Below are 144,179 nucleotides of genomic sequence, written 5' to 3'. Positions count from 1 at the left end.
ACTGGAACCAATAGCCCATCCCTCACAGAAGGCTTTTTGGAAGATTTGAGTTTTATTCTGAGTTGTTCACAAGGTGATATAACAATTGGACTCTGGGCCCCTTCATCCTGGAAGCTTGGACAAGTGGCCTAAACTGGGGATCCCCATTCAGTCTCTCCAGCCCTCAACCTCCCTTTTTTTTGGTCATCGAATCACTTTAAAAGTTGAACATGTGACGTGGTCATGGACAACATGTAACACCTTCTAAGTCTGGAATGGGCAAGAGGGAGGAAGGCAAGTGGTACCGAATTCCTGAGAGGCAGGATTCAGGATCCAAGGGCTCCCTTGGTCTAACCCGCCCTGTCTGCTCTCTTGCTTGTAGGTTACGTGCAGGCCTGCCGAGCCCTGATGATCGCAGCCTCAGTCCTGGGCCTGCCGGCCATTCTCCTGCTGCTGACCGTTCTCCCCTGCATCCGCATGGGCCATGAGCCTGGCGTGGCCAAGTACAGGCGGGCCCAGCTGGCTGGGGTTCTGCTCATTCTGCTGGGTAAGAGCTTTCTCTATGGCACCCAACTCCGAGGAGACGTGATGAATGCCAGATCTTCCTGTTGCTTCATCCAGTTTGAGGTGCAGGAAAGAAAGCCAAAGACTCCTCTGTGGAATAGAACCCCCTCAATGTGTATCCCTTTATGTTTCATGGGGATAAGTCCTATCTACGGTGGGGGTGGGAGGGGGGAGAGGCAGAGGTCACTGAACATGAACATAAGTTAACAAACAAAAGGCAAAAAAGGATTTTAAGGGCAGGAAATACCTAAGGAAAAGACCAGAAGGACAGAAAAGAGTTACACAGTGGCTCTTTAGTCAGACTTCACAAGGGAATTCCTTTTTGAAAATACCTGTGCCCAGGTCCCACGGCAGGTTCGTTGAGTTAGAATTTCTGGGTATAAAGCCAGACAAAGATATTTTATGAAATCCTAACTGCCTGTAAGGTGATTCTTACCTGGAGTTAAGAATGAGAACTTCAGTTAATGTACAAAGAAAGAATAGAGAAAGAGGAGGGCGATAGAAAAGTAAGATGTTGCCCTAGCTCTGTGGTTGGCAAACCGCGGCTCGCAAGCCACATGCGGCTCTTTGGCCCCTTGAGTGTGGCTCTTCCACAAAATACCACGTGTGGGCGCACACATACAGTGCGACTGAAACTTCGTGGCCCATGCGCAGAAGTCGGTATTTTGTGGAAGAGCTGGTATTTTGTGGAAGAGCCACACTCAAGGGGCCAAAGAGCCGCATGTGGCTTGTGAGGGGCGGTTTGCTGAGCCACAGTTTACCAACCACTGCCCTAGCTGGTTTGGCTTAGTGAATAGAGTGTCGACCTGTGGACTGAAGGGTCCCGGGTTCGATTCCGGTCAAGGGCACATGCCCAGGTTGTAGGCTCGATACCCAGTGGGGGTGTGCAGGTGGCAGCCAATCAATGATTCTCTCTCATCATGGATGTTTCTATCTTTCTCTCCCTTTTCCTTCCTCTCTGAAATCAATAAAAATATATTTAAAAGAAAAAGAAAAGATGTCGAGAGTGGTAGATCACTAGGTGATAATTCAATCTTTTATTCATCGAGCACCCGCCGAGTGCCAGGCACCACTGTAGACACTGGGGCTTATTGGAAACAATGTCAGTCTCTGCTTTGAGAGTACCCAGACATCTTGATAGAGTGTGGCATGTGCTCATCTTAAAGGGCTGCACACACTGAGCACACACATTGGAAGACACCTAAGCCAGACCAGAGGCTATCCTGGAGTAGAGGAAGCCAGCAATGGGTTTTGAGAGTTGGAGAGAAGGTGGATTGGAGGGAGGGACAATCCTCGCCCAGGAAATGGCCTGTGCTTGTTCAGCTTTGCTGATTACTCCCACACACAGAGGGCTTGACTTAAGCACCAAGGGAGGGTCTTTCTAGCTCCATTCTCTCTAGTGATTTCATTTCTCTCTATTTTTTCCTGGAATGCTAATTTCATTAACACATTCTAAATCCTAATAGAAGACATGAATTTTAAGAACTCTTGTAAAGTGGACTGATACATCATTGAGGAGAAACTGGTGTGCTTATGGGTTAGATATACAGTCAAGGTCTCCTTGGACAAGGACTTCCTGTCCCCAAACTGGTATCAGACTATGTGCTTGAGGGGTAAGGGTGAGAGAACAAGGTTCTGTCTGGGTCATTGCCACTTAGTGATGGTCACCCACAGTGACACCGGTGAGATGAGGGGACATGAGAGGTAGGGGCACCTCTTCACAAGATGGCAAAGGGATGGAGGTTTTCAGGGGCTTGTGAAGCACAGAGAATTTCGAGGAGGGGTGTGTGTGTGTGTGTGTGTGTGTGTGTGTGTGTGTGTTAACAGGAGTGAAAAGACCAGAATACCACTGTGATTTTCAGAGGAGAATCTGGGCATGGACATTCTGGTTGTAGCCACAAAGAATGTGTGTGGGAGTGACACATCAAACATACAATCAGCACCAAGTGCTTCATCTAACTCACAGGGGTACTTTTTAAAAATATGTTTTTATTGATTTAGAGAGAGAGGAAGGTAGAGGGAGGGACGGAGGAAGAGAGAGAGAGAGAGAGAGAGACATTGATCAGCTGCCTCCTGCAGCCCCCCTTCTTCCCCTCCTAGGGGATGCAGCCTGAAAGCCTGGGCATCTGGGCATGTGCTCTGACCAGGAATCCAAGCGGTGCAGTGCATAGGACCGCGCTCAGCTGACTGTCACACTGGTCAGGGCCACAGGGATCCTTTTTGACAGTCAGATCTTTGTATCTGAATTCCCTTTCCGACAGGTAGACCACAGAAAGCTGTACAAGTAAACTGGTTTGTAGAACCCAGAGGAAATCCTTCTCATCCTAGACATTTGCCTGTGTCTGTGACTTTCCTCAGTCTCACAGAGGTCCGGGAGGCTGTCTCTTGGGCCCTGAGGATGCAGAGGCAAAGCTGGGTCCGTTGTGTTAGGGGTTCATTTTAGCAATCCTGGCCTTCCATGTAAGTGTCGCACAATATCCACCAGTAAGGGAACACATTCAAAACCCCACAAAACCAAACTCAAACCCTGTGGAAAATAAAGACAGAAAAGCAAAGCACACATAGACGCGTTGGTATTTTATAAAATCGCTAAAAAAAACTGAATCGTCCAGTTGAATAAGAAGGGTTATTTGAAAAAATAACAACCAGTTGTTTGAAACTTTCTTTTTCAAATGGGGTGGGGGATGTATCCAGAATCGTAGAAAGGAAAGCGAGGTGAGGCTGAGTAGTGATGTGAGTTCCTCAGTCTGTTCGCTGCGGATGGAGGAGGTGTTGAGACACCGGAACCCCAGGGAGCCCTGGCTGCTAGGACTGGAGGGAGGGTGCCACCGCTCCTTGCCCTCTTGCAGCCTCGAATTTCCAGGGTTACCTGCTTCCTCTTTGATTGCCTCGCCTGGATTTATTTCTCAGGGGGTGTCCACCAGCCTTTGGGTTGGCTGTTGTTTGGACTGGAACGAGCTAGCTCTGGAAATGTAAAGCTCATTGTCTCAAGTGTGGCACCTGCTGGTCTCCTCTAGGTTTTCTCTCCACGGAGCCCGAGTGCCTTGTTTTCCCTGTTGGCAGAGGGTGGGAGGAGCGCGAGAGAGTGAAGGCTCCCTTTGTGCTGCTCTGGATTGGCTTCTGTCGCTCTCCCCGCTCTCCCTGTCGGGGAGAAGCCAGCGCTGGGCTCATGCTGGGCTCTGAGGGTCACCCATGGCACTCCCGCTGAGACGTGGTCGCTGACCAAAGGGGGCCAGGTGGAACTGGAAACTGTTAAAGTTCATCTTGGTATGGAAATTGTCAACACTGTTAATTAGAATCCGTTTTTTTGTGACCCTGAGGATCTTTAATTATTTTCCCAAAAGCTTAAAACATCTTGTCTGTTGTCTAGCAGCTTTATCTTCTGAGCAGAGAAAGTTTAATGATGTGAGGATTTGGTTCCTGCTGTGGGGGAAGGAACGGGAGCCTGGTGCTGCTGGTTTCCTGAACCCGAAGAGCAGCTCAAGCAGCGGCAGGCTCCTCAGATCAGAATGCATCGGAGGCTGATGGAATGTGTGGTTTTCCAGAAGCCCCTGCTGAAGCAGGAGATACCTATCTGTGCTTTATCTTATCATTTGGAGTCAGACCAACTCTGCTGAATCTCGGATTTACCACTCTCCAGCTATGCGAGCTGGGGTAGTTACTTAGTGTTTATATACCTTTATATAAAACTAGAGGCCCAGTGCACAACATTCCTGCACTCGGTGGGGGGGTGGGGGTGGGGTGTCCATCAGCCCGGTCTGCACCCTTTAGCAGTGCGGGCCTAAGCCGCAGTCGGACATCCTTAGCACTGCCATGGAGGTAGGAGAGGTTCCCGCCACCACTACTGTGCATGTCAGTCATCAGCCCGGCTTGTGACTGAGCGGGACGCCCCCCCCCCCCCCCCCCCCCGCCCCTGTGGGAGAGCACTGACCACCAGGGGGCAGCTCCTGCATTGAGCGTCTGCCCCCTGGTGGTCAGTGCACGTCATAGCAACTGATCTGCCATTTGGTCAATTTGCATATTACCCTTTTATTATACAGGACTATATATAAATTTATTATATAGGACTATATATAAATTTGTGCACTGGGGGGGGAGGGGGGGTCCCTCAGCCCGGCCTGTGATCTCTTGCAGTCTGGGACCCCTCGGGAGATAATGACCTGCTGGCTTAGGCCTGCTCCCGGGTGGCAGAGGGAAGGCCCAATCCCTAGGTGCAGCCCCTGGTTGGGCTCAGAGCAGGGCTGATTGGGGAGTTGGGGTGCCTCCCCCTGTCATGCACAGAGCAGGGTGGATCGGGAGGTTGTGATGCCACCCTTAGTCACGCTCAGGGTAGGGCCGATTGGGGGGTTGGGGCACCGCCCCCTGTCACACTCAAGGCAGGGTCGATGGGAGGTTGTGGCGCCACCCCCTGTCACTCACAGAGTAGGGCCATTAGGGGAGTTGGGGCACCACCCCCTGTCACACACAGAGCAGGGCCGATCAGGGGGTTGGGGCACCACACCCTGTCACACACAGAGCCACAGGGAGATCAGGGGGTTTGGGCGCTGCCCCCTGTCACGCTGATCCTGGTGCCGGGAGGCCTCGCGGCTCCGCTGATCCCGGTGCTGGGAGGCATATTACCCTTTTACTATATAGGATAGAGGCCTGGTGCACGGGTGGGGGCTGGCTGGTTTGCCCTGAAGGGTGTCCTGGATCAGGGTGGGGGTCCTGCTTGTGTGCCTGGCCAGCCTGGGTGAGGGGATGATGGCTGTTTGCAGCTGGTCACACCCCCTTCAGGGTGGGGGTCCCCACTGGGGTGCCTGGCCAGTCTGGGTGAGGGGCTGAGGGCTGTTTTCAGGCTGGCGGGTGACTGAAGCTCCCAACCGCTCCTTTTTTTCTTTTTTCTTTTATTCTGGGCCAGCTTTATCTCTGAGGCTTGGCCCCAGCTCTGAGGCTTCGGCTGCTGAAAGCAGGTATCTAGTTTGTTTGGGTTCTATAATCAAAACACTGTTTCAACTCCAGCTCTGAGATCCCGGCTGACTGAAAGCAGGTTTCTGGGGTTTTGTTTAGCTTCTATATTTGTAACATTGTTTCAAACTGCAAGGTCAGAGGCTGGCAGCGGCAGGCGGGGAATGTTGGAGTCCTCCATCACTGAAGCAAGCAAGCCTCATGTTCACTTCAAGCTGCCTTGCTTCCGGCTGCCATCTTGGCTGGCAGTTAATTTGCATATCGCCCTGATTAGCCAATGGGAAGGGTAGCGGAGGTACGGCTAATTACCATGTTTTCTTTTATTAGATAGGATGGGCACAGCAATGCCTTCTTCTGAAGTTGGTAAGAATAGTGAATTGACATATGTAAGTTTTTAAAAAAAATGAATTTATTGGGGTGACATAGGGCCACAAAACCATATGGGTTTCAAGTAAACAACTCAACAAAACATCATCTGCACACTGCATCATGCACCCGTGGCCCAAAGCAAAGTCTCTTTTTGTCCCCATTTATCTCACCTTTGCCCACCTCCACCTATCCCCCACCCCCTTGCACTCTGGCTATCACCACACTGTTGTCTGTGCCTATGGTTTATAAGGTTGTTTTTTGCTTAATCTCTTCACTTTTTTTCATCCAGCCCCCCAAGTACCTTCCCCTCTGATAGCTGTCAGTCTGTTCCATGTATCTAGGCCTCTGTTTCTATGTTGTTCGCCACTTTATTTTGTTCATTACATTCCACATATAAGTGAGATCATATGGAATTTGTCTTTCTATGACTGGCTTATTTCACTTAGCATAATAATTTCCAGGTCCAGAGTATAGAGATTAATAGCTGGAGTTTTTTGCTTATCTATAATAATAAAAGTGTAATATGCTAATTAGACCAGATGTCCTTCCGGATGACCTTCTGGACGTAGCCGGTGCCGGCAGCCGGGGGAAGGAAAGCCTATTCCTGCACGAATTTCATGCATCGGGCCTCTAGTCTATAATAATAAAAGCATAATATGCTAATTAGACTGGATGTCCTTCTGGATGACCTTCCAGATGAAGCCAGGGCTGCGAGGGAAGCCTGGGTCCCGGGTGCCTGCCAGTGGTTGGAGGGAAGCCCAGGTCCGGGTGCTAGAGGGAAGCCGGTGCCAGCAGCCAGAGGAAGGAAAGCCTACTCTTGCATGAATTTCGTGCATCGGGCCTCTAGTCCCATTATAAAAAGCCACATTAAGCTACCCAGCTGAAAACACTCAGCCTCAGTTCTGATTCAGTCTAATGCTCCTCTCACTATAAGTTAGAAAGTACTTGATTTGGGTCTTTCTTGGGGAGATGGGGTAGGAATGGAGAGAAAGGAAATGTATTTTCCTTCTTAATGGAATCCTTTCATCTTCTCTCCTTCTTTTTAAAAATATGGTCCCAGGAATCCTATTTGTATAGGAAAAAAGTTGTTTTAACTTGGAGCTTACAGGTTAATAATGAAATTGTAGTAAAATAAATGGCGTGTGCAAATGTAGGACAGACTGAGCTTGTTATGCATGCAGAATCAGAAGTCTTATGGGAATGGGAATTCTTGGGTGTTGCCCTTAATTGTGAGGTCTTAAGAGAATTGTTAGAAAAAGTCTTCCTCCAAACTCATTGGTTTTATACAGACAAATCCCTAATTTAAATCAAATTTCATATGGATAATGGACAGGATGTGGCATCTTAGTATGGTTGTGGCTTAAAATGATCTCATCAGTAAAATTGGAGGAATTAACTGCTTTATGAGGTCTCTGGTGTCTCTAAATTCTGTGATTAAAATGAACAAGTAACCATGAGGCGGACTTTTAAAAAAGGTTATAGGAAAAAAAAGATAATGATGTGTGGAATGGAAATAAAGGGGGAAAGTGCTGAAAGCAGGCCAGGAAAATAATGTACTCATATATTCCATTGACTTGATGATTGTTGTAAAAATTAGATAGTCATAAAAGTCTACATAAGAGGAATATGCCTTTTGGCAGCTATGTTTTCTTACTAGTAAGTCAAAATTTAGAGAATGATAAATGGAAAATAGAGAAAACTTTTTTCTAGATTCAAATGATAAGGAAACAACTAATAAATATGAATCTAACCAAAGCTCATTAGATCTCTTGTTGCCTTGAGTTAACTGGCCTCTTTGTGAAAAGCTGATTGCTATTTAGATTGTATGTAATAATACCATCGATTGTAGAAGACGATGTTCAATACATTGTAAAATGTTAAATGGAGGGGGATTCAAATAAATTTTTATTATGGAAAATTCCAAACATACACAGAGTAGAGAGAATAATCTAATAAACCTCCATGCACCCAAACTTATTCTAAAAATTGATCAAGTCACAGCTGACCAGCTTCAGTTGTGTATTTCTCCTTTTTTATCCAGTCCTCAGATTTTTTTTGGAAGCAAATCTCAGCTATAATATCAAGGAAGATTTTTGTCAGTATTACTAATATAAGTCAGATTAATTTAAGTGATTTTAATGAAAATATTGCTTTCTGTTAGAAATGATGCTTTCAGTCCTTCCAGTGCTTCATATTGAAAGTGACAAAGCCTGAGAACAGAGGTGCACAGTGCTGGAGGAAGAAATATCTGCCTGGTGTTCTTCTGTTTTTCTGCACCTGTTTGTCTGTCTGTCTGTCTGTGGTGTGGCTTTCTCTTTGTTGTTACCTCCAAACATACCTGTACCAATTTTATTTAATTTCATCACACTTATTTATCATCTAATTCCTAAAGGGACTAAAAACTACACTTAACATTTCATTGCTCTAAAATTATTTTATTATTCCAAATATTTTTCTGTATTTGGCTACATCAAGATCATTGCTAATTTTTAATAAGGGTGTATTCTATTAATTAAAGAACACCTTTGTATCACATTATTTGAAACTTATCAAGAGAGGCAAACAATTTTATTCAATGAAGAGCAAGGAATTTTACCTGTAGAGGACCCAGTCCAGGTGAATCTATATCTACACAGTGAAGCTTTTTTCCCTCTTCTCTCCTTTTGTTTTTGAAGCTAAGAATATCCCCAATTTTCACCTTGTACTCTCCCCACAAAAGGCAGATTTACCCCGCCGTACAGTTAACTATTGCATTCGCTGAAAGTAGAAAAGAAAACAAATTGAAAAATCAGTATTAAAACTCCCTTCTCCTGTTTTTAGAGACTTAATTTAAAAACACATTCTGTTGACATAAGAGAAAAGCAATGAAAATTCCTTTTATGTTTCTTCAATTTTCTTTACCTTATAAGTAACTGCGACTTTTAAAGAAAAATATTTACAGTTTTTCTTAAGTAACAAGAGGACCATTATAATTTCTCTCTCTCTCTCTCTCTCTCTCTCTCTCTCTCACAGGTCTTATATGTCTTTAAGAAAGTTAAAAATTATTGCCAGTTCTATTGGTTCACATCTTTTAGTTGAGTAATGACTTGGATTTTTAACTTTATTGATTAAAATAGATCTCCTTTTCCCTTCCAATCACTGCTGAAATCAACTAAATTCTCCTTTTTTAGTTTGTAAACATTCTTCACTGTGAGTTCAATTGAAGGTCACTGTTCCCAGTGAACCTCTCATTTTCTTTCATGTTGTGTGGCAGTCTGTCATCTTTTAGTGGTTTTGATGTGGTTCATCTTTGAGAGCCACAGGAATTCCACCCAGAGTTCATTTATCTGCTAGGAAATAAAGAACCTGCTGGTGCACATTTGCCTTGTTTTGCCTGGGTTATAAAAGAAGGCAATCTTTAATGAGGTAAGTCATGAGTAACATATAATGATTTTGGAAGTCAGTTTTGGTGTGAACAAAGTGGAAAGTAGACTTGAAATGAGACCACCTCTCATTCATCTGTCTGTCTGTCCATTTATTCACCTATCCAGTCCTATAGGTTCATTATTTAAATGTTTAGACATTTTCCTGATTTTTCCTTTTTTTTAATGAATTATATTGGAATAAAATGTAACAAAACACTCAAAACACTCAAAATCAAGATTGATGATTACTTTTGGGATATTTATTGAGCCTGATTCTTTCCCTCTATGAAGGTAACCTTGTTCACTTAGTTTGCTTAGGAAAAGGGGAAGAATTAAATAAAATGAGAGGTAATTTCTAATCTTATTCTATAAAATCTAAACCAAATCTGAAAGTTAGGTTAGGTTTACATGAAATGTGGGGGATGCTTGTGTGTGTGTTATGTTTAAATATAAAGAATAAAAAAAACAACTTAATTTAACCATAAGCATATACCGCTATTTGGAAGCCAGTTAACTGTTATAGGCAATATTGGTTTGGTTGAACCAAATCAGTTGTTTGGGAATCACATCATTTTGTCCTATGGAATTCAGCTTCACTCTCTCCTCCTTTCCCCTCTAATCACACCTGGGTGTTTGGAAGCCCCTGTTTTGCTGTCTTTGCCCATAGCAGATGAGTTCTCACTTGGGGGTCTAGGGGTGTGTAGCTGGATTGTGTATTGATACAAAGACTAGAGCAGTTCTCTCTGGCCAAAACACCCTAGAAGAGGATTCTGTCCTTTGCTCTGATAAAGAAAAAAGGCTTTTATCTGTGCCTCGCTGAGAGTACGACCATGACAATAGCCAAGCAGTTCTCAAGAGTGCCGGATTTGGAATCTGTGGCCAGAAAAAGAGAAAGAAATAGACTTTCCCCTGTATCTCAGGTGTTGCAAGCCCTGGGCTGGAAAGGGAAGATTTGATTAGCACTGGTCTTCTTGAGAACATTCTAGTCACAGAAGGAAAATACATCTCATGATATCTTATACAAAAATATTACAAAAGCTGGCATGATTGGGCTCACTCTTTAGGAAAAATGCATCCTTTAGAATATGGAGAGATTTTAGCTTTTTAGGTAGTCTGTATAAACTTAAATATGTGAATAGTTCACAACGAATGGAGTGAATTTAGGCTGTTATCCAATTTGAGCCATTCACACCCAAATTTACTTTTCCCTCTGACTTCTTCTTGGGATCTATACTTTTTAAGGACAGGAATCACATCTATTTAGGTGTATCTAAACCCAGCTTATTTGGCTGTAGACTTACTCTGTTTTCAACAAAAACGAATGTTATAAGCTACACGAAAGGAAATGTGATAGTTTAAAAGGTCTTTGAGAATGGGTAAAGCTTTTCTTTAGTTTAGAACTAATATATGGTGCTGTTAGATTTGAGTGCTGTGTTAAAGAAAAATTATATTTCTTCTCTGTGGGTATAGAGGGAAGTTAGAAAATCACTCAGTATGAGTAGAAATCAGAAGCAGCTTGCTGAGTTGAAAGTGATAAGGTAGCAAACATTGAAATGCCTTTCTAGAATTTATTGAAGGCTTTATGGCTAACTATTGGAAACCTCATTATTGTTATTATTATTTATTATTATTATTATTTTGATCTGTCAACTTTAATATGCCATTCTAACTTAAAGCTTTAACTAAAATTTCTGTCCTGCTTATAGTTGTGAAAAATTAGATGCTAACAAAGAAAGTTATGGAGTTACTTTGTCTAGAGCTGTGTTGTTCAGTATAGTAGCCACTAGCCACATGTGGTCATTTAAATTTAAATGAATTAAAATTCAGAATTAGCTTTTTCAGTCTCACAAGCTTTATGAGAAATGGTCAAAAGCCCAGGTAGCTCATGGCTAACCTATTTGACAGTGCTGGCCTAGAGGTTTAAAAGAGTTTCAAGTCTTTTTTTTTTTTTTTTAGATTTGCTAATATATATATTTTTAATATATTTTATTGATTTTTTACAGAGAGGAAGGGAGAGAGATAGAGAGTTAGAAACATCAATGAGAGAGAAACATCGATCAGCCGCCTCCTGCACATCTCCTACTGGGGATGTGCCCGCAACCCAGGTACATGCCCTTGACCGGAATCGAACCTGGGACCTTTCAGTCTGCAGGCCGACGCTCTATCCACTGAGCCAAACCGGCTTCGGCGAGTTTCAAGTCTTTATAGGCTCCTGCCTGCCCTTGTTTTGCTACTTTGTTTAGGAGGAAGGGAAAAACTAAATGAGGTAGAGGTGATTTCTTAACTTATTCTTTAAAATCTAAACCAAATTTGAAAGTTAGATTGGTTGGTGCAAGACCATACATTTCTACCATTGTGATCTATCACAGCAAATATTATTACCATAAAATCCTTGGATGGGTAAACTCTTTTGCTCTAAGAACTGTTGATTGGTGTGTTGAGATTTTTGTGATTGTGAACAGCATAACACAAATGCAAACCCTTAGCTGAGACTCCACGGATGTCTAGCAATAATTCACCACAGTAAGAGAATTTTCATAGCTTTTTTAGGTCTTTGTAGTGTGGGCTGACTAAATTGAAAAAAAAAATAGAGTAGGAAATTGAAGTGGGCACTGTCTTGATTCTCATTTCTGGATAGCTCAGGGCGTCCAGTCATTCCACTGGTATACACTGAGCACATACTGGGTGCTTCATACGGACTGAGCTAAACATTGACTTTACAAAGATATAAGACATGTTCCCTGCTGTGAAGGAACTCAGTACTTGGAATGGAAAATAGACATGTAAAGAGATAATTATAACCCAATTAGTTAAGTGCAATAATAGAATTATAACTATAGATACATAAAGTCAAGATACGTAAAAAAATATAAATACGTATTTTTGGACTTAAGTGATTTATTACTAGGTTTTTACAATGGAGTTCTTTGTCCCTCACCTGTTGAAAAAGTAAGGACCTCGCAGTTTGACACTTGCTTTTGGTCAACTTACTCTGCAGATGCAAACCTTTAGGTTCAGATTGCGGCACAGGCGGGGGTGGGGGGGTGGGAGGGTGGCAGAGCTGTGTGTATGGAGTTTTCTGGAGCTGGTTGGAAGCCAGAGGCGCGCGCGCGCGCGCGCGCGTGTGTGTGTGTGTGTGTGTGTGTGTGTGTGTAAGTATATTCTGCCCATTGTGCTTGGTGTGTGATGGGTATGTATGCCCGCTCACAGCCTTCTCCCTGTCTCCCCAGCTCTCTGCGCCATTGTTGCCACCATCTGGTTCCCTGTGTGCGCCCACCGCGAGACCACCATCGTGAGCTTTGGCTACTCCCTGTACGCCGGCTGGATTGGTGCCATTCTCTGCCTCGTGGGTGGCTCTGTCATCCTCTGCTGCTCTGGAGATGCGCAGGCCTTTGGTGAAAACCGTTTCTACTACTCTTCGGGCTCCAGCTCCCCAACTCACGCCAAGAGTGCCCACGTATAAGAGAGTGGCCGGCCTGCCCACGGAGGTGCTGTAGATGCTGGGCCCAGGGCCCTAGGTTTGCTCACCACAGATGGGAGAAGCCCATTCCTCTGGCAGGCTCCGAAGCCAAAGGTCTAGCAAAGCATCCTGTCTGGCATTTTGTAGTCTTAACACCCCCTCCCATTTTGTTGCCTTAAAAAATAAATCTTTAGCTCAGATAATGCCCACACGGTTTTCTCATGGTTTTGCCCACTGTTAGCTCTTGGGCATTCTTTTGTTGCCCATAAAAATCACACCTCTATGTATTTTCGCTCTCTCTCTTTAAATTTCAAATATCTTGCAAACATTGCTGAGTTGGGTATGGGGGAGAGAAAGAAAAGACACTTTTCAAACTGTTGTTACAGATGACACTGGGAGCCTCATAGAGATGCCTCTCTGTTCCCTGCCTCCTCTTCAGCTCCGAGGTCACTTAGTCATAAGCTAGAAAAAGATAGAATGGGGACTTGGGGTGGGGGAGGGAGGGGAGTCGTGGAACTTGCCCTCCAGGGGAAAGTTTCCCTTTTGTAAGTTGAGGGCAAAGGGTGGGGATTTTTTTTTTTTAGTTTGTGATTTTACATTTATCTGTACATATTTTTTTCAAGATTGATCATTTTTATAACCACGGTTTTCCTGAAATTCTCAGCTCAGTATGAAGGAAATGAACCAAATAGACTTTCATTATATGATACATAACAGCACACGTAAGTATAACTCTAACTGGCATTCCACAAAATGGTTTTGATTTCTAGTTTGTCTGATGTACTTTTTAATTCTACACATGCATATACTTCAACTTAACACATTTTAAAAGCTATTTCGCCCTGTCTCTGTTTTCATTGTTAGCCATCTGGAAGTGATTGTTGTTTAACACAAATTGTACTGTCGAATTTGGCTTTACGGGTGTAAACACTGACAGCGAATCAGTATCTGAGACCCCAGACTCTCCACACACTCATGGTGCATTTTGTTCTTCAAGTGAAATCTGTGCAATAAAATAACAGACTGTCTGCAAAACTGGCCTTTAGTATTCTGTTGTATCCAGAGGTATCGCATAGTGATTGTAAACAACTAGTGGGGGAAGCCCATTCCTCTGTCAGGCTCCAAAGCCAAAGGTCTAGGAAAGCATCCTGTCTGGCATTTTGTGGTCTTGACAGCCGCCCCCCCCCCCCCCCCCCCCATTTTGTTGTCTTAAAAAATTGACTTCATTAGTTTCTGGTACTTTATAGGGAACCGGATCAGTGATGCAAGAACAAGTCATTCTGCACCGCCTTAAATAATAAGTTATATTTTCCTCACTGTATCATGGTGGTAATGTGTGGTCATAGAAGTGTAACCTAGATGTGCTCGTTTCTCAAGTGGAGTGAAATTAGTGGCATCCTTAAGTCATATATGAATGGGCAGCAATCAGAAACCAGGCGTCAAGCATTACACAGTTAAACTTTTTACATCTACTTTGAGCCCTTAGTAAAGGAATTGGGTAGGTATGAGCAAGTATAAAAACCATTTTATTGGACCTTTAGGTAATAATATTTAAGTGCATTTTGTTCATAGATGTTTGGAAATTTTGGACAAAGACAGACACATTGAGTTGATTTTTGTTTGTTTTCTATTCCAGAAACTCTGTCAAGCTGTGATTCAGCTCCAAAAACACAGATTATAACCTATTTTAGCAGTATTTTTCCAACAATACCAATTTCATTAGCTGATAGTCTGATAATTGGCAAACATTTCCTCTTTGGAAATATCCGCTTGGGCTCATCATTATTGTAGATATTTGTGTACATTAGGAGATTATAACCTGGTGGAAACTATTTCCCAATTACTTATGCAGAAAAGATAATCATCATGTTGATCAAAGTATTTGCTTGTTATGATATCGTTTTTGTAAGGACACAAGTCATGTGATTATATGGGGGACCCTCCCTAACTCAAAAACTCATCAGGTGACAATGATTGTGACCATGAATGGAGCAAAGGTGTTGGGGAACGGGGTGGGCATGTACCAGTAAAGCTTTGGCCCCATACCCCCTCTCCTTATAACCACCGGCTTGAATCAGAGTGTCGAGTCTCTTCTCTCTCCTCTTACAGATGGATGTGCCCACTCAACCTCCTCCTTCCCTGAGGCTGCTGCTTGCTTTCTCATGGGAGGAGGTGTGTTACATGAACCCCACTTTTCCCTGTAGCAGAAGAGACACCCCAGATCTCTCCTAGATGACCAAATTAGGGAATTCCATTTTGTAGGTCATAACTCCAGTGTGGGAAAGAGAAATATCTATCTGTTCAGGAGAAATATACTAGGAGCCATATATGTAATTTAAAATTTTCTAGGACCAGTCTTAAGAAAACTAAAAATAAACAAGTGACATTCATTTTCATGTATTGCATGCAATCTAATACAGCCAAAATATCATATTAATATGTAAACAATTATTAGTGGGATATTTTACACCTTCTTTTTGTTTGAAGTCTTTAGATTCTTGTGTATATCTGACCCTTACAGCACATCTCAATTGGCTGGCCACTCCTTAAGTGCTCAGTGGCCACATGGGGCTTGTGGCTATTGGATCGGACAGCACAGCAGGTCTGCCTCAGTAACCACAAAGAGGGGTTCAGCCTTGATGATTTTGTCTACTCTTATTAGAGCTCCATTAGAATCTGGCAATAACAGTGTCAATAATAGTCACCCGGTGAAAGACAATGACTCTGATCGCAGTAAAATGGCAGACCCAAAGTGCTCTACCTGAATAACAGGGAAAAGGGAACGCATCTTCTTGAGACCTGTTAGTGCCAGGAACTTCACACCTTTAAGGATTCCACAGTCCCCGTTGTATAGGTGAGGAAAATGAAATTTAGAGAGTTTAGATTGTCAAGGTCAGATAGCCACTCTATAGACTTAAAATTCGATGTAATTCTAACTCTAAAGCCCTCCAACTCAAGAATCACTAGTATAAAGACAGGTAAAATGCAGATTCACCCTCTTCACCTCCAGAGATGGACTCTGGGTGGGTACCCCCAAATCTGCATTTTTATTGCATGCCCTCTGGTTCTGATGAGGTGGTCCCCATGCCACACCTTGAGAAGCAGTGAGGGACAGGCTTCTCATGCCTGTCTGTAGTGCAGCCATTCCCCTCTTTGTCCTGGCTGGTCCTCAGCACGGAGATGACTTTGAGAGTCACATCCAGCTTCCCGCCGCTCCGGCTTATTCTGAAGAGACCACATGCAGGGGATCTTTGGCTTGAAATGGACCAGATCAGCTCATGCTTTCCAAGAATTTAATGTAAACCAAATTAGCGAAAGAATGCTTCAAGGGAATCTCTGAATCTAGGGTGCTAGTTACAAGACGGCAACAAAAGAAAGGAGAAGTTTGTGTACTGAAGAATACAAGTTACAGATTTGTGCTGGATTGGTGGTGTGGGATAACAATAGAACAAGGTTTGGTTGTATCTTGCCCTGTGTGTGTGTTTTTTTTTAAATTTCAAACGTGCGTGTCAGTGTTTCTCTATACACTGTACACACTGTGAACTGCAACATCTTAAATGTTTGGCAGGACATTCGTGCTCATGACATCACATGCTGGGAGGACAGGGAGGCCACTGTGGGGCTGGCCCCGGGGAAAAGCAGCCTCAGTGCTGCCATTGAGATGTCCCCACAAAAGAGTGTGTGACGGCCAGATGTGCAGCCGAAGGGAGACTGAATCGGGATTGTGGGGGGAACATTGGCACATGCTGCTTGGGGCTTGAATAGCAGCTCTTGAGGAATCTATATTTCTCTACCTCGACGCAGACTCTGAGAGCTCAGGCTTTGTGGCCTGTGGCTGGGGGAGGGAATGGAGACGGAGGGACCTGTCACTGCTCCGTGCCCCATTGTTGGAATGAGAAATGTGGAAATGTTAAGCCACTTCTAGAGGGTTGTGGGAGGTAAGCACTGCTCATGCTTCACGTCCAAATTACCTCCCAAAGAGCAAGGAACATCAGTGATCACAGCCTGGGGCTTTCTTTAAGTAAAACGGTTATTTCTCTTCTGTTGAGTGATATACAGCTTTGCTTTTCAAACGGTAAAGTGCATACAGATCATCTGGGGACCTTGCTAACATGCAGATTTTGACCCAGCAGGTCTGGGATTCTGCATTTCTGACAGCTCTCAGGGGATGCTGATGTTGATCTAGCCTCACAACTGGAGTAATAGAGGATGTTTGAACACTGTAAAAAAATACAAATATGAAAATAAAACATACCCATCATTTCATCATTAGAGTGATTTCTTTTTTATATATTCTTGGTCATCATTTTATTTTAAAACAAAACCATTAACACATTCTACATAGAGTTTTGTAACCTGCTTTAAAAAAATCTTTTTATATGTAGAGAGCACTTTCTATCTCTTGAAGTATTTTTCTAAAACAACATTTTTAACAACTGCATAATCTTCCATTGTTCGGACGTACCAGGGTTTAGTCAAGGAGTTCCCAAGAATATCGTGGTTATCCTGATAGCCTTTTAAATGTTTTCTAAGTAATTTTGCCATGAACATCCTTATAGGTAAATCTTTGCACATACACATGGTGATCTCTTTAACATAAGTTCCTAGAAAGGAATTGCTGGACTGCATATTCCAGAAGTGTTTTAAGAACAGTTTATTGTCTTGCTGGGAGGGGGTGCCTGGCTTCCCCCAGCTCCTATAATAGAATACAATATATCAATTCAATATGTTGTTTTTTTAAAGTTATTTGAAATATTTAAAATTTCAGTAATGTTGGTATGGGATTATATAAGAAAATACTTATAATAGCCCTGGCTGAGTGGGTCAGTTGGTTGGAGCATTGTTCAGTACACCAAAAAGGTTGCAGGTTTGATTCCTGGTCGGGGCACATACCTAGGTTTCAGGTTCAATCCTGGGTTGGGGTGCATACGGGAAGCAACTAATTGAAGTTTCTCTCTCATGTCCATGTTTCCCTCTGTCTCTTTCTCCCTTCCTCTATCTCTAAAATCAATAAAAACATATCCTCAGGTGAGGATTAAAAAAGAAAAATAGCTATAATAAATGGTTTACGAAAAAAATGTCAAAAGTATTTATGATAGGAGAAAAGGTATGAAGTGGGAAGGCTGGGGTTTGAAGTTCAGCCTGCTCCTCATTACAATTCTGCTTCCATCCAAACAGGAGCATTTATCTCCAGGAGACCTTGTTGGGGGTCGCTCTGATGCCAACAGCCCTTGGTTAAGAGCGTGAAACTCTGGGAGTATTGATAGCTAAATCCTTGTTCTTTATTTTATTTGTCCCCTTCCCCCCTCCCTAATCTACTAAACATAATATATAGAGACAAAGACAAAGCTGGGTAGAAATAAATCCCTTGCTCATTTCCCCAAGCCTTCTAGACAATAATCCTGTGCTTACTGGTAAGCTAGAAGGAAAAGTCACCTGTGCTCTCTTTCTGCCTGGTTTTGCTTATGCATGTTTCAAGTAAGGGTCAGAAAAAATGCACATAAAGGAGACCCTTCAGAGGCATGAGGAGGCCCAGGACTGCTGGAGACGGGAGAGCATTTGGACAGGGTAGCCAGGTCCTGTTGGGTGTCAGCTTTGGCTTCCAGAGAGCAGAACCTTCCCAGCACACAATCAGAAGACCTGCGAGTGCTTCTGTTCCACCAAAGCCTTCCTCTCTTGCCTTGGCCTTTTCCAAACTAGAGCACAACTCAGATTTGCCTCCATTGCAGAGCAATGGTTCCAGCCCCACGGAAAAAGGTGAGTCTGGGAAAGTGAGGCCATATGCATAAGGAAGTAGAGGCAAAAACAGAAAAAAAGAAAAGAAAAAGAGAAAGGGGGCCTGGTTCCATTGTTTCTGAGGCCAGCTTCACAAATGCGCTTTGGTTATACACACATTCCTTTACTTTTCCTAATCCAGTTCTGTCAATTACAACCAAAACAGGTCTGACTAGGCCAGTGATGGCGAACCTTTTGAGCTTGGTGTATCAGCATTTTGAAAAACCCTAACTTAACTCTGGTGCCGTGTCACATATAGAATTTTTTTGATATTTGCAACCATAGTAAAACAAAGACATATTTTTGATATTTATTTTATATATTTAAATGCCATTTAACAAAGAAAAGTCAACCAAAAAAATGAGTTCGCGTGTCACCTCTGACACGCGTGTCATAGGTTCGCCATCACTGGACTAGGCAGTGGCCTGCACATAGGTCCCACGGTGCCCATGTCCGTTTTCTCCTCTTCCTTTGGGGTCATGACCTTCCTCCTTTGCCACAATGAAAGGTCCAGAAAATGGGTGTGTGATCCAAGTCAGTTCCAATAAAGTGATTCAATAAAGTTCTCTCCTGGCATTTTTCAAACTGAAATGAAGGAAGGAGACCTCTCTCTCCAGGTAGGAGAGCTTCTAGTATCTGTGGTGTCGTTCACCCTATCTGGTGAAGAAGCCTATCTGTAGGAAGGGAGAGAAAGGGAAGAAAAGAGAGAAGGATGACAGGGGCCCAACAACATTCAGGTCTCTAGTTCTATGCGGTCCTGCAGCCAGCACCATCATTTTTGGTCAAAGCTGTTTTGAGCTGGGGTACTGTCACTTTTAATAAAAAAAATCCTCCTAAGAGAAGGTCTCTTGAACCATTTGGTTTAGACCTCAAGCCTGAGGCAGTCTTATATTTGTGGTAAATTTATGCAGGGTAGAAGACTAAGGTTTTTTTTCACTAATGTTTATCCTGACTGAAACCCATAGACACCCTCCTCCCCACCCCCAACAAACTCCTAAAACTTTGGGCATCTTAAAATGGGCTTTATAAGCATCTGCTAAAATTGTATCATTTATATGTTCATCCATTGATTCATTTGTTAATTAGTGAAGCGAACATTTAATGAGCATTTGCTCTGTGCCAGCCATGCACCAGCCACCAGGTATAAAAAAGAAGCACAATGCTCTCAAATAATTCACACAGTCTAGCGGTATAGTCGGGTATATCATGAACAATGGTGCTGTCAGCTTCTTATCATTGCCATCTTTAATCTACTTCGGAAAGTTACACCCTGACCGAGAGAGGAAAATGAAATACCAATAGAAGCCCATTACTGCACAGATTAAAGATAAGAGTTTACAGAATATTTAATGTATAAAGGGCAAATTGACTAGGTTTTCTCGCAAGCTTGCACCTTTTTAATAGGTGTTGAAAGACAGCCAATCCTTATGCTCCCTAAAGTCTTTCGATTTAATCATGAACAAGACAGTGAGGAATCGACAGAGAAGTGCCATCTCCAGGCTGCTGTACAAAGTCCTACTAAGACTTTCTGCAGAGGAATATGTTGTTTTTTCTTAGGGCTGAAATTTACTTGGAGGCATCAATCTTTTGCTTGTCTAAATGATTTAAAAACTCCCTCTCCAGTTGACAGAGATAATCTTTTATTGTGATAGGTGCAATAGAAACAGCTGAATCAGCTAGCACTGACATGCACATAAAAAGCATGGCCGGGTACAGTGAGCAGAGTAAAGTGGAGATTTGAAGCAGTAACCCCCATGCTGGGGACTTTAGATGGTCTGAGTGTGTTGGACTATTCCAAAGAAAAATATGAAGAATATTTTTTTCATAATCAATTAAAAAATAAACAATAAAAACCACAATCTAGGCTTTATGGAGTTACTAATATAGGTATCACAGGAGCTATTTTATGAACTCCATTTCACAGCCTGTAAAAGTTTGGCCTTCCACAGTCTTCACCTAGTATGGTGGTTCTGCTTCAAAAAGCCCTCAGGAACCCTGGCTCCTTCCAACTCACTGTTTCACCAACCCTACAAGGTGGCTCTTGAACTCAAGGTCTAAAATGGTAGAGTCTACATCACAGGTGGAAAAAAAAATCAAAGGCCCAAGTCCACTATCTCCTGGGATGGCTCTCTGAAGCTGCCACGGGAATCTGCTTGCAGTAAGTCACATGGCACACCTAGCTGCAAGAGATGCTGGGAAATTGTCTTTATCAGGGCTTGCCACATAATTGGTGGTGCCAATGTAATATGAAAATGTGGAGCTCTCTTTTGATTTGTCATGGTGTGTGTTTTTTTTTTTTCTATTAAATGTTCTAAGTGAAGAAAATTGAAGTTTTAAATTACTAGCATAATTTTACTATTTTTCTTTATACTATGCAATGTCTGCTTTAAATGTAAATATAAGAGTGCTTCACTTTTATGTGGAAACAACCAAAATTCCACAATTTGAACTTGGTAGCTCCTACATATATTAGCATTTATTTCTTATTAGAACAATGGAAACACTGAATAAGACTAACTCAATTGCTTTTTATTTTACTTCTCGATGTGTACACATTCTGCCAACATTATCTTCAGCTACTGATGAGTAAGGAAATGAAAAGGAACTATAAATGGCATTATCTTTCCCTTTCCTTCTAAGTCATCACTTTCAGTGTAAAGTGGTTTATTAAACAGGAAATTTACACAAGGATATGATAGGGTCCTTGGTCATTTATGTTTCTTAGAATTCCATTGCCTTCTTTTTGTATTTGAAGCAAATTGTGGTTTGAACGGTTCAGTGTGGTCTCGGGACTGTCGGTGCACCTGCTTACTCAGTGTCTTAGTCTGTTTGGGCTGCTCTAACAAAATGCCACAGATTAGGCAGCTTATAAACAGCAAACACTTGTTTTTTGCAGTTCTGAAGGCTGGAAGTCTAAGATCAAGGCAACAGCATGGATTGCCTGGTGAGGGCCTCTTCCTGGTCCACAGCTGGCAGGCTCTCCCAGTGTCCTCACATGGTGGAATGGGCAGGGGAGCTCTGTGGGGCCTCCTTTATAAAAGCATTAATCCCACTTTTGAGGACTTGACTTCCAAAGGCCCATGTCCTAATACCATCATGTGTGGGGTTTAGGGTTTTAACATATAAATTTTTTGGGGGGAGGGGTAAAAAGCATTCAGTCCATAGCACTCAATCATAGACATAGCACATACTTACCTTTGAACTTGCTTAGAGTCTTGCTGAACTCCCACACATCATGGGTGCACCAGAATTCTATGCTCACGAGGCACTCTGAATACTCTATGACAGTGGTCGGCAAACCGTGGCTTGAGAGCCACATGCGGCTCTTTGGCCCCTTGAGTGTGGCTCTTCCATAAAATACCACGGGCGGGCGCGCACGTACAAAGTTGACTTAAAACTTTAAGTAAAGGTTATTAAGTTAATTTTAGGGAACGTTGTGGAGTGAAAGAAGATGTAGTGTCGAGGATTGCGAAAGGTATGTTGGGATGGTTTGGACATATAGAGAGGATGAACGAAAGGAGATAGACGAAACAAGTATACAAGACGAGTGTGGATGGGTCGAGTTGGAAAGGGTCGACCTCAGCGAACGTACCTCAATCAGATTGAGGACGTTTTTAGCAAAGGCCAGTTTAGGAGTACCCTAATTAAGTTAGTAACAATATACCTACCTATATAGTTTAAGTTTAAAAAATTTGGCTCTCAAAAGAAATTTCAATCGTTGTACTGTTGATATTTGGCTCTGTTGACTAATGAGTTTGTCGACCACTGCTCTATGCAAATAGAGTGGCAAGAAATGGTGAGCACGTGTATTGCATGAGAATTTTCTCTGCTCACACACATGCTCCATTGTTCCATTATACTTCACTTGCAACACACAAGTTCGATGATAAAATTCTTAAAAATTTCAAGGTGACAGTAGATAATGAAACCAAATGTGGGGTCCTTCTGCTTGTAGGGCCTGTAAAATTACACAGGTTGCATGCTCATGAAGCCAGCCCTGGCCTTTCCTCCAACTGGCTCTGTGCCAGGTAAATTTTTTATTAAGTCTGCAAGAGAAAGAGAAGGGGGTTTCCAGAGAAACTTGTAGCCTATGTCATAACTTCTAACAATTCTATGAGGAGTGTTGCTGTCTCAGTCATTTGGGACTGCTATAACAAAATACCATGCACTGGGTGGCTTAAACAATAAACATTTATCTCTCACGGCTCTGCAGGCTGGAAAGTCCAAGATCAAGATGCCGGCAGATCTGGTGTCTGGTGAGAACTCTCTTCCTGGTTTGCAGATGGCTGCCTTCTTGCTGTGTCCTCACAATGGGGGAGGGAGGAGACAGAGAGAGAAAGAGAGAGAGAGATCTAGTTCTTCTTATAGGACACAGATGTTATCATGGGGGCTTCACCTTCATGACCTTATCTAAACCTTATTACCTCCTAAAGGCCTCACCTCCAAATACCACCACCTTGGGGATTAGAGTTTCAACATATGAATTTTGAGAAGCCCACAAACATTCAGTCTGTTCAGCTATCAGTATCATCCTTTTTTTTTCCACATGAAGAAACTGGGGCCCAGGGAGATGAAGTAATGAGGCAAGGCCACACAACCAGTGAGAGTCAAGGTCAAGATTTGAACCCATGTCTTCCAATGACAAGACCAGTTCTCATACTGCTACAGCACATTTGGAGTTTATGAAATGACACTAAGTTATGTTTAACAAAATACAGTAGAATGACAATGTCAAAAACATGCATCTTTCTCAGAGGATATTAAAGAGAAGCATACATTTTACTTAAAATAGAAATATAGAGAGTAGCATACAAGAATTTGTTTAATTAAATTAAAAAAATAGATTTTGATTGATTTCAGAGAGGAAGGGAGAGGGAGAGAGAGATAGAAACATCAACAATGAAAGGGAATCATTGATTGGCTGCCTCCTGCATGCCCCCCGTCTGGGGATTGAGCCTGTAACCTGGGCATGTGCCCTGACCAGGATTCAAACCGTGACCTCCTGGTTCATAGGTTGATGCTCAACTGCTGAGCCACGCCAGCCAAGCTGTTTATTTAATTTTTAAAACAATTCCATGAGTTAGGAGCAATCATATATCCATTTTACAGATGAAAAAACAGAGGCAGAGAGGTTGAGGAAATTGCCTAAGGTTCCATAGCCAGAATTATAACCCTTGCAGTCTGACTGTAAAGCCTGAAGTATTCACCACTACTCTAGCCTTTGAGTGAAATTTATTCCCTAAGCAAGTGGAATGATTTAATATGGAACGCCATTTAATGAAAGGACAGATCCAAAATTAGCATAATATTTTTTAACATAAATACTCCCCCAATTAAAAATGTTAGTTCAGTGGTAGGGTTAAATTCTTATCTATAGTCAATTGAAAGTAAAGGGACCTCAAAGTCTCTATAGAGTGAGGGCTATTGAACATTTCTGTCTCCTTAAAGAGGAAATGTCAACTCATTTTCTCCATCACTACACAAACGGCTTTTCAGGAAATAAGGGGTATTAGCTACCAGAGGGAGTAAACACTGTGGTAGGCTTTGAAGTTCTAATGAGTGACAGAGATCATAATCTGTATATAAAAAGTAAGTCCTGGGGAACACCTTTTTCTAGGTCTGGGCCACGGCAGTCACCGGCTTAACAACAATTTCCAATGTTGTTAAGCCGGGATATGGACAGCGTTCAGATCATGGGTTTGGTTTTCAAACAAATGCCAAAATTAGTTAGTAACTCTGTTTCAGAAAAAAAAAAATCATTGGGCTCGAAAACCCTCAAAATATCAATCATTCAATTAGGCCTCCTTAGGAAAACAATGTTAGGATTTTTGTATAGAGCCCTTTTGAAGTTAGGCAGCTTTGGCTTAAAATTTGAAAATAAGAGAGCATTCTAGGTCAGGAGGCCTTTCTGAGCTACTTTAATCCCATAAAACCCCTAGAAGAGAAGTAGGTAGGGCCTTGACTTTATTTAAAAAATGTTTTTGGCTTCAGTATGGAAAAGAGAGAGCCAGGGTTCTGATTTCCTAGTCATGTACTTTCCCTCTGGGCCCAAGGAGGGTGGGCGAAGCCAAGACCTGGGAGGTTAGCAAAGACTCCTCTGCTGAGGATTGTGAATTTATTTCATAAAAAACAAAACAAAAGAACCTCGCTCTGTGTCCGGCCTGGTAGCTGCAGTGACCCTGATGGAGGAAGGAGTGGAATTCGTGTCCTTGAGGTCCTTCTCCAAAGCCTGAAGTTTTCCCTGGACAAACCTAATTTTATTTAATAACCCTTTACAGAGTTATTCTCCACAAATGCATTTGAACCCTCCCTGAACCCATGTCTGCTTCAGCTAGCACTGTCACTTGGAGTTAACAAGTTCCATATGTTTACCACCCATGGTGAGAGTAGTTGTTCCATTTATTCGTCCTCCAATTGTCTCTTATAAGCCGGTTACTTTGTCCCATCAAAGTTCATTTGGTTGCCACCGCATTTTCTCACCTCATCTCCAGGGTCAATTAATGGATCTCAGAATTTGAAAAGGAGCAGCTTTTGAGATGCAATTTCGTGAAGAAGATTGAGTAAACATTCTGCAGTGATTGAAGATCTTGGCACAAGTAAATTAGCTTCAAATGCATCCATTTTCTAATCTGTTAAAGGGAAACAAAAGTTCAGACTTTGAGAGAAGAAAATAAAAAGTTTCAATTGCAATATAACAATAAGTGATAAATATGCCTCTAATTTCCCTCTATGCCTCCCCCCCCCCCTCCCCCCCCCCCCCCCCCCCACTAACTGGCTGGGCATTTTCTGGCAACATAATATGTCATCGTATTCATGGATTCAAATTAGGAAAGATACTGGAATGTGCCTTTGCCAGAAAATGCCACTAAACTTCCATATAGTTCCTCTAATACATTTTCTTAGCTGTACATATAGTTCCACATTATTATCTTTCACTCAGTGGTATAGTTTAAATTCTAGGACACCAAAATTTTTTACAGATTTTTTTCCTTTAAGTATTACAAAATAAACAGATCTTGTTCTAGGTCAGAGTCTCCCCCCCGCCCCCCACTTTTGTGTTTTCCTTCACAATTCTATGCACGAGATTTATGGGCACTTTTCATGTCTCTGCTATTAAATCTCATTAGAAAATTTCATTCTGTGAACTTTTATAACTATCCCCTCTATCTCTGATGTACATATGTATGTTTATTTATTACACACACACACACACACACACACACACACACACACACACACACGTAAATATATATATAGATTTCAGAGAGGAAGAGAGAGGGAGATAGAAACATCAATGATGAGAGAAAATCATTGATCCGCTGCCTCCTGCATGCCCCCTACTGAGGATCAAGCTCTTGACTGTAATAAAACCCAGGACCCTTCAGTCTGCAGGCCGACACTCTATCCACTGAGCCAAACCAGCTAGGGCTAGATGTACATATGTATGTTTAGTTATCTCTATAGATGAACAACTGTATTCATGTATTATGTACAATATAAAATGTACCCTAAATATCCCTAAGTATTAAGAGAATGGAAAAAGGAAATAACATTTAAATTTATGTCATACTAGAGGCCCAGTGCATGAAATTCATGCGGGGGGGGGGGGGGGGGATGTCCCCTCAGCCCAGCCTGCACCCTCTCCAATCAAGGACCCTTTGAGGGATGTCTGACTACCAGCAGTCAGACATCCCTCTCACAATCCAGGACCATAGGCTCCTAACTGCTCACCTGCCTGCCTGCCTGATCTCCCCTAACTGCCCCCCCACCAGCCTGATCACCCCTAACTGCCTCTGCCTGCCAGGCTGATTGTGCCTAACTGCCCTCCCTCCCCACTGGCTTGATCACTCCTAACCGCCTCTGCCTGCCAGCCTGATTGCCTCTTACTGCCCTCCCCTGCTGGCCTGGTCACCCCCAACTGGCCCCCCGCCAGCCTGGTCACCCCTAATTGCCCCCCCTGTTGGCCCGGTCATCCTCAACTGCCCCCCTTTGCCTTCTGGCTGCCCCCAACTGTCCCCCCCTGCCGGCCTGGTCGCCCCACGCAGCCTGCTGTTCAGTCGTTTGGTCAGCCCTCACTAACCCCCCTGCTGGCCTTGTCGCCCCACACAGCCTGCTGTTCAGTCATTTGGTCGTCCCTCACTACCAGCCCTGCCAGCCTTGTTTGTCTCCCCAAGCAGCCTGCTGTTTGGTCGTTACTGTTACTGTGATGGTATCCCGGACAAGTTGTATATTTCTCTACTATTAGTATAGATTATTTAATACTAGGGTAAACATTCAAAAGTCTGATTATTAGTTTAATTAATTTTACTACTTTTTTAAATAGCTGCTTTGGCTAAAAAAGGCTATGCCATCTGAATACACAGAACCATATAGGAGAAGTCCATCACTGACTATCTTTCTCAGTCATTATGCTCTTCTGTCACTCTCCTCCTTGAATTTTGCAAAAATTTGTATTAAAACTTGGCAGTTCTCCATTTTCCTTGATGCCATTCAGTTTTTTTTCAACCAGATAGTTTGCATTTTTATACTTCTAAAAACTGTTTGCAGACTCTTCATTTGTAAGATTTCTTAATCAGATTTTTTTTTGTTAATATATTTTATTGATTTTCTACAGAGAGGAAAGGAGAGAGATAGAGAGTTAGAAACATCGATGAGAGAGAAACATCGATCAGCTGCCTCCTGCACACTCCCCACTGGGGATGTGCCCGCAACCCAGGTACATGCCCTTGACGGGAATCGAACCTGGGACCTTTCAGTCCGCAGGCCGACGCTCTATCCACTGAGCCAAACCGGTTTTGGCCTTAATCAGATTTTAAAAATTTAAATTTTCTATATATACAGTAGGACTGCTTTTATAGTTAATATGTATTATTTTCAGCTTCTGTTATTTGTGTCATTGTTTGAGGAGAGGCGACAGGGTGTCTTCTTGGTTTGCCACTTAGGACATGGCTAATTTTTGAAAAGGCTCTTATGTTATAGGACATAAAGATTAACAACTTTTTATTTTTGAAAATAAAAGTAAAATATGTTTTGAATAACACTTGGAAAAAACAAAAAAGTATAAAGAAATGAAAAACATTCCAAATAAGACTTCTCAGAGGTAAATAATGGTTAACATTTTATATAATCTTCTAAATCTTTTTCTGCACATTTATAAAATATACTAGAGGCCTGGTGCATGAAATTTTTGCATGGGGGTATGTGTGTGTGTCCCTCAGCCCAGCCTGCACCCTCTCCAATCTGGGACCCCTCGAGGGATGTCTGACTACATGTTTAGGCCCGATCTCTGTGGTGGGATCGGGCCTCAACGGGCAGCCGGACATCCCTCTCACAATCCAGGACTGCTGGCTCCCAACCGCTCGCCTGTCTGCCTGCCTGATTGCCCCTAACAGCTTCTGCCTGACAGCCTGATAACCCCTAACCACTCCCCTGCCAGCTTGATCGATGCCTAACTGCTCCCCTGCCAGCCCAATAGCCCCTAACTGCCCTCCCCTGCTGGCCCGATTGCCCCTAACTGCCTTCCCCCGCTGGCCTGGTTGCCCCTAACTGTTCTCCCCTTCAGGCCTGGTCACCCCTAACTGCCCTCCCCTGCTGGCCTGATTGCCCCTAACTGCCTTCCCCTGCCAGCCTGGTTGCCCCTAACTGCCTTCCCTTGCCAGCCTGGTTGCCCCTAACTGTCCTCCCCTGCAGGCCTGGTCACCCCCAACTGCCCTCCCCTGCAGGCCTGGTACCCCCCAACTGTCCTCCCCTGCAGGCCTGGTCACCCCTAACTGTCTTCCCCTGCTGCCCTGGTCACCCACAACTGTCCTCCCCTGCAGGCCTGGTCCCCCTCCTACTGTCCTCCCCTGCAGGCCTGGGTCCTCCCCCAACTGTCCTCCCCTGCTGGCCTGATCACCCACAACTACTTTCCCCTGCTGGCCATCTTGTGGCAGCCATCTTTGACCACATGGGGGTGGCCATCTTGTGTGTTGGAGTGATGGTCAATTTGCATATTACCTCTTTATTATATAGGATATTTTCAAAACTAAAGACATACTATATAAAATATTTGCATCCTACTTTAAAAGTTTAACATAATGATGACCTCATGTCACAAAACATTTTTTAAAGACAGTTTTGAATGGATGTTACCCTATACTTTATTTAAACCTCTAGTTTGGAATATTAGGTTGATTTCAATTTTTAGGGTATTTTCTTTCTGCAATTACAGATATAGTCTTTGGTATAAACCTTTTACCATAATCTTTTCTCAGGACTTGTGAAAAATGTGTGTTCTGAGAAGAAACTTCTATCAGCCATTCAGATCTCAATGTGGATGAGTAATGACACTGTGTTCCTTCTTCAGGGGGAGTTAACTCTGAGAGCATTTAAAGATCTCTCCTATTGAGGAATGCCAGACTGTGTTTCCAATGGAGGCATTTTGGGCATCAAGGAGAAGATAGGGTAGAGGTGACTCCCTCCACTGGCCTCCCAGGCCCACAGCACATCTTCACGTGTCCTTCCCACCACGGTTGGTTAGGCCACTATCCACATTCTTGTACAAGATTGACAAGGCTGGTGAGAAAATTGAGGATATTGTATCCACACCTAGAACTTATTTCCAGTACATCAAAGGGGCTACTTTGGACATAGAGCTTCATAGGACAGGGAAATCCCATTGCTAGGAACCCCCCTCCGCCTCTACACTGTACCTTGTGAGGAGTGTCTCTGCTAGGAAGGAAATCCAATCAGTCTTCCAGCCACCAGAATTGAATTTGGATGGACTATTTCCTCTTTGGATTCTGTTCCAAATTGTATTCCTGTTCCTATGTTTGAAGTTAATTAGCGTCATAAGTCATTTGTGTTTCCCTTTTCTGAAGGGAAGCCTGCCACAATACTTATCTCATCCAGTTAATTGACTTACGGAGGGCTCATCCCTTCCTGAAAACACTCTAAATGGCTCTGATGGGTAAGTATTAGGCTTACACATATAAGTAATAAAAGTTTGGAGAATTCAGATTTCTAGTTCATGGAAATGGAGAGTGTGATTTTCTCTCTGAGCCCCAGTACCTTGGAATTTTTCTTGATTTGATCGAGGCCAGTGTGATAATGGAAGAAACCTCTCCTCAGATAGGGGTACAGGAGAGGAAGGAACTTGACACAGAAAGACTCCCATTGCCAGTCAGTGAACTGCTGATAGCTAACATAAAATGTGACAGAGCTGTCAATGTAATGTTTGCGATAGGAAGATCCTTTACATTTCTAAGGAGGTATTTAATTTTTAAAATGGTTTTGAGTTACAACCTAAGGAGAAGAGGGTTCCAAAGCAGCTGTGATACTCTGAACCACCTCTTAATTGATTTTTCAATTTAAAAAACTTTGGTAAGATATACATAACATAAAACCTGCTATCTTAACTATTTTTAGGTGTTCAGTTCAGTGATATTAAGTGCATTCATCTTGTTGTGCAATGATCACCACCATCCTCTTCTAAACTCTTTTCATCTTGCACATCTGAAACTCTACTCATTAAACAGTGACTCCTCACTCTCTCCTCTTCCAATCCCTGGAAGCCACCATTCTTCTAACTGTCTCTATGATTTTGACTACTCTAGGTATTCCAAAATTGGAGTTACATAGTTTTGTTTTTCTGTGACTGGCTTATTTCACTTAGCGTAGTGCCCTCAAAATTCATCCATGATGTAACATGTGTCAGAATTTCCTTCCTTTTTAAGGCTGAATAATATTCCACTGTATGTATATACCACATTTTCTTATCTATTCACTCATTGATGGAGACCTGGGTTGCATCCATATTTTAGCCATTGTGCATAATGCTGTTATGAACATATAGCTTCAAGACCCTGCTTTCAATTCTTTTGGATATATACCCAAAGGAGGAATTGCTGGATCATATGGTAATTCTATTTTTTTTTGAAGAATTGCTATACTGTTTTCCACAGCAGCTGTATCATTTTATATTCCCACTAATAGTGCACAAGGATTAGACTCTGCACCCTTGTCAACCCTTGTTATTAAACAACCTTTTAATTTTAAGGCCCATGTAATGAGGTTGTATTTTGAAATATTAATTCAATTTTTTAAAAATATTGGTAATCCCTACTTCCAGGTTGTCCTGTGATTCTTTTTGGATATTATATGTAATAGGCCAATGGGCAACCCTTCCACCGGTAAGACTGAGTTATGAGGCTTATTGTTCCTGGGAAGGAGAATAATATGTAGGAGAATCCTTGTCAGAGTGACAGAGGAGTGGAAAGCCAGCCCCTGCTGGCCCTCTGGATAGGGAGGGAGGAAGAGAAATATAGGTAAGATGGAGAGGGGAAAATACTTGTCCTGGTTCTCTCTGTCTATGGGTGGGGGTCAGAAAGCTTGAAAACACTGGATGGATTAGTGGTCTACTTAGCTGGAAAGGATATAAGCAGTGTGCTGCTAAATGTGTAACACAGCTCTCTGGAAAAACACACAAAAAACAACCCTGATTTTGTAGCATTTGCCAATTTGCATGGTGTAAATTCTCCCAACATGGTTGATTTCAAGCTACCAAAGCAAACTCATTGAACATGGAGTTGGGAAAACATGTGCAATCGTGTGTCATTGTATAGAATTTTACCCATACAGATATAATAGTTGTAAATAACGTTGAGAGCAGTCAAATGTAGTAAAATAGTTAATTACTACCTTTGCTTTCAATATAATTAATTGAAAGTTTATTTAATGATGGTTGTGTTTAGCAATGGACTCACGAAACTTCTAAGTTAACAGTTGTTCCTGTGAGCAAGCTGCAGCATCCCACAGGTTATAAGCTTCAATAACCACAGCCCAGAAACAATAGTGTATCATTAGGGAAGGAAGTGACTGGGTACCTGAGGCTGAGGTAGTGTTCGTGGTTCCCCAGGTCTCAGGAGGATGCAGTGGGTTCTAAAGTGGAAGAGCTGTGGGCTCAGTGGACCAGCAGAGGCCTGGAGCCCATACAAACAGGAAGAAACTTCACGTTTGGCATGAGAAAGCCTAAAAATATTGGATGGGTTAGTGGGCCACTTAGCTGGAAAGGATAGAAGCACTTGTGTGCTGGACCACTGTGGACTGAATGCCAGACCTGTGGATTTTGGAAATGAATGTCATTATGAAACCCATTTGGCTAGAAGGGCTAGTCTTTCTTCAGTGGTCACCTGTCCAGGGAGCAGTCCATGGAGCCATGCTGTAGCAGCATCCATTAAGTGTTCAAAGCACCCTCAACTCATCTGCACCCCCAACTTAGGAGATCATACAGGCTCTGTTCCCAGATGTCATTTTGGAGGAAAAGCAAGGGAAGGGGGAGGAAATCCAAAGACTTAGCCTTTATCCCAAAGAGACTCAATCAACTAAAAAAACTAAACAGGAAGACACCCACGATTCCATAAATGAATACATTTGACGTTTGTTTCCACTGCCACCTAGGCAGGTGAACTTCTGCAAGGGAGATCCTGAGTTTGCAGAAAATAAAGACATGGGAGACATCTCATGCAGTGTAGAAAATATGTGACCCTGCTAACCACTCTCCTTTTCTCCAGGTGTCACTGCCTGTACTATCAAAAATAAAATAGATTAACCCGCCACTAAGCTATTACAATTGGGTTTGGGATTGGAGGCAGGTACTGTTTTTCCAATTTGTCCTTAAATTGGATGGGGGCAATGGAACTGAATGCTCTGTGGGGCTGAGGCTGGAGGGTGTGTGTGTGTGTGTGTGTGGCTGTGATAGGAGTGAGCACTGAGAATGGGGTAACTCAGGAGGCAGCGCAGTGAGCCGGGTCCAGATAGAGCCCTGCACCATGTTTGAAGAAACTGGTAAGATGGAGACTGAATCATTTCATGTTCTCCTCGTGGAAGTAAAGGGAATTTAAAAATGTAGGTTGGCACTGACTTTCTTTAAATTTAAATTTTAATAGTCGGTTAGCTTTTAAAATATTTTTAATAGTCGGTAGTTTTTAAAATATTTTTATTCTGAAAACAAATTTTCCACAATAATGCAATTAGTTTCAAACCAATAAAATAAAATAGAGCTCATTTATCTGGCTTTTCTACAATGGACAATTGATTGAAACATTTAAGGCAAGATTCACTTATTCATCTCCATTTTAGAATGGAAAGAATATACCAGACTTCTGGAACTGGTTAAGGTTAACAAAATATGGGAAAGCTTCTTTTTCTTTTCTTTTTTTCTTTTGGTGGTTTCCTGGGTAAAAGCTTTACATTACTGTGGATATTTTATAGTAAGACACTTTTGTTTCTCACTTTTTTTTATAAACCCATTTTTAAACTTAAAGGCACACAATAAAGCTTTATGCATTTATTAAAATATACACATTTTGGTAAATTTAGAATTTTCCCTTAGTATCTTGACATATCAATATATTGTCAACACCACAGTCAATTTCAAAATAAAATATACTCCATAACATATCTGCATATTATTCTTTCTTCATGATACACTACAACACCCCATTGTACAGTGCACCAATGGGAATTAAAAACCACAAAACAAACAAACTTTAACAAATACAGCAATGATATATATACATATATATGTGTATATATATGTATATATATGTATATATATACATGTATATATATATCAAAGATATATCAAAGAACAACACCAGAAATTACCAGCTGCAAAAAGCAAGTTGTACTTCTCAAGGACCAAACAAAAAATGAAACAAGTTAGTAAAATTTACAGGCTGTACTTATAACTTTGGGTATGAATTAAACAGTAACCTTTCTTTTCCACAGTGAGAAAAAGCTAGAAGGTCGAGTCCTGTTGTCAGACGGTGTAACTTTGTGGGATGAGAACAACACAGGCTCTCTTCAAAACCTGCAGCCCCTTCTGTTAGCCCAGGCAGTTGAGGTATTTATGTGCCACCATAGCATTAACAGTGTGTTTGTTTTGGAAAGTGGGGGTTTATGATTTCCTGTATAGACTTTTGCCTTTGGGAGTGTGAGTGAGACAAGTGCATCACAACTGCCAGACCAGTCAGGAGGAGATGGGTAAGGAGCCGTCCCTCATTCCAATATTGGACGGAACACAATCCTTCTTACTCTGCACTTCCTGAGAAATTTACATCACCCACAATTCCTCTGAGCCAATGTCACCAAGTCAATGTCAGGAACACATAATAGAAAAAAAAAAAAGCACAGAGGAAGTCCCTCATGAAAAAATCCTCACTGCCTCCATTTCCTAGTTTGAATACAAAGCCATTGTCTTTTCTTTTTGTACCTAAATGCACTTGAATGTTCTTAAAGAGTAAGAAATTAGAGCTACCTGCTTTCAGAAGACTTCTAGCCCAAAGCTGTCTTTGTGAAAGCTCAATATGAATGTTGCAATCCCATGCATGTAGAATACTGTGTAATGATTTCTAACACTATTTTAGTTGATAGTGCAGGACATAGGTTCATTTTTGAAAGACTTCAAAACATCCACTAATCCCTTTTGGGTTTTAAATCCTAAAAAAAGAATGTCTTTTTCTTGGAGAAGTAATTTTGGCAAAAGGCAACAGCTTAGGTGTTTCAGAGTGATGCATGTACGACTTAAGCTCAACAAGAAGAGGAAAGCATTTTAGACAGGAAGTTGCTCTTAAGGAGGAAAAGCGATCACAACAGCCTCTCTTGTAAAGTCTTAGAGAAAATACAAGTAGACACAGGAATAACAGTTATGTACATGAAAGAGGCTTTGTGCTACCCATCACCATTCCAACGGAAAAACATGAAGTAAACTCCAGGTGAAACAGCATCCTGGCTCCTGCTTGTGGTGGGGCCGGTGTCTGGGATGCTGTTTCTGCGCTTGCGCACTGTTTAATTACAAATATTGGCTGTCTCAGGGCCGGACATCACTGCTGACCAGGAGGCACCTTTCTCTCTTGGGACCTTCAGCAGTGCCCCCCCCTCCCCCCCCCTTGCCACCCCATAGACAAACAGGTCTTCAGCATCAGGGAGGTACTTGCACACAAGAGTAACCTAGTCTTAGTAAAAGTTTTGGATAGAAACACCTTCCTTGACTAGTCTTGTTCCAAATGGCATGACAATGGAGTGCTGTCATGCAGCCCCAGTTGACCAGCTTCGGATTATGTGTTTCGTTTGCACCTCCCTCTGCCCCAGCGTGAGAAATGAAGGCCATCTGTGGATTGCTCACTAACCTGAAGGCTTAAATCCAAGAGTGGACCATTAACTGCTGCCTGGACTTGGTAAGCTGACCCCATCTCTAGCTTCAAACACATTTCCTGATTTCTGACATCCCCACCCACCAAGACATTCTAATCTGAGGAACGTGTGGTTGACCCTCAGTGGGCTTCCACTGACATCTCTGGACCTGGTAAAACCTCCTGGGAAAGGCAACAGCAATTTCATCTACTATTTTAGGCTGATTCTCAAACTCCTTGTGCTCAAGCTAAGTAAAGTCTTGAGCTGAGGTTTTACTGTGTAGCTCAGATAGAAATAAAAACTTACCAGGTTTGGTTGTTTAAATTCTATTGTTGAGAATTTTAAAGTGGCTGCATATTACTTTGTCTTATCTGTCCATACGTTAAATGTTAGGTTAATGATCAAAGGAAGAACCATATATTGCCTTCAGTATGGATATTTGTTCTGTTTAATATGGTAAATCAACTTGGAGTGTCTATGTGACTTGCTAGCTCCTTGCATAGGCAGAGGAAGTCACTGCCCCAGCTTCTTAAAGTCCAACGTTCCCTGATTCATACTTTCATCATTTCCCCAGTGCCTCCCCACCCAAGGAGAGCCAGCCAGCTCAGTTCCACTCGCACGTCTATCTGTGGGTGAGCCCTAACCTGCCTTCTCAAATTTCTTACTGTTACATACATAAACCATGCATAATTCATAAGCTCCTGCCAAACTAGCTTCTTGCTTTTCCTTGAAGGAGGCACAATACAAATTATTAGTCAGGAGACAGCTATCAGCCACATTCTACATCTTACTCATGCTGATCTTCCACTCAGCAAGCCTCTCCCCCATTCCTACCTGTAAAATTCTGTCCATTCCACAAGGCTCAACCCAAGGGCTGCATTCTCTATGATCTTTTCAATGGAAGGAGGTCTTTTCCATATTTGAACCCTCACTGAACATCATAACTTCCTCATCTTACCTGTCATTTTCATGATTGTTCTTTATTTATATATCTTATTTCCCCTATTTCATATGCCATAGCACATAATAAGCACTCCATAAAAACCTGTTGAATAAATTATATTTTATTTTCCTTTCATTCTTCACACATCCATCCATCCATCCATCCATCCAGATATTTATGGAACATCCACTATGTGCCAGGCACAGGTACCTAGTAAAATCCAGGCCTGAAACTTATCTGTGGGTTTTACTAATCTATGCTTAGATTATTACAATCTGCCCTTATAGAGGAAGATTTGTTCTTATTTGTACTCCTGTCATTACCAACAATCGCATTATTTTTCAAGTTGCCCCTCATTGGCAATTAGCATTGCATATCAAGTTTCTGCATTTGAGTACTTACCACACTTCTAGCTTTATTTTATCCTTTTTGTTTGCCCACAGCTCTCTACTTAATTATTTGGGGTATTATATGTAACTTAATAGCCACCTCGAATCCTTTTGAAATGAAGCAGAGTACCAATAAATCAACAACAACTTAAAAAACCAAATAATTGGCTCCAAACCACCAATCCACATGATGTAACCTCACTGGAAGAGCTCTTGCTGCAGAGAAGAATTTAATAAAATGTAGGTCCTCCTTGGACTCCTTTCAAAGGGGCTACATTTCTATGGTAATTATTTATAAGGCGATCTTACTTTTAATGTGGTTTCACAAATGTGGTCTTAAGAAAATTGTCAGGAAACACTAGTAAAATCATCCTAGTGATTGATGATATTCGAAAACTGCATTGTGAAATCTGGGACTGTTTCAGGAGAGGTGGGGAACATGAGGAAAAATAGGTCTATTTACCTTATAAAAACCTTTTTCTATCATATTGACTAATTTTAAAAAACCAAGTTTGCTAGGAAGATGACTAATCAGTTTTAGAGAAATAAAGAGATCAAAGCTTAAAAAAATTATAGAGATATTACTTGGGAGAAGTGACTTCTGAAATGAAGTAGTTCATAGGATCTTCATGAAATCAATGCCAATGGTATTTCCAAAGCTTGCTCTCCTCATGCCCCAGAAATTGCTTACAGCGGCCACCAGACTATTATGACTTTAATACCTAAAACCTCTCTAGTAAAAGGAAGCTCTTTCACCCACATTAAGATTTTGTTATTTTGCATTCATATTTCTCTTTGAACATTTATAATGAATACAGCCCCACCCTACCTACCTGGATATATCCCAAGCTTAACCAGATTTTATTTAAACTAGGTAGATTTGTTGAATTCTAAAACTAGTTCAAAACTGCATTTTCACAAAAATTGCTGATGATTAGATTACAATTAATGCCCAAGGATCTACTTCACAGACCAGGTACTGTATCTTTATGGTTGAGGTTAGGGGAGAAAAACAAACAAACAACAACAGCATTGCTAAGCATTACAGTTAAATGACAAATGGCCTCAGAAAACTTGAGCTATAAACAATTAATATAAAAGAATGAAAAAGAAGGTCTAGAAAATAGTAGTTATTTGAATTTAAATGACATGTTGGCTATGGGTATGATATGCAATCTATTTAAAAGCAGATTAAAACTATAGTTTCAAACAAGAATAGATCTATCTAGAGACAAATGGTAGGGGAAGGGGGGTTAGAGAGCAACCAAAGGACTTGTATGCATGCGTATTATAATAACCAATGGACACAGAATGGGGCGGTGGGGGCTTCCCTGGGGTGGGAATGGCTAAGGTTGGGGGGTCAGTTGGGGGAAAAGGAGACATATGTAAAACTTTAGACAATAAAAAAAAGAAACAAAAAAAATCCACACAAAAAACTATAGTTTCAATTGACCTTTTAAAAATGCTATGTTAAAGCCCAGTGCGTCAGCCATGGGGACTTTGATGTTCAGCTATTTTATTTACAACTATCAGGCTGCAGTGCTGCTCTTTCCCTGGGCTGAGAGCCTCCAAGGGCACGTGTCACTCTTTTCTGCATTCCTATCACTTATCACGTGGTACAGTCTCAATCACGACTTGTTGAGTGAAAAAATGGACTTCTGCTTCCTGTCCATAGTCCTACAGTGTGCCAAGATGGCACCACCCTCAACCTGTAAGAAAGAATAGATTTAAACATTTGTTGATGTGTTCTGGAAAACTTTTGGCTTAACACTAGATCCAGGAGAGAGAGAATAAGGAATTTGCTATTTTGCCCCATTTTCAGAAATTCTCACAGAGATTTTAGCTTAACCCAAGCCCCGTGCCTTCACATACATGTGCACATATCTCCATGCAGTGTTGGAATCCCTGCAACCCAAGAGCAGTAAATAGACCATGAGCCTTTCCCTGTTGCAGGTTGTCTCCTCCAGCTTGTTTCAGAGGAATTCCTTCAAGAGCACCTCCTAAGGCCCAGATTTAGACCTTACCAGGTAGCTATTTCTCTGGGCTTCAGTGAAATCGCTCTGGGAAATAACAGGGAGAAAAACCACATGTCTAAAAGTGAGCTACCCCAGAAGAATAAGGTTCAGAAGTGAAATGTGATCTCATGGAATGCAATTACCTAAGAAGCCGTGCTTCAACATTTTTGTTTTCAGAGCAGCACCCACCAATCAAATGGTGGCATATCTTTTAAAAAAAAAAAAACAACAACCAACACACGACAGAATTTATAATTTTAGAAATCTGAAATAGAATTTGCAATGTGATCTCAGTGGCTGGGTCACTTCTCCTTGTAAAGGTTTTTATCTGATTATAAAACAAACAGCCTCCTTCTTCAAGGCATATTAGTGCCATGAAATCATGCCCCACCTTTGCCCCCTTCCATTCTATCAGCAGGAGCTTAGAATCGGCTACAAGAGAAGGCTTGACAGGGAGTTCATTTCTGCCCACACCCCCTGGCCTTCGCAGCAAGAGACGTTATTTAATGTTTTGTGGGCATTTACGTGGAGCTTCGATGGTGCTCCTCACCCCATTACTGGGCCTGCACGACTGCTTTGTGGCGAATCTGAAACCTTTGGGGAAATGGTTTCAGAGTCCCTGACCTTTCGGGGGATCCTAAAGTTATATTTTGGAGACCGTGAGAACGTTGGTGAATAACAAGAAGCATGTGTCTTTTCCATGAATGTGTTTTTGTGAGATTTCAGGACAAAATGCTGCTTGCTGAGGAAGTGCCAATGCCACCTGCCCACCCAGGCCTGGGGGAGCCGCCCTCAGCCCGTATGCTGAGCACAGAGCTTTGCCCTTGTGGTCTCAGGTGGTAGAAATGCTGCCTTGTGCCCACTCCCACCGGCTTTGGCACATCTCCACAAGGAGCTGCAGCCTCAGTGTGGTCCAAGAAATTTTCTCCTTGCTTCTTGGGGTCTCCATAAGAAGCAAAACGATTCAACCAGCAGAGCAAAGGCCTGGGAAACATTTGCTGCCATCAGCTCTGATGGTTGTATCTAAGTTAGAATTTCTTGTAGCTTTTGTTTAGTTTTTTAAAAAATATTTTTTTCTATAAGGGGACCAGTCTCTTCAACAGAACTATCCTGAAGAGCAAAAGTAGTAAATGACAGGCTATGACTGGGGACTGACTTTGGGGAAGGCTGGACTTGTGAAATGAGAGGCAAAAACGTTTTCACCTTCTAGCCCACAGGTTAAGTTACTGAAAATACATCACCACCATTTCTATGTATTCCTTGTGTTGTTTACTACTACTCTGGAGAGTAATCTAACTCATCGTTCGCAATCAGGGCCTCCGAGTTCTGTTTGTGTTTGCTTTTGCTCTTCGCTTTGCTACTTGTCCGGGGGCTGGCCGTGGCATCTGACATCTGTTGGTAATAGAAGCCTTTGTCTTCCGACGGCCCGCCCCAGTTCTCCTGGCTCTCGCCCTCGGTGGCATAGGAGAAGCCCTCCTCCACGGAGAAAGGGTCGTCCACGTCGTAGCTCTGGTACGTGCTTTGGTGCAGGGCCTCCTCGCGGGCGCTGATTTCCAGGGTGCTGTTCCAGATGCCGTACCCAAAATAAATGAGCATTCCTGCAGGAGGGAAAGGCACAGGTGAAAGAAAGGCCCAGGCAGCTGCTTTGGGATCCATGGGAGGAGTGGGAGATGACTCTCCAAGGTGCAAGCAGGGCTGGTGGTCGGTGTGTTTTCTTTGGTCTACACTGAGTTTGGAAGAGACTAGAATGAAAGGCCATTACCAATTGGGAGACTGGGCATTAGGCAACCCATATTTACAGCTTCCCCTAAAAAAGTCTGACAACACTGCACCCATATTCCTGTATGGCAACTTAGGGCTGGAGGTGAGAACTAGCTAACTCCTTACACAAGATGTGGGTTCTCTAGGTCACCCCAGCCCCCACCTCCCCTGTTGACAATCAGCTCACAACATTCGTGTAGGTGCCAGCCAGGAATCTGCATTTTTTTAACCTTGGGTTAAATATTTATGGATTAGAAACAGTGCATTCCCAACATTCTGACATTTTATTATCCCAGGCCTCCATCTTTTATTTCGCCACTTAGCAACATGCGTATGTCGTCCCTTGGCATATTTCACTCACTGACAGCACAATACGTTACTGCCACACAGAGCTGCCCACTCCCTTCTGTGGCCTCCCAGAGCGCCTAGTGCATGCCACTGTTATGGCCCTTAGAACAGCTATTGTGCGATTGATTATCTGCACAGAGAGGTTCTATTTTATAGACTCTGCAGAAAACTGGCACTTAATGTCTGTGGAATGAATGAAGGAGGATTCCTAATAAACATGACATACCCAGTGCAATTCCTTGTTTTGATGTCACTCCAAGCAAAGGAAAGACACTTATCTCTCTAATCAATTTGTAGCATTAATATGGGCCCATGTTTCATTTCTATTAGAATTATTTGATACAATATCTAAAAATAATTTGAGAGTCCCATTTTCTATCTCGAAAACGGAGAACTATAGCCATGGGAGACCATAGGGCAGTGATGGTGAACCTATGATACGCGAACTCATTTTTTTGGTTGATTTTTCTTTGTTAAATGGCATTTAAATATATAAAATAAATATAAAAAATATAAGTCTTTGTTTTACTATGATTGCAAATATCAAAAAATTTCTATATGTGACACGGCACCAGAGTTAAGTTAGGGTTTTTCAAAATCCTGACACGCCGAGCTCAAAAGGTTCACCATCACTGCCATAGGGCATGATGATTAAGAGAGTGAGCTGTGGGTTCAAATCCTGCCTCCACCACTATTCACTGTGTAATTACGTAGCCTCTTGGTGTCTCAGTTTTATCTTCTGTAAACCATGAGAGCATTGTACCTATAAAATGGGGTTGCTGTGGGTATGACTCCAGTTCAGCAGTAGTTTTCAACCGAGGCTGCACCCGAGGGTCACCTGGGAAGTTTTTGAACCACTTTGATATCTAAGCCCCACTGATACCTGATTTAATTGAGCTGCAGTGTGACCCAAGCATAGGTATGGTTTTTAAAGCTCCACAGGTGATTCCAATGGTCAGCCAAGTCTGAGAACCCCTGAGATGAGGAACACAGAACTCCTGATGCACATATTCCACCGCTGACTCTGGCCATATTATGGCCTGCCCATTGGGGGGCCTCTCGGTTATGCAACCCCCTTCCAGGCCCCCCCACACCCTCTTCTAAGTGGCACTAGTCCCTTTGGCTTTGCTAACCCTGCAGGCATCTGCTGGGCTCTTTGCTTAGAATAGCGAGGTCAAGCCTGCTTTCCGCTCTGGTGCTTGAGAAAACCCTGCTCCCTTTTGAATTTGAAGTGTGTCTATTTAAGCTTGGATTTCTTCTTCCTTGTCTCAAATCACCGCACCCTCAGCCCCCCATGAAATCAACTTTTCAGCAGCCAAAGTAAGCAGAGATTTATAGTCCTAATTGGTAATAAATCCTTGAGTTAATCATTTGCAGATGTAGCTATTACTTCTCAAATAGTGACTTTATTTTTCTGAGAAGGGATTTTTCCTTTCTTGTCTGGGGGTGGGAGTGACCATGGGGGGTAGTCATTATCCTATGTAGCATGAGGCGCTAAATTAAGACCTCTTCTAAAAGGGCCAGTATGCCGCTTCTTGGAGAACGCCTCTGGTGGAAGCATGCCTAAGACCTGAGAATAAAATTCAGGAGACTAAGTGGAATTAGCAGATAATCTCTTCCTCTCACTTAATTTTGCTTTTTTGCTATCTTTTTCCCTAGATATCCAGGCAGGTGCCAAATCTTGCCTCCTACTCCCATTTGGTATCTATTATATCATACTCTCTGATCCCCTTCTCTGACCTTATTCACGTCCCTCCTGAACTCAGTGCCATTTTTCCTTTTCCCATTGCCCCTAACTTCTCTGCCACCCATCACCTCATTCAAGCACTGGTTTGACATCTACTTTGACAGGTCATCCCCTACCTTCAGCAGGTATTGGGGTGCCAGGTAGATTGATATTTATGGATGTGAAGTGCTCATAGAATCATAGATATTCAGAGCCTATAGGTCATTCATTTATCTGGATACCTTCATTTTACAGAAGACACAGAGGCTGGGAAAGGCTACATCACTTCCTTAGGTTTCAGAGGAGCAGAACCCGCATTCCATATGGATCTAGAAAAGGCTCTTTCATGTCCAGTCCTTCACACCTCCTCTCCCCTGGCTGGTTTACAGACTATGCTTATTACAGTGACTATTCAGTAAGAGGTTAGGTCTACATTTGTTCTTTGGGAGTGGCTGGACCCGGAAGGAACGTGTGTGTGTGTGTGTGTGTGTGTGTGTGTGAGAGAGAGAGAATATGTTGACTATGATTACTTTGGGAATGCAAACCAAGGAGACCTGCCACATAAATATTTATGGGCTCTGAGCCCCCTACAGTTTCAAAGGTGTATCACTCTGCCTTCAAAAACACATTTCAAATATGAGTGCTGTAAACCAAGAAGCAACTGTGCGTGCAGCCCGACGGAATAAATAGTAGGTATTCTCCAAGTCCTGGCTCTCTGTTTGCCTTTATCCCTCTTGCCGACCCTTGAGCCAATTCAGGAAGAGTGGTAGGAAGCAAAGAAGGATCAGAGAAAAGAAAAAGTGGAGGGGGACAAAGAAACAGAAGGGAACCAATGAAGTGAGGGAGGGAGGAGAGAGAGAGAGAAGAGGAGAGGAGAGGAACATGGAGCACCATCTGTCACACAGAAACAAAGGCTTTGTGTCGGAGGAGTAAACAGAGCTGCTAAAAGCCTCCTGTGTGGAAGCAGGGGGTTTTGTTTCTGCTCCTTCTTTCACTTGGCTTAGAGAACTCAGCATGAGGTAGTTTCTGAAAAATCTCCGGGGATTCTGGGAAACCTGAATCATCTTAACTAAACTTCGCACAACAGCTCTGGGTGCTGAGATCTTAAAGGATGTGGCACCTTTATCTCAAGGAGCTCAAAAGATTATACAAATGTTACCTTGTTTAGACTCCTCCTAGCTTGTTTGAGAATGTGTGTGTGTGTGTGTGTGTGTGTGTGTGTGTGTGTGTAAGGTTATGGTTATGTGCATTTCACTGACAAGAAATTGGGCACAGGACAGAGAAAGGATTGTCCACAGCCACACAGTTAATGGTCAGACTGCGAATCCTCTGCGTCTCTCCATGCCCTAGTCCAGGGTGCGTCCATCCACCAGGGGTGGCTTTGAAGTATACACTGGTTGAAAAAGTTTCTGCTTAATTTTTTATTTTGAAGATTTTTTTGAACATATGTAAAAGTGGAGAGAAAAGCATAAAGAACCCCAGGGACACATCACTAGCTCCCCCCGACACCCACTCTCCTGATTCCTTCTCTTTAGATTATTTTGAGACAAATCCCTTTCATCCTATGTATATATTTCTAAAACAGACTCCTTTAAAAATTTAACTTAGTATCATTACACATTTAAAAACTAAAAAAAGAGAGAGAACACATGGACATGGACAATAGTGAGTGGGGACAGGGGTGGGTGGAGGTGGAGGAGGGCATAGAGCAGATAAATGGTGATGGAAAAAATAAAATAACTAAAAACTAATAATTTTTAATATCATCTGATATCTACTAGTAATAATTTCCCCGAATTATTACATACGTGGGGGAAACTCTTCACCTCATGAGACCATATAGTTTTTTCAGTGATGCTGTCATTGGTGAAATAGTTTTGGGCACTGCTATTTAGGTTGTCACCGGGACTGGTATTATATTGTTTTGTAAACACTTAAAGATGGCAAGGTTTTATTTTTGAGAGTGGATTTGATTTGGGCATAAGCCTGAAGTCATTTGGAATCAAGCCTCGAGAATACGATGGCTAATTGATAAATACTATTATTTATTCTATTTGCATCTTTAATTCTGCCATTCCTTAAAAACTTTGATCCACTGCTTCATAGTTACATATCTTATATCTATAATAAGTGACAGGCAGGTGTGATACTGAAAATCAGAAGGGAATCAATATTTATGCTGCAGTACAACACAACACAACAAACAAAACAAACAAACAAAAACAAAAACAAAGAAAAAAATGGGCCCTGGAGGCTCCCCTGCGGGACAGGAGCTAATGTTTAGTTGGTGGGTCCTGGTGGGAGGGGCACTCAAGGCAGAGACTAGTTAGCAGCAGAAGTGGGTCAGTATTTTAACAACAGGCATGGCTGTGCTGGGACACGCGGGCTGCAGGCCAGCTCTGGTCAAAGGTAATGGCTGTCAGTCTGTGAAAGGCTGTTTGCAGTGAAGGGAACTATTCAAAGGGAGGCTCTGGCTTCTTTTCTAGACAGAGGTCCCTGGTGGAAAGTGTGCCCAGGAGAAGTTGGGGCTAGATGGAGGAAGGACCTTGCCTTCAGCAATTGAAAGGGCTTTATGTAGTAGGACACTCTGTGATCGTCAAGCCCTTTATAAAAAAGCATTTTCTTGTTCATCATCCCTGAGAAGCTAGGAACTGCATAGTCCATCAGTGATCAAAACGGCACCAGAACTCACATCTCTTGAATCCAGAGAGGGTGCTGTTCCCATCCCACCTAAATGGAAGGTTTAGAAATGCCAAGTCTGCCCTCAGTTGCCGGGGCACCTCAGTATGAGCAGGCAATATGCCTCCGTGTCTACTTGTGTAGATTTGCTCTGTGATCATTAAGCAAATGACCCCAAATCTACAAGGGAGAGGGGTGGGAGGAAGGGTCCTCTGGATCATCTGGGAGAAAACCTAGAACAAAAACTTAACTCTGAGAAGAGACTGGGGCACCTGCAGATGGATAACAGCAGGTTTCCAATTCTGCAGGCACAAACTCAGGCCGGGGAGCAGTCCCCGACCTCTGGAGTCCCCCGGGAGCTGCCTGTCTTCTGCTCAGAGCTCCATGTCAGGGCGGGACGAGGTGGGCCACCTGACCTCGGCTGGGTGGAGTGGCCTCTTCCTGGGGAGCACTTTCCATCAGGAAGCCCTGCCCGCTGCAGATAACTGGGGCACTTTGTTTTGCCCGGAGGCCTTTTTATTTTTATGACTCTGGGATCAACTTTCCAAACACATTTGCCAATGCAGAAATGAAGACTGGATGGTACGGAGGTGTCCTCCCATCCAGCGCAGTCTCCAACTCCCACGTTGCTGGTTATTTTTTACACAAGTCCTGTTGACTGTAATAGCAATAAGGTTTACTATGGAGTGGCCAGGAAGAGCAGGCTTAGGCTGCAAAGATTCTCTCCCTGGCCCTGAAACTAATCTAAACTGACACCAAGCCACACTACTTTAGGTCTCAGGTTCCCATCTGCAAAATGGAGCTGGGAACGCTTATTTTATTTGAAGGGTAGAATGGCCATGAGACAGAATGCCTTTTATTAAAGAATATTAAAAAAATATTTTAAATGATCTAGAACAGTAGTTCTTAAAGTGTGTCTCCCCCACCACCCCCACCCGACCAGCAGCGTCAGCATCACCTGGGAACTAGTTAGGAATGCAGTTTTGGACCCTATCACCACCAAAACAGAATCTTGGATCATTAAAAAAATTTAATGATCCAAGCCAGCAGTTCTTCTTCTAACTCAACAGAAACCCAAGGGAAATGTGTCCATGTGACCACCACATGCATGTCCAGGAATGTTCATAGAGGTTCTATTCCTAATAGCCCCAAACTGGAAACACGCTAAATGTCCATGGGCACAATGGATAAATCCCTTGGGTTGTATTACCACAGAGCAAGGCTAGATGGCAAGGAGAATGAACAAAGTAAAACAGCGGTTCTCAACCTGTGGGTCGCGACCCCTTTGGGGGTCGAATGACCCTTTCACAGGAGTCGCCTAAGACCATCGGAAAACACATATATAATTAAATATTGTTTTTGTGATTAATCACTATGCTTTAATTATGTTCAATTTGTAACAATGAAAATACATCCTGCATATCAGATATTTACATTATGATTCATAACAGTAGCAAAATTACAGTTATGAAGTAGCAACGAAAATAATTTTATGGTTGGGGTCACCACAACATGAGGAACTGTATTAAAGGGGCGCGGCATTAGGAAGGTTGAGAACCACTGAACTAAAACTATAGGCAACGACGTGAATGAATCTCACACATACACATAATGCGGAGGGAAGGAAGCCCAGCCTCCGCTTTCATGGCTCTAAGTCTGTTCCAGGTGCACTGCACATGCCCACGACAGGGCCTTCCATCTCTGCGACGGCCCTCTCTCCCTTCATTCTCAGGTGCCCCTGGGTTCATCACCCCGCCCCTTCCTCCCTGTGTGTCTCCCTGTCCTGCACAGCCCCTCTGCAGCAGGCATACTTGACTACAGCAGGATCCACTGCCACATTCCCTCCTTCTTGGAATCCCACTGGCCCTGTTGCCATCCTCAGCCTGGCCTTCATGATTTTTCTTACTCTTCTAATGTTGAAGATGCCAGTGGTTTTCTCCTCTGCCTACAAGGAGAATTTCAAACTTATGTATGGAACAGCTCATCAGGAATTTGTTTATTTCCATGTCCTCTCAATTCCCAATTCATGGCCCCCTTCTTTTCCTCCTGTTCTCCTCATCACAATGGCTGCTTTGGTCAATTTCCAATAAGATTTCAGATGATAGCTCAAAGACCATAGGTGGTGTCTTCTCTTTGGAATATTTATGTTTTAGTACAGGATATATGGGCTCCATTGTCCAAATCACAAGTTCTATCTGTTCTCTACATCTATAGGCAAGAGTTTGTTTTCCTCAGAGGGACTGAAAACATTTCAGATGAAAACTTGGCAGTCTTCAAGGGAAGGGAGCCCACAAACTGGTCTAACAGATAATTGGTTCATAATAATGGCCCATAGGGAAGAGTTGACCTGAAAGACGCCCTTGAAAACCCATTGCACAGTGTTCTCTCTGGTCCCTCCTACTTTCATATCCCCGAGACTCTGCCCAACTCTTTGAGGTGGTCTTCACAAAACTGCATCAGCCAAGAGAAAAGGAGAATGAAGGCTGCTTTGTGCTCATTTTGTTGAGATTATTAACCATTTGCTGTTGGATTACTTCTCTTTCCTGAAGAAAAGAAACAAGTGCTGGGTAATCTTGTTGGGACTTGTGCCTCATTTAACTCTGTGAGTCGTGTCTTCTGAAGGTCTAAGCTTAGGAAAACATTGTGACAAGATGCTGTATTAAGATTCATTTATAGAGGGTTGGGTAAAAAATGTATCAGGAAGATTATCAAGTTATGACTCAGCCTAAATCTTTAAAAAATTACCTGATGTTTCATAAGAAGCTCCATTTAAAAATATCTCTACTGTTCTCTCCAGAAAAGCTATACTATGAATAGAGATTAAGAGGAAAAATCTGACATTTTTTGAGACTCAGAGGTTTAGAGGTGGGATATTTATTCTATAATATCGTTAAAGACTTTATAAGCCAATTTGGTGTTGTGGGATGGATGTATTTCATATAAGCAAACATTTATTTTGAAAAACAGGGAGTTTTGTAATTAAGTAATCTGCCTTGCTTGTTATTATCTTCTTATTCTTCTCTCCAGATGAGTGGCTCTCAGATTTAAGCATACATCAAAATCACATGGGGGTGGGGTGGGGCTTGTTAAAACCTAAATTGCCCTTGGAGATTCTGTTTTGGTGGTGATAGGGTCCAAACTGCATTCCTAACTAGTTCCCAGGTGATGCTGACACTGCTGGTTGGGGGGGCGGGCACACTTTAAGAACTACTGTTGTAGATCATTTTAAACATGGCTGCACGTTAAAATGACCTGCACACAAAAAATACCCCCAGTATTGGCCATATCAGACCAACTGAATCAGAAAATCTCTGTGGCGGACACCCTGGGCGTAGAATGTTTTAGAAACAACTCAGGTGATTCTGATGTGTGCATCTTTGTTCTAGGCGGAGCTGACTAGTACACCAGCCTTCAAAGATCACCATGCCAAAGCAGTTAGTAGCTCACAGCTGGGTGCTTGCTGACCTGTGGGCTCCTGTGCCCGTCTGGCCGGCCCCAGGCTGTAGGGTGGCATCCTCCCCTGTCAGCGAGTATCGGTTTCTGGAGCGAGCTTGAAGTTTGTGCTATCAGCAAAACTTTATTACAAAAGGCTCTCTGGGAGTTTTCTCTGGTAACTGGGAGGGCAGCCTGAGTCAGAACAGGTTCACGCTGTACTTTGGCATGTGATAGCTAGTCTGGGGGACAATGAATCACTTCAGGTTTTGAAAAGAAAGGCAGGAAAGAAATAGTTCTTGTTGCTTTCCCCAATATTTTCTTATTTAAGCCCCAAACAGCCACCACATCAAAGCTAGTAAATAATCTGCATTTTTGCAGGGGAGTAACCTATAAACTGAGGCCCAAAGGAGTTAAGTAAACTTCCCAAGGTCACAAGACAAAGGTGGAAGAGTTGTGATTTGAACCAAGCGATGTTTGACTCTAAAGGCAAGGGTCCCTGCCACCTCACCACCTTTGCAAAATGCCTTTGGGGTTCCAGAGACCATAGATATCATGTAGAACCAGCTACTTAGTTTGTGGGCCCCAGTGCAAAATGAAACCATGGCGCCCCTTGTTAAAAAATTGTTAAGAATTCAAGAAGGCAGCAACAGAGCATTCAGCCAAGTGTGGGGTCCTGTGTGACTGCACAGTTCATATGCCCAGGAAGCCAGCCCTGCCTGATGTTATGTGTTGATCCACACAAACTACATATCAAACTTTCTGATCCAATAAAAAGGTTTACTCAGAGGAACGTGGTAGGGAGGTAGGAGCCCCAGATCTGAGCACGGAGATGTTGGATTGTAGTAATAGCTCCACGAGTAACTTCCTGTTGACCTTGATCATGTAATTTAACCTCTTGGAGGTTCAGTTTGCTCAACTGTGAAATTGAGAGAGGGACAAGTGGGAATGCCATGGACTATATTAGTGTTTTCCAAACTTGAGTTATTTATATATCACATTTTTCGTGTAGTGGCTATGACCATGGACTCTGGACCCACACTACCTGAGTTCTAATTTTGGCTCTGCTATATTCTAGTGATGTGACCTCAGTCAGATACCTCAGTTTCTTCATCTGTAAAATGGAGATTGCTGTGAGGATTAAATAAATTAATATAAAGAAAGCCCTCAGAATAATGACTATGTGATAAGTGTTATATATGTTAATTATTACTATGAATCATATAGCACTGGTACTGTTCAGTACTAATGGTTTTCTTAATTTGACTCCCTTTTTAAATTAAAAAATAATCACCAGATTTATACGAGTATGTCTATTTTTTTTCTAGTAATGTGAAGATGTATAGTAATTATAAAAAGTTTATTCATATACCCTCTAAAATCAGCCCAACTATTACCAATGGAATAGTCACCCCACTGTGGGTAACACTGACCTAGAAAGTGAAGGCCCCTTCCAGCTTTAATAGTCTAGTGATGATTCAGTAAGTCCATGTATCTTTGTGTCTATACCTTCATTCATTTCACAAATATATAACTAAAATATTTCTACCCACTTCAGTCACTCTACCCATCGTAGGATCTTTCCATTGCTTAGTTACATGTTCCAGTGGAAAAATGTTTAAACAGAGAAGAGAGATTGTGAATGAATCATTTAAATGGTTAAAACTTTGACAAGTTAGTGATGTTGTCCCCTAGAGAAATACCCCTAATGTCTAACAAGGAATGAGACTTAGAAGACTGGAAAATTGAAATGAAATGCTTATAGAAAGGTACAGAATGTCCTTCAGAGGAGAGGAATCTGCTGGAAGACATATGCTTTTTTCCTTTGAGTACCATGCTCCCCCCCACCACTTCCCTCTATCTAAACCTTACCTTATAGGCTCAGTTCCAATTCTACCTCCTCAAAGTACTTCCCAGCTATTGTGATAGAAAGTTTCTTTGTTTATCATCTAATGAATGCTTTATAATCATAGAGAAGTATTTATTAAGCACCTACTCTGTTCCAGGCACAGAGGCCAAAATGTTGAACACCTATATCCCTGGCCTCAAGGAGTGAATTATTTACTAATCCATGAGTCTTGACCAGGCTAGTTGATTCATGCATATTTTTCTATCCTCTCCTTAAGGCAGGGGTTACTTATTCTATTGCTTTCCTTTTCCTCAAAGCACCTAAGGATCCTCCTTAATAAGTATTTTTTAACAGAGATCCTAGGGTTACCAAGTTGTATAGGGAACATAAAAATAGTGACTAAAGAACTTTAAAATTAGTCTTTACTTAAATATCCCTCTCAGGTTACTATTAGCACCAATCCCCAGCCATCTCATAAAATCAGTGATTGTTAGATATGATAAACATCTATTGTGAATATAATATAAGTAGATCACAAAGGAAAATTAGAAATCTTGGGGAAGGTACGGAACTTCTTGAAGGCAATGAAAGTGAGCTTAGAGAGAGCAACTCTAATTCATACCCAAAGCTGTGAGCAATTAAGTACCTGACAGACCCATCTCAGTTATCAACAGAAGAAGGATGATGACGTGATGGGTACTTCCCAAGAGAATGCTTGGAATATCAAAGGATAAGAAAGGACCTTGTGGGTGGGTTGGGTGGGGGGGAATGAAAAAATCTTGAATAGTTTATGAAAGTCAGTATGAATTGAGGGATGTTAAATGGTGCCATAATGCAATTTTATCAGATGAAAATGATGCCAAAAAAATCCATACTTAATTTACAATTTGCTCATTTAAAAAAGCATGGCATGGTTCCTATTTTAATTTAATTTTGTCAAATACTTTTTTTTCATAATTTTTAGTTTCTAAGATAGAATGCCAATCAACTTTTCCCACCCTCACGTTTATAATGCTGTTTTCCCCTCTTTTTTTATGTGGATTCATTTAAAGTGGACTTTTTATGGTATTAATTATCCATAACAAGACTGTCCAGTAATAGTATTCATGGAAGTGATGGATTGAACAGCATCATTCTTCAGAACCAATGACCAAGACCACAGCAGGCAGAAAGGGTATAACTGACTTTCTTGACTCTAATGCAGAAAGCAAGTGTCCATAGAACCAGCCAGATTTTTCTTGGAATGGTAATACCTAGCCCAGCAAGAAGGTTATTTTGGGATAAGCTATTCAATGCCTTAAAAGGGAACTCTCAAGGCTCCCAAGGAAGTTGCTTACCCACAAAGCACCAGACGGCAAACCGGATCCATGTGATGGTGGAGAGCTTTAGCATGAGATAGATGTTCACCAGCATGGCAAAAGCAGGCACAAAGGGGAGGCAAGGGGCCATATAGGGCAGCTTCTTGGGGTTCTCTGGCTGCTGCAGGATCACAAACACCAGGGCACTAATCAGCAGCACCATCAGAACAACCAGAAGGATGGCCCACCAGCTCTGCTCTGAGATGTAGTCAGAACCAAAGATGATGAAGGAGCAGAAGATGAACATGAGGATGAAGAGCAGGAGCACGCAGATGGTCACCGTGTGCCCCGTAGCTGCTGTGGGCCGGTCCATTTTGCCTGGAAGGCCCAACCGGATCCTCATGGTGTAGTAACGGGGCCCAATCAGCTTTTTTAACTTGATGAGATAAATGTTTTCAGATTCGTCGGCTTCTATGCCTGTGGTCATGTCCACGGTGCCGTAGTTGGGGTGGTTGACATTGTAGGTTGACTTGTCAGATTTCCCTATGAGCATCTCATTGTCTCCCAAGGATGGTAAGTTCTTGGCCCCACATGGGTTGGTGGCAGGGCCAGAAAACTCTTCTCCTTCGCTCACAGGAGAACATACTTCCTTCTCACTGTCAGCCAGAATGCCCTCCTTCTTCTTTGTGTGCTCCTCGGACAAGAACTTGACAAAACCATCAATGTCACTCTCTGGTTGGTATCGAAGGAGCAAGACACAGACAGAGACCAAGGTGTAGGCAAGGAGTGTGCCGATGGACATCATCTCAATCAGATCTCTCAGGCTGACTAGTAGCGAGAGGAGAGCCGCCAGGAACCCCGACACGATGCAGGCCACCACTGGCGTCTCCGTGTAGGAGCTCACATGAGCTAGAAACCTGGAGGGTTAATGAAGCGCAGGGTTAACATGGCTACAGATGGTGATTGATTCTAACATGGCTTAATTCCTCCTGGTCCGGCCCCTCCAATTGGCTTATGGATTCACTGTTTTAAATACAGCTGTGCTTCTGACCCTAGGATTTTGTTCCTGGAATATAATTTAAAAATAGTTTACTTTAATTCCTCAGTTTTGAGACAAACTTTTTATTAAAGTTCCTAGTCTATTATGTGATGTGAAGGGTTGATTGAATCTTGAATCTAGGAGGTATTTCAGAAACCTAAGTTGAAATCCAGGCTTTGCTGGGAAGAAGTGATAGTCACACACCTACTAGATGAGATAAATGTTTGGGGGTCCTCTGGACCTGTGTAAACCAAAGTATGGTCCATGTATCAGTAGCACCAGCATTGCCTTGGAGCTTGTGAGAAACACATATTTTCAGGTTTCACCTTATACCTACCACATCATAATCTCTGGGAGTGGGGCTCAACAAACTATGCGTTAAAAAAAACCTCCGGAGTCTGACTTATGCCAAACCTTGGGACACACAGCTTTACAACAAAAGTACAAGAAGTAAGCTAGTAAAATAGCACAATAATTAGGAGCCAGTACTCATTGGTGCAGGATAAATTCAGCCAGTTACCAACTGGAGGCCAACAAGAGTGATTGAATGGCTGCTGCTTCCTTAGCAGTTCCTGTGGACCTTAATTAGGTTCCTGCTCTCTTCATGATCCTCCCCCCTACTGCCTCTTCTACTCCTCCCTTATTTTCAGGATTCACACAAGACAATAAACTGTTCTTGGAACCCAGTGTCTTTCCTTTTAATTTTCTTTGACAGAAGAAAAACCTTGTGGATGTGTGTAGCTGTCACACCCACACACCTTGGTCAGATTCTCCCTGATCTGTCCAGCTTCCCTAATATAGCAGCTAAGACCTGGTGATGACTTCAGGGGATAGGCTGAGGAACTGGAGCAGAAGGTGACAGCCAATGGCAGAGATAAAGTCCTTGAGCTGGTTCCCTTTGCACCCAAGGGCTTCTGGTCTCCAGGGTTTACACCTTGCTTTGTGCACTGGAAGAATGCTTTCCCTGCAAGCCCCTTTCATGTGGACACTGGGAACAAAGAGATGGGGCCACATCCCCTCAGTGCTGGGGGCAGATAGACCACTTCATGCTCAAGATAGGGAGCTGAAAATGTCACTCTACTGGTGTGGTTAAAAGTCTGGTCTTTGGAGTTAGACCATCTTGAGTTCAAATCCTGTCCCCCCACTCAGAAGCTGGGAGACTTGAGGCAAGGGTTTTTGCCTCTCTGAGAATACTTATCTAGTTTACTCATCTGCAAAACAGAGTTATTGTGATGACTTAAAGGCATACTGCATACAAAGCACCTGGGATGCACCAATATTCAATGAATGATAACTATTGTTATTACTATTATTAGGTTCAGTGCATAGGGTATTATTCTCTCTTTGATGAAAACTTTAAACTTTTTCAACTTCAGAGGGGCTGTGCAGACAGGGCCAGGTACCAGGCCTCAAGATGAGGGCAGGCCTAAGATGTAACAGGAAGGGTTCTCCCTTCTGGCGGCCACCCAGTGTCACAGTTTGGCATTCATCGTCTTTACAAAGGAATATACAATGTCAAACAGGAGAGGGGGCAGACAGAGGAACAGATCAGTTTGTGCTGGATTGAGGGACCCAGAGTCAAATAGAGGAGCTGTTTCAGGGCATAAGCTCTTTCAACTCAAACTCTTTGCCAGGATGTGACACGTTCCACAGTCTACGTGACAGGCACTCAGATCAAAGTTGCAGGCAGGCTGACAGCGGGCGACATTCTCCCCGTACAGGCATGACAGAACAGAATTAATTCCACAGAGCACAAACCTTACCTGAAAAGGAGCCCATCGCCAGCCATGGCATAAATGACCCTCGGCATTGGGAAGAGGGAGCCCAGCAAGCTGACCGTCAGTCCTGCAACTGACCCAATGGCCACAATGAATTTTGCAGCATAGAACCCATGAACCACAAACATCTCCATGAGCGGGGATTCCGTGTCAATGGCATAATATGGCACCATCAGAGTTAAGATCATGCTCACCTGTGGAAACAAGAGAAAACATGGCTGGAGGTAGAGGGGGCTGACAGCATGGATGAATGACCCACAGGAGAGAAAGTCAGAGGACTCGGAGTCAGACGGCTGCACAGCAGTTTGGACCTGCCACTTCTTGGCACGTAACTTCCCTTATAAGCATTTGGCCTCTGGAGTTCTCAGTCTCTATTTTCTCCCCACACATGGACTTAGTGGACTAGACCAGATAATCTCTAATATCTTTCAATGGGCCTTTCATATCTGAAGGATAAGTCTGCAGGTATTTCAGCCCCATGAAAGTACTGACAGTTCAATGAAGGGCAATTCCCAGGTGGGAGGAGCTGCAGCCACAGGCATTGGAGCCAGGGCCCGGCAGTGACCAGGAGAACCCTGCCCACATGGACATGACTCTCATTTCTTTTCAACTTTCAGGGTCCTACAAGGTCTTAACAGTACTCCCTGTCACCCCAAAGACCAGAGATCAGAACTCCAAAGATAGTTTTGTAGGAAGCCATAGCCAATAAACTGATGAGACTCAGATGAGGACTCATATTTCCATTTCTTCTCTGTGGCTCAGTCCTGGGAGCCAGGCAGGCCAACAAACAAATTACAGCTTCAGGGTGGAATCCAGTCCTCCTCTGGGCCATAAGACCACCATGGCTTTGCTTAGTCAGGAATCACTAAACTAGGACCTATCTCCCTTCATACATTACTAGAGGCCCAGTGCGCAAATTCGTGCACGGGTGGGGTCAGGCCAGCCCACCCTGATTGAGCCAATTGGGTCAGGTGGCTGGGGGGAGGGGCAGCAGGCTGTTGGTGGGCCAGCCCTGCCCCTGATGGGGAGGGGGGCGATCAGGGGTGTTGCTGGCCGGGGGGAGGGATTGCAGGTAGTTGTCCTGCTGGCCCCACCCTGGTCGAACTCCTGATTGAACTCCCAGTTGAGGGGACAATTTGTATATTAGCCTTTTATTATATACACTAGAGGCCCGGTGCACAAAATTTGTGCACGGGGGGGGGGGGGGGGGGGGGGAAGGAGGGTCCCCCAGCCCGGCCTGTGCCCTCTCGCAGTCTGGGACCCCTCGGGAGATAATGACCTGCTAGCTTAGGCCTGCTCCCGGGTGGCAGAGGGCACACCCAATCCTTAGGTGCAGCCCCTGGTCGGGCTCAGAGCAGGGCCGATTGGGGAGTTGGGGCGCTGCCCCCTGTCATGCACAGAGCAGGGCGGATTGGGAGGTTTCGATGCCACCCCTAGTCACGCTCAGGGTAGGGCCGATTGGGGGGTTGGGGCACCGCCCCCTGTCACACTCAAGGCAGGGTCGATAGGGAGGTTGCGGCGCCACCCCCTGTCATTCACAGAGCAGGGCCCATCAGGGGGGTTGGGGCTCTGTACCCTGTCACTCACAGAGCAGGGCTGATCAGGGGGTTGAGGAGCTCCCCCCTGTCACGCACAGAGCAGGGCTGATCAGGGGGTTGAGGAGCTCCCCACTGTCACTCACAGAGTAGGGCCGATAGGGGAGTTGGGGCACAGCCCCTTGTCACACACAGAGCAGGGCGGATCAGGGGGTTGGTGCGCCGCCCTCTATCACCCACAGAGCAGGGCCGATCAGGGGGTTGGGACACCGCCACTGTCACACTCAGGGCAGGGCCAATGGGGAGGTTATGGCTCTACCCCATCATACACAGAGCAGGGCCTGTGGGGGGTGGGTTGGGGCACCGCACCCTGTCACACACAGAGCTGCAGGGCGATTAGGGGGTTGGGGAGCTCCCCCCTATCAGGCACAGAGCAGGGCTGATCAGGGGGTTGGGGCACCTTCCCCTGTCATGAACAGAGCAGGACGGATAGGGAGGTTGTGGCCCTGCCCCCTGTCACACACAGAGCCGCAGGGTGATCAGGGGGTTTGGTCGCTGCCCCCTGTCACTCTGATCCCAGTGCTGGGAGGCCTCACGGCTCCACTGATTCCGGTGCTGGGAGGCATATTACCCTTTTACTATATAGGATAGAGGCCTGGTGCATGGGTAGGGACTGGCTGGTTTGCCCTGAAGGGTGTCCTGGATCAGGTTGGGGGTCCCCACTGGGGTGCCTGGCCAGTTTGGATGAGAGGATGATGGCTGTTTGCAGCTGGTCACACGCCCTTCAGGGTGGGGGTCCCCACTGAGGTGCCTGGCCAGTCTGGGTGAGGGGCTGAGGGCCGTTTTCAGGCTGGCGGGTGACTGAAGCTCCCAACCTGTCCTTTTTTTCTTTTTTTAAAATTCTGGGCCATCTTTAGCTCTGAGGCTTGGCTCCAGCTCTGAGGCCTCGGCTGCTGAAAGCAGGTATCTGGTTTGTTTGGGTTCTATAATTGTAACACTGTTGCGGTCCTGCTCACTCCAGCTCTAAGATCCCAGCTGGCTGAAAGCAGGGATCTGTGTTTGTTCTATAATTGAAACAATGTTGCGGACCTGCTGGCTGAAGCCCGGCTGGCTGAAAGCAGGTTTCTGGGGTTTTGTTTAGCTTCTATATTTGTAACAATGTTTCTTAAACTGCAAGCTCAGAGGCCGGCAAAGCAGGCGGGGAACGTTGGCTTCCTCCGTCACTGAAGCAAGCAAGCCTCCTGTTCGCTTCAAGCTGCCTGGCTGCCAGCCACCATCTTGGTTGGCAGTTAATTTGCATATCGCCCTGATTAGCCAATGGGAAGGGTAGCAAAGGTATGGCTAATTACCATGTTTCTCTATTATTAGATAGGATTATAGATCTGCCATAATATCCTTCCCTTCAGAATTGGCCTCAGGCAATGGAGCCACCAGTCATTTGGCCCGGCTCCCCTTTGGCCTACAAAGGCCAATGCTGGTGGCATCAGGAAAGGAGTTCAGAGCCTGAAAGGGAGAGAGTGATGCATTTCTAGATCACTTCTTTGCCTATTCCTCAGGAGCCGAGAACCTCCAGTGAAGCCATGGGCTGAGAGTGGACAGTAGGATGGGTTACCACAGCCCAGCAATTCAGCTCTTCTGGTGGTGGAATGGCAGACTGCTGACCAGCACAGGAATAAACAACTCCTGAGGCATGGCTAAGGCCCATGCATTCTGAACAAATATTTCCCAGCAGCCACTCACCACTTGCAATGTCCCTTTTCGGGGTGGGGTGGGGTGGGCTGGAGCAGAATGGGATTGATCTTACAGCAATTCCTGTTGTGTCTCCTAGCCTCATTAGAGCAGACTAGGCAAAGAGTTGGTAGATGCCTGAAAGTGCTCTGTAGTCTATGAAGTGCCACTCTAAGGAAGGAGCAGTTATGAACCTTATTGTGCGTGTGCTGCAAGGGTCGACCCCTGGAGGAGGTGGAGGTATGAGGGAAAAATAGGAGAGGAAATGCATAGCAGAGTGTCTCTGCTGCTCCCCCCACACCACACCTCCCTGAACACTCTGTCTGCAGGGATAATCAGGATATAGATAAGAGGAAACCACTTGTAATATGTGTGCATGGTGGGAGGTGATAAATGACCTACCCATAAATGTTTGGCTGGGCAACTGAATTTCTACAAACCACATCCAAAGCTGCTCTTGTGCTTTCCTTTGGTTTCCAGGACAATCCCGTTTTGCAGCTTGCCTTAATGATCCATTGGTTGGCTTGTTTAGGTGGTTGCTAAAGATGGTTTTATTTTGTGCCTGGCCAGTGTGGTTCAGTGGATTGAGAGTTGTCTCATGCACCAAGAGTTCACCGGTTTGAATCCCTGTGTGCCCGGGTTGCAGGCACACTGGGACTAGGAGGCAGTCTATCAGTGTTTCTCTTTCATTGATGTTTCTCTTTCTCTCCCTTCCTCTCACTCTAAAAGATCAATAAAAACATATTTTTAAAAAATATTTTTTTCTGGGGGAAGCAGGAGCCACAGGATGTATAGTGTGCACCCCAGCTGCTGACTGGAGTGGGGCCCTCAGGGCCTGGAGTATTTGTGTAAACACACACCTGTTGGCTGGTCAGCTGGTTCTTTCCATTGCCAGGGGGTGAGGGGGATCTTGGATGTGGCTGAACTATCTCTGTGACAGAAATTCTAGGGTGGGAGCTGGGAGATGACACATCAAGTGTGAGGAGCATCCTGAGGACACAAGTCTGAAAGCTTTATTATGAGGACAACCCTTGACAGGGAAACCCTAAGAGGCAAGCTTAAGCTCCTCTAAAACAACAGCAGAAAGAAATTGCACGCCCCGCCTCCCCTCCCCCGCCCCATCCCCGGCATTTAAGGGAAGAGCATCTTCAGAGGACATTGTACTCTCTCTCTTGACTCTGGGGGAGCCTTGCCTCGCCTCGCCTCGCCTCTTCACTGCCGGGAAGCTCCCAGAAGACAGAAGAGCATTGAGGAGGGTGCACAGAGGCCCACAAAGTCTCTGCTTGCACACCCACCCGTTACTGCCAGCCTATGATCTGAGATCCTTGGACGGCAGCCCACTCCCGGCACACCATCCCCGGGCAGCAGTGGACACCAGGAGCCTGTGTGTAGGGCAGTTGGGGATGGAGACTCAGAGGCAGTGACATAAAGGAGGGCCTGGGCTTCTCCCATCTCCAGTTTGGAGTCCTGATTTTCATCTTGTCATCGGTGGGTGAAGATATAGGGAGCATGGATGCGTGTACAAACACCAAGGGCACACGGAAAGGATCACTTCCTGACAGAAGGGGATCCAGCCCCAGAGCCACATTTTAGGGTCAAATATGAAAAGGCCATGAGGAGGGTCCGATAAGTCTTGGTACTTACAGATACATATGCTGTCAGACAGATGACCAGGGAGGCGGTGATAGCATAAGGGATGGACGTGTTGGGATTTTTGGCTTCCTCTCCAGTGGTGGCGATGATGTCAAAACCAATGAAAGCATAGAAACATGTGGCTGCTCCTTGCAGTACCTATAGGGATGATGACATCTGTCAGTACAAGAGCAGTACCAGGGCCTTACATGTGGCACCCACAATTGCCCAATGCCCAGAAGACATTACTGAGTGGCAGAGAGGGTAACATGGTGGGACTTGTGCTAAGTTCTGATCTCCTCAACTTTCTAGCTGTGTGACACTGGTCCATTCCCTCACATGTAAAATGGAAATAAGAATTATGCCCAAATAAAAACAAGTAATTCAACACATTCAAATCATTTTTGGAATTAAGTGGGGCAATAAGAAAAATCACTAAATTGGCTATCCCCATGTCTTAGGAGAACTCATTAATCTCTCTGTGCTTTTATTTAGGGTTTCTCAACCACTAACAGGGCTGTATGACTACCCCTAGGAGGCATTTGTAAATTTGGGAAGCTACTTGTGACTGTCACAGAGACATGGGCACTTCTGGCATTTAGTGTAATGGGCTCAGGTATCTGCACAAGGAATTGTCCTGCCCAAATCACCATTAGTGCTTCTGATAGATCATCTCTATGGTAACTTCTAGATCTGAAGTGATGTAAAAGACTTTCAGATCTTCAGATATTCTGTTGTCTTCCCTGAGAAGACAGGTAGAGACAGTTTGATTTTTCTGCTTTTTGGGGGGCTTCAGTGACCTAATAGGGCTACAGGGCAGGAGAAGGTCTGAGGTAGTTGGCTGTATAAAGCTGGGAAGGTGGTATCCAGTGACATCTACTGGATGTCTGTCTGTCAAGAGCATGTGTGACTCCAGGGATGGTTGGGACTTGATAAGTCAAGGGGTCTGTAGAAAATTTTCCCTTGAGGAGTGTGCTACTTTATTTAAAACTAGTGGCCTGGTGCACAAAATTTGTGCACATTAAAAGGGAATTAATTAGAGGAAATATTTTAATGTTGTTATTTGCCCTTTCTCTATAATAGAAATGTCAGAGATGAAAGAAAATTAGTAAAATGTATATGAAAATCTTCCTCCTGTCAGAGTCTGGGGCATGCCATGGGACCCAGAGTCAAGTCCCCGCCCACCCATATGCACCTTGAAATTGCACAAGACCCAGACCCAGCTGGCCCCACCCCCATTGGGCGAGATCCAGACCTGGCCAACCCCAACCCTGTCAAGTCCTGCTGGGCATGTGCTCAGGTCCCCTGGCCAAGCACCAGGGCAGGGGCACAGCCTGAGGTCCCCTGTCAAGCCCCACTGGGTGGGGGGCATGGCCTCAGGTTCCCTGGCCTGGCACTGGGGCGGGGGTTGCCGCCTGAGGTCCCCCGGCCTGGGCTGGGTTGGGGGAGTTGCTTTGAGGTCCCCTGTCAAGCCCCACCTGTCAGGGGTTGTGGCCTCAGGTCCCTGCCCTGGCCCGGCGCTGTGCAGCCTCAGGTCCCTGCTGATCGCTCGTTACGGGAACTCCACCTCCAGCCTCCACTGTGGGTGCAGCCATCTTGTGATGGCATGACTGAGTGAGGGTCAATTTGCATATCACTCTTTATTATATAGGATAATCTACTGAAGTATAAATGCACCTATCTTAGCACCCTCATTATCAGCTGAAAGCAAAAAACATGTGCCTTTTTGAATGCTTGGGGATGTCCCTTTAGGGGAAGGTGAGAGAAATTTTTCTGGACTTGTGTATGGGTTGAGGAGACTTGGCAGCATTTAAGCTCTAGACAGGGGATCCAGGATTGAGGGTCTTTGCAGACTTGACCTTCTTTTTCTTTTCTGCTCATTCAGTTTATAAATGATGAATTTTTAAAACACAGGCCAAGCCCTAACTGGTTTGGCTCAATGAATAGAGCATCGGTCTGCGGACTCAAGGGTCTCAGGTTCGATTCCGGTCAAGGGCATGTACCTTGGTTGCAGGCATATACCCAGTAGGGAGTGTGCAGGAGGCAGCTGATCGATGTTTCTCTCTCATCGATGTTTCTAACTCTCTAACCCTCTCCCTTCCTCTCTGTAAAAAATCAATAAAATATATTAAAAAAAAAAAATAAAACACAGGCCAAGCAGACACCTGTCCCTAAATTTTCACTCTTACCTTTTCCACTGACTTCTCAATAAGTAAAAAAAAAACAACAACACAAAAAACTAAATTCTAGAACTCGCAAGATCCATCTCAATATTGAAGATCTCAACCCTTCAAAAGCCACCATTGCTCATCTGCAAAATGAGTTGGTCTCTTCCACAGTCTCTCTCATTAGGATTCCAATGTTTCAGTTCCCTAACTGTGATTATCCTGGGGTTTGTGCAATCAGGCAGTCTGTGAATTTGTTGAGAAAGTATGACATCGTTATTTTCACTAACCTCTGATGGAATGCAAGCATTTCTTTCACGAAATGCTCAACAAACATTTCTGTTTGTTCAGAAATGTAGGTGATAACTTTGTCACTGATAGCAATCATTTTTCTATCATATTAGGGTCATTATAGAGATCTTAGAATATCAGTTGTGCTCATTGCTACTTTCAAATTATGATAGATATATGTTTTAATATTTAATGTACTAAAAACACATAGTTATTCTATCACAATTTAAAAATATTTTTATAACTGCATTTCAATATAATTGATTCTTTCTGATTTCTTATGTAATTAGGTTATTCATTTATAAACACAGTTCTCAGGTGAACTTTACAGGCTTCACCAGACAGCCAAGGAATCCATCCCCCCTCCCCTCCCCCAAATCTAGGAATTCCTGGTCTATTCCAATAACTCAAGTAGAAAGAATTTCTCAAACAAGCAGCTCTGTAGCCAGAGAGCTACTCTCTGGGCGAGAAGATAACTTCTAATTTCACTCCAGCAAAGTACTTCATTTCAGGGCATGGGAAGTGTCTTTAGCCTTCACACAAGGAGAGAAAACAGATGTACATGGAGGGTCACGGGCTTGGAAACGTGCTTGTTTTCACTTATCTAGAAAACGCTTCTGTTTGTTAAGGATGAACACATGCTGGGATCGCAGGCTCGCTAAGCTGCCCCAATCAAGAAAAGCTTTGCTTTAAGACAGCTTCCTGAAGACAGGTCCTGCTTACTCTTCCTTTAGCACCTGTACACACACACACACACACACACACACACACACTCACACACACACACACACACACACACCCCTCTTGTAAATCGTACAGTGACCTGATGTGACAGTCAGTCTGAAGGTGCATCTGTCCCACTTAGGATGTCCCAGGGCTACAGTTCTGTGCCTCTTTAGTGTGATCAGTTCTAAGTATAATTGAAAGGTCGTGGATACTAGAAGAGCTCACTGCAGAGGAAAGGAGTGTGGGAGAGCCCTAAACAAGAATTGTGGGGCTAATCTACCCTAGGAAAAGATGAGAAGTCTGTAAACCACACCATGTGAGGGACACTTGGGGGTCTGGGGATGTCTAACATGAAGAAGAGAAGACTCAGTGGAAGTCAGGGAGGACACTTTCCAATTCTAAAGTTTGGACCATGCACTTGGAGAAGAGGTATATTATAGGCTCCAGGGGGAATCCCAGGGCCATGCACGTGGGTGGAATCAGCTTTAGTGACGAGTCCAGACTTTGTAGACTGTCAAACCTGGTTTTGCCACATACTGGGTTGGTGACCTAGAACAAGTTCCTAACCTCTTGGAGCCCAGTTTCTTTATCCCTTAAATGGAGAGAGTGATAGTACTTAGCTCATAGGGTTGTTACAAGGATTGAATGAGGTAATATAATAAATTGCAGCCCTAGAATACAGTAGTTGCTCAATAAATATTATCACTTACCAGTAGTATTTTTATAACTTGTAAATTTTTCTAGGACAGATGAAACCTAGGGGCACACACAAATTCCTTGCCCTCCTCTTCATTCTTCTCCTTGTTCTCAACACATATTTATTAGCTGTTCCCATGTGCCGTGCACTGTGCTTGATGTGGAGACAGTACTGAGCAAAAAGTGCTCTGAGTGTGACCTTGTGGTGCTTGGAGTCTTAAGGACACCACACAACCAAAAATGCAGCCTTGACTGAGGTAAACACTGAATAAGATGAGTAAATATCTATATTATTTTTAAAAACAGAAATGCTATTTTCCAAGTGAATGAAAGGATAGGTGGCAATTGCTGATAATAATTAGATACCAGAAAGTTAACATAACCAAGTTAGGAAGAGCGAGAATAAGTTTGCAAAGAGAATGTCTGTTAGCCTGAATTTGCCTATGCATAACTAGAAAAAAAAAATGATGGTTGAAGAAAGACTGGAGAGATCAAAGGTAGGACATTGGGAGGTTCTACTGCATTAGGCAGGAAACAGAATTTAACTGAGATGGTTCAAATGAAATTATTTCAATGAAGAGCTTATAGGAGCTAAGGCTGGGGAGGGAGTGAGGAGGACATATTCTGGCCTTGCTCTCCTCTCACCTTCCCATCTCCTGATAATATCTCTTATTGGCTGAACCCAACCGGAAATAGCCAAGGGGTCTCCTGGAGCACAGAACAGAGTATAATGAGTAGAAAATGAACCTGGGGAGTGGAGGCAAAGGGAGAAAAGCCAGCCCACCTGCCAAGACCAAACAGACCCTGGCCTCACAAGTTGTAGATGAAATAAACAGTTCATCAAGGAGAAGATAATGGGGTTAACAAATAAGGTCTCCTTTTCATTTCAGTTAGTTTGAATGAGGTTATCTCCTTGCAAGCAAATGATCCCTGATTGGTAAATACAAAGGAGCCATGAAGTAAAATTGTGTATGGGTGTATCTCTACTCAAGTAACCACTAAAACTGCTTTCCATTTTACTCTGGCCGCCAGTATTTATGATTAGAATACCTTTCCATGCATGAAAATGTGTGTGGTACCTAAGAGTGAGCATCTGTGAATAAAACTGGTGGGTGAAGTGTATGTGTGTGCTACTGGTTTCATTGATACTTTACCCTAACTTTCCTTTACTGTTTTACATAAATAAAAAATAGCATTGACTTTTTAGTTTGATGACACAGCAGAAAATGTTTTCCAAAGTAAAGCTGGTATAGCTGCCCAGCCAGGAGATCCAGATGGGTGTGTGCCTCTATAGACCTTTGTGGGGAAGCAGCTCATGTCCCAGTTGCTGGAGGGCTGCTGCTTAATTAGTTGTCAAAAGCAATGTCATTAGTGGCCTGCAAGTCAGTGTGTGGGGCCCCTAAAAGCTGACCCCCCTGTGCCTTACTGATATTTGAGAGGCAGTAGGATGAGGCTGCCCTCCATATCATCCTTGGCCATTCTGCCAGATGCCTAGGAGGTAATTAGGCACCTTTATAGAATTCACTCCCAAGGTAACAAGATGAAACTACAACTTTAACAACGTTTTCTACCACGCTCATGCTCCAGCAGCCTGTTTGCAGTGACAGTGGAATGTACTACTAGTTTCCAGCAAATGGATTCAAACGTGGAGGACATGGAAAAGAACTTTTCCTTTGGAGGCTGTCAGCATTCCCCACAAATACTCGCTATGAGCCATTTTCCTGGGAGCTATTTGTGCTTGTAGGGCGTCTTATTTGGTTAAAGAAAAACCATAAGATAGCATCAAGGACAAATAACACATCCAACAATGTTCAGGGGCTGAGGATTTGCAGATGGAAGCAGGGGTTCAGCTGAGGGCCAGCAGTTACTTGATATTGGGGGAAAAATGTTTGTTGTTCTTAAGCTCTTCAAGACCAAAGAAGCATTTGACCCAGAACCTGTAAGTGAGTAACCCATTCCTTAAGCTATTTTCTTTGGAAGGAAGTAGTTGTAGCAGGGAAAGAGTAGGCCTATGAGGGGTCCATGGCCAGAGGACAGATTGCTCATTAACCCTTTCAAAGTACTTGAGAACTGTGTTGCAGGTCATGTATTGGTATCCTTATGAACCATCCTTTACGTAGTGGTTTCCTCCATCCCATCCTACCTAAATAGAGGAAGAATAGAGTAGAGTGGAACTCTGAACTAATCCCCTTGTAGGTCAGGTTTTTTCCCCTAGGGAGTAAAGAAATTCATGTAGCGGCCAAGTAGGCAACTCATTTTGTGGATAATTGCTAGATAACAGAGTAGGGAGTGTGTTTATTAATGTGGTGGATGAAATGCTCATGAGAAGGCTGGGACCTTAAAAAATAGGACCTATATTCAAAGTGGCCTTGCTGGACTGGAAAAGTGACCTGAAACCAAACTTGAGAAAGAACAGGCCCAGGCCAGTTCACCAGAGAGGAAATTCACTCTGCAGAAATCCAAGGCCACGCAGATAGCAGAGAGGATGAGTCAGCAACATCTTCACACTGGGATGTCCTTTGTGCTCAGATGGTGCTTTAAATCACAGCCATTAGGGCACATATTTGGATTTCCTGCAGGGAAAAGGGATTTGCAGTGAAAAATCCAAAATCCCAGCCGAACTTTTTTGCTGGCCAATGGCAAGCTTACTCAAGGTGGTAGGTTTGGGTTGGAGGTCAGTGGCCAAAGGTGAAAAAAAGAAGAGAAAAGAAAAAGACAATTGGTCCCATGTGTTCACTACCAGGGTGTATCAGAGTATATAAGTAAGTGCTTTGGCTCCTCCAGGACTGGGACCACATTTCAGCTCTTTTATGATTAAGATCTGTGGTCTAAGCTTTAGTTATTTTGGTGTAAAAGTGGAGATCATTGTATTTATTTTGCAGGGCTGTTGTGAAGATTAAAGGAAAACTGTATATGGAAGAGTTTGCCATAAAGAAAATGTTAAGTGTTGGGAATGGAATCTTTCCTTGATTTTTATGGCTGATTTCTGATCTTCATTTCTTGCTATAAAAGCTGGTGAGAACTCAGGATATGCAAATGGGGAACCTTTGAAGCTGGCTTACTGAGCTCCTTCCTTGATGAGGCAGGCTCCTGACTGAGGAAGGATGTAGAGCCCCAAAGAAGGGAAGAGGACACCCCCAAAGAGAATAAAGACCCCAGGATGAAGCACAAGAAGAAACACTAAAAGACTCATCTTCTTCAGCATGGGCAAAGGGTATTTACTCTTTCCAGTTTTCACATGGGGCCTAGACTACAGTGTGTGCCATTCAAGAAAGCTACTAGGAAGGTTTTTAAAAATATATATTTTTATTGATATCAGAGAGGAAGGGCGAAAGAGAGAGAAAGATAGAAACATCAATGATGAGAGAGAATCATTGATCGGCTGCCTCCTGCATGCCCCACACGGGATTGAGCCTGCAAACTGGGCATGTGGCCTTGGCCGGAATCTAACCTGGGACCCTTCAGTCCATAGGCTGACGTTCTAACCACTGAGCAAAATCGGCTAGGGCACTACTAGGAAGATTTTGAAAATTTAACATAATCCAAGTAATTAAAAAAAGCTTTTGAATTGCTCTGACATGATATCTTGGTAAACAATGCACATTTGGCCTGGGCTGGTTTAATTATACTCCCCTTTGAAGATAAGAACGAGACTAGGCCATCTCTGAAGGCTCTTCCTAGGTCCAAGACTCTTATGATTTTGGGAAAGCTTAAAGGAAATAAAAATATAACCTTTCAGATTAATTATCTTATTTAAGAAGACTCAGAAGGGAGGGTCATCTTGCACAGGGCATTGATGTAGTAAAGGGTTTTGGAGCCACCCAGACCTGGGCAGGAATTTAAGTCCTGGTACTGACTAGCTCAGTGACCTCAAGTAAGTAAACCCAGCCTCTCTGAGCCTTGGATCCTCCATCTGTAACTTGGGGACAGCAGCACCTGCATTAAAGTTTTGTTGTCAGAATGAGATAATATTCATGGAGAACAATGCACAATTCAAAGAGCACTTAGCAGGTAGTGGATACATCCCAGCTCCTCCCTCCTGTTATTATTACTATTGCTAACTACACACTGTGCACATCAAAACACCCAAGGTTTTATTCTCTTTTGCAAACATTTGGTACAATTAGTCTTCCCACTCGATAGCTGAGAAAACCTGAAAGCACAGAAGTTAGCTGTTGGCCAAAGTCTTACAGTAGGTCCACGACCCAGTAATTTCTTACATTGTTAAGAAAATGGTGAGAACATTTTTGTGTGCTATGATGAAAATGCAGTTGAGTTTCTGAAAAACACTTTTTCTTTGTCACTCTTATAATTTTTCTCTCTCTCCTATTTGATGGGAAAGAAACGATTTGTATCATAGGCGAATACAGGCTTAGGGATCCAGAATAGGGTCAACAGTGTTTCTTTGTCTCTTCTGGTTTTAACCAGTTTCAGGATTTATTCATTTCAAAGAGGTGGAATAAACTTTGTGGTTCTGTGGAATTCTTACAGATAAGCAGAAGACTAGAAATCTTGGCTGAAATTGCTTCCTTGCTTATTTCTCTGCATTGAACAGCATGGCATGGTTCAAAATAACAGAAGTTATTTTGAGTGTTCTCCAAGAGAGATTTCTGGTCCCTGAACATCTTGGAAGAAAACAGTCTAAGAAAAAGCTACAAAAGCAAAATTGGTGAAATCCTGGACTTGCTTCTGCCACCATCTTAGGCAGGTTTGCCTCTCTCGGCCTCAGTTTCTCTACCTGTTAAATGGGGGAATAGGACCTGGTGGCTGTAAAGACCCCTTTCAGCTCAAAATTCTCTGATTTATGTTCAACTATTAAAAAAAAAAGAGAGAGGACGGGCTGGTGAATTTTACCGATTAATCCATAAAGTAAACATTTTTTAGTTATCCTAGAGAAAAAACCCAGGTGCGACTTAGAACCACTTGTCACAGGGGTGAGATCTGAACACGTCCTTTTGGTCCAGCCTACTGTCTTGCCAACCCCCAGACCACACCAGGTGGATTTCTCTATGTGAACCGTGCAGTGGAATGGAATTTATAAACTGTACCATGGGCCCACTCAACTGCCCTCAGACCCCAGAGGACTATCCACTTTGGGTCAAATGTGGGGATTAGATTTAAAAACTGTTCCTGTCCTGACTAGTGTGGCTCAGTTGGTTGAATCATCGTCTGAGGGGTTGAGGGTTTGATTCCCGATCAGGGCGCATACCCAGGTTGTGGGTTCAATCCCTGGTTGGGGCATGTGCGGGAGGCGACCGATCAATATTTCTGTCTCACAACTATGTTTCCCTCTCTCTCTCTCCCTCTCCTTCTCCTCTTTCTAAAATCAATAAAATAAATGTCCTTGGGTGAGGATTAAAAAAGGAAAAAGATAAGAAAAGAAAAAAAAAAAGAACAACAACAAAAAACTGTTTGTTCCCTAGTTCCATACCCAAGAAACACTAATCTCTTCCCCACCCGTCCCTCTCCTGGCCTTTGTTACTGCCTTGTTTATTGATGGACTGTCTGTCATCTGAATAAACTATAGGAAGATTCTACAGGTTTTGGAGTCGGGCAGTCCTGGCTTTGGGTCCTTTGTGCTTACCTACACTGTATGCTCAATAGCAAGTCATTTGACCTCTCTGAGTGTGAGTTTTTTCACCTGAAAGACCAGAATGTAAATATTTCCTTGCATAGTTATTAGGAAGATTAAATAAAATATTACATGCAAAGCACTTAGTATTAGGTATATTGCAAGGGACCAACACAACAAATCTATTAATTATCTATAAAATTGGATTTTAATAAATGTTTCTGAAACAAAATAAAATGAGAGCTACTTCTTCAGAACATTCCAGTGAAAGGTGATGAAGAGGGTGGTGTGAAGATTATGAGACACAGCAGCATCTTCCCGAAAATACGTCTTAGACTCATCACGGGGTGGAAGGCAGAGCATGGGAGAAGCACCTAGGGATGTAGGAATGAACTCACCCCTGACCAGCCATGGGGCAAGAACTGGCCCTCAGCCCAGTACTTCCCATTGACGAAGAAGAGGCCTGCAATCATGATGAACACCCACACCGCCAGGTTCAGCACATTGAGGATGTTGTTGAAGCCCACAGAGTTCTTCACCCCCAGCGAGACGATGATGGTGACGATGACTGCGATCACCAGAGCCAGAAGGTCTGGGTAGGATTCCTCACCTTTCCCTAGAGGGGAAAGACATGAGTTAATATTGTCCAGAGGGAAAAAAGGCCATGCAAACTCCCAGCCCCTCCCCAGGGCATCGGCACTCAGCTCTGAGAGGGGTGGTCAGATTGTCACAGAGGGAGAAGAAATGCTGTGTGTGTGTGTGTGTGTGTACGCGCGCATGTGTGTGACTACACTGTAGTCTACAAGTGTCTATTTGCAAATGGGAAGGTTTTGGTATATAGACAAAATAACATGCTATCCTCGACCCCAAATTGGGATACATGATATGACAGTTACAAGAGTCCTATGGAATCATGGCACAGAACATTTAAAGTTAGGACTATCCTGGGATATTTGGGATGTATACATAGGCCTAACATGTTACTTGAAAATTGTCTTATCTTCATTTTTGTTCACTTTATAGTCCATGAATTTTGCTTTCCATTCCAGCAATTTTTTTCATCATTAGAAAAATTTAAAATGTGTGTCTTTGAAAACGATTGGAAGAAAGGTGTTCTTTCCATTTATATGTAAGTGGCTGCAGAGAAAATGACCAGTGGACAGCCTTCAAGGTCTTGTCCATTGGCCAGTGGACTCCTGCCCTCTATGGAGTGGAAAAGGCACTGCCTCAGCAGTCAGGCTCCTGAATTTCAGCTGCACTTTTGCCTGTAACCAGAGAGGTCAAGTTAAATTAAATTGCTATTAAGTACACAGTGTAAGTAAGCACCCAGGACCCAAAGCCAGGACTCACTGACTCTGGGCAAGTGCCTCACTCCTCTGGACCTCCCTGTGAAGTTAAGGGGTTGGACTCCTGATGCTGGAGGACCCTTGCAGACTTAAAATTCAATGAAATTAGTGTGCTGAGGAGATGTGGTCTTCATACATTTTTATCTTCTCATGGTATCTGGATACTCAGCATTTTTGTCACTTCTTCTCAGATAGAGACACCGAAGTTAAAGGACTTGTACACAGCCTCAGAATCAGTCCCTCAAAGTTCTGGGCAGAACCCCAAAGTTTCCACAACTAATGTCTAGCCACCCATGAATGTGAAAGCATAAAGTCAGACATCAGCATGGAAAGTGGGAGGCAAGTGATAGACAGAGCCTGAAGTCTCAAGGTATTTGCTCCGTGAGCTTCTGATCGTTTAGTATTCACTCCCTTCCATTGCCATCCTTGACCTCTGCTAGACTGAATCCATTTTCTTCCATTTTATAAATATATTATTTTTTTTACTCATTTAAATATTAATACATGCTTATTTATGAAAAATTTAAAAATCTTCTGAGGAAGCCAATGGAGAAGTTTCTGACAGTTCTTCTTACATGATTTGTTTTATTGTTATGTATTTATTAACATGATACATGTATGATTTGCATCCTTTGTCACCTGCCATTACATTAAAAACATTCCATGTCATTACAACAGTTTTCCTAGTCTTTCTTTTATTTTCTAGCTACATAGTATGTTTTCATGATTTACTTAGCCATTTGCTCCACTGTAGAATATTTAGGCTGTTTCTAATTAATTTTGTTATTATAAATAAGGCTGTGATGAACATCTTTCTGTAGAAAGCTTTATGGAAATTAGACTGATTTCCTTAGGATAGATTCACAGGAAAAGAATTACTTTGCAAAAACAACAACAATAACAACACACACACACACACACACACACACACACTAAAGCAAACAAACACATATTTAAGGCTATTGATACATTTTACCAAGTTGCATCCTGAAAGGAGAACCCATTTATTTGGCTCAGAAAATTTGCATGTTGGGGTGAGAGGGTGTGGTGGTCTCACCCAGGCCATTGAGGGTCCCCACGCTGTTCACCATCCAGCGGCTGAACGTGTGGTTTGCCAGCGAGTCAAACATGCTGCTCAGGGCACTGGCACCGGCCGCAGTGCCAATCAGGTATTCCAGGATCAGGTTCCAGCCGATGAAAAATGCCACAAACTCCCCCACGGTGACATAGCTGTAGGTGTAGGCTGACCCCGTGGTCTTCGGGACACGGACTCCGAACTCTGCATAGCAAACACCTGCATGGGACAAAACACACCGGTGGTAGGAGGTGAGCAAACCTCTCAGTGGCTTACGATGTTGGGTAGAAAATACCGGGAATCTCTGGGATTGAAGAACACATACACAGAACTTTATGTATATGAACCAATTCAAAGCCAATAATGTTTTCCAACCTCCCTTTTGAAAATTTTTTAACCTGAACACCTGGAAGGCAATCAGAACGAATTCTAAGGAACTATTAGAAACTGATCTTCATTTGAATCAGTCCCCGTTTGTTGTAAGGGTCTCTGTCACTGTTCATAGGTGTCAGATATCCGGAGTGAATATGGACCTAACTCATTATGACCCTACAGCTGTTGGCACCAGGGTTAGATTACGTGTAAAATTCTTCTGTTTCATTTTTACATCTTGCAGAAGATGCATCTCATTGGAGAGGGATACTTTGAGTGATTTGTGAACATCTTGTACTATATCTAGGGGACTGATAAAATATTCGAATGTAAATAAGTGACTAGTTATTAACAAGGAAATTGACCACATGCAAAAGATAATTTAATGAACAGTTTTAGAGTGCCTACTATGTGCCTGTCGGGCTGCTGGGAATAAAAAAACACACACAAGTGAGACAAGGCCTTACCCTCAGGGGGAGATGTACCAGAAAATCATGGTAGGTTGGAAAAGCTCAGTGATACAGAAACACAGAGGAATGAGAGCAAAGATCAGAGACATCTACATTAGCTGGTTTTGAGAAATATGTAGGAGTTAATTGGACAAAAGTGTTATATGAGGTAAAGACATGGCAGAGAGAGATAGTTTGAAGTATTTGGGTAGAGGGGAATGTGCAGGCAGGCAGCTGGGAGGGTCAGGGCCCACTCCACCAGAATCACCTATTGAATCATAATTTCAGGATATGGGGACCAGGAACCTGTATTTTAACAAGCTCCCCACTTATTTTTTTTTTAAAGAAATTTTTTAAAATTGATTTCAGAGAGGAAGAGGGAGGGAGAGAGAGATAGAAACATCAATGATGAGACAGAATCATTGATTGGTTGCCTCCTGCATGCCCCACACAGGGCATAGAGCCTGCAACCCGGGCATGTGCCCTGACCAGGAATTGAAGTGTGACCTCCTGGATCATAGATCGATGCTCAACCACTGAGCCATGTTGGCTGGGCACTCCCCACCTATTTTTTTAAAATATATTTTATTGATTTTTTACAGAGAGGAAGGGAGAGAGATAGTTAGAAACATCGATCAGCTGCCTCCTGCACATCTCCCACTGGGGATGTGCCTGCAACCCAGGTACATGCCCTTGACCGGAACCGAACCCGGGACCCTTCAGTCCGCAGGCCAACGCTCTATCCACTGAGCCAAACCGGTTTCGGCTCCCCACCTATTTTTGAAAAACGTTGGTACATTGCCCCATTCTTTGTTTAATGGAATTAGAGATCAAATCAGAAGGAGGCTGGGGATACATCAGACTTTTGGGAGTTGGGAGAGTTACCTACACTGTGCAGGAGCTCCGGATGTGAGGCCAGTGGCTGAGGTGCCAAGTTGGAGGACAGATGTAGGAGAGGTTGGAGGAAACACAGCAGCAATGGGATGAGGAAGATGTCAGAGGGAACACCAAGCAAACTTCACTTCCAGTCCCAGTTTGTTAAGGGTCAACCCTGAAACTCTCTCATCACAAATCAGGGAACAAGAGTTCACTCTTTTGTGAATAAAGAGAGCAGGTTTCTTTTCCTTTGGAAGGGCGGAGAAATCAATGCAGAGAAGCAAGAACAAATGTCAGAGCAATGACACACTGAATGATGACATGCGATGTAATGTCTCTTTTCCTTCCTCTCAGTGATGTCAGTCGTCAGGGTGTCCGTATGGAAGGAGCCTTTGATCAGAAGGGCTGTGCTGTTGTCTACCTCGAACCTGTTCCACCTTTTGCTTTCAGTTTCCTTCTTAGTAAAATAAAGGAATGGGACTGGGATGCTCTCTGAAGGGTCTCCCTTCTCCGTTACTCTAGGATTGAAATTTTGCTGCAAAATATATTGAGCATAACCTAATTTTTCTTTTATGTCCGTTACTATGTTTTTCTGTATTATGGAGATGCTCTCAGGGCTAGCAAAGCCATCTGTGCCTACATTAAATGGCTCAGGCTGCTATTTACTTTGAGTTCCTGTGTCAGCCCCCCTCCCTCACTTTGTAAAAACAGTTTTCCATCTCTTTCCTGGACGGTCAGTTATTTCTCTCTGTTGCTGTCACAGGGCTCACCCTGAGCAGTCAAACCTCCTCCTTTCTAAATTGCTGCTTCTAACACCCAATGTTTGAATTGTTGGAGGGAGTCTAAAATTAAGAGGATGTGGTCTAGGAAAGAAGACCTGAGGAACTCTTCCATGAGGAAATTGTAGGGTGTATAAGCACCAAGTATGAGGACCTAATGAGACTTTCTCGCTTGAAGGATTTTTGTGTTTTCTCCTGAAGAGAGCTGAGTTGGCACATTACCAAGTAGGCCGTTCTTTAGCGCAGCTCGAGGAAGGACTAGGAAGCAACTAACTGCTCCTCTTTGGTATAGGATCCACATTTATATGCTATGAATGTCTTCTCTCCACCTATTTTTACCTCCTCATAATATATAAGGCCTATAAACTGTTGTTGTTTTTTTCCTCCAAGCAATACTTTTGAAACAGGCTCAGTTTGAAAATGTAATTTGGGGATTCAGTATTGTGCAATCTAACAGTTTCTACTTAATATCTGATCTGCCAAATCAAATTTTAAAACACTCAGTTCATCATCAGAACCGAATAGCTAAGACTTCACTAGGGCTTAGGAAGGGACCAGCCCCTTGCTGCCCTAAGTCAGGCTGTGCACAGTGCAGGAGCATATGGAACCTTAGCCATTCATTTCCCAAGCTCCTGCTTGGATTCTGGTGACTGGAGGTTGGGGAGAATGGCGAGAAAATCAATTAGCCACTAACCGTGTAAGACAATTTCTGCTCTCAGCAATCATACCTTTGAACACATTGTAAGGGAATTGATAATATTTTTAACCTTTCTCATTTATGTGTCTGCAGGAATCCCGGCTTGTAGTGGGCAGTAGAGAGTACTGGTATTGAAATTCAGGGGTGAGAAGTGAGTGATTTCACCCCAAATATCTTGTTAAAAACTGGACAATGTTGTGTCATTTATCTATTTTCAAGTACCTGGTGTGTAAAGAGACAAATTCAAGGGTATCTTTCTGTTCAATAAAAAATTTTTAAAAAGCGCTGACAGGGTAATCTTGGTTTTCTATCCTAATAACTGGGTGTCCAAGAGCAAGTCACTTACCTCACATGGATAAAAATGAGGGGGCAGTTAGAGAAGATTTAAGGTAGCTTCTAGTTCTATCATTCTTTGGTTTCACAGCTGGAATCTGGGTCACTGGGGAAGCTCTGTGGAAAATTCTTCAAACCAATGGTCCTCAGCAAAGGTACTGCCTCCTAGGGTTTGAATTCTGGAAATCTGTAGGAGTGTCTGTGGTTCTCATGATAATTGTGGGCACAAGCTGCATTAGATGGTCAGAGGACTGGGCTGTTAGACATTGTGCCACATGTGGGACTGTCCCCAGAATGAAGCATGGTCCCGTGTCTCACATGACTTCTGAAGAAGCCAATGGGCAATCATGCAAGTAAAAACCTGTTTATTATTTCTAAATCTACCTCTATTTTGCATATTAACACAAAGCATTTTTCCACGGCTTTATCAACAGAGAGTTTTCCAGGACTACAACAATGGGGGACAGTAAATTGAAGGACAGTTGTAATTTGTTTTGTTTGGAATTTACCAAGAGTTGGCCATCATTCTGGAAAAACTACATCATCCACAGCAACATGACTCATGGTCTTTGAACACCACACAGCACACCTACATGAATGTACATTTGTAGCAGTTGCATTTGTAGTGGTTCTATAGACGATGCAAAACATCTGATCACTTCATTATGTCTCCTAACATTATGTCTCCCAGATTCGCCCATTAAAATAAATATTTTTTTTATTAGAAGTTATTTTTCTTACATTTATATTTCATACTTAGGGCACATTATTTTTTAAATTAAGGGTATAGGAAGGTAACATTATCCCGAGTTTGTGTTTCACAAGCATAAAGGAAGCAATGCAAAGTATTTATTACCTAAAGTTGATTTGGTGTGCTGGGTGGAGAATCACTATTTTAAAGGAGAGATAGATTTATAAATAATATTTACTCAATTTAGTAATGTGTTTAAAAATAATTCTTCCCCCAGAGTTACCTTTCTAATCATATTTGCCAGTGCTATTGTCAAAGTGCGTTCCCTGGCTGCCCATCAAGTGATTGGAGAGGAAGAGGCATATTGATTCCAAAAGTATATCCATGTAGCTGGAGAAAATCAATATAGAGTGCAATGTTGAGGTCCAGATAGCCATCAATGAGAGACTGCATGCTGAAGACCACATGATGGACGGTTCCCATTAGAGCTGTTCAGAGATAGCAAGTCTAGGTTCTTGGGAAATATGAAGGCTCCATTTCAGCAGGACTAGAGGAAATGAGTGATTTCTCATAGCCTGCAATTGATATTCTTTTCCATTACCCACTCTTTAAGTATATTCTAAGTGTATCCCTGTTTTCATCTTGTCATATCCCTAGTGTTTTGTTTTATTTCTATACCCGGGACTACTTTTTAAAAATTAAATTGACACATTCCCAGCCTAAAAAGCACTTAAATTTACACATTGAAAAGAAGATTGGGACAAGATACCAGGAGATTCCATATTTGAAATATTCTCTGTCAATCCTCTCTTGTGTACCCCAAATGATGTATGATTTGGGGTTCAGAAAACTTTAGTACGTTTTAACATGAATTCTTTCCAACTCAGAGAGTTCATGGTTCTATCATATGCAGGCATACTAGGTCAGCCTGAGGTTAGATACCCCCAGAGAGCCTATGAACACTGTTGAACTTTCCAACTGTGCCTGAGACCATGCCACACTCGAGGAAGGACTAGGAAGCAACTAACTGCTCCTCTTTGGTATAGGATCCACATTTATATGCTATGAATGTCTTCTCTCCACCTATTTTTACCTCCTCATAATATATAAGGCCTATAAACTGTTGTTGTTTTTTTCCTCCAAGCAATACTTTTGAAACAGGCTAAGTTTGAAAATGTAATTTGGGGATTCAAATATTACTATATGCTCCCCCTCTTCTAATTTCATGTCTTCACTCACAGCTTACCCTGGCTCTCTAATACTCTCTTAGAACCAGAAGACCAATATTCTCCAATTTAAGAGGGTGGAAAGGAGAAAGACCCAGCTGAGAGTAGGCAAATGGTAGAGAAGTGTTTCTTGACTCAAGAAATGTATTTCCTTCCACATTCCACTGAAGAAAGCCATTAGATAAATAACTATATTTAAAAAGTATTCTTTCACCTGGAAAGATTAAATCTAGTGGTTATTCACACTCAAATGCTAATTTCTCTACTCCAATAAAGAGGCTTTCCCATTAACTTGTAGTTTAATTTATGGACTAACCTATTTATCAATTAACTTACTAATTTCCTAAGGAACTTCTGACTTCCTAATTTCCTTCCTTTATGTGACACACATTGTTAAGTGCCTACTAAATTGACCACTGAAGTGAATACCAGAGACACAACAATAAGTAAGCAGATCTCCTGACTGTGAAGTATCTACCTTTCAATCAGGAAAGAGTTTAATAAACAGATGATTCCACATGGCCAGTTTTAATACTATAGAGTGTTTATGAGGTGCTCTTGGAGTTCTATGGGTCAGCTCGGTTCTTGGGGGCATGTGTCTTTGGTTTATGGGGGAGCGGGGAAGGAGGAGGAAGGCTATTGAGCTGTATCTTAAGGGTGAGCTGGCCTTTGCCAGGCAGAAAAACATGGGAAAGGGTGGTTACAAGCACATGAAAAGGCATAGCTGGGATGGCACACGAAGGCTATTTTAGGGATTGAGGAAGATGAGTCCCCAGAGGTGGACTGGGAGCAAGTGATTGAGAGGGTGGGACCTTTTTAATAGATTGGGGGAATCTAGCTGAAAAAGACTGGACAGTGTATCTACTTCTATAGTTTTAAAGCTTTGTCTTGATTGTTAAACCCTCTTTGCACACAAAGTCTTATTTGAAAGCCTGATACATAAATAAGTAAAGGCAGGTTGGTATGTTTGAAGAGGGACAGGAGACCTGAGGCCGGCCTGCCCAGGATTTCCCTCATCCCACACCTCCCTCAAGTCCCGACAGTCCTCTGTGGATGCATAGGCCTGTACTGAGCATGGCATGGGCACAAGTGTCAACTGTTCATTGGATTTGTTCTCTTACTTCATAGATGATGCCACAGACTGAAGTTGCATATTCAATTAAATATAGAGCTAGGGCTTCTGATATCCAGGTCTAGGATCTTTAAATTCATTCATTTATCCAAGAAATTTATAAGGCACCATCTCCATGATCTGTGTTAGCTTTAAGGGGTTCAAAGTTGAACAGAAAGACTACTATCCCTTTTGTGTGCGTGTGTGTCTTATAGCCTAGTGGAGAAGACAGGCCAGAAAAGCAACAATTATAATAAAACAAGACAGGAGATGTTGGTTGAGGGAGTGGGAGGGAAATACATGAACTACTTTAAGAAACTGTAAAACTGAGTTTTGAAGTAAGGTCTTCAGATCACCAGAAGGGCTGTTCAAAGTGAAAGAGGTTATCAGGAGATACAAGGGGAAGTGGAGGGAACTGTCCAAGAAAACAATTTGCCATCCCTGCAGTTTCATTAAGGCCTCTAGGATCAGCAAAGTCTTGAGTGCTGCTCAGAGTTCAATCTCAGAGGGTCTTGCTTTGTGTGATGGGCATAAGTTGCAGGCACTAGGCCTAATAAGTTGTGTTGAACATACTATAACTACAACAGTACTTCATACAGGGTAGACAGGTAGGAAGGTAGGGGTGGGCTGATCTGGCAAATGGATGATTCCGCATTCCTGAAGGCAGTTTCTCCTGAATGTCAATCATGTGTCATCTCCCAGACACAGGATGGAATCAGCTGATGGACTACACCCATGCAACTCGCCACTTAGGCCCAAACATGTCTTTAAACAAGTCCTCGCCAAACATAGCATTTTGCTGAGATGGTGATTACCCATTTCCTTCTCATTTTCTTAAAACATCTTTGCTCCGTTTATAAATTCACAACAGGGCTAAGACACGTCATATACATTGCTGTGGTTGCTAGTACTGCTTAAATGTAGATTGGGAGTAGGGTAGAAGGAGAAATCCCAGGATCTCAGAGAGAAATCGAGAGTGAATTCTCTTGGAAACCTTTGTTTTCTCTGTGACACTGAATTCCAGATGGTGTGTGATGAGTGTCCCCATCATTGCTGACCCCCTTGAGAAGCAGGTTGCTAGATTCTGAGAATCATCTATTCAGCCCCCTGTCATGTGCTGTGGGAGCCTGTGATCTGCACCGATGTTTTCTTCCCAGTGTTCTTGATAAGCCAAGAAAATTGTGTGTTTCTGTTTCAGGGAGTAATCCATCAGGAGTGCTCTCCCTCCCATCTCCCTGCTACTGTCTCTTCTCCCTATGCAACCTGGGCCACTCACCTGTCAGCGAAGCCGGGGCAATTTTTACAAATGCGTCTGGAACTGCCTATGTTTCTTTGTGTCTAAGAAGAGACAATTTTTTCTGCAAAAGCAGGCCCAAGGTGGATAGTGAAAGCCTGGGTTTAGGGGATGGACAGCATCGTTAATCAGGGATCGTATGACACAATTAGTTACTGAACCTGACAGGGCTCCAATTAAAGATGGGTAGTGAGCAGAGAACTCGAAAGTTCCAAACCACAGCACCGACACATCAGCTTAGAAACAGGAAGGAAAGAAGCTGTCCGCATAACAGAGAAGTAATCCCTGACACAGGTCAAGGAAGTTTGATTATTTGCTGATTAAATATGACTAGACTATCTGTGTACACTCTTCTCTAGATCTCCCTCTATGAAAATAGTTTAGAGGTTATTGGAGGCCTGATGTCTGTTTCTATAACAGTTTCTATAACATGATGAATTCAAGTATTATATTATCTGGTCATGTTATTTCTAATTATCATCATTGGTGTTCGTTATTTTACTTTTTAAAGAACTGCATTGTGTATGAAATGATGATGAAAATGGTAATAATAACAATGCTCATATGGTTGTTTCCACCTAAAGAACCCACAGGGTTAGCTGTTCCCTGAGGCCACCTTCTCCTCTTGTTGCCTCTTCATTGCTGAGGTGGCAGAGGAGCTGGGACTGCCCTTTACTCTGTTCTTAACATTTTAATGTAGGTGACCTTAGGTTAGCATCAAAGGCAGTCTTGGAGGGGAAAAGACATTACAAAAGGGAAAGGCAAAGTCATGTTTAGGCCCTCATCTGATGCTCAGGTAAGCAGTGAGGGAATGCTGAGCCCCTCTTTGCTGTAGGAGAGGCAATGAGGTATCACGGGAGCCTCACAGCCTCCGAAGAGAGACCCAGAGAGAGGTTATGACAATTAAAGAGAATACATGCAGATCGTGTTGCCCAGTGCCTGGCACACAGTATGTACTTAATCAAAGGCAACAAAAATTATTACTGTGGCCTTGAGCAAGTCATCCAATTCACTGGGCCCTAGTTTCACATGGAAATGGTGACTGTGCAGGCTGCTGACATGTCATTGGCCCTCCTCCAGTGGGAGCTCTGGCTATTATTACACAAGGGGAAAGGACTCTCAGAGAGATTTACCTAGCAGTAGCCTCTGCACTGTTTATGCAGGAGATTTTGCCTTGGAGGTGAAATAAACGAGGTGGGAAGCAAATATTGTTGGCTGATGGTTTTAGAGACAGCATTTCAGGGAATCAGAAATCACCTGGAGTCTAGACCAAATCCTTGTGTGCCAATTCACTTCTAAAACAGAACACAGAAAGATTTCCTTGTAGGTGTTAAACCTTTTTTTTTTTTTTTTTTTTTTTTTTTTTTTAATATATTTTATTGATTTTTTACAGAGAGGAAGGGAGAGGGATAGAGAGTTAGAAACATCAATGAGAGAGAAACATCGATCAGCTGCCTCTTGCACACTCCCCACTGGGGATGTGCCCGCAACCAAGGTACATGCCCTTGACTGGAATCGAACCCGGGACCCTTCAGTCCACAAGCCGACGCTCTATCCACTGAGCCAAACCTGTCAGGGCAAGGTGTTAAACCTTTAATCTGGAAACATCTGTCCTATTTCAAAAATGCAGAAATTTCAAAGTAAAGAAATTTGCAATGTTCTTGCTCAAACTTTCTTTATCAGACCGACAGCCCCTCACCCAGATGACTCTGATAACTGAGCTAAACAGGCTTTGTGCAGAAAGCAAAGGAGAGTGGGAGTTGAAGCGACAACCAGCAATTCTCTGTCACCCAAATATTTTGCAGCTCGTACTCTGTAGGAGTGGGCAATGCCCCCAATCCTAGGACAGATGGAAATGGCACCGGCAGAGATGACAGACCTACAAACCTTCTGTGAGGTGGCCAGGCCACCACCCTGTTGCCCTGAGAATGTAATGGACAGAGTTAAAGGGGAGCACCGAGAGAACACACCTGAGCCCTCCTGAGGTCTCTTCGGCCCATTTGAGGAGCTGGTGGGACCAAGGTTTCATGGGGACAGGCTGCAGCCAGCAGCTGTTCAGGAGGGTGAGACAGCAAATCTTTTGTGAGCCTGGATTTGCTCCCCAAGGAGGACCTTCCTAGAGACATTAGAAACCCCTCCCAAGAGGGTGCCATCATGACTTCTTTCTACATTAGGGCAACATGCAAGGAGGGTGGAGCAGGGCCAGGACCCAGGACTTAGGAGACTAATGGAGACAGTCTTTTGGGTATGAGGATATGGTTACCACTCCCGCTTCTAGTTCTTCTTGCTTCTCTAATACAACTGCCTCCACTTTCACCTCCCTCTTTTTTTCCCTACCATTTTATACTCCCTGGCCTTCAAAACTCTAGGAGACTTTGGCCTTCTATAGGGAATAAGTATGAAATTTGTATGTTAAGGAGTGTTGCCACCTACTCTTCTATGAGATGGAAGGATGGTGTGCTTGGTAAATGACTGTGCACTGTACCTGCACAGAGGTGACAAGGACCTGCAGGTTACTGTTCTTCTTAAGAGTCTCACCTAGATGATCCTGGTGGATTGTCTCCAAGTGGGCAGCCCCTACTGGATGCAATGGCGATGGTGGCATTTTAGCTGACTTTTCTGCAAGATAACTCTAGTAAAGAGAACGGTGACTCCCTTGGATATGTTGGTGGCTTCTTGAAAGAGGAATTCCTCTAATGAAAATACTAAGTGCTCTTGACCGATTTATAATGTTGAGTGCTTTCACAGTGAAAACATTCTTAGAAACATTTGCAAAGGAGCAGGCATTCATATCTATGGTTCACATATAAAAGAAATTCATTAGATTGGTTATTTTCTTTAAAAGCTTAAGAAATTATTAAAGCTGGTGTATTTATAAAGTTTCAAGATAAATATAACCAAGGGCTATTAAATTTATTCCAAAATTGGAAGTTCCTGAAGAGTTAATAAGATCTAATGATATGTTTGTGTGCATTTATGAATATGTGCATATACATGCAAAGTTATACATACATGTATACATGTGTTCAACTGCTCTGCAAGGGATTCTTTTAGAGGCCAGAACCATGAAAATGGCCAGTGGTGAAGTATAGTATGAAATGTTTGTAGTGCATATTTATATATATAAAAGCCTAAGTGACCATCTGACTGTTCACCTGGTAGCTATGACGTGCAATGACCACCAGAGGGCAGACGCTCCAACCAGTAGAGGAGGGAGCCCAATTCCTCGTGGAATTGGCTGTGGATTAGGTTGCTGCTGGGACACTGTTGGCCCTGAATCTGCTTCATCCACACCCCGGATCCAGAGATTGGTTTCTGCCTGATTCCCACAGGCCAGGCCGAGGGACTCCACCGGTGCACGAATCCATGCACTAGGCCTCTAGTTAACAAATAATTGCTTTTCACACATATACAGCCACTTAGTAAAGCACAGGCACAGGTTATCTCCAAGATGAATGCATTCCTTGAGTTGTTAAATCAAAGATTCCTCCATTGCTTGCTATCCCCTCTTCTTCATACAATCCTACCCTTCCCACTATGATGGATATCTACACTGCCTCCCAATCCACAGGCTGTCATCACTGGGGTGGCTTTTTATGAGTGTTTCTGTAGCTTGTGACACCAGGGCTTACCCCTTCATTTCCTTGTGTAAGAAGTTGTTCTTCTTTCTGTTCTATTCCTACTTCTTTGCCCGTAGTTTTAAAAAATATATTTTTATTGATTTTTAGAGAGAGAGGAAGGGAGAGGAATAGAGAGACAGAAACATCCATGAAAGAGAAATATCATTGGTCGGCTGCCTCCTGCATGCTCCCTATTGGGGATCGAGCCTGTAACCCAGGCATGTGCCCTGACCGGGAATCAAACTGGCAACCTCTTGGTTCATGGTTGATGCTCAACCACTTAGCCACATTGGCTGGGCTCTGCCCACATTTTTTCTTTCTCCATTATTGCTTCTTATTTCTTCTCTTTGTCTATAGCCATTTTAGAAAGCTCTGCCCTTAGCTTTTTTCCCTGTGTATACCTTTTGCTTTGTTGATCTTACACCCTCACCAGGGCCAGTGGAATTTGCCAGGAGTTCCCTGATTTCCTTCATGGTCATAGTCCCTTAGTACCCGCCTTTGGGCTTAGCAATGTGAGGAGAGGAGGGGCATGAGTGTTCAGAGCAGATGGCCTGGCACATGCAAAGCTCCTGAGCTGCCATGGCCGACCAGTTAGACTCTATGCATCAAGTCTGCCTTGCATCAGGTGTCTGAGGCAAGGGCTGGTGCTTGGCATAACTTCTCTTTATGTGTTTCCTCAGCACTCCTGTCTCAAGTGGTTGTTCCATGGGCATTGTGCCTTACTCATTTCTAGCGCCCATTTCACTGCACAGAGTTGAGGCTGCTTAAATATCACTTGTCCAGAGACAGTACTTTGTCATGGAACCCTGTTTAATTTCCTCATAGCACTAATCACAATTTGTCATTATTATCGGATTTTTTTGCTTATTTTCTGTGGCAGGCCTATCTGTATGTTTTGAAGCACAGCTTTTTGGAAGGGGATTGTCCAATAGAGATGACAATTCCTTTTGGGAAAATACTTTCAGAAGTAAAAGCATACTCTTTGCACAAGGTTCATCTGGAGAAAGTGAGAGTAGGAGGCAGGCCTGCTGGGTCTTTTGCTGGGTCTACACTGAGACGCCTCAGAATATGAACCAGGAATGCTCATCTGTGTTAAGGACACATCTAGCCTTGTTAGGTTGGAGGCCTGGTCAATCGTAGTGGTCAGAGTGACAACAAGAGCAAACATTACTGAGCATTTGCTATGCACACTGGTTATACTAAGCACTTCCTATACACAACTTTAATCTTACAAGATGGTTATGATGCAGAGGCTAATAATATTTCCATTTATAGATGATGAATCCAAGATCTAGACAGGTTATCAGGACTTTCCAAACTTTCCCACATGACAGAATACATCTACATAATGTTACTGTTTGTGTGGATATGGGAAGGTGGTCATGTGTAAGGGGTGAGGCTGCTCTCAGGTAAAGTGGACTAGCCTGGGGCCTCTGCCATCTCCCAGCTGCCCAGGGGACCGAGGGATCAACACCACGGCACATCTGTAATTTTGGGAAGCTCTAGGTTAAGTGAATTTCCCAAGTCACATAAGTAGTAAATGGCAGAGCAGGGCTTGAAGATCAGGTACAGGGACTAACACACATAGGGTTGATATGTGTGTGTGTGTGTGTGGGGGGGGTGCGTTGGGGGTGAGTTGAGGCATTGGATCTTTCTTTACAATTCTATCCTTTTCCTGGGTTCTTTTTTTATTACCCTAACTCATATAGGCAATGTAATCCAAATTCTTCATTTTGCAGAGGGAGATATTGAGGCCAAGAGATGTGAATGACTTGCCCCGAGCTGCTGCAGGATGGAGCTGGGACTAGATCTCAGGTATCCCGACTTGTGACCCAGGCCCTGTTATCTCTTGCTGCGATCACAGTTATGGCAGGTGTGCCTGTCTTGTTTCTGTGCATCGATGCCAAGCTCTTTGTCTCAGAGTCCTTTCCTGTGTTCTGCAGCACCTTTGCCACACTGAGCCCAGAGCAGGTGGCCAGTCCCTCCTGTAGGCACGCCAGGTGCTCCTGGTATTCACTGTCCACCCTGCTAAGGGCTGCAGAAGATGTAAAAGAAGCCCAGGTTCTCCTGGGTTTGCTGGAGGAAACTCATTTTCACAATAAGTGATTTTAGAAACTGGAAAGTTTCTCTTACAATGTGCTCACCTTCTCTAAACTGGTAACTGACATCCTTCCTACAGGGCTGTCAATCAGCCCTGGATAGAAGAGCTATATGCACTTCACAACACCCTTCTCACTGCTGACAGGTACCAGAAAGGCACTGAACTTAGAAGTCATTTCCATGACCTCGGTTACAGAAGTTTTGAGCTAAAAAAGTGTTCTCCTAACCAATAGAATACAGTGAGCAACAGGATCTTTTGAAATCCCAATAAAAGCGAAGGTTTCCTTGACTCATTTGATTCCCTTTGGTGAGTTTTTGAATTTTGAGGGGTGTGTCTGCATGAAGCAGCGTGGGAGTAACAATCTCTGGAGCTCGGCAGAATTCAATTTAGACTTGGCCTTTGACACTGACTACCTCATGGCCCTGAACGAGCCACCTAATCTCTCTGAGCCTTAGTTTTGACATCTGCAAAGTGAGTATAATAATGGCACATATTTTGTAGGATTTGTTGGAAGGATTATGCACCTGGTGTTCATCTAGTGCCAGGCACACTGTAAGTCCTCAATGGTTTAGTCATTATGATTCGCCATAGAATGAAAACATTAATATCCAGCTAGCAGGGAGGGTGGGAGGATTAAACAAGGTGATGTATGCACAGTAGTTTTTGCCTAATAATAGTAAAAACAATAGTAATAATAACAATGTCAACATTTATTGAGTGATAATAAGTTATGACCTAAAGACTTTACAAACATCAGGAGTAGCTGGTATGATTAGTAAGAATTCAACAAGAAGCTGTTTTATTTGGTCATGATTTTGGAGTTCCTGTCTTCCAGAGGCTTAAAGACTGGCATGCATCCATTTACCATTGCACTTCCTCCCACACCCTCTCAATGTTTCTGTCTCTTCCACCTCCCAGTATGGTTAAGAGCCATTCTTAGATATGTTCCGGGGGAACCAATCAATGTAAATTTGTGGAATGAATGGTAAAATGTTGCTAAAAGACCAACCTTCCTGATGTTCACCTCTCTAATCTTATTTCAATTTAATGAGGGGAAAATGGTTTGTTCTTAAAAACAAAACAAGGAAACTCACATGACCAGCTTACATAGACTCGGAATCTTTAGAAATCTTCCTCAGTCATGAAAAATCCAACCTGAGATGGATACTGAAATGGGGAGACTCTGCTTAAGCTTTGTGAAGGTCCCCAGAGCCAGCTCAAGAAGGAGGTTGGGAAAGGCATCTGCTTGAGAGGGCTCTGCTCCCCTTGTCACCTCCCTAGGGATTCAGTTACCATGGGCTCACCTGATGATGAATCAGAGATGCTAGAGAGCAAATGAGGATGGCAGGAAATATGAATTATAAACCTTAGTGCTAAACCACAAACTAAGAATGCCAAAAAAATACTACTTGGTGTAATTATTATTGCCTTTTAGCCCCTTCTCATTGATTGCAATGTATTAATCCACATCTAATGAGAAATATTGGCTTAAAGATCTCAGAGGCAGCTTGCTAAAATGCAAGGCCATGGGTTTTGGAATCCTACAGACTGAGATTTCAGTTCTGGCTCCGCAACGAAATATCTGCCTGCCTCTCAGGAAGTTACTTTAACCTCCGACCCTTTGGCTCCTCATCTGAGAGCAGAACTAAAATTACCCCTCCCTTCACTGGGTTGGTGACATCGAAATAGGTGCAACATGATAGCACTGCATGCAGTGTCTTGCACACACAGGCTAGTTCACTCTCTTTCGAGGTGTTCCATGAGGGTCCTCTATACTAGAGTTTTCTGTTTCTATGTTCATTTTCTATCACCAGAATGGTGTTGTACATCTGTTACTCTAATGACATTATTTCAAAAGCATTCTTATTTATTACGTATCTTTTCTCAGCTAGAAAGAGCATTTATCCTTTCCCCCTCAGACTACCTCATCCACCCGTGCTCAAATCCTCTCTATCCTAAGCTTCCTTTCCTCCACTGTTAGGGCCGAGCGCCTCATTATCTCTTGCCTGTTCCATACAATATGCATATGACCAGTTTCTCCACCTCTCTTCTCTCCCCACTGTTACTAAAGTACAGACCTGGTCATGCCACTGAGCTTCTCAGTGCCTACAGAATGATATCTAATCTTCTTGGGTTGGCACCCAAATCCCTCCTCTAAGAACCTGTTTTGTTTAGTAAATTATCTGGGTGGACTATTCTGTTTGGGAGATGATAGTCTTTGAAAAATGGCCAGGATTAACTTGGAGGGAGATAGAGATAAGCAAACCTCTCTGGATAAGATATGGACAAGAGTCTTAGGGCTTGGCAGGAAGCAGGCTAAGGAGTTTGAGGGAGAAAGGCTGCCCATCAATGGGGCTGGAGGCAGGAGCCAAGAAGAGAGGGTTGGTGGACATTCTCTAAAGGCAGGAAGAATTGGAGTGTCCTATATTCAATTGTAAGCTTGCTGTCTGCTGGGATGGACTGCATTACATCTCCCATCTCTGGCCCAAACTTTCAATAAAGTCCACTGAACATACAACCTTGCCTCAATGATACATGGGGGAGGAAGAATTGGGGTATCATCTGGTTGGATGAAGAGGTGGAAAGGTTATCAGGAAGTGAAATGCAGAGTAGAGACAGACACTCCATGGAAACAGAGATTTGGGGTTTATAAAACTAAGAAAAAAGTAAGATTCACAACTCTATAGTTTTATTAAAGGGCTCTAGATTTTCTAATTGTGCATTTTTGGGTATCAGAACCAATTTTACTTAAATATTTCAGGACAAATTGATCTCAGCAAACTGGAAGGCTTAGGGTTATGCATCCATTATAAATCTGGCATGACAGCCACTTTTCCTTTCTTTCCCCATCAACAGAACCTCTGAAATACTGGGGTTGGCAATATACCTAATGAGAAGACTACATTTCTTAGCCTCACTTTCTATGGAGAAGTGTCCAGGTTTTAACCAATGTAAGTAGTAGTTACAGGACAAAACTTATCAGAAAGATTCTTTATAAAGGGGACAGAAATGTGAGAAGTGACCTGCCCCAACTTTCTGTTCTCTTTCCTGGCACTCAGACATACTGACTGGAGCTCCAGTCTGTTTCGGATTCTGAGGTCACCCGGAGAATAGAAGCCGAGCATCTGGATGGTAGAGCAGAAGGATCGAACAGCCTGAGTCCCTGGGACTGTGGGCCCCAATAGCAGCTTCCCTTCAGATTTCTTTTACATAAAAGATAAGGGAAATTATCTCTCATTTTTAGTTCTCCACTGTATGCAATTAAACCTAATCTGAATCTGCTAATACAGTAGCAGAATAGCAAAGTGATTAAGGGGTGGGCTCAGGCTACTTTCACTGTTCCTTGCTCTGCCACCTCCTAAGCAGTAGTCTTAAGCAAGTTACCAAACATTTCAGAAGCCTCCATTTTTTCATCTTTAATGGAGGATAATAACACCACTTATCACATGGGGGTTTTGTGAGAATTAAGTAAAATAATGTGCTAAGTACTTAGAACTCTTTTGGTACACAGTAAGTGCTCAACAAATGGTAGCTGTTGCTGCTACTATTACTATTATTAGTACCATTATGCCATGGTCACTTGTCAGGTTTGGTGTTCATTCCATCAATAAGCTATGGGTCCTCTAGGGGAGACACAATTTCTTATTAATTTTTGGGAGTGCTCCAGGACTGGTATATGATGGGTACCCAAAACATCTTTATTGAACTCTACCTTATTATATTTTTGCCAACTGTTTCTTATGAGTAGATGATAAAAATTAGTGGTTTTGTACACTGGGATGGGGACCAATGCTGTGTATGCATACTGTTCATTTAATCTCTACCAAAAACATTTTAGATATGAGCTTGAAGAGTTATTATAGAAAGTGCATGAACTTAGGAGTCAATTAGATCTGTATTCTGCTCGAGGTTTAATTTTAATGATATGAAAAAAGAACTGGAAATAAAGCTGACCACCCCCTTCCCCAGTCCACGTTTCAGAAAAAAAATTATTCAAATGATTTAAATTCATAGTCATGGTTGAAAGACACTATTTGCACAACAAATTTGAATCTAGATTCTATTATTTAAATTTTAATTTCTTTACATGTAAACTGGAGATGATAAAACCTACCTTGAAGAGATGTTTTAAATGTGATAATATATGGCAAGCTCCTAATACAGGCACAAAATAGTAATGACCATTTATTTGGTGCTACCTGTCAGGCATTGACCTGGCACTGTACAGGTATCTCATTTAGTCTTCACAACTCTGTGAAGTTAAGTATTATTATGACCATTTTCAAAGTAGAGAACAGGCTCAGAGAAGTTATGAAACTTGCTCAAGTTTTCACAGGTCATCTATAGCTGAGCCAGGTTCTAGTCTCAAATTAACATTGGTGATTACTGTACCACTTATGACATCTTAATTTCAAACATCCCACTCTTCAAGTTCATTTCTATCCTCTAGCACACTTTCTCAATATTTTTATTTCAATGATTTTCTGAACTCATTGAGAGCACCAATCTCCAGTGATCTTAACACTTCTTATGAATCACCACTTCCCTCATGTTCTCATTTCCAACCTATATTGTGTGGTCCTGCACTAGTTCCAGCTGTAGAAAGCACTCCTAATCTCATTGCTTTTTTTCTCTCTGCCTGGAAAAAGCTAAACCTAGTTAATTCCAACTTTTAATATACTCCATCCACTCTTGTAACCAAGCAGCTATTTATCCTGGAGATAAGTGCAGACAGTAGAGACTAACTCACTTTCAAATTTATGACCACAAATCTTGGTGATTGATTTTCCCCACTTTGGCATGGCATCTATCAGCAAAGGTGTTAGCTCTGTTTATCCTATCCTAGCAATATAAAGGTGAACACATGACCTAAGAAAAGCCAATTAGAATCTTTCACTGATATTTTATATGTGAACACTGGATGAGGATGTCTTTTCCTTCAGATTGTGATTTATAAAGATGAAGCCCTAGATCCAGCCATTGAGCCAATACATTTCTGATTGGTTATGTTTGGCTACTGTGTCTTTAAATGAAAAGAGTTCTGATTAATAGAGACTTCAGAGCAGGGGCAGAGAAAATAGAGATGGAGGATTGGTTTAAGAACTATGTAGTAGGCAAAACTGGTGGGACTTGTAATTGAATGCAAAGGGCTGAGGCAGAAAAGGTTGTACCAAGGTTTTTGTCTGGAATGCGAAGGAGAGAGAGAGAGAGAGAGAGAGAGAGAGAGAGAGAGAGAGAGAGAGAAAATGAATCTGGTTTGGAGGAAGAGGGTATGTTTGGAACATGTTGAATTGAGGTATGCCTGGAACATCCAGATAGAAATGTTTGGTAGAGTTTGAGGCTTGGAGGATATATATATGATTGAGATATGAATGGATATAAGCATGGAAATACTGAGGGAAGTTGAAACCATGAGAGAGGACATAATCACCTTGCAGAGAGTGTAGAGTGGGAAACACCAATATTTAAGGAGCAAGTAGAGAAAGGGAAGTCATGAAGACTTTATAAGAATATAAAGTATAAGAACTTTATATTCTCACACAAAGTCAAGAGAATGTAAAATATCTTAAGATAGATGGCATGATTTTGTCAAATGTAGCAGAGAGTTCCAATAAGGTAAATGCTGAAAAATATCTATAAGACTTGGCAAAGGGGATGCCATTGGTGACCTCATTAAGGTTAATTTCATTAGATGGTGAGGGCAGATGCCAGAGAGCAGTGGGTTGAGGGATGAATCAGAAGTTAAGAGCCATCAATGAGGAGTTTGAATGAGAAGGGGAGGAGAAAAATTGGAAGTTGCTAGAGGAGAATGTGAGCCTAGAAAGAATTATATTTTAGGATGAGAGACTTGATTAGGAACCTGTTGACAAGGAGATGTTGAGGACACAATTAGAGAAGGGGATTATTAAGAACAGAAAAGGATGGGGTTAAGGGCTCTAAGAATTGAGTTGTCCTGAAAGTGAGGACATTTTACCCTCTGAAACTGGAGGAAAAGTGGCAAGTGTGGGTGATTGCTAGGGACATATTTGGTGGTAGAATATTTAAGGAGCTCATTGCAGATATATTCAAGGAATTAAGGTTTGTCTGCTCTAAGGGAAGAGATATGAACTGAGCAGGGCTTGAAGAGAGCAGTGAAAGTGCAGAAAAATCAATGAGAAGATTTGATAAAGGACAAGTGTAAGAACTCATGGGCTCAGCAGAAGGCGGATGGAGACCTTAACTTTGTGGCGTGCTCCTCTGTGGGGTTGAGTAACCTTTCCCAAGAGCTCTTGTTCACCCAGGTGCAGACTTGGGAAGGCAGAGATTCTCAGTTACATTTTACTGGGTCTTTCAGAGGTTGATGATGGGCAGGAGTCAAGGGGTTTGGGGGAATTCTTGATAAGATTTAGGAGCAAGTGCATTAAGGGAATGAGCTATGGTCAGAGACAGGGGTTTTTGTTTAAGGTTCTTGAGGCAAAACTATTCTAGGTGATGACAATACCAGAGTGTATCCACAAGAGTAGTGGCTGATGTGGCATCAGTAGAGGTGAGGATCAAGTTAACCACATGACCTCACTGAATGCAAAGTTGGAAGAAGTGTGCACAATCAGGGCTCTTGGCACAGGCTACAGTACAACATGACTGGTCCAATATTAGGTCCACCTGAGCAGTAGAAATGTCTAGGTTATATAGCACCCATGAATACTGTGACGAGGGTAGGCTCCCAGTATGGGACTGGGCCTGTTTGGCTTCTAAATGTAATGTAGCATCATGAATGAAAAGATGTGGGTGATTCATTCACGAGAACCATCATGATTTGGGCGCGTGGGCCATAATAGGATGAATCTAGAGGAGAATGTGCAGCCTGCATTAACTGGGAAAGACTCTTAGCTGTCTGCCCTATAGTCTCTGTAGGGCCCTCTGGTTATATGTCTGCCTCTATTCCTACCATTGTGAGTCTGCTCTATATGCTAACACTTTTAAATCTATAAATTAATGGTAAAAATCTGGCACTGTCTCCCAAATAATTTTTTTTTTTGCCAAATAAGTTTGAAAATGATTGCAATCAGGTTAACAGAATTTCAAATATTCATGAAATTTATCTAGGTGAATAATTTATTTAATCTATAAGGAAAAATCCTTTGTTCTGTAAGAACCTCAATTATTGGGATATTCATACACATTAGAGGATGACTTTAGAAAAGGAGATAGTGATAAAACCAACAGGGAAGTAAGCCATGACAGGAGACAGATGAAATCAGTCTGGAAATATTTCCCTCATCAAATATAAACCAGTGAACTTTCTGGTTGCATGTTTCTAGTCTGTGCATCCCACGTGGATGAAGACCATGTAGTCGGGATATGCAAAATTAATGCATAACTTGTGATGGCATGTATTAGCTCACAGACCTCCCAATATAAGTTAGCATTCCTACTTCTCATGACACATTTGAAAAGAACATGACATTCACCCCTTCGTGGATTGAACCACATGATCTACCTCATGCTTTTGCATTATAACTATCAAGAATAGTTATAGCAGAATGCTTTCCTTTTCCTTCTTGTTCAAGTTGTCCATTGACCTGTCTCTGGCATTCTGGGAAGGTACTGTGTGGATCACAACTCAAAAGAAGAGGAGGGAAAGGAAATAGGAAAACCATTTCACAGATGATAAATGCTAAGCTTGGTATCTCATTTAAAAAACCCAACAAATAATGAGTTTTATGATTCAAACCCAACAAATAATGAGTTTTATGATTTTTTCTCCAGGAGAGAGAAAGCTCTAGAAAAGCTACTTTGTAGAAAAGCAACTCTGTAGAGTATCAGTCTGTGGTGGAAGATGTACTTTGTGAGTCTCACAATGGCTTTGTATTTCTAGCTTGGTTTTCTCCTGCTTGGGAGGCGTAGCGCCAGTTTGAGGTTCATCAAATCCTAATCCTATCATATTTACTGACTTATTTTGCTACTCTTCCTATCCTTTATTTATAATGATATCCTAGCTGTATTCACTCCCTTACTTATAAAAGGACCAACATCTCTTCCAATGGACATGGCAGGGAATAAGAAGTTAAAAGATGGTTTGGCACCAGAACAATTATTTGTATCAAAAAGCAGTGGAAAAGGTAGTTATTACATTTGAATCAAAACTTATCCCTGAACTCCTGGCAGTCCAGGCACAAAGGAAGCATGAAGACCACTTCTCTGTCACTTCCTACATCTCACCACTAAATACTCTAGAACTGTGGGATGAACAGTAATAGGTCTGCAAGCATGCTTTCCAAAGGCCTTCTGCTGCACGAAGACCCTTACCTGATAATATGGATGCAACAGCTGCAATGATGAAGGACACAATGACACCAGGTCCTGCCATCTCCTTGGCCACCAGGCCAGAAACCACGTACATCCCTGTGCCCACGCAACTGCCAACGCCAAGTGAGATGAGGTCCACGGTGGTGAGCACCTGGGCTAGCTTGGTACCATGTGCTGTGGTGCCTCCTGTTCCCTCCAGCATGGACTCCACCGGTTTGGTGCGCAGGATCCTGGAGTGCATGGCATACCAGGAAGCCCCCCACTGTACCCGCCGGGGGTCCAGGGAGGCGAGGAAGCCACTCATCCTGAGTAGTAGGGGTTCTGGTGAAAGTCAACTGATGGAAGAGGGCTATGGAAGCCTCAGTGGCTGCTTCTGGAACTCATTTAGTGCACAGGGATCTTCTTTTTAGGAAAGGTCCAGAGGGACCCAAAGCAGCCTTTTCCTGGGCATGAATGTCTGCAGGAAGAACACAAGAAAAGAGAAGATGAGACTCAGTGGGAAACAAACCATGGCTTGGAGGCATGGTTGGAGGTCCATGTACTATGCTGTGAGAGCTGGCCTATCCTGTGTACTCATATGTAAAAAGGCTTCATTCCCCCCTTGTATCCCCTCCAGCCCTGAATGACAGTCTGTAGTTTGCACTGTGTTGCATAGTTGTTTGGAAGATCATGGTTTGAGTCAGGGCACTGCCACTTACTCCTCTGGGGCCTTGTGTAAGTTGCTTCACCTTTCTGTACTTGGGTTTCAACTGTACAAGGAGGATAATAAAGTCTGCCTAGTGTTTATGTGAAGATTAAATTGGGGTATGTCTGAAACATGCTTAAGACAATGCCTGGCACATGAAATGTGGTCCTCTGTTCAAACTTTAAGTATTTTTTACCTGGCTTGGCCAAGAGTTGGTCTGTGATTCTGGGGCATATCCTTTGGGGGACACAATACCCTCATTTTTCACATAAGGATGTAAAATTAGACTTCTGACTCTCAAGAGGGCCAGCGCCATTCCGTGGGATTGTTTTGGAACCTTGCTCTCAAATGAAATAAAAAATGTTTCTTGTGTTGCATACACCCAAATATATTTCTTAATGAGCACATATTAGTCTAACCAGGAAAATACAAACAAAGAAAAATAAAGATAAGCAAAACATTTCACAATTATTCTAATTTTTTAACATAATGGATGATGAGCATAGTTCTAATTTATCCATCCTTATTCATACAATATATGAATTAAAGTAACCAATAGTTTCACTATTACAGCTGAACAGTATAATCCAGGTTTTCACTTGACCAAGTGAAAAACGTTTTGAACATTGGTTTACTCTCACAGACTGAGGATGGGGGAGTGGTCCTGGAATTTGATGATGGGCCCCAGAGATGCTGAATGTGTGGGAATAGGTGAAAATTCTGGTTATGATGATCTGAATCTAAAACCTAACTTTGTTTTACACATCAACACATGGGATTTTGGGGGAAGGTCGGTTTTAATATACAAGTTCATTGACTTTTTCAGGAAGGCAACTATAGGATAAATTGAAGGAAGATTATAATTTCTTTAGTTTGGAACTTAAGAGTTCTTCACCATTTCAGAACACAGTGCCCCTGGCAATGCCATCATGGTACTGCCTCTCCCACACTGCACATGTGGAATAGCCTGTCATTTGGAGCTGGCCCATGTGTAGTATTTCTTCATGTAGTGCATGCATCTGACAACTTCATTTGGACATGCCTGAGTGTTTACATAGTAAAATATGTTATATACAGGCAGGTTATCCATGAATTTTGCTTCAGGATGTTAAAGAGGGGTGTGGCCAAATACTTATCACAAAAGAGAGGTGTTGGGTTTGATAGAATGGACAACTACTGTATTAGATGATTTCAAAAGTGTTGTCAAGTTAGAAAATGCAAAGATTATATGAAGCTATTTTTTTTGGAAGCCAGAAGTGGTATAAAATCTTATAAAGAAAAATTTAAAGTATAGCTGAATATTGTATTGTGCTGATAGGCCTAGGACATTTACATTTATAAGTACCAGCCCATGTGATATACCAATATTAACGAATACTACTTAGTACTTAATGTAACCCTTGTTTGTCTCTAAAGCCTTCACAAACAGCACCTAATTAGGAGAACTGGGTGAAACGTGGCAGTTTGGTTCACAGGAGTTGGGTGATTACCCCACTGGTTAAATTTCCTCCTAGACTTGACAGTATTGCTCCATGATGTGTTTTAATTAAGTTTTAAAAAATGTATCTTTATTGTTGAAAGTATTAAAGATGTCCGCCTCCCCACTCCCCCACCCCCATTGACCTCTTCTAGCCCATCCTTGGCCTTCACCACACTACTGTCTGTGTCCATGGGTTATGCAAATATGCATATAAGTTCTTTGGTTAATCTCTCCCCCTCACACCCCACACCCCCCTCACCCCCACCTCCCCTCTGGGATTCATTAGATTGTTCCATGTTTCTATGTCTCTGGATCTATTTTGTTCATCAGTTTATTTTGTTCTTTAGGTTTGTTGTGTTTTAACTCTTAACAATACCTTAGGTATCAGTACAGTTTGATAGTGCCACTTTATATGCCAGAGTCATTTAAAAGCCTAGACTCTAGGCCCTAGAGTATCAGTATTCTTTTACTTATTTGTTTTTTCACATTTCTAGATTTGTGAGAAAATGTGTCACATGTATACCAAGGAAGCTGCAAGAGTGCTTTGCTTGCACTCTTGTGGAGAAATTCAGTATTATCTGTTCTAATTTCAACTCAGCCAGCATATATTGAACATCTATTATGTTTAGGGATGTGAAGATGTGGTAATGGTTGTCATGGAGCTTCCCATCTAGAATGGGAGGTGATGGAGAGCCAAATCACAATGCAAAGGCGGTCATTTGTTTGTTTTTCTGGAAAGTCTTTTTTCCCCCCATTACAAAGCATAGCATGGCTTCTTTTTTTTTTTTTCTGCAGAAAAATCACACAATATAAACAATGACATTGAGTGAGGAGAGACAAGCCAATACAATACTCAGGTAGACAAATAGAACCAGATGGTTCAAGAGAAGAGTAAGGGCTATGTTATGGGTTGAATTGTGATACCCTCAAATGAATATGTTGAGACTCTAATCCCCAGTAGCGCAGAATGTGACCTTACTTGGAAATAGACTCATTGTGGATGTAATTAGTTAAGATGAGGTCATACTGGAATAAGATGGGCACCTAATCCAATTTGACTGGTGTCCTTATAAAAAGAGATTTGGACATAAAGCCACACACACACACAGAGAACAAGATGTGAAGATGAAAGCAAAGGTCAGGGTGACACATCTATAAGCCAAGGAAAACCAAGGATTTCTGGGAAACCATCAGAAGTTAAGAGAGAGCCATGGAACAGATCCTTCCTCACAGCCCGGGGAAGAAACCAACCCTGCCGACACCTGGATCTCAGACTTCCAGCCTCCAGAATGTGAGACAACAAATTCTGTTGTTCAAGCTTGTCGTACTTTTTTTACAGTGGCCTTAGCAAATGAATACAGGCTACAAAGGAAATCAAACAGGGTGATGAAGGGGTGAAGGAGTCTCTGCGGTCATGACATTGGCTCCTGAGTGATGAAAAGGAGCCAGTGATGCCAGGTGTCACTCTTCTTGCAGGGGGGTCCACATAGAAGAGCCAGTGTGGCTGTTCTGGAACTGAAACTTGGACAGGGTGACGGGGAGGATCTAAGTGCTATGTAGAGCTTTACGTGTGTTGACTAATTTAATCCTCACAACAAATCTGCCTTATAGATGAGGCAGTGGAGGCAGGGAGAGGTCCAGTAACTTCTCGGAAGTCACCCAGCCCATAAAGGCAGAGCAAGCACTTGGCTCTGGGGTGTCCATTGCAGAGCTCCTGTCCTCACTCTTGGCTCTCCTGCCTGAGGTGTGCAGGGTCAGACTGTTGAGTGTCTCACAAATCAAGATGAGGGGCTTGAATTTACTCTAGATTCAGTGCAAAGCCATTGGAGGGTTTTATTTAGGCAAGTGACATGATGTGATGTATATTCTTTATTCTTTGTTTGTTTGTCATTCCTCATCCAAGGATATTTTTTTCCATTGATTTAGAGAGTGGAAGGAAAGGATGGGGCGGGGGCTGGGAAGAGAGTTGGTTGGTTGCCTCCCACAGAAGCTGGGAATCGAACCTGAAACCCTCTGGTTCACAGGTTGACGCTCTAACTACTGAGCAAACTGTCCAAGACAGTATGATTTATATTCTTTTTTTTTTTTTTTAATATATTTTATTGATTTTTTACAGAGAGGAAGGGAGAAGGATAGAGAGTTAGAAACATCGATGAGAGAGAAACATCGACCAGCTGCCTCCTGCACATCTCCTACTGGGGATGTGCCCGCAACCCAGGTACATGCCCCTGACCGGAATCGAACCCGGGACCCCTCAGTCCGCAGGCCGACGCTCTATCCACTGAGCCAAACCGGTTTTGGCAATATTCTTAAAAGCTCATTGTAGCTGCTCATTGTAGCTGCTGTGCGAAGTTAACTGAGGAATCATGCGTGATGGTAAGTTAGTCCCAGGACGATGTACAAAGGTGAGTGAGGTGTGCACCTCCTGCTGAGGGAGGCCGTGTTTCTCCATCCTGGCTGCACAGTGGAATTACCCAGGGATCTTTCACAAACGCCGGTGCCTGCCCCAACCTCAGAAACCCCAACTTAACTGATCTAGATATAGGGACTTGTTAAAGCCCCCCAGGTGATTCTAGTAAGGCAGAGTTGGGGTCTACTGCCCTCCACCACCAGTTGTGACTGAAGTGCTGGGTGTGGAAAACCAGATATTGCCTGTGATGGCTGATTTTATGTTTCAGCCTGACTGGGATTAGGGATACTAGTGGGTAAAATATTATTTTGGGGTGTGTGTGAAGGTTTCTCTGGAAGAGATTAATGTTTGAGTTGGTAGACTAAGAAGATTGCCCTCATCAGTATGGGTGGTTATCATTCAATCCATTGAGAACAAAAAGGCAGAGGAAGGGTGAGTTCCTGGTTCTGCTCGTGTGTAGACATCTATCGTCTCCTCTCCTTGGACATTGGTGCTCCTGGTTCCTTTTGGAGTCAGACTGGAACTTACAACACTGGTCCCTCCTGATTCTCAGGCCTTCAGCGTTAGCCTGAATCACAACGCCAACTTTCCTGGTTCTCCGGCTTGCAGGCAGCTAATGGTGGGACTTCTTGGCCTCCATAACATGGGAGCCAATGCCTCTAGCGAATCACCTCATCTGTACACATCCTATTGATTCTGTTTCTCTGGAGAACCCTAATACATTGCCATTTTCCCCATGGGGCCACAAGTCAGACAGGTCCTTCCGGTTTCTCTCCCTGGGCAGGCGGCTGGGCTTCTAGGTAGCTGATGTTTGTTGACAGTGATGACAGAGGCTGTGCTGCCTAGAGATACCCTCTGGGATACTTGTCCTGACCAGCCTTCATCACACACTTTCAGAAGGACACTGAGAAATGAACCAGGCTTGGTGGAGAGGTGATGGTTTCTATTGAACAGACAATTAAGAACCGTGGTGAAAAAAACTCAAGTAGAGCAACAGTAGAGATGGCGAGGATTCCTCCCCAACTCCGTCTTTTCTTCTGAGCGCTTGCTTTACTGATGCAAGCAGGGGCTCGGGGCATTTCCTGTCTTGGTTGGAAATTTAACTGGAGAGAACAAAATGTACAAGAGAAAACATGCTTCTCAGTGACTATTGGCAATATCCATATTCATTACCCCCAGATTATGTTCATCAAAGACAGTTTTGGAAGCCCATTGCTGTAGTGTTTCCAGGATGAGTAATGAATGTGCATTGTGCTTTCTCTAGCACTTTAATTCCAGTTTCTCAAAATACTTCGCAGCTTTACCTAAGGAAGGCTTACAAGGCCCCCGGGAGAAGAGAGTCATCATTGTGGTGTTTGCTGGGTGCTTGAGGGTTCAGCGGGCTCCAAGGATAATGACGGTAAGAGCAGGTTTGGGTCAGGATGAAAATAATTACAGCTTAGAAGTTCACTGAGGTAGGATTATCGAATTAGGTTGGAGTTGGCCAGAGAGGAGAGGAGAAGAGAAGAGAGGAGAGGAGAGGAGAGGAGAGGAGAGGAGAGGAGAGGGGAGGGGAGGGGAGGGGAGGGGAGGAGAGGGGAGGGGAGGGGAGGGGAGGAGAAGGAAACGGAGGATAACAAAATGGTAAACAGTCCCGAATCATTCCTGCCTGATTTTGCAAATACACTGAGGAATTACAGAAATCCCTTTATGCCATTCTCATGAGTAATTGTCCAGCCTTTGCTGAAACATTTGGAGCAGCAGGGAACCTTGGCTGGACAGTTAGGACGGCTACAGAATTCTTCTAATCAATGACCTCTGGAGAGGCCTGGCTACAATTAGAGTGCAAGGTGCCTGGTTTGATGAGGCCCACCTGGTGACTGCAGGGTCAGAAGGAGCCTTCTGAGGCCCATCGCCACTCCTATAACCTGGGCTCCTGCACTAACCCTTCTCCCCTCCAGCCTCACTGCCTTTCCTCCTCTGGGCTGAGCTCCTGGCTCCTTAAGGACAGAATTCAGCACCCAGGTTCTCTGGGTTCATATTCTAGCTCTGCCCTTACTAGCTAAGTGACCCTGGGCAAAGCCTCTATATGTTCCAGTTTTGCCATCTATGAGATGGGATAGTAAGGGTACCTAGCTCACAGGTGGTGGTAAGGAGTGAAGGCGGTAATCCGTGTGAAGCTGTCAGCCCAGGGCCTGGCACAGCGTGTGTGAGTGCTATGGGAGCATTAGCTCAAACTACTCTGCTCTGGCACCTGACCAGGTCTCTTGGTCCGCTGCTGCTGACATCCTCTCCCGCCACCTCTGCCTCCATAGGCAGCTCTCAGAGGACCCCTGGCCTGCTGCCCAGTCCTTATCCAGGGCTTTTCTTTGCTGAAACTCCCCTGAGTTTCTTCTGAACGCCCTGGTATTTTCACTGCCTGGGACTCATCCTCACCCTCCCCACGTTTGCAGAGAGTGGCATTCTCCCTCCCTGTGTTTTATCCAAAGAGGCATCTCAGCAGATTTGCTTGGGCCCTTGGGGGTTATACCTCCTCTCATTCTTCTATACTCTTGGCTTTTCTACCCAAGATGCACACACACCATTGGGTGGCTGGGACATGGTGGGTTCACCTATAGTCATCACTGTATCCCTGAAAGCATGACCCCCTTCTGACCTTCGTACCTGTGGCTCACTCAGCCGGAGCCTTTGATGGCAGAGGCTCTGCTGAGGTCCTTGCTTCTGTCTCTCTTCTAGTCCTCCTGAGCTTGCCAGATAAGGCTCTGTGTTCGTCTGTGGCCCTCACTGTGGATGTCCTGGCCTGTCAGTCACGCTGACCTTACACTGGTGGTCAGATACAGGTCAGGTGTGTCTGAATCTCAGGGTCTGCCCAGCCCTAACAAAGCACCCTAGTAAATTGAATTGAGATCTGTGGCCTGGGAACTCTCTATTGTTGTGCCCTGTTTTGCTCTTTGTATCTGTACAAATGAGGGCTAATCTGCTTACAGGAAAAGCCTTTAAGTTTTTGCAGACAACTGACGTATCTCTTGGAGTCTTATCTTTCCCAGACTAAACATCTTCAGTTCTTCAGTGACCAGCAGTGTTTTACATGTTTCAGATTCTAGTCCAATCACATTCTGATTTGTACATGGGCAGCTCGCAGTTTATTATGTTTAGCATTTCTGGACCATGACAGAGTGGTTGGGAAGATGTCTTGCTGTGTGTGTGTGTGTGTGTGTGTGCGCACACGGGCAAACTCTTAAGTCATACAATGTTGGTGCCTGACAAATTCACTCCAATATACAATTGGCTTAAAAGCCAGGGTTTCTGATTTCCCAGATTACTGATCTCCCCAGTTATATCTTTGCTAAGTGTTTGATAGGTCAAACACATCTCAAGTGTTATTATTCTTTTTTTAAATATGTAACGCTTCATGAATTTGTGTATCATCCTTGCACAGGGGCCCTGCTAATCTTCTCTGTATCGTTCCAATTTTAATATATGTGCTGCCAGAGCGAACACTCAGGTATGTTTTTATCACCCACCATATTACTTAACAATGTAATAACTGCTAGTCCATTTATATTGCATGTGGAATCTCAGATACAGCTGGCTTTGGTTTGCTTGGAATGTCTTTAAAGGCGAGTTTGAATCTATGACAACTGAGTAGCTATGCAAAAGAGATCATACCAATTAATTTTTCAAAGCTTGTTGTTTCTTTGTTTCTAAGTTATTGAGTGCTTTAATCAGCTTTTGTAGTAACAACCTCAAATTTCATAAGTCACAACAATGACATTTATCTCTTGCCGTGACTCTGCTCCAGGCTGTGGAGTGGCTTCAGGTCTTTTTGTCAGTCTGGACTTCGAGTTTCCACATGTCTGCTCATTCTGGATTCAGACTGGAGGGCAGGTCCTACCTGACATGTGTGGTTCTCTCCTGGCTCAGGCCAAGAACAAGGACTGGTGGGAATGAGCAATGCCTCTTCTGCTTCTGGTGGAAGTGGCATTTCCACAGACTTTCCATTGGCTAAAGTAAGTCAAATGACCAAGCCCCTAGTTAATGGGCTGGGTTGCATACCCCTCCCATAGAAGGCATTTTAGTCACATGGCAAAGGGCCAGGTTATATTCTTTTCTTATAAAGGAGGATGTGAATAGCTGTGACCATTATATAACTCATCTCATTGAGCCCATGCTATATACTAGGCAAAGCAATTGTATTTTGTTTTTGAGGCTTTTTTTTTTTTTCTGGAACGAGTAGAAGTCTATGCATCTGAGGGATAAACTTAGAAACTCTGTTGTGTTCGTTCCTGTATTTCCACACCTAATTCTGTAAAGATATAAATATTGATTTTCTTTAACAACCAGAATAAATCCAAAATTCACCCAATTCTGACATCAAGCTGAACAAAACAGTAAGAAGTCATCTTAAATTTATTTGCTTGAAATAAATAATTTAAAAAAAACACCTTAGGAGGATTGATTTTTACCTAGTCTGGGACAATATTTCTGCTTAAAAAACATTTCCCATTCTGCTTCCCTGTTTGTCATCACTCCCGGGGTTGAGAATATCATCTGTTTATTTATTTGCCAGAAAACACTTTCAAGAGAACGTGTACCAGCGAGAATGTCTACTCAGCGAGAGAAGTGAGAGAAGCTTGTCCAGAGATCTGGTTATTCAGCACTGAAGTACCACGTTTCTCCTCTAGCACCCAAGTCAGGGAGGAACTCACAGCCTGACCTCACCTCCCACTCTTTTCTCCCACTGACCCCAGGTCCAAGATCGCAGGGCTCTGCATGGTATCAGGCGTGTTGACTACTTGGGCCTCCTCTCCTCTGATTTCCTATGGAACCCCCAACTCAGTATGTATTAAATTGCCTTTCACAGACTGTTTTACTCTCATAGGCTAGGATCTCATTCAAACCCTCCAAATGGTTTTATACCACAAAGAAAATGAAATCCTGATTCTTTACTCTAGCCTACAGGGCACTACACGTTATGGTGTCTACTTCATCTCCAAGTTCATCTCCCACCACCATTCCTCTTGGTTCAGCATGTTGACCTCCTTTTGGTTCGTGAAACACAGAGGGCTCTTCCTTATTTCAGACACTTCACACTTGTTTCCTCTACCTGGAATCTCTTGCCCCAGGTCTTTGCATGACTCTCGCCTTCTCATAATTCTGATCTCAGCAGAAATGTCACTTCTGTGGAGGGAGACCTTCCTGTACCAGCTAAGCTAACAGTTTTCCTTGTCTTTCATTCTCCTTCCCTCATGTTCTATCTATCTATCTATCTATCTATCTATCTATCTATCTATCTATCTATCTATCTATCATCTACCTATCTATCTATCATCTATCAATCATCATCTATCATCTTCTATATTTTGAGTAATTGACCACCATTTGACATTTATTTATATTTTCATTGTCTGTATCCTCCCTCTAGACCAGGGGTCCTCAAACTTTTTAAACAGGGGGCCAGTTCACTGTCCCTCAGACTGTTGGAGGGCCAGACTATAGTTTAAAAAAAAAACTATGAACAAATTCCTATGCACACTGCACATATCTTATTTTGAAGTAAAAAAACAAAATGGGAACAAATACAATATTTGTATTTGCATGTGGCCCGCGGGCCATAGTTTGAGGACCCCTGCTCTAGACTGTAATCTCCTTGAAGGTAGGGATTTTGTCTGTGTCGTTTTTTTGCTGACTCCCTAGTGATCACAGCAGAGACTAGTACACTGTAGGTAACCAGCAAGTATTTGTAGAAAAACAATTTCTCCATAGAACTAAAACAGAGTACTAGGCATAAAATATTTCTTTATAAAAGATATCATTTGCAATCACAGTTTGTAATAATCCCTGCTATCTTGAAACATATATTGCAATGTAAGATGACTTCCTTTGTTAATTACTCTTTGTGTATAAAATCAAAGAAGACAGAACCTTAGAAATCATTTGATTCAAGTCTCAGATTTTACAAATGAGAAAACTCTTTATTTTCACTGAATGCTTTTATGCATTTAATTTCCCGTTGGGAAATTAAACATTTTCTCTAACTATAAATAAATCATCTCTATATATTTTTGATCCTTTTATATTCATTAACTCAAGGGAAGACCATTAAACATCCACAATATTATAGTATTAAAATCTTTAATCTGAAATTATTAAAATTTAGTTAAGGTTAGAGTTGTATTTTTTGATGTAGACATCTCATGTAGTACTTTTTGATGTAGATATTCCATGTAGCTCCTTGGAGACCTCAAATAGTCTTTTACCCAATTAGAGTAATAAAAATCTCCGAAATCACAGACTTTGACAGCCTAAGAATGTAATACGTTTTTGAAAAATGGAGCTCTGCTTTGCCCCCTTCATTTCTAGCTTCAGAGTCTACTTTGAGGAAGGCACCTACACAGGATCTGTGAGCCTCAAGCCCCCGGGGTACACTCTGAATTCACAGCCCAGAGAATTCCTCTCCAGAGGCAGGTTTCTTCGACTATCGTCAAGCCATTTCATCAGGAAATCTGAAAGCCAACAGCCCTAAGTCACAGAGAAATGCCAGATTTCACTTGGGGACTTCTAAAGGAATTTCCAGCCTATAAGCTATTCAACTGAAAAGTGCTTGCTTCCAAGCTGCTGAGTTAAAAATTTCCCAGATTGCAAGTTCTTAAGTTCAAATGTATTCCTCACAGAGCACACTAAGGTGCAACTGTTAATGCAAATATAAATAGTTAACAGAATGGAACAATATGTCCATTATCACAAGTATTCAAAGAAATGCCAAACAAAAGGGGACATTTTCTCTTATTAATATGGCAAAGGTCAAAAAAATAAAAATACTCATCTGAGGAGGGGGTCAAAGAAGTGATGCTTCCGTACACTGATGGTGGAGGGACTGTGAACTGACATACATGTTTTTGGAAAGTAAACCTATCATGTGGAAATAATGAGGTGCAAAAAAGTTTTTTCTCAAGGATATCCTCTGCAGTTTTATGTATAATGGTAAAAATTGGAAACAGCCTAAGTGTTCAAAAATAGAAACAGAGTTTAATAAACTATAAAGCATTCAAAGAATAGAATAGTAAGCAAACATTAAAATATTGTTCCAAAATAATATTCGTGGACATAAAAACTACTCAAGATATAATAAATTAAAGCTACTACAACAATAAAGAATATAGAATTGTGCATGAAATATGATCCAATTTCATTCATGTGCTAAAATATTAAAAGTATGGATCTATGTATGGTGGATTTAGGAATGATTTCTATATTCATCTTTTTTGTGGTCAGCATGTATTCCTTTAAAATTAGAAAAAAAATTTTTTTTTCAAAACAAAACAAAAGATCCCAGAATAATGAGCATGTGCCTTCTTTTGCTGAGGTCAATGGTTTCCTTGTTGCTAAATTCAATGAATGCACTAAAGTGCTAAAACCCTCATCTCTCTCACTTCACCTGCCAGAGGCATTCAACACAGTTGTCCAAGTCCTCCTCACTCTCATTTCCTTTTACAGCAGTGAGGGCCATGGTTTGTGTGTCTATGTCATATGCAAGTTACATGGAACTCTCCTATCATTCTTTTAGGAATAAGCTACTGTGATTTTTTTCTTTTTCAGTATAATGGAATTTTAAAAGGAATAACACATCCTCCGTAAGATTCTCACTGCTGGTACAGTTTTAGTTCTTAATATGGTATCTACTATTAAGTGGAATCACAATGATATTTAGATGTGACATGTGTTAGACAGTATAAGTCAACATCAAGAAACCATTATGCTGATACTAGGATGTCTTTGCTGAAAAAGTGGTCTAAAGGGGAAAAAGAGACTAAATGCTATTTAGTTCAACATGAAAAAAAAGGAGAATCAGCTTGACAAATATGAACAAGAATATAAATATGCTTTAAGGCAAAGGGTCAAATGGTTTATAAACTTTCAGGTTCATCTGGACTCTTTGGTCATCTTTATACTTTGACCCATGCTTGGAGTGGCCTGTCTGAGACTGCTGCCATTGACCTCCTCCTTTTCCTCAGAAGACATCAGCCCAGATCTCACCTATTTTTTTTATGCCTCCTCTGGAAGAGTTGGCCATGATGCCCAATGTTTAGAATCAGCCCCAGGAGAACTTACTTTACTATGTTCTGTATCAATGAGATCCATGAGTTCATGGACCTCTATTCTTAATGCACACAATCTCTCTAGAACCAAGTGGGATGGTAAGGGGGATGGGCCAAATTGCATATTATATTTTGACAACTGAAGGCTATTCCAGCAAATAACCCTCTGTGTTCAGAGTCTGGGCTTGAGGATGCTTAATTGGGTCCATCTACCATAGGCAAGTGCTGACAGTATAAATCCTTCCTGCTTATGGTCTGAGTCTGGCCAGGCCCCCCATTGCGTTTTGTTAGTGAGAAATCACCAAATAAAAAGGAGTGAACTCTTCTTGAGGCACATCGCAGGACTGAAACAGTGCCCTATTAGTTTGAACTCTTGGTTTCATTCTGTTGTAAGTAGATAAAGGGCAAAATAGACTAAGAGGGAATCTTTTATTATGAGGCTAAAAGCTGATATGTTAAATGGTTAAATATCTAAAATGCAAATCATCCTATATAATAAAAGGCTAATATGCAAATTGTCCCCTCAAGAGTTTGACTGTCTGGGAGTTTGACCACTTGCTATGATGTGCACTGACCACCAGGGAGTGGCACAGAATAAAGGAAGGCCCCGGCCGGCAGCTGGCAGCAAGAGGGAGGGCAAGGGGGAGGAAGGAAGGCCCTGATTGGCCCTGATCGCCAGCCAGGCCTAGGGACTCTACCCATGCATGAATTTTGTGCACCAGGCCTCTAGGACTGCATAAAAAAGAGTGTTTTCCTCTGTCTTCTATGTCTGCACATCTGAGGTAGAAATATTGACTCATGCTCTCCTATGTGCCAGATGCTGCCCATATCTTATCTTGGGTAACCTTTACTGAAAAGTTGCATCACTTACAAGATGCTTACTATGTACCAGGCATGATTTTAACTGATTTATATATGTTATTTTTACAACAACCCTGTGAGGGAAATATTACTTTTAACTACTTCCAAATTAAAGATGAGGAATAGAGGGCACAGAGTAGTCAAAGCATTTGTTCAAAGTGACACAGCTACTAAGTGGCAGAGCTGGGATTTGAACCCAGGCAGTGTAACTCCAGGGCGGTGGACCATCTAGAGCAGCCCAGTACTGCAGAGTTATCTGTGATGATGAAATGTTCTTGTGCTGTCCAGTACGGTAGCCATAGACACATGTGGCTATCGAGAACTTGAAATGTGGCTAGTGCAACCGAAGAGCTGAATTTTATTTAATTTTAATTAATTTGAATTTAGATAGCCTTGCATGGCTAGTGGCTATTATACCAGACAACACAGCTGTCAAGTCTGTGCATAGTAACTACCAAAATAACTTTAGAATGGCGGTGGTATCCTTCATAGGACAGGATACTGGGTGTCAGAGAATTTGGGGGATGTAGCCAAGGCTCTAAAACTAGAATGTGGACATGCCAGGATGTCAGGTTCTAAAGCCACATGCGTTGGTTGTCAGAGCTGCACCTATCCCAGCCTTCTTCCCTACAACCCATCCATTCTCCTGGCTCTTCATCTCTTTCCAAACAGGATCAGAAAGCATATCTTTCTTCCTTCACCCTATCGAAGTCTCTTTTTCCCTTCCTCTATTATTAATGCAGTAACAGTAGAACAGCACTTAGTGGCAAAACGTCATGCTACATGTGTGGGGGATGTGGCATGGCCCAGCAGAGCTTAACTGACCAAAGTGGAACAGCATAACTTGGTAGTAGGTGGTGTACTCATTCTTAACATTGTTAAGGGCTTATCTCAAACTGTTCTTTTGTTGTCTCTCTCGGTTATTCTTCCCTCCAATCTACCACAATTCTTCCATCCTTGGGAACAAAATATATGCCGCATAATCAAAACAGCCTTTGGTTAAAAGCACTAAAGTTTTATCTACTTCACATTTTATTATTTAATTTGACATTTCCACAGCTTCCCCTCCACCCCCACCCCAAACTTCTTTCAATTAGGTTCACATTAGCTAATACTATTTTTAAAGAAAAAATACAAAATTATTTATGGTTTGGGAGACTGTCACTTTTTCTTAAGCATGGCTTTGAATAAACCAATCTTATATTAACCCCTGGTGAGCCAAGCACAGTTTCTTGTGCCCAGTAACCTCTCAACAACTATTCACATTTTAATTGATTCGCCTTTCTTCTACCTTCCTTTAGTGACTTAGAACTGATCCGAGTAGGAAATCTCACTTTAATCATCGAGCATGAACAGAGAAAACAGATCTCTGTTCAACAACAACAGAAAACCAAATTTAAAAACGGGTGCACCAGGCTTAAAGCACCCAGGCAATCCTTTTTGGCATTAGAAGAGAAGAAATGCTGTTACTTTGTCAGATAGCAGCCTGCCCATCTGATCACCAAATACTATCGCTGTCTTATCTGGAGATGAAGACTCACCAGCTCCCAGACAGAGGAGGCAGAATCTAATGTTTCCTGGTGGAGAGCAGCGTGCCAGTATTTCCAGTGACCTGGAAAGCAGGAGTCTGCTGGCAAGCAGCTTGGGAAGAGGATGCTTTTAAGACGCTGAAAAAATGGGGAGAAAGGGCATTTGTGATTAGGTCTCCTCGATGCTCCTAATCCCCTTGTGACGTACTCTGGATGTCTTGGATCTTAAATGAGGTATGGCCAACCTGATAGTACTTAGAAATCCAGAACCTTGATGTAAATTAGTGTTCTTATTTCCACTGACTCATTTGGAGGGAATTAGTTCACATGGTGATATGAACAGAGAAGGAGAAAGGAGTAAGGAGCAGGCATTTCATAATTTCTCAAAATATGATTTCTAGCATTGTACTTCTATTTAAATAGAAGTTCTTGCTACTCCCAACCCACCTTCCAGAGCAATCTCACTGTCAAACCATGCTGTTCCCTGGTGTGCAATCGTAGGGGAGGCCCCTCACACTGATGGACAGCTGGCTCCAGAAGATGATATGGATCAGCATTCACTAGTCCAATTTTTTTCTCCCTAAAGTCTGGACTTGAACTAGTATTGGTGGCAAGGGCTGTAGGACCATGAATAGTATCACATGCCGGTGGACAATGCATAGATCTCCACGGTCTTTGAAGTTAGACTCCCAGGGGTTCTCAGCCCTTTAGGATCATTTAGAACCATTTGAGTCAACTGGGGAGCTTCTAAAAATGACAACATACAGTTTCAGTATCAAGCAATTTATATTTAATTGGTCTGAGGTGGGAACCTGACATCAGTGATGTCAAAGGGATCCCCAGGTGACCCCAAAATGTAGTCAGGGCTGAGGTCACCTGGATGGAGCAACTAGCAACTTCAGTTTGTCTCTTTTACTATAACCATCCTAGTGAGTGTGAAGTGGCATCTCATTGTGGTTTTGATTTGCATTTCCCTAATAATTAATAAGTATCTTTTCGTGAGCTTATTGGTCACTTGTATATTTCCTTTAGAGAAATGTCTGTTCACATTCTTTGCCAACTTTAAAAATTAGGTTGTTTGTGTTTTTATTGTTGAGTTGTAAGAGTTTTTAAAATATATATCCTGATACTAGACCCTTATCAGATATAAGATTTGCAAATATTTCCTCTCATTCTGTGGGCTGTCTTTTCACTTTCTTGATGACATCATTGCAATGCAAAAGTGTTTGGATTCAATGTAGTCTAATTTATTCATTTTTCTTTTGTTGTTTATGCTTTTGGTGTCATATCTAAGAAATTGTTGCTTAATCCAAGGTCACAAAGATTTATGCTTATGTTTTCTTCTAAGAGTTTTATAGTTTTAACTCTTACATTGAAGTATTTGATCCATTCTGAGTTAATTTTTATATATAAGATGAGCCCAACTTCCTTCTTTTGCATGTGGATATCCAGTTGCCTCCGCACCACTTGTTGAAAAGACTATTCTTTCCCCATGTAATTATCTTGGCACCTTTGTCAAAATCTATTTCCCATAAATGTAAGGGTTTATTTCGGGACTCCCGGCTCTTCCTCTATGGTTTACTGCTCATTGGAGCAAATCTAGCATTATTAGCCCCTGTTGACTGAATGCCAGTGTGCTTCCCAATATAAACAACTCATAAATATCTAGAACACCCCTCAGGAGGCAATGCTCCCATCGAGAGCCTCTTCTCTAAAGTTACCTTCTGTACCCTTCAACCTATTCCTTTCTCTGCTCCGCCAGCCCATCTCCCACATTACTAAAACACATGTCTCTCCCAGGCTGTTCCTCCCTTGAACACTTTCAATGGCTCCTGATGCCCTGTGAACTGAAGTTCAAACTTTCCAACATGGCCCATCAGCTCCATACCCTCCAGCTTGTCCTGCACACCACCTGGCCTATGGACCTGGCCTTGCCATTATGTGCTGCCCCTCCATCAGGCACACCGGCAGCCCTTTGGACATCACATTCATCCCTCAGAATCAGCTCCGTCAGCATCTCTGGCAGACTTGTGGGTCTCTTTTCCAGCTGGTGGTGCCCTCCTTGAGTTCCCAAAGTGTCTTCAGGAGACCTTCATCCTGGCCTTATCATTCCAAAATTCAAGAGCTGGATTCTCTTTCTGCCACTGGCCCTAAGTGCCCTGCCTTGTTTATCTTGGCATCCCCAGGTTCCACCTCCCTGCCAAGCGCACTGCCTGGCCACTGTTGGGGGCCAGTGAATTTTGGTAGAGAGAATGCATTGCTGTAAGTTCTTCCTGAGGAAATTCTCCAGTTCTCTGGAGACACTGATTAGCCTTGCAGCTCATGAAGATGTATTGCTATTGATTTATATAATACACATGCCTCTATTTGAGAAGAAAGACAGGGGTCTGTCTGTTCGTGTAGTTCCAGGGGTAGGGAAGGAAGCTCCCAGTTTAAAACATCATCATCATCATCAGCAGCAGCAGCAGCAGAAAGTCTTCCAAATACTAAAAAATTCTCTAATGGGGCAAAACCTTTTTGTTCCATAAGGAAAGAGGCAGTTAAAACCCAAGTGCCTCACGTGAAATATTCAGTGGAAATGTCCGATGGGAGATAAGCAGAGGCTATAGAGAGACGAGGCTCAGCCCTGGGGACCTAAAAGGAGCCACAGTGCGGGGACACCTGAAGAGAGAACAGTCGGGAGAATACATTTGTCTGAAGTGGCAACTCTGCCTTTAAGTGACTTGTTTGCAAACATTGTCACTGGACTCAACCCCGACACCAATCCTCCTGTTACAGCTCTGATGCCCAAGCTATTGTTAAAATGTATTTTGCATGATTTGATATTTTAAAATTATTCTTTTTCTTTCTAAAATTAATATACATTAATTTTCAATATTGAGAAATCTGGCTAAATAAAAAAGAAGCAACATCCATCACCACGAAGTCCACTTCCTACAGATGGCACTGTGAATGTTCGCGGGCACACGCTTCTAGTCACTGCGTTTCTCTCCAGTATTTAACCCCTCCTCAGTGTGGCTCTGATAGTCACTGGGGAAAACTGCACATTTCAGAACTGAATTAGAAAAGGGCAAGCGCAAGAAGAGGGTAAATGAAGAATGCTGAGGAGTTTCCCAGCTCCCCTCTGTGCGAGGACTGTGCTGGGCACGGCTAGGAGTGATTAGAGTATTGATTCTATTACATCTTGCCCTGCACTGCCGTGACGTCAGTAATGTAATTCAGCATGGCCAGAATGAAATTAACCGTGAGTCAGATGGCAGCTCCTGGCTTTTTAAGCGAAGGAGAAATGGATTTTGTCAAAGTTTATTAATTCAACATTTTTTCTTCTATGTCTGTGTTTCATTTATTCAGAATGAAGTCCAAGGGGCTATGTTGAAACCTCACCTTAATTGATGGTCAGCATTTCCTTCCCCCGAATGAAGGCTTTTACTCCAACTCCACAAAAGGCCAGCGCCAGGCTTGGGAAGCCTCTCCAGCATGGCTCCCTTCCTTCTTTCCCACAGCATTCACCCACGTCAGCCTTCATGGGTCGCAGCTGCCCTGACCACGCTGACAGCCCCACCAGCCTCTGCTTGACCCCGTGGTGGATGCTGCTCTGAAAGCCCAACCCTGGGCATCACCTCTTTGCTCAGGAACCGTCAACAGTTCCCTGATGCAAAACAAATGAAGTTCGCACTCTTAGCAGTTTACTTGTCTACCTTTCCAGTCATACACTCTGTTACTCTCACATGGCTCCTGTGAAAGTAATCTTTGAAGGGGCTGCCAAGTGCTTTGAAAAATATGTTGTTTCTTTAGCTAATTAGGAAAGTTATACTTTCACAACCCTCGTTGTAGACAATTTGGAAAGCCCAGCGAGTGAAAGGAAGAAAATAATAATTACCTATATCGCACTGCCTAAAATTAGCCACTTTTACTAACATGTTGGTGCAAAACGGTCCAAAATTATGTTCAAGCTGTACATACAATATTGTATTGTGCTGTTTTTACTTATTATGTTATAGACACTACTCAGATCACTGAAATATTCTTATAAAATACAATTCGAATGGTTGTTCAATGTTCCATTACATAGTTGTAATCCTTCATCTATTGTTGGTTTTGTTAGACATTTAGGTTTCTATCAAATTTTGACTGTCATAAGTAAACTTGCTTGCGTATAAATCTTTAACCACATTATTGATGTTTGCTTAGAAGAGATTCCTAGAAGATGGTGCCACATAACTCTTCTGTCTATTATTTTAATAACTGGAGTGTTTGTTTTATCTCCCCTACCAAATATGTGCCTATCCTGTGCCAACTGGCAAAAAGTTTTGCCCATAGTAGGTACACTACAAATGATGGTTAAATTAAAAGACAGTTCCTCTTTCTGTGTCTCAATTTCCTTCAGCCGTTTCCTTCATTTGTAAAATAAAGGTATTGAATTATATTATCACTTAGACATGTCATTCTATGGTTTTTAAGGCTTCAGAATTTAGCTAATAACATATCTAGGATGTGGTATTCATGAATAGTTGCTATCACAACCCATTTCCTGTCTGGGTCACTGATTTCCTACAGGGCTCAGGATGGCCTGCAGCCTAGCTGTTGTGGGCAATACGGAAAGTTGGGAAGTCCATGATATTTGCATTCCCTCAACCCTCGCTTCAATTTCTCCTCTGTGTGACCTTGCACAGAGGGCATTAACCTCTCTGGATTTCAGGTCTTCTTCTGTAAATCATGCCTACTTTGCAGAGTAGATGGGAGGACTACATTGGATAATTGTGCAGGGCTCTGTGTAATAGTGGGCTTTAATTGTCATAGCTCTTATTGTAATACATGTTTCAATAAATCACTTAGGCATCCTGTGCTCTGGATGTTTGACATACTAGGGTTATTCTTTGAGGGAGGCATGGGTCCTCTTTTTCAGCATTGGCACAGTGAATGGTGAATTACCATATAAGCCTGTTTTCTGCATGTGTACTTTTAATAGCAGAATCTAGACACAGGCAATTCCTCAGAAAACCTAAAGGAAGTAGGTATTGAATTTGCCCCTTTACAGACAGACACAGACACATCAAAGGAAGCCAATTCTTTGAATTTTCAGGTAAATTATATCCAGATTGACATTATACTTACTGAAATATAGCCTACAGGCTCTCCCTCACTCCCATCACAACCTTTGTAACAAAGGTACTAAGGGAAAAAACAAAAGAGGACCCGGGAAGTGCCCAGAGGAATAAATTAATAAATGGGACCTTCTTTTAAGACAGAATGCTCTTGGGGCCTTCCTGGTCCCTTAAGAAATTCCTTTCTTTTCACCCATCTCTCAGTCCTAATCAGTCAGAGAGTTGGGCCAGCCTTCCTGTGGGCACACTGCCTGCTCTTGCCTGTGGGTTCCAGGTGGGTTACGAAGCACAATTCTGTTCACGGTATTTCTGTACTAATTCCCTGCTTTTGGGGGGATGAACTGGTTGGTCCCTTTCCTGAGTATAGGCTGTCTAGGACTTTCTAATGGGATGTAGTATGAGGGTTCACTGGTAAGTTCATCCTTTGGAACGTGGAGCCCACTTTCCCAGATAATAATGGGCTGTTCTACTGCTCAGCTGAGCTTAGTCTACAGGGAGAGGGTGGGGAGATGTAGGTATCCCACTGGCAGAGGCAGAGAGGCTGAGCTGGGTCCAGTAAAGGAGAAAGTGTGGCTGGGGAGGGCTGGGTTATAAATATAAATAATTATAAGGAACATAAATGTTTGCTACCTGTGCATTGCTCAGATCCTTATGCCTGTATCTCAGAGGAAAGGGCAGAACCTTGCCCTCTAGGGAGCTTGGCCTGGCCTCCTTTCTGAGGTGGCATGGCCTTTGTGCCATCCCCCTCCCAGCTGTTGGGCCCCAAGGCTCATTCTGTGCAGCTGGATTGAGGTTCAGGGGGTCTTCAACATGAATCTTTATGTTAACAAACTACTAAAGAGATTTTTTTTGGGGGGGGAAAGGTCAAATGGCTGGATTAACACATACTATGGTTATAAATATAAAGTGTACACTTAGAGACATCCCTGCCTCTACCACTTACTGGCTGTGTGATCTCGGGGAAACTTACAACAGGTCTCTAAGCTTTAGTTTTCTCATGTGTTAACTGGGACTAATAACAGCACCTATCTTACAGGGTTGTTGTGAGCAATTATATAAAATAATATATGTAAACGCTTATCACAGTCCAGGCACCTTGGAATTGCTAAAGCAATAAACCCAGACAAACCCACAAACCAACCTTTCTCTTATTTAAAAATATTATGGCTTCAAGCCAGAAAGTTTTCAATCAGCCTTCATTTGAAACTGTCTCTGAGTTATGTAATTCCATATTGATTTTAGGAATAGTGCATCTGGAGTTGCCTAATTTCGTTACCTAGAGAAATTCAATCTCATTTATAAAAACCTTATCAACAAGTGCTGATTCTGTGTCAGGCATTCTCCTGGGTGCTGGGGCAGGAGATGAGGGGGATAAGGCCCCAGTTCTCAGAGATCTCATGTTTAGTTGCTCTCGTCTGTGTAGTGCAAATGTCATTAGATGAGGGATGTGGAACAGAAGAAAGTGTGACCTGGTGGATAAGAGTGGAGATCGGCCTCTAAGTACCTCCATTCAAATCTCAGTTCTGTCACTGGCCAGCCATGTGATCTTGTAACTTGAGCTCCTACATCTGTTTTTTTTTTCTTCTGTAAAATAGGGAAATACTAGCATGTTCCCTAAAAGTATTACTGTGAGGATTAAATGAGATGCTCCATGGAGCTTGTTTAGAAAATGCAAGTTGATGGTATCAGTAAATGTTTATTACTATTTATTGAGAGGCAAGAGCCCTGAATTCTAGTCTTCCCTTTCTTACTAATAGTTTTCTAATCTTGGGCAAGACTCATGCCTCTGAATCAAAATGGAAGGAAAGATATCAACCTCTTATTGAATATATCACTTGTGAATATGTCCTCCTATTCAGTAGGTTGTCTTTTGTTTTGTTAAAGCTTTCCTTCAGTATACAGAAGCTGAATGAAGTCCTTTTTGTTTATTGTTGCTTTTGTTTCCCTGGCTTGAGGGGACATATCCAAAAGGTACTCAGGCTGATGTTAAATAGTTTACTGCCTATGTTTTCTTCTAGGAGTTTTATGGTTTTAGGCCTTACATTTAAATTTTAAGCCCTTTTTCAGTTCATTTTTGTGTGGTGTAACAGAGTGGTCTAGTTTCATTTTTTTTGTATGGATCTGTCCAGTTTTCCCAATACCACTTGTTAAAGAGACTGCTGTTAATCTAGTGTATATTTTTACCTCCTTTGTCATGGATTAGTTGACCATATAAGCAAAGGTTTATTTCTGGGCTCTGTAGTCTGTTCCATTTATCTATGTGTCTGTTTTGGGGCCGGTACAATACTGTTTTAATAATTATAGCTTTGGATATCCAAAACATATAAGAAACTCCTACATCTCATTAAAACAATAAACAATCCAATTGAAAAATGGGCAGAGGACATGAAAAGACATTTCTCCAAAGAAGACATAGGGATGACCAACAGGAATATGAAAAGATGCTCAACATCACTAATCATCAGAGAAATGCAGATCAAAACCACAATGAGTTACCACCTCACACTAGTCAGAATGGCTATTATTAAGAAGTCAACAAATAACATGTGTTGGCAAGGATGTGGATAAAACAAACTGGAGATTCCTCAAAAGACTAAAAATAGTTAGTTAGTAACTTGACCAGCAATTCCAATTCTGGGTATTTACCCAAAGAAAATGAAAACACTAATTTGAAGATATTTGCAGCCCTATGTTCACTGCAGCATTATTTACAATAGCCAACACATGGAAGCAACCTAAGTGTCCAGTAATAGATGAATAAATAAAGAAAATGTAATATATATACACACACATATTTACAAACACACACACACACACTGAAATATTATACACCAATAAAAAAGAATGAAATCTTGCCATTTGCAACAACATGGGTGGGGCTAGAGCAAGCATGTCAAACTCAAAGGCTAACATGGGCAAAATAAATGAGGCATGCTGCCCGCAGGCTGTGAGTTTGATATGCTTAGTCTAGAGGGTATTAAGCTGAGTGAAATAAATCAAGCAGAGAAAGAAAATACCATATGGTTTCATTTATATGTAGAATCTAAAACAAACAAACAAAAGAAAACAAAAACAGACTCATAGACACAGAAACCAAAGGGATGGTTACCAGAAAGGAAGGGGAGATGAGTGAAAAAGTGAAGGGGAATATAGTCAACTAGAGGAATATAGTCAACTAGAGGCCTGATGCACAAAATTTGGTGGTTCTGCTGTTTGGTCTAATTAGCATATTAGCTCTTTATTATATAGGACAATATTGTGATAAGTTTACATGGTGAGAAATGATTACTAGAATTAGTGGGAGTAATCACATTGTAAGACATAAAAATGTTGAATCACTATATTGTACCTCTGAAACTGATATAACCAATATACGATTGTAAACCAACTACACTAAATAAAATTATTTTTTTTAAAGGGAAGGGAGGGGGTACTGTATTGGCTGGGCTGGTCCATCCTGACTCTCCACGGGAAATTGGGCTGTACTACTCACTGGAGTACAGGAGCTTCCCTGGGTCATGTCAGTACTTCCCTGTCCTGTGGCTAAAGCCATGGGAAAGTGCAGCAGTCCAGTTCAGGCAGGGCAGCCAAAGCCTTGGTGTTTAGAATATAAAATTTAAAAAATAATAGGGTGGTGTGGGAGGGATTGACTACATAAATTTCCTCTCAGATTTATAATTCTCAAGTTCTAAATCCCCATTCTACTTCTAGCTTGCTGTGTTTTGTACACCGAGGTATCTGGGCAAATAGCCAGTTTTATTTTCAGATCCCTCTGGTCGATGTGAATAGCACAGTAATAAGACGGTGTGGCTGGAAATCAAATAAAATTCACATCCACTTCCTATGAAAAACGTCAAATGGCAGAGATAAACATGATGTTTTGCCTACGGTGTCATTCTGAATGGAGAATTACAAAGTTGGATTTCAATGACGGGGCTTTTTCGCTGGCTATAAATATAAGGTTATAGTATGGGAATGGCTTGTTTAAGCTTCTTCGTGCACCTTAAACAGAAGGAGTGGCAATTCCTCCCTGTTATAACAGTGCTTAGTCCTGGTATAAATAGTTCTCCCTGTGTGTGGCCCTGCTCCCATGAAGGATCTGAGCTGTTGATTTCAGGCTAGTAGCTGCCTGAGTCAGTGACTGTCTTGGGAGGTTTATATAGGAGTCTAACTGTATGAAAACTGTCTCCATAAACCCCACAGAAGACAAACAGTGCTTTCTAAACTTGTACCTCACAAAATTATTAATATGTCCTTGCCAATTGCCAGGATTGATACTGATGAGAGGCCCCATTTAAACAGGGGTTTCAAGGCGTTGTTTCAACTTCTAAATGTGTTCAGGGGGAAAATATAGAATATGATTATTTTATATTTTAGAGAGGTGGCTTGTTATTAAATTAAAACTGATTTCTTAGCCAATTGTAAGATTGTCTTCTGGGTACCAGAAAAGATATAATCCTCTTAATCAGTAGAACAAATTGGTCCCTTAAAATTTTTGTTACTATAAAATAATTAACTATCATTCTAAAAATTTACAAAGTAAGAAGACTTATAATTTATTACCTACTGTTATACCAGCTTTTAAATTGTTTTTATGTAGGACATGTAGCATTCCCAGAGTAATTTTTAGTTATTTTTCTCTGCCAAATCTTTTTTTAAATCCCTGAACTCTCATTAGCTTGCACTATTTAAAAAAGGGATCTTGATTAATCCATGTTCTAATTAAATTCCATAGATCTTTTTTTTTAATTACAAATTCTAATACCTGGATTAAAAAACAAGCAAATAGACTAAACTAACAACATACAGAGTTTCTGTCTCTCCCTTTCTCTTTCTTTCTCTCTTGAATTTGGGAAACCATACTGAGGTTGGTTTTATTAAGTGGGCCTTTAGTCTCACACAATATGTAATTAACAATTAGATTAAACCCAAACCCTTCAGTCCACCGGCATTTCAGAGGTGAGAAGGACTGGCTGGGGCTTTGCCACCTCTCTCGGTCCTGAGTCATTCATTGGGCTCAGTTGTAACTGGGAAGAACTTCATTCCATTAAAAAGCACTGGTGGTGGCTGAGCTGCCAGGATCTCATCCTGAAGAAACAAGCATGATTCGGATTGGGTTGGTCAAGGTGTGTGAGAGTCCTGCCTGCGTGGGCTGATGGTATTATTATTCTTTAGCTCTTGTCATGAAACTGTAACCTCCACAGAACTCCACTCTCTTTCAGAATTGTTGGGAACATTTTAATCCCCCTGACCTTACCAAGGCCATCTTGCTGCTCTGATATGGGGCCAGGCACAATGCCGCTTCTCTAAAAGCAAATATTAAAAAAGTTAAATTATGAAAGATTTTGGAATAGGCAAAAATATAGAAAGCGCTATTATAGCCACTTCTCTTTAACATGTTTGCATTCGTTCTCTCTGAAAGGAAATAAAAGATACCAGTTAATAGCTAAGGCTCTCCACTCTCCTCTCTTCCTTCTTTCTCTTGTGAATCCCGAGGAGACATGTGTCTAAAGCAGGGGTGGGCAAACTTTTTGACTCGAGGGCCACAATGGGTTCTTAAACTGGACCGGAGGGCCGGAACAAAAGCATGGATGGAGTGTTTGTGTGAACTAATATAAATTCGAAGTAAACATCATTACATAAAAGGGTACGGTCTTTTTTTTTTTCAGTTTTTTTCATTTCAAACGGGCTGGATCTGGCCGAGGGCCTTAGTTTGCCCACGGCTGGTCTAAAGGGATTCATTGTGATTAAAAGGGCCAAATTGATAACCAGAGTCTAGCAGCTATGGCTGACAAATATCCCATGCACTTTGCATTTTGGAAAAAGCCATAAACTAAGCTTTCAAACTCCTATACTGCTCCTTCTGCTTGAGTCAACCATTGTAAGGAAGTTCCTGGTCTCCTCTTGTGATCAATGGACTGAGACCTGGCCCATCCAATCGGAAGGGCACCATTACATCCTCATTTGCCTTTTTACCAACCAATCAAAGCACATGATACCAAACAATCACAACTGCACAGTTCAGTCCCATCAGAAATGTGTGTTTTGAAAACCTCATTTGTATAAAATGGACCAAATTTGGGAAACTGGGCAAAAACTTTCTCTTTGAAAGACAGCCTCCTCCTTGTCTCAGTGAAGGTACTTTTGGTTTTCCACCAAAGACTGTGTCTCCATGGCTTGCAAACTGTTCACTTGAATAAAATTTCTCCTTTCCGCACCTCTTTGGGAATTTTTGACATTCTATAGAGGTAATCACTGTCCTGGAGATGGTATGCATCATTCCCATGGAGGTTTAAAAAATTTATTTTTTTCATCACAGAAGTTGAAGCCACATAGATTATTGTTTGATATGTGTTTAAAATGTTTAAATGTATTACTAACCTTTTCACTCAATTTTTTCTTTTGAGATTTATCTGTTTCTAGATCTAGATATTCTATTTTAACTCGAGTATATTAGTGTCTGAAAATACTAATTCATTCATCCATTGGCCTATTTCTGGCAGTTTGATTGTTTCTCTTTCACTATGAATACAAACAATGCCACAGTGACTATCCTTGCTGTATACTATATGTCTCCTTCCATGTGTGCGGATGGAGTTGCTGGGGACTTAGCAATTTTTCTAGATATTGCCAAACTTTACTAGATGTTGCCAAAATTGCTCTCTAAAGTGGTTGGAGAAGTGTATACTTCAACTAGCCACGTGTAAGACTTCTTGTTTCTGCACATCCTCATGAACAACTAGTGTTATAGACTTCAAAACTGTTGCTTATATGATAGGTTTGAACTCGCTTCAATGGGTTTAATTTGTATCTGATTATTCATTTAGCTGAGTAGGTCTTTTCATGTGTTATTTGACCATACGGGTTTCCTTTTCTGTGAATTCCTTGTTCCTCACCACTGCACATTTTCTACTGTTGTTTGTTCTTTGCTTATACGTTTGTAGAAATTTGAAAATACACATGATGTATATTAATCTTTCATTAGTTGTATGCATTGAATATATCTTCTCCAGGTTTGTGGGTTTTCTTTTCTTTTTAAAAAAAATTTCTAAGTTTATTTTGCTATGGTGTCAAAGAGACTTGAAACTATTGCATTTACTTTGCTGGCAGAATCCTACAATTAAAAAGGAATTTTTCCTTCTGATGAAGGTTGGTTTAAAAAACCTGAATGAAGATGCTAAAATTATATGGCAATTATAGACCTCCAGCGCTGTTTTTCTCCACCCCTGACAGCTAATGTAAAGTTTGTTTCAAGAGGTAATTTAAATGGGATAAAGCTTTAAGTTACCCATCTACACTAATAAAAAAGAAACATGGTAATTAGCGTACGACTGCTACCCTTCCCATTGGCTAATCAGCATATCCTTATGCAAATTAACTGTCAGCCAAGATGGCGGCCAGCAGCCATGCACTGAAGCGAACAGGGAGGCTTTCTTGCTCCAGTGATGGCGGACTCCAACGTTCCCCGCCTGACTTGCCGGCCTCTCAGCTGCAACTCTAAGCAACTATGTTGCAAATATAGAAGCTAAACAAACCCCCAGAAACCGGCTTTCAGTCAGCCGGGCTTCAGCCAGCTGGACCGCAACATTGTATCAAATACAGAAGGTAAAGGCCAGAAACCTGCTTTCAGAAGTGAGGCCTTAGAGCTAAAGCTGGCCCAGAATAGAAAAAAAGAAAAAGAAAAAAAGGAGCAGTTGGGAGCTTCAGTCACCCGCCAGCCTGAAAACGGCCCTCAGCCCCTCACCCAGACTGGCCAGGCACCCCAGTGGGGACCCCCACCCTGATCCAGGACACCCTTCAAGGCAAACCAGCCAGCCCCCAAAGGGTAATATGCCTCCCAGCACTGGGATCAGCGGAGCCGTGAGGCCTTCCGGCACCGGGATCAGAGTGACAGGGGGCAGCGCCCAAACCCCCTGATCGCCCTGCGGCTCTGTGTGTGACAGGGGGCAGGGCCACAACCTCCCTATCTGACCTGTTCGTGACAGGGGAAGGTGCCCCAACCCCCTCATCAGCCCTGTTCTGTGCCTGATAGGGGGGGAGCTCCCTAACCCCCTGATCGCCCTGTGGCTGTGTGTATGACAGGGTGCAGTGCCCCAACCCCCTGATCGGCCCTGCTCTGTGCGTGATAGAGGGCGGTGCCCCAACCCCCCTCCACGGGCCTTGCTCTGTTTGTAACGGGGTAGAGCCATAACCTCCCCATTGGCCCTGGCCTGAGTGTGACAGGGTGCAGCACCCCAACCCCCTGATCTGCCCTGCTCTGTGTGTGACAGGGGGCAGTGCCCCAACTCCCCTATCAGCCCTACTCTGTGAGTGACAGGGGGGAGCTCCTCAACCCCCTGATGGGCCCTGCTCTGTGCATGACAGCAGTGAGCTCCCCAACTCCCTGATCGGCCCTGCTCTGTGTGTGACAGGGTATGGAGCCCCAACCCCCCTGATGGGCTCTGCTCTGTGAGTGACAGGGGGTAGCGCCCCAACCCCCTGATTGGCCCTGCTCTGTGCGTGACAGGGGGTGGGGCCGCAACCTCCCCATCGACCCTGCCTTGAGTGTGACAGGGGGCGGCGCCCCAACTCCCCAATTGGCCCTGCTCTGAGCCTGACCAGGGGCTGCACCTAAGGGTTGGGCATGCCCTCTGCTACCTGGGAGCAGGCCTAAGCCAGCAGCTCATTATCTCCCGAGGGGTCCCAGACTGCGAGAGGGCACATGCCGGGCTGGGGGACCCCCTTCCCACCGCGAGTGCATAAATTTTTGTGCACTGGGCCTCTAGTCCTATATAATAAAAGCCTAATATGTAAATTAGGGAGTTCGACCAGGAGTTCATCTGCTTGCTATGACATGTGCTGACCACCAGGGAGAAGCGTATTCAATTAATCTTTTATTTTAGCCTATATATTAAAATTTCATTACTGGGATATTTAGACTTCTTTCCAGTATATTATTTTGTGTTGTGTATTTCCCATTTTTTTTCTTTGCTTCTTCTTATTTTTCTATAGTACTGAATAAATTTTCCTTTCTACTCATGTGGTTGTCATACAATTTATTCTTTTTGTTAGTACCCTTAACTGTTGACTTAAAATATGAAGCTAATCAATATCATTAGCTACTTTCTGCATAAAGCAAGTACCTTTCACTCCTTCTGCTCTTTGCAATTTCCCTCACTTTTCAACATTATTGTTGCCTACTATTTTATTCCCACCTCATTTTTAAGTACCAACTGCCATGGTCATTATCCTAATTATTTATTTGTTTGTTTGTTTCTAGCAAGTAGAAACTTGTTTGCACACAAGTTTCCAAATTTCTTTATTTGTTCATGATTCTTCTGGGTTCAATATCCTTCTTCTATAAGAATATTCTTTAGTTGTTCTTTCATTAAAGTCCTCTTAGTGATTAACTCAGTATTTGTTAAAAAATGTCTTTATCTGTCTTACTCTTAGAGTATATAGCAAACTAATTGACATTCATTTCCCTCATCATTTTGAACATATTATTCTTCTGTCTTCTGGTCTCTGTTGTTGCTTTTGGGAAGTGTGCTGGGATTCAACTGTCATTCCATTCTAGGTAATTTTTTTATATTTACTGTGTACATTTAAGATTTTTCCTCCTATCTTTGGGATTCTGAAGTTTATTACATTTGTCTAGATATAATTTCATTTTTATTTATCCTGCTGAGAATGGGTGGTTAGACATACACCTGAGAATTCATATACTTATGAAATTCTTGAAATTTCACAGAAATTATATTTTCAAACTTTGTTGCCTACACATTTTCTCTGATCTCTTTTCCTGATATGTCTATTTGAAAATGCATGGCCTTCTCAATTCATTCTCTTAATGGTGTTTTCATATTTATATCTGTTATTTTTCTCTACTGCATCCTGTACAAGTGCCTTAAATCTATCTTTTAGTTCACTGATTCTCTCTCTAGCTATGTGTAATCTCCTGCTTAAGCCTTAAATTTCAATGACTATATTTTTCATTTCTAAATATTCAATTGGTTCTTTTTCAAACCAGTTTATTTTTTTTCTCATGACATCTTATCCTTTTTGTGTGATTTCCTCCCCCCTTTCTTTTAGCTCTTTAATTACTTTAAATTTACCTATTTCTAGTCTCCTTCAGATTTTTTGGTGATCTCAGGTTTTGGATGCTAACCCCCAGTTCTTTGTGTTTGCTCATTCTGAATCATGGGGAATATATCCTTATATGTTTTACAATTTTTTGATTGAGAGCTAATCAGTGGAATTTGTCTTCTCTTGAATATCCCATCTGGCCTGGATTGTGGAAGTATCCTTTTAGAATTGTTTTGCATTTTTTTTTAAATCAGATGACTCATAGATATCTATGGCTCAATTTTTATGTTAAATCCTTAGTGTTGGGATTTTTATGCCATGTGAGTAGTATGACTCTGGACTCCAAACCCTTTCATGAAAAGGCTTGAGGTTTTGATTTCTTATGCAAGACTTTCTTGTTCATGATGATCAGTGGTCAATGGGTAGGATTCTTATAGTCCCTCATTTCACTGAGAGTGGGGTCCTTTGAAGGTCCTGGATCTAACTAGAGGGTCCCAGTTCCAACTCCCCTCTTTCCATGGGCCTACATCTACTGTCCCTTTTGCATGGACCTTCAAATCCAAGTCCTTAAAATTAGTACCCATTTCCTGGGTCTTATAACCCTTCTTCCCCTCACTCTCTCCTGCAAGAACATGCTCCTTCTGACGCCTTTAGCTCTTAATTCTCCAAGACTTAATTGGTGCTAATGCTACTTCTGAAAATACAGCTTGTGACCCTAAGTCCTTTCACAGGTTAGGCCACACAGCGGTCAGCTCCTTAGGGACATAACCGATGTTTTGGTCTTTTGGGGGTTAATACAGAACCTAGCAAGCTTCTTGCATCCACAAACTCCCCAGTGTGGGCAATTGCTATGTGCGTATCTTCTTACAAAATACAAACTGTTTTCCACTTGAACCGGTATAGTTGGGGAGACTTCGAGCTTCAGATCCTATTGTGATACTGTGGTGAAATCACTGGACTAGAAATCAGAAGTCCAGAGTTTTAGACAAATCTGTTATAGAAAGATTGCGTGTCTTTAGACAAAACATTCTACCTTCCTCAAACTCAGTTTGTCTACAAAACAAGGATAGTGTATCTGCTCTGCTCACCCTACAGTGTTGTGATGAGGATTAAATAATGGATGACATGTGGCAAAGTGGTATACATTTTAAAAGGCTATCTATGGCGTATTGCTGATAATATATTGTTATTAGTGAGTAAGGACATAGTAAACCACAGAAGCAGTAATAAAATTTCCCGATTCCTTCTGGGAGATGTTTCTTCTTCTGGCATTGTCTGGTTGCCAACCTTGCTACAAGAAATATTGTTTTAGTTTGTCAAATTCCCTTTAATGGTTCACATGCTGATTGATATCCCAGATGGCTTAGACAAAGCTTCATTTTTAGATGTTTAACTAAAAAAAGTCCATCAAATGTCATCCTCTCTTCTAGCAAAATCCTTCCAGGGTTTTTTTTTTTTAAAGTAAATACAATATTTACCACCATGATGCCTTTCCAAACAGCAATGGGGCTCACTCACATCTTGCTCCACTTCCGGTTTTCCTCCCTCACCCGCCTGTACCCAGGCCCTCTGTATTGATTCATACCAATGCGCCTCCAGCCACACAAAAAGATAAACTCACATCACTTCAGCAAACACTTGTTCCTAAAGGTTGTATGTAAAGCAAACTTTCGCAAACAGAATATCACATTTTCACATTAAATAACGCATGTCCCTCCTTTGGTTTTGATCTGCATTCAGTCAGCACTGGATTTAGTATCTATCTCTCTATCAACTTCAATCTCTGATAGACTGTAAACACCCACTATTTAGAAATCCTGGTGATTTTTAAATTAAATAATCCTTGCCAGTAAGTACTTCCAGCACTGTCTCCTATTAACATCCTTGTAACATTTTCACATAAGAGGTATGTGTGGGTGTGTAATATTCATCTTTTCTCTCCATTTCACTACCCCTTTGAACATGTGGGTGACAAAAAATTGAGTGCAGTTCTTCTCTCCAGTGTCATAGGAGAGTGTATGAAGTGGCATGCTGGTGGAATAAACAGTGGCGAAGGTTACCTAAGCCAGCCTGACTAGTGGGTAATCACAGTCATATAAATTATAGGTTCTTCTGGAGAACAGAATTATGTTCTGAGTCATTTCCAGAGCCTCTGAAGTGGCACTTCCTGTTGTTAGAGGTCTATTGTACTAAGATTTTAGCTCCTGGACCCCGTGAAGGAGACATGCAGGGACTAGAAAGTACACTCCCAGGTGTTGAAGCTGGAAGAAATAATTGGACTTGACTCTCTCATTTCATGCAAAGGGAAAAGGAAACCCAAAAGGTGTACCGAGGGTCACACTGCTAGTTAGAGGCCATAGTCCCAGGACCCAGGAGGTCTGCTGGGGTTCGCTGGCTTTGATTTTATTTTGTTAAGTTTAACAATTTATCCTTTTGAAGAAGAAACAGGCCATAGTCTCTGAAGTCAGACATATTCATGTTAGAGCCGCTGCCCCACCTTTTACAAGTTTACAGTCTTCCTGAATCTCAGTTTCTTTATCTAAAAAATGGGCATAATAATGCCCACCTTGTAGGATTATTGTGCTAGTTCATGTTAATATCAAATTAAAATATAGATATTATTGTTATTACTCTAGGAGGTGGGTTGGACCAACTGCTAGCTCTGATTTTAAGAGTAACTTGCACTTGCTATAGCCCTTATTTGGTAACTAAGTCTTTTGTCATGTTTCCAGCTTTGGGCTCTATGTAGTTCATGTTCTACATAGGCCTCTCTTAGTAATTGTCTTATTATTTTTTAAGCATTTCTAGTCACCTAATAATCTGGTTCTTGTTGTAGAATTCTGAATTGTTAGGAGGAAACCTCTAGTCTCCTTAAGCTCTGGGGACCAGAAGAAATGGATTCTCACTTCCTGGTTCTCACTCTTTTGAGACAGTTGACCTTGAACTATTAACCAGACTGGCATAGGAAGTAAAATAGCCAAGAAATGTGTTGAAAGACTTGGCCTGGGGTGGGGGTGGGGTAAGATAGCAAAGTAGGGGAGACCCTACTTGAAACCCAGCATCAGCTGCGATGAGCAAGGCAGGGAGCTGATGGTTCTCAAATGCAACAGTATAGCTCAAGGGACCAGAAGATAAGTGACTAATTCAAGATCTGGTCTTTTCCTTGGAGGTGAGGCTTCATGACTCTGATGACCTGTTGGACTTGGGCAAGCCAAGGTTAAATACAGGCAGTTGCAGATAGGAGTCTGCGGCTATGCATGTATGCGTCATGTGCACAGTGGTTATTGTCAAGCTAAACTACAGCAAGACTTATGCAAATCACCTCCCTCTTTGTTACTTTTCCTAAGAAAGGGGATGACAACAGTCACCTTGCTTGGCCTACAGACAATAAGGGAAAGAGCTGCCTAGAATATTTGGGAGCCTGCAGCTTGACAGAAAAAAACCCACAGTGATAAAACAATGAATCAGAAGGGAGACTGAGTTCACCGTCCTCTTCTTCCTGGTTCAGGGCTAAGGGTCACCAGCAAAATGGTGTGGGAAAGAGCTGGCTGGGTAGGCCCTGTCCTGTCGATAGATAGATAACCTTGACTTCTTGTCCTATTGAAGCAACCCCTTCCCACTAGAAATCAAGAAAAAAACAGAAGTGGGGGAAAATACAGCATCAGAAAAGTAATGGAGCCGAAACCGGTTTGGCTCAGTGGATGGAGCATCGGCCTGCGGACTGAAGGGTCCCAGGTTCGATTCCGGTCAAGGGCATGTACCTGGGTTGCGGACACATCCCCAGTGGGAGATGTGCAGGAGGCAGCTGATCGATGTTTCTCTCTCATTGATGTTTCTGACTCTCTATCCCTCTCCCTTCCTCTCTGTAAGAAATCAATAAAATATATTAAAAAAAAAAAGAAAAGAAAAGTAATGGGAAAAAACACACTAAGAAAAGGAGGGAGGAAAAATAAAGTGAGGAAATCAAGCCTTTAGGAGCTCTGGCATTTTGTACAATGGTCCCTGAAATTGAATTGAATTGAACATGATCCATGAAATACATCTTTAAATTAATAATATGCTGCTGAGGTTATACATTTTCGAGCTGGAAAGAACCATGGCAATCATCTAACAGATGAGGCATCTCAGGTTCAGAAAAGCAAAGATGAGGGACAGAGCTGGGGAGAAATCGACCTGAGTCCACCATCCCAGCTTCATTTCCCCAGGGCATTTCCTTGCAGTGTTCCGGTTCCAGGCATTCAAAGCTCACTCGATTTTACCCCTGTCTGCACTTCGGTCCTCACCAACCCTTTCAGCACAGTGGAGAGTGGCTCCTGTCAGCTGAAGTCAGGTGTGAAGCCAAGGAGAGGGACAATCTCTCCCCCTACTCTCCCCCCAGCCCAGTCTGTAGATTTGTCTCATCTTAACCAAAATGTGGGTGACATGGTTCAAAATCAGCCCAGAAATAGTAAAAAGGGCCCCTGATTCTACAGAAATGAAACACTTTTTCGGGGTACATTTTCCCCAGTTTAATATCCTATCTTGACTTTTTGATTTCAACCCTCTGTCTCCCTCATCTATCCCTCTCACTGTTGTCAAACCTTCCTGAGCTCTTGTGGTCACAACTCCATGGCACTGAAACCTTCCTTGGCTCCTACTACCTATGGCCTAAAGCCTAATTTCCTTAGCTCTGCACTCAAGTTCCAAAAGAGGTGAGTTTCACTCATCTTATAGCCATTGAGCTAGTAATGAAACACTTCTCTAAAAAACTCCAAGCAGCTGAGCCCCACACAAATTCAGGTAAAGATCACCATAGAGTTCATTAAGGAGACCAAAAAGCCAACTGAGATCTTTGCTTTAACATTAAAGCAAAGTTAGAATGGACCACCCTGAGTGATGTGACGCAGTCACACCCTTAAGTTATACCTTAAACATTCCATTGGCAACAGATATTTTTCTACTTTTTGATTAGAAATTAGCCCTGCATACAATCTGACTTTGAGATTAGGCTGGAGAATTTACTTCATTTTCTAATGACAGTGATTTTCTGTAGGATTTTTGTTTGTTTGTTTTGGTCTTGGTTTATGCTAGGAAAGGCTTGATGTCCCTTGTCTTAAAAGGAGAAAATCACCTTAAAATTCCAAATAGTTTCCTGACTATAAATTAGACCTCTAGGCTTGGTAAAGTTGGGATCATTAACTAATGGCTTCGTGATGCTGCCTCTTGTAAGTAACGTCTGAAAATTGGGGCCAAATTGAATGATTCAGAGCTGAGAAAGAGCCAATTGTTTATTTATGTGTGAGATGCCTCTTATTCTCAACCCAGGGTCACTGGTAAAAGCTTTGATTAGTGGGAAAGAAGTCCATCTCACTTCTTCTCACTGCCCAACAAATGCTCCTGCAGCATCTCCCACCTCAATTCTCCCCTTTAATGGGAAGTACATTAAAAATAATGCAATTCCCCCCCCTCCTTTGTTTGTTGACTTATTTTTTGTTTTTACTCTCATTCAACATTTTTCTTAATATGCTCTTAGTTAATAAGCAAAATTAAACTTTAGAATTCTCTTAAATGGAACAAAATGACCTTTCAAATTACTTTCAAATCCCCATTCTGTTTTGCTTAGTAAATATCCCTTCGGCCATCAGGCCATCAGTTCTCCCATTATAGCTTTTTAGTCTTCCTGAACTATGTTCTGGCTTTGGGTTAATCACACAATCTCAGCCTTTGCAGAAAGAAATGAGTTCCTGTAGGTAAATGAAAATACTAAATGTTCTAGAATATTAATTTATTTTAAGTCTAGAGATACAGTGTGTATTAGTGACGGTTTAGGGCAAATTTACCTAACAATCCCTTCACAGGAACCTTGAAGATATAGGCCATTGTTTTTGTAAGTAGTAATTTGTATTACATTGGCCCATTGGGCCTGTAATTTTGTTTATTTGACAGTTATATGAGAAGAATTCAAATCACTTCACTAATTAAGAAAAGCAAATCAGCCCAGCTGATTTGGCTCAGTAGTTGAGCGTGGACCTATGAACAGAAGTGGGGAAAAATACAGCATCAGGAAAGTAATGCAAAAAAACCACAAACAAGAAATGAAGGGAGGAAAAATAAAGTGAGGAAGTCAAATTACGGCTTGATTCCTGGTCAGGGTATATGCCGTGGTTGCGGGCTTGGTCCCCAATGTGGGGCGTGCAGGATGCAGTTGATCAATGAATCTCTCATCATTGATGTTTCTATCTCTCTCGTCCTCCCCCTTCCTCTCTGAAATCAATAAACATATTAAAAAAAAAGAAAACCAAAACAACCAATCTTGAATGGAACCCTCCACAAACTCTAGTATTGTTTTTATTTTAGCAACAATATCTTGAACTGTGGTTCCTCTTTTTATTAATAGTGTTTAGTATGTTTTTCCCCCATTGTAACTTTAGTTTTTAGCATATTTTTTGAATGAATAACTAAATATTTTTTAAAAAGAGCCACTCTTTTTTTCTTTCTTAGTTGAAGTGATGGAGGCCTAGAAAAGGTCTGACTTGCCCAGAGTCCCACACTCAGTCTTTGGACCTCTGGGTCTAGTCCTCCAATAAGGCCATGAAGGTAAAGCTGCAAAGTCATTCTTATTCATGCACTCATATAAGACACATTAGGATTGGTCTCTTTCAGTAAAAAATTTTAAATTGTGGATGGGCAGACTTTGGTGTTGGCACAGCATTTGAATCTTGACCATAACCGTCTCTGGCTATGAGATCTTGGATCATTTAAATTAAAAAATCCTTATATGTAGTATTGAGATAATAATACCTACTTTATAGAATTAAATGAGTAAATGTGAGCTGTTGTTACTATTACCACAAGTATTATGATGTAGTTATCCTTGACTTTAAGAAGAACACTCACACCCTGGCTGGGTAGCTCAGTTGGTTAAAGCATTGTCCTGGTATGACAAGCTGTGGGCACATACAAAAAGCAACCAATGGCCCTACCAGCATTCCTCAGTGGTTGAGCGTCGACCTATGAACCAGGAGGTCACGGTTCGATTCCCTGTCAGGGTACATGCCCGGGATGCGGGCTCAATCCCCAGTGTGGGGCATGCATGAGGCAGCCAATCAATGATTATCTCTCATCATTGATGTTTCTATCTCTCTCTCCCTCTCCCTTCCTCTCTGAAATCAATAAAAAAATATTTTTAAAAAAGAAGCAACCAATGAAGGCATAAATAAGGGGAACAACAAATTTATGTTTCTCTTTGTCTCTCTCTCTCTCACTCTCAAATCAATTAATAAAAAAATGTAAGAAGAGCACCAGCTTGTCATATTGGAATCACTTATGTAAAGAGATAACATCATAATGCTCAATTGACAGTTCTCAGATTCTTAATGTACTGTGATGGCACCATAGTGTTTATTTATAACTGTAGTTTGTAATGAACTTGGGGCAGGAAGGAAGAACACAGGCTAGTCACTGATATAGTATTGAAACAGGGAAGTCTTGTTTCTATTTTGACAGTTAAGTTCTATAGTGGCATATTTTAGTTGTCTGAATTAGGAATTTATTTCTGGCAAGACAGCCTATACTCATTCAGATATTTTCTTCCTCTGTGTTCTGATGCTGGAATAGAAAGTGTGTCAAAGTCTGTGTGACTAGGAAAGAACTTAAAATGAATCCCAAGCTGTCTGTGTAGTTTGTGCCTGCTTGGAATCAGGATAACCCGTCAGCTCAAGGGAAAAATAAAAATAGTCAAATGGTTATTTGGCCTCTTTCAGAGCAATGATGTTGTCCGGTTTTTAGAAAAACCTTTGAAATTGTGGATGGGAAGACTTTGGTTCCTTTGACATTTTGTGGATGAGTCATAGTCACTCCATGCATGTTTTCTGTATTGAGAGTGACTAATGGTTAGTTTCAAATGTCAGTGTCCACACTCGGAGACTTCTGACAAGGGTAAACTGGACCCCAGTCTCTTAGAACAAAGTCAGGTCATGGTACCCTCTAAGATGAAATAAACAGAATCAGCACAAATTCCAAGAGATTTGCCCCTTGCAGAAATGAATCCAACCACTAGAGTGGTTTATTCATGATAAGTGGTTAAACTGGGGTATCTACCAGAACTCCCTAAAGGAGACTAGCATGTGACAAACACGAGATAGGCCATGAGCTAAGAAATAATAACATGTCTAAAATAATATCCTAACAGTAGATACAAACTGCATAGATTAAATAAAGTTTCCAGAATCTGCCAAAAGAATTTGCCAAAGTTTCTCCAACACCAGAGTAAGGGGAAATAAATAAGACACTCTATTTGAAGGGCTCAGCTATCCCAGTAACCTGACAGGAGTTCTTGGGTAGAATTTGGGAGAATTCTCTAGTCTCTGTTGCAGACTGGATGGCACAGTTCATGAAACTGTCGAACTGCCTTAATCCTGATGGTGCTCGCAGATCATCTTTGATCACTCATTTGGTTTTCTCACTATCCTAATACCAGGAAGGGAATCACCTGGGAAACGCTCACAAGCATCCCCCATTGCATGTGACTATATTGGCAGCCTCTCAGGATTGGGGCAGCATGGTTGGGTTCTACATGACTTTTTGATAGAACTGATAGGATAGAGTTTCTGTACCTAATAAGCCTGGTCAGACTGTGAGACAACCACAACCCTATGAAGTCCTGCCTGAGGTGCCAGTTCTTGGATTTATCTCCCCTTTCCCTTACTTATCTTTTCAATATAATTTTTACTGAAACACCACCTGTTTTTGGCTTAAAATTATTCCTCAGAAGACAATGTGAGTTCATTAATTTTCTAAAAATATCTGCCACTGTAAATTTTGTGTATACTAAAATAAATGCACCATGCTGATCAATTCAGGAAAACCACCTTTTCCCCAAAGCAGAAATGGCTTGAGAGCTGTCTTTTTTCATTTTCTTAGTTACTACTTAAATTCATCCAATTACTTAGATTCATCAAATTACCCAATCTTACTTAAATTCATCCAATTATCAGGTGTCTGGGATTATAATCTAATAATCTGCCACTTACAGTGAACTTTGGATGAACTTTGCTCCATTATCAAATGTTGGGAGCCATGGACATTACTGTCTTTCTTCATGGGCACACCGCTTTCTGTGATAGTCTCCAGCTGAGTGACGGCATTGAGTGTATACAGGGGTGGGCAAAAGTAGGTTTGCAATTGTAATACAAATAAATAATACAATAATCCTATATAGTAAAAAGCTAATATGCAAATCAACCAAACTGTGGAACAATTAGTCACTATGACGTGCACTGACCACCAGGGGGCAGATGCTCAATGCAGGAGCTGCCCCCTGGTGGTCAGTGCACTCCCACAAGGGATAGCACCGCTCAGCCAGAAGCTGGGCTCATGGCTGGCAAGTGCAGCGGTGGTGGCGGAGCCTCTCCCACCTCCACAGCAGCACTAAGGATGTCTGACTGATGGCTTAGGCCTTCTCCCCACAGGGAGCTAGCCTAAGTCATCAGTTGGGCTCCTGGACTGCAAGAGTGTGCAGGCCAGGCTGAGGGACACCTCCCCACCCCCTGAGTGCACGAGTTTTGTGCACTAGGCCTCTAGTTTGAAATAAAGTAGCTCGCTCCTCAAGGGAAAATTTTCACAGACCCCTTGACTTATCAAGTCCCAACCATCCCTGGAGTCATGCATGCTCCTGACAGACAGACATCCAGTAGATGTCACTGGATACCACCTTCCCAGCTTTACACAGCCAACTACCTCAGACCTTCTCCTGCCTTATAGCCCTATTAGGTCACTGAAGCCCCCCTAAAAGCAGAAAAATCAAACTGTCTCTACCTGTCTTCCCAAGGAAGACAACAGAATATCTGAAGATCTGAAAGTCTTTTACATCACTTCAGATCTAGAAGTTACCATAGAGATGATCTATCAGAAGCACTAATGGTGATTTGGGCAGGACAATTCCTTATGCAGATACCTGAGCCCACTACACTAAATGCCAGAAGTGCCCATGTCTCTGTGACAGTCACAAGTAGCTCCTCAAATTTACAAATGCCCCCTAGGGGTAGTCATACAGCCCCTGTTTGTGGTTGAGAAACCCTGGATAAAAGCACAGAGAGATTAATGAGTTGGAGGGGGCTTCTTGTAGAAACTTCTGGGGGCTAGTTTGAAAACCATTGATCTCTGACCCCATATTTTACTTCTCAATAAAATTATTGGAAGTCCAGTACCGATTCTGAGCTGCTGTAGACCTCACATGAGTATGGCTAGATTTCACTGGGGGAGAAGACCAGAAGTAAATTCTCTCTGTTCACATCCATTTGGAAATTAACAGCACATTACTCCAAGCAGTATTTCTCAGTGGAGGAGTGCTCTTCTAGCCAGAACATGTAGGTAAAATGGAAATTCCTCAGAGGAGGGGCTCGTGTGTTAAGTAGCCTATAAATGGCACACACCAGTTATCTGAGAAACTTATGATTTTCAAAGAACAGTGTAGCATGATGGTTAAGAGCACAAACTTGTTAGCTGTATAGATTTGGGCAGATTATTTACCTACTTTCATATCCAGGTTTATTGTCTGTAAAATGGGGATAATAACATTACTGACATTATAGGGTCATAGTAAATGTAAATAAGTAATAGCTAATAATCAGCATCATTACTGTTACTGGGTGAAATACTAGAAAGAAATGTCAGAATTTCCAGTAAATAAGTAATAACATAAAAACTAAAAACCTTGATTTTTTTTATTATTTGGGCTAAATGAGGCAGAGTATGAATTATTTCAGTTCTTGGCCACATTTTATAGAATGATAGAATGTTATAGCTTGCAGGACCTGAAACACTACTTAATCCAAATTTCTTATTTTAGAGGTAAAGATGATGAAGATAACAGGAGTGAAATCCTTGCCCCAATTCTTGCAGCAAGGATTCTGGGGTTTTAAATCCTTTTCATAGTTACATCCATGAAATTTTTACCTGTTTACTATCCTTAATCAGTAGTTGGTTTACCTGGGAGTGCAAAGGGAAATAATCCGAAATCCAAAAACATCCACTTTTCTACTCCTAGCAGCTCTGGTAAAAGTTTGGTGGAAGAGGTTAAATTCGTTGACTAAAGTTTTTATGCCTAATAAAAAGATGCGTGATGTTAAAAGATAGATGCCAAGAGCAGTGGATTGCAAGAGAGGAGGCTGAAGTCTTACTTCTGCATCTGTTATTAACTTGAGTGACTGTTCTTAGTCTCAATTCCTGTTTGTAAAATGAGAGTTGTGTTATGTGATTGTTAAAATATTGGCACAATAATATATTGTTTAAATATAATCCCTAATGAACAGTTAAGTTTTTACAATCATGAAGACCATTTTGTCATTAGAACGTTCAAACACCTGGATGTAATTGCTTTAATTTGCTTATTATTAAAAACAAAGAGAAAAGCAATTTGAAAAATGAACAGGCCATGGAAATCAGCTTGCTCATTTGTAGGACAGTTTATTGGGTTGGAATATTTTGCCTTTGGCAAAGGAGAATCAGTTAATTCCAGGCATTTGCTTATTGACTTGCTAGAAGAGAATGATCTATTTTTCTTTCATTTTTGTCAATAATCACCAGTTAAAACTCTTAAAGGGAGGCCCAATTATCCCTGGGAAAGGATAATATTCTGTGACCTGCCAGACTGTGATGTCACTAGCTCTTCTCTAATTAAGACATGTGCTTTCATTCTAAGCTAAGTTCCTTCTGAATTTAGAAATAGTAATTGCCTGCAACAATCATGAAGGCCAATCAAATACTTTCTCCAGGAAATAAGTACCTCTTTAAGGTAAAAGTGAAAAATAGCATACAACTCCACTCACTCATTTTTTTATGTGTGAAGTTGTCTCATCACAGTCAAATGCAAGACTCTTGGGCTGACACAGCCCTTGTTCCCTGGAGCAGGGAAGCAAGATAGAATTCTCAGATGCAGTCTTTCTTGACCATCACTGCCTATATTCCCAGAGGGGCTAAGAGTATTTGTCAGGGTTAGATTTGACTTTCTGTGTTTGTCTCCTGTTTTGTTTGCTAAAGAAAATGCCCCAGGGAATATTCATTTCTTGTTAGATGTTTGCATGGCATGAACTGACCTGGAACAATGGTCTGAATTCAACCAATCTTATTTGAGCACCCATCTGCCAAGTTTATAGGAGTTTTAAACACCCCATGACCACAACATTTCTGTGCCAATAAGATCAATTATTTTATTGATTAAATGAATGCATGCTACAGCCATCGTTTCAAAGCCACATTATCAGTTCTCTTTATTTTCTTGGATATAAGATTGGTGAAATCACCCAAACTAAAGACAGTAAAAATTAAACTATTTTCATCTCTGAGATGTATTTTTTCCCTTTCCAAAATCCAGGCCCTTCCAAGAGATAAACAAGTTCCATAAAATAAATAAACCATGACTCCCAACAAAAGGTGTTTATTACTAATGCCAACATGATCCACTAGAGGCCAGAGTTGACAACCTCACTAATTTTTCCTTTAGTGATATAATTCCATATGCAACACAGTCCTGAGAATGGTATGCCTGAGCAGCATCAGGGCTGAGAGTATGTCTCTGCTAAAGGTAGGCCAACTAGGTCTCTAAGAAAGGAAATAACCTGCCAGAGCTCATGGAACTAGAGATAGAATCTAGAGCCCTTGGCCATACTCATGAGATGGGTAGAAGCTCATCTCGATTAGTAGTTAGTAAAAATATTCCTTTAAATAATCTCCCTTACCCACTCATACTGAGGAATATCCATAATACTTTTTATATTTTCTCTAAACTCCTATTACTATAACAGGATAATTATTGACAATCAACTAAAAACTACTAGTTACAAGGAAAAAGCTGTTTCAGACCTACTGAGACATTGTAGTGTTTGTTTTTTTTTTAATCCTAAAGGAAATGTTCAGGGGAAAATGAACTAAACCATAAACAATATTTCAATTCATAGAACCTATCCAACAAGAAATCTCAACAACACAAATGGTATTTTCTTTGGCATTCCACTTTTCACTGAAAAAATGACAACAAAAGCAAAGTACACTTATACCAGAAATTTAAACATTCACAAATGCATTTAGTTAACACTACCCTATTTGTTTATTACAGTTATATGCTCTACTATACCATCTACATGAAACTATCAACCATTACAGATTCAATCATGCTCCTTACAAAGTACTTTTACATACCTACGTTTTGAGTCTCATTGTAGGCCTTTGAGATAGGTATAGAAATTCTCATCAACATTTTACAAATAAAGAAATTGAGCTCTATAGGGTCTTATGTCACCAAGTAGTAAATGGCACACATACTATTAACTTTAAGTCCTGTATTCTTTCCCTATTTATCATACTATACTTACTAAGACAAGATGCATATACATATACATATATATATACACATACATATATATATGTTGTTACATATATATGTGATTACATATATAAACTTGCATTCTGTATAATAACTTTCAAGCTACTTCTAAGGTAGAATTCAGGAAACTAACAAGACCCATCTATGGACCATTTTACTCTGTTGGTAAAATAAAATTCATGTAGTCCTAACTGGTTTGGCTCAGTGGATAGAGCATCAGCCTGTGGACTGAAGGGTCCCAGGTTCGATTCTGGTCAAGGGCGTGTACCTTGGTTGCGGGCTCATCCCCAGTAGGGGGTATGCAGGAGGCACCTGATTGATGTTTTTCTCTCATTGATGTTTCTAACTCTCTGTCCCTCTCCCTTCCTCTCTGTAAAAAATCAATAAAATATATTTTAAAATAAAATAAAATAAAATAAAATCCCTATGAAGCAAACCCCAGAGGTCACCAGCTCCTTCAATGAGACATGTGCTCTTTTTGCTAGCCTTATTGTCTTGAGCATCTTTGGGCTTCTGGGAATGTTCTAGGCACATGTGTCTTTTTTTCCTTTTTTGGCAGAAGTTTCAAAGCAAAGTCCCAAGTCTGTTTCCCAATTCCAAATTCTCAATTGCTGTGAGGATGTTTTTAGCACTTTCTAAAGCAACATTGTTCTATAGAACTTTCTGCAGTGCTGGAAATGTTCTATATCTGCACTGTCCAGTAAAGTAACCATTGGCCATATATGGTTATTGAGCACTTAAACTATGGCTAGTGTGATTAAGGAACTGAATTCTTAGTTACATGTTCCTAGTGATTACCATATGGAACAGAGTAGCTCTGGATAATTTAAGATTCTGGTTCACAGGGCCCAAGCATCCCAGCAACAGCATTCTTGCAAAATAACCTAGTACAATAGAAGTTATATATTTAATTATGAGTTATGCCTTAATTGATTCTCGATGGGTTTTGATGCAGAATGTTGGTATGTGCATTAAAAAGGCTTATGGGAATCTTTACTAGTAAGTAAAAGATAACAAATGGGGGGATATGTTGTGGTAACTAAATAAAAGCAGAATAGTGTTATTTGAATTGAATTTTAATTTCTAAACTCTACATATTTGAAGCAGACTAGAACTGTCCAATTCAATATAAAAATTTTCTCTTTGCCAATGTAATTACTAGGGCTACAAAAATTCAATTAAAGAAAGTGAGATATTACTGTGGGCTGAAATAGGGGCAAAAAGAAATGAATAGGACATCAGGTTCTGCTGTATATGAGAGTAGACTAAAACTTTAGGATCACCTCCAATGGAATTATCTACTTGACAGAATTGTGAAGATTCAATAAATAATTTATGAAAGAACTTAGCATAATGCCTATGATGCAGTAAGCATTTGATAGATATTAGCACTTATAATGATTATTTATTTCTGCCTATATCTTTTAAAGACATCTTTTAAGTCCCTCTGAGAACATAGGAAGATGCGTTAAGTAATTAATTTTGGAAAAGTTATTTTATTGGGAATAGATCATAAAAGATGAAACATAGACAACATAAAGGCAAGAAATGCCAGATTGCCATCCCCATTTATTAGATGCTGCCATAGGTAGAACTGTTACAAGGAAAGTGGGTCAGATGTCTCAGGTACATTGGGTCAGACAATACTGGAATAGTGAGACCAGAGGGGAAAGAATAGGAAGAAAAAGTAGCTAAGAGGGCTGCTTGTATTTTAGATGTCTGAATTTGTGGTATATTACTGAATATAGTTCATTGATGGTGATGTTCTTGTCAAAGATAATCAAGGAAGTCATCGTGGAAGAGTATTTGAGGCACAAGGAGAGTAGTGGAAAGGGTGCTGGCCCTGGAATCAAGTCAACTAGGTTCCAATCCTTATATTCATATGTCTTAGACTAATGGCCATCTTCTGGTCCCCAAATACCCCTTCTTGGAAAATTACAGTGCTGGATGACCTTAAGATTATTCCTGCCCTAAAACTCTGACTATGAAAACCCAGTGGGCTCTAGTCCTCCAGACTCCCGGAAGCTCTGCTGCTTTTCAGGCAAGCCTGCTGTGTTAGTCCTCTGACTTGTTTTTTGCAATCTTGAAGCTCAAGTTGTGTGAACAGTGTTATCTCAAGCAGCATGCACAAAAGCAGTTGGAAGGGTGGGAGTGAGTGACAGTGGGTGGGTGAGCAGATTAAAGAGGAAAAGGTTGGAAGAGAGTAGTGTGTGTGAAAAAGAAAGCAGTCCTTTCTCCTTTGACATTCTCTTGCTGTATTTCCCAATAATAGCTATCCAAAGCCAAATGCCAAAATGAAGGCATGAAAAATAATTTGGACTTTGGAATTAAGCAGACTTGAACTTTAATCCAAGCTGTGGATTTGATATGCCTAACTTCAGGGTTTTTGTTTTGTTTTAAATCTCTGGTATATTTATGGTTAGCAGTTTATGGCGATTAAATGCAATAAATTACCCAGCAGATAATACGTGTTCAGTAAATATTCTCTTAATTTTGCCTCTCTAAATTTGCTTAATTCTTTCCCCATCTTACTCATAATATAAAACACTAGTCAAAGAAACAAACACACAGGGATGCTTAGAGATCTTATCTAGAGGGTGTAAAGAGCCTACCGTGAGGGAGAGAAGGGTACTGAACAGAGAAAAAGCCATAGCCCAAAGCCTAGTCTCTCCGTTAATGCAGCCTCTTCCTTTGGGTAACCTCACAATTTTCTGGTTCCTCAAAGCCACAGAAATGATTATTAGAATAGCACTCCTAACTGCTTCTCCAACGCCGCCAACAGAAAGATTCACTGCGCAGTGGAGGAAAGAGAAGAGGCACCACATATCTTATACCCATCGGAAGTTAGCTAAGCTGGACCCTGGAGAAACACCTGCTCCTTGCTCCTCTACCGGAGGGAAGCAAAGGCACCTTTACCTGTCTCTCGAAGTCGCTTACTCCACCTGACCCCTTGTATTTGGTTCTAACGTAGTTTCTGTTTGCGGGAAATACTGGCAAGCGGTGAGCCGCCACTTCTCTGGAGGCGTTAGCTCCCCGCCTCGGAGAACTTTCAGGACCGCGGACAGCGCCCACACCGGCAGTGGGCTCTATGGCCCTGGCTCCTGCCCGGAGCTATCCTGCCAAAGGAAGGGCTGGAGGAGGGGGAGAGGCGGGTTATCATTTTGTGGTTCTTCTCCATCTGGCCGGTGACTGGCTCCAGAGTTCGGCGAGAAACCCTTCCCCAGAGCCGGTTCCTTTGCACCTCTCAGTTCAAGATCTCCACGAACCAAGCTTTGCACAGGTAGTCGGGTCAGGAGTGTCAGGAGCAGGCTTGCTGTTCCAGTTTCCCCCCATTTTCCCTTGACCTTCCTTTCGCTTCTAGTCTTTTGGGACTTCTATCTTATTCTTCAATCACAATATAAAATACCTACCCGTGGGGGTAAGAGGGTTCGGGGCGGGGGGGGGGGGGAGGAGTTCGGGACTGCGTCCTGCCAGGCCACACTGCCCTACTCTGGCCCCCTGGATTCGTAGGAAGCTGATGTGCTTTGAGATGTGGGAAGAGAGGTGGCTCTGACGGGGGTAGTAAGTGCGGTGAGGATCCTTTCCCGGGGCTGCCCTCTCCCCCGCTCGCCCCACATTTCTCCCATCACGTTCTCCTCGCCGCCGGGCGCGTCACCGCTCCCAGGGGACAGATGTCCCCGGAGCGCACCGGCCTGGTCAGGGCACCGGGCTCCGCTGGAGTCCCTTTGAAGAGTTTGCGCGCAGGTAAAAGGGCAGATGTTGTCCCGCCCTCCCCTCGGGCTGCGGCGGAAAAGCCTCTCTTTTTTTCCGTGGGCTCATTCCGAGCTCGAGAACCGAGCTGCGGGAGCTGGGTGTGCGCCAAAACGGGAAGGAAAAGAGGGGCCCGGCGTCTGTGGAGCCTCGAGCGGCCCGGACGCTGCTCGTGGCTCCCTCCTCTGCCTCTCTCCCTGGCCGCCGTGAGGCTGCATCTGCCCCAGCCCCGCCTGGCAGCTCCCGGGAGTCAGAGCCCGGCGTCCCCAGACGCTGGAAGCTGTCCGGGCCCCATTCCGGGCCAGAGTCTGGGAGAGACCCCGACCCAGCTCCTTGCTCCTTCCCGGGCGGGAGGTGGGGGGAGCAGCACTCAACCTCCTCGCCATGTTCCTGCTTCCTCCCTCCCGGGGGCTTGGGCTACCTGATTCATTCAACCAGAGACATCATCCCATCTGCGGAGGTCCAGCCGGGATGCAGGGGGTGCGCAGGGGCACAGACTGCGGCGAAGGGGGACTTTTACTCACCTGAGGGTTAGCGGCGATGAACTGGCTGCTGGCAGTCCGCACTTACAGCCGGGCTCTCTCTCCCACTGTGATGCGGGGCGCTGGTGGCAAAGGAAGGCTGGAGGCAGAGCCGCTGCTGCTGAACAGCTCCTCAATTATTCAAAGAGCCCCCCCACCTCTGCCCGGATCTGCCAGTCATCTCTCCAGCTCTCCTGTCTCCGCCTTCCTGAAGTCACGTGAGCGGGTCACCCCCCCCTACATTACTGAGCCCAAGCTACCCCCCCTCTCTTTCATACACACACACACACACACACACACACACACACACACACACACACACCAAGCTATCTGCCATTCTCAACTCCTCCCTGGCCTACAGAGCCTCCACGATATGGCTTTCAGTATCTCAGGCTGTCCGGAGACTGAGGGGGCCAGAGATGGGAGCCGTTCTCTGCCCTGGGAAAGCAGGACCAGGCAAGCCTGCAATGTTGGTGTGTTGAGAAGGCATCTGTCAGCAGCCCCTCCTCTGCTGGACTTGGCCCTGAGGAAAGCTGGCCACTCAGACCTGCTTCCTGCCCTCTGAAAGCGTACCCTCTCCTCACCTGAGCTCTTGCTGCTCTTAAATTTCTTCCATTACCCTCCCACCTCAGCATTATTGGAAAGAAAGGGTGGGAGAGATTGAATTTTTCTCTTCACCTAAAAAAAAAAAAAAATCAAGACCTCCTCTTTTAAAGCTTCACTAGGCCAAGTTTTTCTTTGGGTTCTCAACATCTTATAAAGGGAAGGACTGTGAATTTGAGATGTGAAGATCGACCAGGAATTCTAGTCTATGTGAGCTTGGGTTATTTCATTTCCCTTAGCCGTTCTTTTTTTTAAATCTGGAAAATGATCTCCTCACAGGACTGTTATGAGAATTAGAAATGATAATGATCTTGAATTGCCTAACACAATGCAATGCTGGATACACATTGGGAACTCAATAAATGAGAGTTCTCCTCTCACCAGAAAATAAGAAGGTTGTGATTTGTGCCTGTGGAACAGAGGTAACTTTTGTAAACTTGGAAGGGGGGTGTCTGTGAGGTCAGTTAGGCAGATAACCAGTTGGAGTGGGAACAGGAAAGACACAAGGCTTTTATTTCCCATTGGTTCTGTTAAGACGAATATCCCAGAGCTATGTTATATCGTTAAAAGATGAGGACTAGATGGTAACAACCCAGACATGTTTGGTCTCCTTGAAGAGAATGAATTATTTAACATGCATTGGGTAGACTGATTTGTATGGAAAATACCTGCATGAATTCTTGGATCCTTGGTCCAAGCCCTTAAAAATATATGGGAGTTAACGAGATGTAACTCCCTGCCCTCAGAAACAAATTCACTGGACTTGTGTTTGAGGAGAATACTGGCTGACTGATACGCCCTCCCTAGGACGGAGCAGTTCAAATCTACCTTTAGGCTGTGGGTTCTAGCTCAGAGCCCCTGGGTTCTTCCCAGAAAAAATGACTGATCAGTGCCTGGACAGTCTTTTGTTGTTGTTAATCCTCACCCGAGGATATCTTTCCTTTGATTTTTAGAGAGAGTGGAAAGGAGAGCGAGCAATACAGAGAGAGAAACATCTCACACATCGATTGGTGGCCTCCCGCTTGGTACATGACCAAAATCAAACCTGGGATCCTTCTGAGGCCCATGCTCTATCTACTGAGCCAAATTGGCTAGGGCAGGGCAGTCTGGGTAAGACCACTTAGTTCAAGCTCATACTGCCTTGGACCAGCATCCAGGCCTGAAGTCTTGGCACATCCCCGTAATTTAAACTCATGAGAGTCTTGCAGGAGCAAGATATATCAGATCCAAGAAGCCATGAAACAGTGCAGGAAAGGTGGAGAGTTAAAGAATGAGAAATTTGGAGTCATCATTCAGGCTCTGCCAGTTACTTATTCTAAAATCTTTAGTAAATCGCTCAAACTCTCAGAGTCCCATTTTTAAAATGGGAATAGAATGTCTATCTGCCTTCTCCATGAGACAGTTGTAATGTTCAAATGACATAATATAAGAGAAATCACACTCATACATTAAGAGGTAAAGAGTAAACAAAAGTAAGGTATTAATATTATGGACTAAAGACAACCCTAAATTTAATCTAGTCCAGATGCATTTGGACATGAAGGGATGAGATTTGTTGTGGATTGGGCAGGTACTGAAATGTTGGTGTATTTCTGTAAGTCTATGTGTGTGCCTGTAATTCAAGGGGTGCAGTGTTGTGAATGCTGTATTTTTGTATTTTCACTCTCTTCTGTGATGAATTTCTAGATTAAATCTCATTTTTCCTGGCCTTTCCATTTTAGAACAGCACCAGGCACAGCCACAGTGGCTGTGAGTATTTAATTATCTGAGATAAGTTTGTGCCTGTATTTTAGGACAGCAGGGTTGAGACTTTTCTGCCTCTGCTAGGTAAAATTGATTTGGGTTGCAAATTCAAAATGGGTTTGATTTTAAGAAAAGTATTTAGCATCAAAGAACAATTCCTGGTTACTCACCAGTACCTTGAATGGTGAAGTGAGTCTCCAGTCCACTGCCAATAAACCCAGCAAAAATTGCATACAAACCAGGTGCCATCTGCTTCCTCACCCTAAAGCAGATGCCAGTCCAGTTTCCTTGTTTACTTCATTTTAATGGTCTTCAGAATGTGTCAACATAGATCACTTTATATTTATAGGGAGACCAAAAGATCAGAAAGTACCAGCCCATGCCTCTATACATATCATTTAAAAAATTTTCCAGATGCTGCCTCTAACTCCTACCCACCTTTGTGCTGTCATGAGAAATGGAAAAGTAAGTATGAAATAATTTAATTTTGCCTCAAGAAAATGGTGCATAAATGAATGAGTATAAATTTCAGAAAATTTTGGACAGTCCCATCAGAAATTGCTCTGAGACTCTGAATAATTTTTTCAAATTAGTTTTGAATGCCCAAGTCAACTTTACTCAGCAAAGGGCAGGAAAGAAAGCTAGGGGAACAGTTCTTGCATGGATTACAATAGAAAGTTACACCTTAACAATGGTTTCTTGATAAGGTTTCCCTTGAGTCCTACACAGCTACTTATCAGCTCTTATCTTTTACCTGTTGACTGTTACCTTTATAAGCCACTGTAGACACTTTCCAGCTGTTGGTAGAGCATTCATGAACCAATGAATAGAAATGCTGTAGATAAAATGTAGTTGAACATTTAGGGACACACACAGGAGCAACAACTGATGCATATCTCAGCTTCAGGGTTAAGCAATAGTACCACAGAGTAACTGCTAATTAGATCTTGAAAGTACACATCCCTGTTTTCTTATTCCAGCAATTGGAATATAGAGTTTTGATTCATTTATTCACCAGGTTCCAGACACTTGAGAAACAGCCATAAACAATACAGAAATAGCTCCTGCTCTCCTTGAGCTTACAGATTAGTGGAGTGAGTCAGACCCTAGACAAGTAAACAAAGAACTGGGGAAAAGTATCACAATCGAAACAAAATAGCGTCATGTAATAAGAGGTGAAGGGGCACCACTTTACCTGAGTGGCAGAGAACTGACAAAAGCAAGTGCAGGGCCCAGACACAAAAGTTGTTACTCTCCAAAGAAGGAACAGTGACCTCTTTCCTAAGGTCTTTTGCCAAAAGTCTGTAATTAGCAGGGTAATCACTAAAAATCCTTCACAATTGACTTGCTAGGATGGATTATGGTTAAGTCACAGAGGGTATTGGCCAGATGCCTTAGAAACAATTACCTGTTTTTGTCTCATGATTCATGATAATGAATACTTGCCGCTTTCTTCT

The 144,179-nt window shown here is 42.5% G+C and overlaps 2 protein-coding genes and 1 non-coding gene across 4 annotated transcripts in view; 1 reads left to right on the top strand and 2 right to left on the bottom strand.

The window, feature by feature from the left end:
- Positions 1-13,758, top strand: part of CLDN11 (claudin 11) — a 17,181-nt gene extending 3,423 nt beyond the window's left edge. The window contains exons 2-3 of the mRNA XM_070403633.1: positions 362-526; positions 12,494-13,758. Of these exons, the coding sequence (XP_070259734.1) occupies positions 362-526; positions 12,494-12,726 (398 nt within the window). The 3' untranslated portion in view covers positions 12,727-13,758. The remainder of the gene's footprint in view (positions 1-361; positions 527-12,493) is intronic.
- Positions 13,759-32,809: 19,051 nt separating this feature from the next.
- On the bottom strand, positions 32,810-140,464 carry SLC7A14 (solute carrier family 7 member 14). Of its 2 annotated transcripts, none has more exons than XM_070406810.1 (8): positions 140,380-140,464; positions 92,533-92,989; positions 70,677-70,913; positions 68,672-68,889; positions 58,836-58,982; positions 53,914-54,122; positions 51,151-52,028; positions 32,810-39,616 (listed from the first exon to the last, which is right to left on the bottom strand). In XM_070406810.1, the coding sequence occupies exons 2-8, from the start codon at positions 92,834-92,836 to the stop codon at positions 39,294-39,296; spliced, it is 2,316 nt and encodes a 771-aa protein (XP_070262911.1). In that variant the 5' UTR covers positions 92,837-92,989; positions 140,380-140,464; the 3' UTR covers positions 32,810-39,293. The 2 variants fall into 2 exon arrangements, with proteins under 2 accessions (XP_070262911.1, XP_070262912.1); XM_070406811.1 differs by lacking the exon at positions 140,380-140,464 and adding an exon at positions 107,588-107,662.
- On the bottom strand, positions 100,481-100,587 carry LOC139004519 (U6 spliceosomal RNA). Its single transcript, XR_011470399.1, has one exon. It is a non-coding gene; the product is annotated as a U6 spliceosomal RNA (small nuclear RNA).
- Positions 140,465-144,179: the final 3,715 nt, after the last annotated feature.

The sequence above is a fragment of the Myotis yumanensis genome, unplaced genomic scaffold, assembly GCF_028538775.1.
Source record: "Myotis yumanensis isolate MYYU_CA2020_CCGP unplaced genomic scaffold, mMyoYum1.0.hap1 SCAF_2, whole genome shotgun sequence".
Classification (NCBI taxonomy): domain Eukaryota; kingdom Metazoa; phylum Chordata; class Mammalia; order Chiroptera; family Vespertilionidae; genus Myotis; species Myotis yumanensis.
Note: the sequence above shows the minus strand (reverse complement) of the source record. Positions and strands in the feature narration are given on the sequence as shown.

Coding starts and splice junctions, on each gene's coding strand:
- SLC7A14 (XM_070406810.1), bottom strand. CDS start 92,836: ATGAGTGGCTTCCTCGCCTCCCTGGACCCCCGGCGGGTACAGTGGGGG. Junction 70,914..92,532: donor TGTTGCATCCATATTATCAG/GTAAGGGTCTTC, acceptor TGTCCCATGCAG/GTGTTTGCTATGCAGAGTTC. Junction 39,617..51,150: donor TGCCGTCTGGTGCTTTGTGG/GTAAGCAACTTC, acceptor TCCCTCCTGCAG/GAATGCTCATTTATTTTGGG.